Source organism: Platichthys flesus, chromosome 7 (genome assembly GCF_949316205.1).
Source record: "Platichthys flesus chromosome 7, fPlaFle2.1, whole genome shotgun sequence".
Classification (NCBI taxonomy): Eukaryota; Metazoa; Chordata; class Actinopteri; order Pleuronectiformes; family Pleuronectidae; genus Platichthys; species Platichthys flesus.
This window is the reverse complement of record NC_084951.1, coordinates 10,551,193-10,695,371: the sequence shown is the minus strand read 5'-3', so window position 1 is coordinate 10,695,371 and position 144,179 is coordinate 10,551,193. Positions and strand designations below refer to the sequence as shown.

At 41.1% G+C, this 144,179-nt stretch overlaps 7 protein-coding genes and 7 non-coding genes across 17 annotated transcripts; 1 reads left to right on the top strand and 13 right to left on the bottom strand.

The window, feature by feature from the left end:
- Positions 1 to 41,784: 41,784 nt before the first annotated feature.
- On the bottom strand, positions 41,785 to 50,922 carry zgc:136971 (S9 family peptidase). The gene is made up of 21 exons (XM_062392466.1): positions 50,517 to 50,922; positions 48,934 to 49,069; positions 48,551 to 48,626; positions 48,381 to 48,456; positions 48,159 to 48,271; positions 47,883 to 48,017; positions 47,653 to 47,744; positions 47,385 to 47,422; positions 47,167 to 47,288; positions 47,006 to 47,066; positions 46,226 to 46,320; positions 45,859 to 45,910; positions 44,982 to 45,085; positions 44,536 to 44,668; positions 44,370 to 44,453; positions 44,159 to 44,239; positions 43,482 to 43,570; positions 43,101 to 43,294; positions 42,916 to 43,018; positions 42,311 to 42,417; positions 41,785 to 42,159 (listed from the first exon to the last, which is right to left on the bottom strand). Exons 1-21 carry the CDS (start codon positions 50,632 to 50,634, stop codon positions 42,060 to 42,062), a joined length of 2,109 nt encoding a protein of 702 aa, XP_062248450.1. The 5' UTR covers positions 50,635 to 50,922; the 3' UTR covers positions 41,785 to 42,059.
- Positions 50,923 to 55,847: 4,925 nt separating this feature from the next.
- ifrd2 (interferon-related developmental regulator 2) lies at positions 55,848 to 69,756 on the bottom strand. 2 transcript variants are annotated; one of them, XM_062391950.1, is made up of 13 exons: positions 69,244 to 69,756; positions 68,277 to 68,333; positions 64,106 to 64,222; positions 63,876 to 63,960; positions 63,305 to 63,429; positions 62,978 to 63,135; positions 62,410 to 62,463; positions 61,548 to 61,726; positions 60,437 to 60,545; positions 60,019 to 60,153; positions 59,794 to 59,922; positions 58,670 to 58,762; positions 55,848 to 57,357 (listed from the first exon to the last, which is right to left on the bottom strand). In XM_062391950.1, the coding sequence occupies exons 1-13, from the start codon at positions 69,284 to 69,286 to the stop codon at positions 57,277 to 57,279; spliced, it is 1,365 nt and encodes a 454-aa protein (XP_062247934.1). In that variant the 5' UTR covers positions 69,287 to 69,756; the 3' UTR covers positions 55,848 to 57,276. The 2 variants fall into 2 exon arrangements, with proteins under 2 accessions (XP_062247934.1, XP_062247935.1); XM_062391951.1 differs by lacking the exon at positions 68,277 to 68,333.
- A 611-nt stretch (positions 69,757 to 70,367) lies between these two features.
- amt (aminomethyltransferase) lies at positions 70,368 to 77,512 on the bottom strand. The gene is made up of 9 exons (XM_062392022.1): positions 77,239 to 77,512; positions 74,666 to 74,833; positions 74,124 to 74,204; positions 73,898 to 74,029; positions 73,730 to 73,808; positions 73,334 to 73,479; positions 72,861 to 73,041; positions 72,255 to 72,410; positions 70,368 to 71,641 (listed from the first exon to the last, which is right to left on the bottom strand). The coding sequence occupies exons 1-9, from the start codon at positions 77,371 to 77,373 to the stop codon at positions 71,466 to 71,468; spliced, it is 1,254 nt and encodes a 417-aa protein (XP_062248006.1). The 5' UTR covers positions 77,374 to 77,512; the 3' UTR covers positions 70,368 to 71,465.
- A 1,416-nt stretch (positions 77,513 to 78,928) lies between these two features.
- si:dkey-20d21.12 (uncharacterized protein LOC556245 homolog) lies at positions 78,929 to 81,837 on the top strand. The gene is made up of 4 exons (XM_062392357.1): positions 78,929 to 79,317; positions 80,006 to 80,148; positions 80,699 to 80,914; positions 81,054 to 81,837. The coding sequence occupies exons 2-4, from the start codon at positions 80,016 to 80,018 to the stop codon at positions 81,188 to 81,190; spliced, it is 486 nt and encodes a 161-aa protein (XP_062248341.1). The 5' UTR covers positions 78,929 to 79,317; positions 80,006 to 80,015; the 3' UTR covers positions 81,191 to 81,837.
- A 218-nt stretch (positions 81,838 to 82,055) lies between these two features.
- Positions 82,056 to 94,895, bottom strand: hyal3 (hyaluronidase 3). 2 transcript variants are annotated; one of them, XM_062392355.1, is made up of 7 exons: positions 94,741 to 94,895; positions 84,912 to 85,190; positions 83,667 to 84,102; positions 83,349 to 83,496; positions 83,071 to 83,194; positions 82,553 to 82,642; positions 82,056 to 82,455 (listed from the first exon to the last, which is right to left on the bottom strand). In XM_062392355.1, the coding sequence occupies exons 2-7, from the start codon at positions 85,161 to 85,163 to the stop codon at positions 82,177 to 82,179; spliced, it is 1,329 nt and encodes a 442-aa protein (XP_062248339.1). In that variant the 5' UTR covers positions 85,164 to 85,190; positions 94,741 to 94,895; the 3' UTR covers positions 82,056 to 82,176. The 2 variants fall into 2 exon arrangements, with proteins under 2 accessions (XP_062248339.1, XP_062248340.1); XM_062392356.1 differs by having other exon boundaries at positions 82,248 to 82,455; positions 82,539 to 82,642.
- Positions 85,306 to 89,203, bottom strand: LOC133956988 (N-alpha-acetyltransferase 80). Its single transcript, XM_062392374.1, has 2 exons — positions 89,051 to 89,203; positions 85,306 to 87,347 (listed from the first exon to the last, which is right to left on the bottom strand). Exons 1-2 carry the CDS (start codon positions 89,201 to 89,203, stop codon positions 86,433 to 86,435), a joined length of 1,068 nt encoding a protein of 355 aa, XP_062248358.1. The 3' UTR covers positions 85,306 to 86,432.
- LOC133957881 (U5 spliceosomal RNA) lies at positions 91,293 to 91,406 on the bottom strand. The gene has a single exon (XR_009921645.1). It is a non-coding gene; the product is annotated as a U5 spliceosomal RNA (small nuclear RNA).
- On the bottom strand, positions 91,916 to 92,030 carry LOC133957883 (U5 spliceosomal RNA). Its single transcript, XR_009921647.1, has one exon. It is a non-coding gene; the product is annotated as a U5 spliceosomal RNA (small nuclear RNA).
- Positions 93,029 to 93,142, bottom strand: LOC133957885 (U5 spliceosomal RNA). The gene has a single exon (XR_009921649.1). It is a non-coding gene; the product is annotated as a U5 spliceosomal RNA (small nuclear RNA).
- Positions 93,646 to 93,759, bottom strand: LOC133957884 (U5 spliceosomal RNA). Its single transcript, XR_009921648.1, has one exon. It is a non-coding gene; the product is annotated as a U5 spliceosomal RNA (small nuclear RNA).
- A 1,277-nt stretch (positions 94,896 to 96,172) lies between the features above and the next one.
- Positions 96,173 to 96,286, bottom strand: LOC133957882 (U5 spliceosomal RNA). Its single transcript, XR_009921646.1, has one exon. It is a non-coding gene; the product is annotated as a U5 spliceosomal RNA (small nuclear RNA).
- A 502-nt stretch (positions 96,287 to 96,788) lies between these two features.
- On the bottom strand, positions 96,789 to 96,903 carry LOC133957879 (U5 spliceosomal RNA). The gene has a single exon (XR_009921643.1). It is a non-coding gene; the product is annotated as a U5 spliceosomal RNA (small nuclear RNA).
- Positions 96,904 to 98,209: 1,306 nt separating this feature from the next.
- On the bottom strand, positions 98,210 to 98,323 carry LOC133957887 (U5 spliceosomal RNA). The gene has a single exon (XR_009921651.1). It is a non-coding gene; the product is annotated as a U5 spliceosomal RNA (small nuclear RNA).
- Positions 98,324 to 99,807: 1,484 nt separating this feature from the next.
- Positions 99,808 to 143,710, bottom strand: prkar2aa (protein kinase, cAMP-dependent, regulatory, type II, alpha A). 2 transcript variants are annotated; one of them, XM_062392047.1, is made up of 11 exons: positions 143,049 to 143,710; positions 141,913 to 142,202; positions 114,665 to 114,700; positions 110,014 to 110,150; positions 107,842 to 107,948; positions 104,594 to 104,735; positions 104,118 to 104,219; positions 103,803 to 103,877; positions 103,127 to 103,192; positions 102,546 to 102,684; positions 99,808 to 101,183 (listed from the first exon to the last, which is right to left on the bottom strand). In XM_062392047.1, exons 2-11 carry the CDS (start codon positions 142,163 to 142,165, stop codon positions 101,059 to 101,061), a joined length of 1,182 nt encoding a protein of 393 aa, XP_062248031.1. In that variant the 5' UTR covers positions 142,166 to 142,202; positions 143,049 to 143,710; the 3' UTR covers positions 99,808 to 101,058. The 2 variants fall into 2 exon arrangements, with proteins under 2 accessions (XP_062248031.1, XP_062248032.1); XM_062392048.1 differs by having other exon boundaries at positions 141,913 to 142,198.
- Between the last annotated feature and the right edge of the window lie 469 nt (positions 143,711 to 144,179).

Here is a 144,179-nt window from a genome sequence, read left to right as displayed (position 1 = left end):
TCGGGCCCGCAAGTGCTACAACGTAGCCCTAGTTAGGGCCCGAGCACCGAATGTTGAGAGGCCCTATTGAATCTGTAAGGATTTTTATTATTATTAGGGCCCGAGCACCGAATGGTGAGAGGCCCTATTGAATCTGTAAGGATTTTTATTATTATTATTATTAGGGCCCGAGCACCGAATGGTGAGAGGCCCTATTGAATCTGTAAGGATTTTTATTATTATTATTATTATTATTTCCCTTTGGGGGGCTTTTTCAGGGTCTAGACATGCTCAAAAAGTTATGAAACTTTGCAGGAAATTCAAGGTCTGCGGATATTTTAGTATTCTGGAGTAATTGGAATTGGGCGTGGCAAAATGGCTCTACAGCGCCCCCTGGAACCAGCCCCTAGGTTTCCACATAACGGATTTTCATCAAAATCTGGATATAGGTGTATCGTGACCAGTCATGAAAAAAAGTCTCATGGAGCATTATGAAAAACGCAACAGGAAGTCCGCCATTTTGCTTTTAGTGGCCATTTTGGCAATATCCCACATTTTTACTTTTACGTACTTGTCCCAGGGCTTTCATCAGATCAACTTCAAATTCAGATGAGTGTCATCACAACAAGATGGAGATAAAAAATGATTGAGGGATTTTTTTTTTATCACACCGTGTGACCGTGGCATGGCGTTAAAAATTGGTTACACGCCATCAAAACACGGGCATCTGTATCTCGGACATACATGTTCCAATCAAGTCCAAACTAGACATGTAAGACAATAGTCCCCGCCTGATGACATCTATGCATAAATGATGACTTAAAACCGCAGCGCCCCCTGGTGGCAACAGGAAATGTCTTGTTTTTTGCTTGTCTTACACTTGGATGAATTTCTCCTCATCCACTGACCTCAACCATGTCAAACTGTATCAAATGGGTCCCAAGACATTGACAATGAAGACATAAGATTACCGTGACTTTTCGTCAAACGCCATATGAATGGCGTGGCATTAAAGTTCATCAACTCGCCGTGAAACACGAAATTGCTGTAACTTCAGTCTTCATGATTCTATCTCTCTCAAACTACCTGTGTGTAACAACAGCCCCCCCCTGAAGATATTCATATGGTTTTAAGAAATGGGCGTGGCAAAAAAACTGACCAGCGCCCCCTATAGGGCAACCCCGGCACTACGATGGCCGACATTTATACAAATCTATCGGGACATGTGTCGTTTCATAACAAACAAAAAAATATCTTGGATAGGTATGCTTGACCAAACAGGGAGGCCGCCATTTTGGATTAAGTGGCCATTTTTTTTCCATATTCCACATTTTTACTTGATGCACTTGTCCCAGGGCTTTCATCAGATTAACTTCAAATTAAGATCAGTGCCATCACAACAAGATGGAGATAAAAAGTGATTAAGAGATTGACCTTTCGTCACACCGTGTGACCGTGGCGTGGCGTCTTGAGTTTGATTAAACGCCATCAAAACACGAGGTTCTGTATCTCGGACATACATTGTCCAATCGAGTCCAAACTAGACATGTAAGACAAGGGTGCCATCCTGATGACATCTACACAGAAATTATGACTTGAAATTACAGCGCCCCCTGGTGGCTACAGGAAGTGACATGTTTTATACTGTGATGAACTGCTCCTGGCTGATTTACAATATACAGCTCAAATCAGATCAGTCAAGTCATTAGATCATGGTCAGAATTGTGACGTTTCCTCAAACCGTGTAAACATTGATGTGCGGCGAAGGATTTTCCTTCGCCAAAGGCCACGATGTTATCATAACTCCACTGTGCATTGTCCTATCACTACAAAACTTCTGTCACATGGTCAGAGTCCAAGCCTGAACAGCTCTATGTGTCACTATTTCCTCAGTGTCATAGCGCCACCTACTGATTCGCCAGGAAACAGGAAGTACTTTGTTAATCCACTCTGCATTATCCAACCGGCTCCAAACTACTGACCTATGATCACAATACTGATCTGAACAGCTCCACATATAAATATTAGTTCAGGGTCATAGCGCCACCTACTGATCAGTGTGAAAATTAAGTTGTGTTAACATTGTCCAATTGACACAAAATTGCTCACGCTACATCAGAGCGCCTACATGAACAGATATATATGTCTGTGCGTAATAATAGTGATGGCGCCACCTACTGGCAAACCTACTGCCGCAGAGCGCAAAACGCATGCAACGTGGAGAAGTGCATGCTCGATCGATGATGTGCGCTTGGTCATCGATCGCTCTCTCCACCGACCGCAACAGGCTTCAACGTGCGGGTGCTCGGGCCCGCAAGTGCTACAACGTAGCCCTAGTTAGGGCCCGAGCACCGAATGGTGAGAGGCCCTATTGAATCTGTAAGGATTTTTATTATTATTATTATTATTAGGGCCCGAGCACCGAATGGTGAGAGGCCCTATTGAATCTGTAAGGATTTTTATTATTATTATTATTATTATTATTAGGGCCCGAGCACCGAATGATGAGAGGCCCTATTGAATCTGTAAGGATTTTTATTATTATTATTATTATTATTATTATTATTATTATTATTATTATTATTATTATTATTATTATTATTATTATTTCCCTTTGGGGGGCTTTTTCAGGGTCTAGACATGCTCAAAAAGTTATGAAACTTTGCTGGAAATTCAAGGTCTGCGGATATTTTAGTATTCTGGAGTAATTGGAATTGGGCGTGGCAAAATGGCTCTACAGCGCCCCCTGGAACCAGCCCCTAGGTTTCCACATAACGGATTTTCATCAAAATCTGGATATAGGTGTATCGTGACCAGTCATGAAAAAAAGTCTCATGGAGCATTATGAAAAACGCAACAGGAAGTCCGCCATTTTGCTTTTAGTGGCCATTTTGGCAATATCCCACATTTTTACTTTTACGTACTTGTCCCAGGGCTTTCATCAGATCAACTTCAAATTCAGATGAGTGTCATCACAACAAGATGGAGATAAAAAATGATTGAGGGATTTTTTTTTTATCACACCGTGTGACCGTGGCATGGCGTTAAAAATTGGTTACACGCCATCAAAACACGGGCATCTGTATCTCGGACATACATGTTCCAATCAAGTCCAAACTAGACATGTAAGACAATAGTCCCCGCCTGATGACATCTATGCATAAATGATGACTTAAAACCGCAGCGCCCCCTGGTGGCAACAGGAAATGTCTTGTTTTTTGCTTGTCTTACACTTGGATGAATTTCTCCTCATCCACTGACCTCAACCATGTCAAACTGTATCAAATGGGTCCCAAGACATTGACAATGAAGACATAAGATTACCGTGACTTTTCGTCAAACGCCATATGAATGGCGTGGCATTAAAGTTCATCAACTCGCCGTGAAACACGAAATTGCTGTAACTTCAGTGTTCATGATTCTATCTCTCTCAAACTACATGTGTGTAACAACAGCCCCCCCCTGAAGATATTCATATGGTTTTAAGAAATGGGCGTGGCAAAAAAACTGACCAGCGCCCCCTATAGGGCAACCCCGGCACTACGATGGCCGACATTTATACAAATCTATCGGGACATGTGTCGTTTCATAACAAACAAAAAAATATCTTGGATAGGTATGCTTGACCAAACAGGGAGGCCGCCATTTTGGATTAAGTGGCCATTTTTTTCCCATATTCCACATTTTTACTTGATGCACTTGTCCCAGGGCTTTCATCAGATTAACTTCAAATTAAGATCAGTGCCATCACAACAAGATGGAGATAAAAAGTGATTAAGAGATTGACCTTTCGTCACACGGTGTGACCGTGGCGTGGCGTCTTGAGTTTGATTAAACGCCATCAAAACACGAGGTTCTGTATCTCGGACATACATTGTCCAATCGAGTCCAAACTAGACATGTAAGACAAGGGTGCCATCCTGATGACATCTACACAGAAATTATGACTTGAAATTACAGCGCCCCCTGGTGGCTACAGGAAGTGACATGTTTTATACTTTGATGAACTGCTCCTGGCTGATTTACAATATACAGCTCAAATCAGATCAGTCAAGTCATAAGATCATGGTCAGAATTGTGACGTTTCCTCAAACCGTGTAAACATTGATGTGCGGCGAAGGATTTTCCTTCGCCAAAGGACACGATGTTATCATAACTCCACTGTGCATTGTCCTATCACTACAAAACTTCTGTCACATGGTCAGAGTCCAAGCCTGAACAGCTCTATGTGTCAATATTTCCTCAGTGTCATAGCGCCACCTACTGATTCGCCAGGAAACAGGAAGTACTTTGTTAATCCACTCTGCATTATCCTCCGGCTCCAAACTACTGACCTATGATCACAATCCTGAATAGAACAGCTCCATATATGAATATTAGTTCAGGATCATAGCGCCACCTACTGATCAGTGTGAAAATTAAGTTGCGGAAACATTGTCCAATTGACACAAAATTGCTCACGCTACATCAGAGCGCCTACATGAACAGATATATATGTCTGTGCGTAATAATAGTGATGGCGCCACCTACTGGCAAACCTACTGCCGCAGAGCGCAAAACGCATGCAACGTGGAGAAGTGCATGCTCGATCGATGATGTGCGCTTGGTCATCGATCGCTCTCTCCACCGACCGCAACAGGCTTCAACGTGCGGGTGCTCGGGCCCGCAAGTGCTACAACGTAGCCCTAGTTATTATTATTATTATTATTATTATTATTATTTCCCTTTGGGGGGCTTTTTCAGGGTCTAGACATGCTCAAAAAGTTATGAAACTTTGCAGGAAATTCAAGGTCTGCGGATATTTTAGTATTCTGGAGTAATTGGAATTGGGCGTGGCAAAATGGCTCTACAGCGCCCCCTGGAACCAGCCCCTAGGTTTCCACATAACGGATTTTCATCAAAATCTGGATATAGGTGTATCGTGACCAGTCATGAAAAAAAGTCTCATGGAGCATTATGAAAAACGCAACAGGAAGTCCGCCATTTTGCTTTTAGTGGCCATTTTGGCAATATCCCACATTTTTACTTTTACGTACTTGTCCCAGGGCTTTCATCAGATCAACTTCAAATTCAGATGAGTGTCATCACAACAAGATGGAGATAAAAAATGATTGAGGGATTTTTTTTTTATCACACCGTGTGACCGTGGCATGGCGTTAAAAATTGGTTACACGCCATCAAAACACGGGCATCTGTATCTCGGACATACATGTTCCAATCAAGTCCAAACTAGACATGTAAGACAATAGTCCCCGCCTGATGACATCTATGCATAAATGATGACTTAAAACCGCAGCGCCCCCTGGTGGCAACAGGAAATGTCTTGTTTTTTGCTTGTCTTACACTTGGATGAATTTCTCCTCATCCACTGACCTCAACCATGTCAAACTGTATCAAATGGGTCCCAAGACATTGACAATGAAGACATAAGATTACCGTGACTTTTCGTCAAACGCCATATGAATGGCGTGGCATTAAAGTTCATCAACTCGCCGTGAAACACGAAATTGCTGTAACTTCAGTGTTCATGATTCTATCTCTCTCAAACTACATGTGTGTAACAACAGCCCCCCCCTGAAGATATTCATATGGTTTTAAGAAATGGGCGTGGCAAAAAAACTGACCAGCGCCCCCTATAGGGCAACCCCGGCACTACGATGGCCGACATTTATACAAATCTATCGGGACATGTGTCGTTTCATAACAAACAAAAAAATATCTTGGATAGGTATGCTTGACCAAACAGGGAGGCCGCCATTTTGGATTAAGTGGCCATTTTTTTTCCCATATTCCACATTTTTACTTGATGCACTTGTCCCAGGGCTTTCATCAGATTAACTTCAAATTAAGATCAGTGCCATCACAACAAGATGGAGATAAAAAGTGATTAAGAGATTGACCTTTCGTCACACCGTGTGACCGTGGCGTGGCGTCTTGAGTTTGATTAAACGCCATCAAAACACGAGGTTCTGTATCTCGGACATACATTGTCCAATCGAGTCCAAACTAGACATGTAAGACAAGGGTGCCATCCTGATGACATCTACACAGAAATTATGACTTGAAATTACAGCGCCCCCTGGTGGCTACAGGAAGTGACATGTTTTATACTTTGATGAACTGCTCCTGGCTGATTTACAATATACAGCTCAAATCAGATCAGTCAAGTCATTAAATCATGGTCAGAATTGTGACGTTTCCTCAAACCGTGTAAACATTGATGTGCGGCGAAGGATTTTCCTTCGCCAAAGGACAAGATGTTATCATAACTCCACTGTGCATTGTCCTATCACTACAAAACTTCTGTCACATGGTCAGAGTCCAAGCCTGAACAGCTCTATGTGTCAATATTTCCTCAGTGTCATAGCGCCACCTACTGATTCGCCAGGAAACAGGAAGTACTTTGTTAATCCACTCTGCATTATCCAACCGGCTCCAAACTACTGACCTATGATCACAATACTGATCTGAACAGCTCCACATATAAATATTAGTTCAGGGTCATAGCGCCACCTACTGATCAGTGTGAAAATTAAGTTGTGTTAACATTGTCCAATTGACACAAAATTGCTCACGCTACATCAGAGCGCCTACATGAACAGATATATATGTCTGTGCGTAATAATAGTGATGGCGCCACCTACTGGCAAACCTACTGCCGCAGAGCGCAAAACGCATGCAACGTGGAGAAGTGCATGCTCGATCGATGATGTGCGCTTGGTCATCGATCGCTCTCTCCACCGACCGCAACAGGCTTCAACGTGCGGGTGCTCGGGCCCGCAAGTGCTACAACGTAGCCCTAGTTAGGGCCCGAGCACCGAATGGTGAGAGGCCCTATTGAATCTGTAAGGATTTTTATTATTAGGGCCCGAGCACCGAATGGTGAGAGGCCCTATTGAATCTGTAAGGATTTTTATTATTATTATTATTAGGGCCCGAGCACCGAATGGTGAGAGGCCCTATTGAATCTGTAAGGATTTTTATTATTATTATTATTATTATTATTATTTCCCTTTGGGGGGCTTTTTCAGGGTCTAGACATGCTCAAAAAGTTATGAAACTTTGCAGGAAATTCAAGGTCTGCGGATATTTTAGTATTCTGGAGTAATTGGAATTGGGCGTGGCAAAATGGCTCTACAGCGCCCCCTGGAACCAGCCCCTAGGTTTCCACATAACGGATTTTCATCAAAATCTGGATATAGGTGTATCGTGACCAGTCATGAAAAAAAGTCTCATGGAGCATTATGAAAAACGCAACAGGAAGTCCGCCATTTTGCTTATAGTGGCCATTTTGGCAATATCCCACATTTTTACTTTTACATACTTGTCCCAGGGCTTTCATCAGATCAACTTCAAATTCAGATGAGTGTCATCACAACAAGATGGAGATAAAAAATGATTGAGGGATTTTTTTTTTATCACACCGTGTGACCGTGGCATGGCGTTAAAAATTGGTTACTCGCCATCAAAACACGGGCATCTGTATCTCGGACATACATGTTCCAATCAAGTCCAAACTAGACATGTAAGACAATAGTCCCCGCCTGATGACATCTATGCATAAATGATGACTTAAAACCGCAGCGCCCCCTGGTGGCAACAGGAAATGTCTTGTTTTTTGCTTGTCTTACACTTGGATGAATTTCTCCTCATCCACTGACCTCAACCATGTCAAACTGTATCAAATGGGTCCCAAGACATTGACAATGAAGACATAAGATTACCGTGACTTTTCGTCAAACGCCATATGAGTGGCGCGGCATTAAAGTTCATCAACTCGCCATGACACACGAAATTGCTGTAACTTCATAGTTCATGATTCTATCTCTCTCACACTACATGTGTGTAACAACAGCCCCCCCCTGAAGATATTCATATGGTTTTAAGAAATTGGCGTGGCAAAAAAACTGACCAGCGCCCCCTATAGGGCAACCCCGGCACTACGATGGCCGACATTTATACAAATCTATCGGGACATGTGTCGTTTCATAACAAACAAAAAAATATCTTGGATAGGTATGCTTGACCAAACAGGGAGGCCGCCATTTTGGATTAAGTGGCCATTTTTTTTCCATATTCCACATCCCAGGGCTTTCATCAGATTAACTTCAAATTAAGATCAGTGCCATCACAACAAGATGGAGATAAAAAGTGATTAAGAGATTGACCTTTCGTCACACCGTGTGACCGTGGCGTGGCGTCTTGAGTTTGATTAAACGCCATCAAAACACGAGGTTCAGTATCTCGGACATACATTGTCCAATCGAGTCCAAACTAGAAATGTAAGACAAGGGTGCCATCCTGATGACATCTACACAGAAATTATGACTTGAAATCACAGCGCCCCCTGGTGGCAACATGAAGTGACATGTTTTATACTTTGATGAACTGCTCCTGGCTGATTTACAATATACAGCTCAAATCAGCTCAGTCAAGTCATTAGATCATGGTCAGAATTGTGACGTTTCCTCAAACCGTGTAAACATTGATGTGCGGCGAAGGATTTTCCTTCGCCAAAGGACACGATGTTATCATAACTCCACTGTGCATTGTCCTATCACTACAAAACTTCTGTCACATGGTCAGAGTACAAGCCTGAACAGCTCTATGTGTCAATATTTCCTCAGTGTCATAGCGCCACCTACTGATTCGCCAGGAAACAGGAAGTACTTTGTTAATCCACTCTGCATTATCCAACCGGCTCCAAACTACTGACCTATGATCACAATACTGATCTGAACAGCTCCACATATAAATATTAGTTCAGGGTCATAGCGCCACCTACTGATCAGTGTGAAAATTAAGTTGTGTTAACATTGTCCAATTGACACAAAATTGCTCACGCTACATCAGAGCGCCTACATGAACAGATATATATGTCTGTGCGTAATAATAGTGATGGCGCCACCTACTGGCAAACCTACTGCCGCAGAGCGCAAAACGCATGCAACGTGGAGAAGTGCATGCTCGATCGATGATGTGCGCTTGGTCATCGATCGCTCTCTCCACCGACCGCAACAGGCTTCAACGTGCAGGTGCTCGGGCCCGCAAGTGCTACAACGTAGCCCTAGTTATTATTATTATTAGGGCCCGAGCACCGAAATCGGTGAGAGGACCTATTGAAATTGAAAAGATTATTATTATTATTATTTTTCTTCGCTCAGTGAATTGGCTTTTTGAGGGCTTTAACGTGCTCAAAAAGTTTCTAAAGTGTACAGTAAATTACAAATGTGCGCAAGTTTACGTTTTCTGAAGTATTTTGAAAAGGGCGTGGCAAAATGGCTCAAGAGCGCCACCTACGGAAAAGCCCCTCATTTAGCATTCACCGATCCTCAAAAAAAACATAGACTATTGTGTCTCATGACAAGATGCACAAAAAAGTCCATCAGTGCATTATGAATAACGCAGCAGGAAGCCCGCCAGTTTGACTTTAGTGGCCATTTCGGTCATATTCCATATTTTTTCTTTGATGTACTTGTCGTACAGCTTTCATCAGATCAACTTCAAATTTAGACGATCGTCATCACAACAAATTGGAGATCTAAAGTTATTGAAGGATTACGTTTTAGCAAAACCGTCTGACCGTGGTGTGGCGTTAAAGTTTGATGAAACGCCATCAAAACACAAGCTTCCATATTTCAGACATATTTTGTCCAATTGAGTCCAAACTAGACACATACGACAAGAATCGCGACCAGAAGACATCGGTGCAGAAATTGTGACTTACAATCACAGCGCCCCCTGGGGGCAACAGGAAATGTCTTGTTTTTAAGACGTGTTATGTTTTTATGTACTACTCGGAGAGCTTTCATCAGATCAACTTAAAAATTAGATGAGACTCTACAAAACAAGAAGAAGATCTAAAGTTATCAATATTTAAACTTTTCATCACACCGTGTGACCGTGGTGAGGTCTCAAAGTTCGACTAAACGCCAATATAAGCAAGCTTCTGTAACTTAGACATATTTTGTCCAATCGACTCCAAACTACACATATAAGACAAGAGTCGCAACCGGAAGACATCTACCTAGAAATCATGACTTAAAAGGAAAGCGCCCCCTGGTGGCATCAGGAAATGTCTTGTTTTTGTACATCGTGCGCTTTGATTTATTTGTCGAAGAGCTTTCATCACATCAATTTAAAATTTAGACGGGTGGCATCACAACAAGATGGAGATCTAAAGTTATCAAAGAAACAACTTTTCGACACACCGTCTGACTGTGGCGGGGCGTCAAATCAGCTCACCATGACACACGAAACCGCTTAAAGGGGACATATTCGCTTTAGAGGGGACATATTATTTCCATTTCAACACAGTTGATATGGTTCCTTGGGGTCTTAATGAAATGTCTGTAAAATATTTTGGTAAAAATACCCCAAGGATAATTTAAAACAGCACCTTTTTACTCTGTCTAAAACAGACCTCCTCAGATCAACCCGCCCCCATCTTACCCCACCCCCTTTCACCCCTCTCATCCCTCCCCCTTCTCACCCCTCCCCCCTCTCATGGAGGTGTAGGACATGTGCTTGAATGTGTTCTCACTACAGAATGCATTCAACATCTATAGGGCAGATTATGGGCCTCGTGAAAATTTACGTAATCTGGGGTATTTGGAAATGGGTGTGGCAAAATGGCTCAACAGCGCCACCAACGGTGCTTTCCCTCATTTACGGAGAAACACCTCATTTAGCATTCACTGATCCGCACGAAATTGAAGACAGTTGTGTATCATCACCAGATGCACAAAAAACGCGCTCGGAGCAATATGAAAAACGCAACAGGAAGCACGCCATTTTCGATTTCGTGGCCATTTTGGTCATATTCCATAATCTTTTACTTTGATATACTTCTCGTACAGCTTTCATCACATCAACTGAAAATTTAGACGAGCGTCATCACAACAAGATGGAGATCTAAAGTTATCAAAGACACAACTTTTCGTCACACTGTCTGACTGTGGCGGGGCGTCACATCAGCTCGCCATGACACACGAAAACGCTTTAACTTCCGTGTTCATGGGTCCATCTCCCTCAAACTACATGTGTGTATCATCAGCCCCCCTCCCTTGAAGATATTCAGATGGTTTTAAAGAATGGGCGTGGCAAAATGGCTCAACAGCGCAACCAACGGAGCTTCCCCTCATTTATGGAGAAACACCTCATTTAGAATTCACTGATCCTCACGAAATTGAAGACAGTTGTGTATCATCACCAGATGCACAAAAAACGCGCTCGGAGCAATTTGAAAAACGCAACAGGAACCCCGCCATTTTCTATTTGGACCATATTCCATGTTTTTTATTTTCAAGTACTTCTTGGAGAGCTTTCATCAGATCAACTGAAAATTTAGATGAGTGTCATCACAACAAGATGGAGATCTAAAGTTATTGAAAGATCAATTTTTCGCCACACCGTGTGACCGTGGCGAGGCGTCAAAATGTGACTAAACGCCATCAAAACACAAGCTTCTGTATCTTGGACATATTTGGTCCAATCGAGTTCAAACTACACATGTAAGACAAGAAGCGCGACCTGATGACATCAACAAAGACACCATGACTTAAAATCATAGCGCCACCTGCTGGCTACAGGAAGTGAAGCGTTTATATCGCAGCAGTGCGCAAATGCATGCAACGCTGAGACGAGCGCTTGGTCATCGAACGTTCTCTCTTCCCCGACCGCAACAGACTTGAAATTGCCTGTGCTCGGGCCCGTTAGTGCTACAACGTAGCCCTAGTTATTATTATTTCCCTTTGGGGGGCTTTTTCAGGGTCTAGACATGCTCAAAAAGTTATGAAACTTTGCAGGAAATTCAAGGTCTGCGGATATTTTAGTATTCTGGAGTAATTGGAATTGGGCGTGGCAAAATGGCTCTACAGCGCCCCCTGGAACCAGCCCCTAGGTTTCCACATAACGGATTTTCATCAAAATCTGGATATAGGTGTATCGTGACCAGTCATGAAAAAAAGTCTCATGGAGCATTATGAAAAACGCAACAGGAAGTCCGCCATTTTGCTTTTAGTGGCCATTTTGGCAATATCCCACATTTTTACTTTTACGTACTTGTCCCAGGGCTTTCATCAGATCAACTTCAAATTCAGATGAGTGTCATCACAACAAGATGGAGATAAAAAATGATTGAGGGATTTTTTTTTTATCACACCGTGTGACCGTGGCATGGCGTTAAAAATTGGTTACACGCCATCAAAACACGGGCATCTGTATCTCGGACATACATGTTCCAATCAAGTCCAAACTAGACATGTAAGACAATAGTCCCCGCCTGATGACATCTATGCATAAATGATGACTTAAAACCGCAGCGCCCCCTGGTGGCAACAGGAAATGTCTTGTTTTTTGCTTGTCTTACACTTGGATGAATTTCTCCTCATCCACTGACCTCAACCATGTCAAACTGTATCAAATGGGTCCCAAGACATTGACAATGAAGACATAAGATTACCGTGACTTTTCGTCAAACGCCATATGAATGGCGTGGCATTAAAGTTCATCAACTCGCCGTGAAACACGAAATTGCTGTAACTTCAGTGTTCATGATTCTATCTCTCTCAAACTACATGTGTGTAACAACAGCCCCCCCCTGAAGATATTCATATGGTTTTAAGAAATGGGCGTGGCAAAAAAACTGACCAGCGCCCCCTATAGGGCAACCCCGGCACTACGATGGCCGACATTTATACAAATCTATCGGGACATGTGTCGTTTCATAACAAACAAAAAAATATCTTGGATAGGTATGCTTGACCAAACAGGGAGGCCGCCATTTTGGATTAAGTGGCCATTTTTTTTCCATATTCCACATTTTTACTTGATGCACTTGTCCCAGGGCTTTCATCAGATTAACTTCAAATTAAGATCAGTGCCATCACAACAAGATGGAGATAAAAAGTGATTAAGAGATTGACCTTTCGTCACACCGTGTGACCGTGGCGTGGCGTCTTGAGTTTGATTAAACGCCATCAAAACACGAGGTTCTGTATCTCGGACATACATTGTCCAATCGAGTCCAAACTAGACATGTAAGACAAGGGTGCCATCCTGATGACATCTACACAGAAATTATGACTTGAAATCACAGCGCCCCCTGGTGGCTACAGGAAGTGACATGTTTTATACTTTGATGAACTGCTCCTGGCTGATTTACAATATACAGCTCAAATCAGATCAGTCAAGTCATTAGATCATGGTCAGAATTGTGACGTTTCCTCAAACCGTGTAAACATTGATGTGCGGCGAAGGATTTTCCTTCGCCAAAGGACACGATGTTATCATAACTCCACTGTGCATTGTCCTATCACTACAAAACTTCTGTCACATGGTCAGAGTCCAAGCCTGAACAGCTCTATGTGTCAATATTTCCTCAGTGTCATAGCGCCACCTACTGATTCGCCAGGAAACAGGAAGTACTTTGTTAATCCACTCTGCATTATCCAACCGGCTCCAAACTACTGACCTATGATCACAATACTGATCTGAACAGCTCCATATATGAATATTAGTTCAGGATCATAGCGCCACCTACTGATCAGTGTGAAAATTAAGTTGCGGAAACATTGTCCAATTGACACAAAATTTCTCACGCTACATCAGAGCGCCTACTTGAACAGATATATATGTCTGTGCGTAATAATAGTGATGGCGCCACCTACTGGCAAACCTACTGCCGCAGAGCGCAAAACGCATGCAACGTGGAGAAGTGCATGCTCGATCGATGATGTGCGCTTGGTCATCGATCGCTCTCTCCACCGACCGCAACAGGCTTCAACGTGCGGGTGCTCGGGCCCGCAAGTGCTACAACGTAGCCCTAGTCTCTTTTTGGGCTTTTAATTATGAATTTAACTAGAAACAATCAAAATATATGAGGTAATTTCCCATCATGTGTCTTAACAACTATTCAGCTTCCGGTTGATTTTATTTCTTAAGCTGATTGAACTGTTCAGATGTTAATACTGAAAAATAATGTAATATAACTATGAGACGTATTTCAGGAAGATTTTCTCATCGTATTTCACAGTTGAACATTTGATTGATTTTTTAGATTTCTTTGAGTTTTTATTCTGTACATGGTTGAATTTTTTGTTGATAAGAAAGCAAATTGTGAATCTAAACTAGGTTTCACGCTCTCCTTGATAATCTGCTCCAGATTCCACAAGTGGGGTTTTTGAGCTAGATTTGGTTCTGATGTGTTCTGGATGGGAACACATTTTGTACTACCTATTTTTAAATCTTCCTTATTCAAAGCTTTCTTCCACTTTTGGTCTTGTGATCATATGAGGATCATCCAATGTGAAGGTCTGATTCTTCATTTTCATCTTCATTCAGACACGGTCACTCATTATGACTTGACTGAAAGTTCATGTTCAGTTTTGTTCGGCCACTGTTGGTTTGTTGTTTTCAGAAATGATTCCAGTCTTGGCGCTGATCTGGGTTTGACATGTAAACTGGACCTTGACTCGGTCTCATAGTGGAAACCCTTATCACCTGTTATCTGATGGGTTTGTGATGTTTTTTCACATTATTACTATTTTTGTAAATTCATCCAACTTCACTAATGGACTCAAAAAGACTAGCTGTGGTTTTAATGCTGATCAACAAAGTGATAAGCTTGTTTTAAAGGAGCAGGAAATCATCACATACATATATTTTTTGTTAACAGCCCTGAAATCTTCCTTTTTGTGTTGTTCATGATTTTATTGTGCAGCAGAGCTTTAACAAACATACAGTGGCGTCTCTACATTAGGGGCACGTAGGGCACTACCCCACCAGATCCAGATGGCGCTGTTGTGCAGAAAGCTCAATACATCTGTACTTTGTGGCAAAATATATTTTATTTTATTTTATATGCAAAGTAGAATGTGTGTGTGAATAAACTTGACTCACAAGCATTAGGGGTCAAGTTTGTGCTTTAAAGGTGGACCAAAGTTTAACCAAAAGTTTAAATATACAGTGGGACAGCGGCATTTTAACTTTTTATTTTAGCTGTCATGTGGTTCATGTCTTGATATGTCCTCCCAAAAGTTCTAAAATGTTGTTTTGTCATGTTAAATGTTTAATGTTTGACATGTTTAATGTCATTGCATTTATATTTGTAAAGATTCTCCTTTAATAAAAAATAACAGTTTTTGGATTGGATTTATGACCCCTTGTCCTTTTTTGCACTGTATAGGAGCGGCCCCCATCAAATTGTTGGAACTAACTAAGTACCTTTTACTTAAAGTACATTTTAAATGAACTACTTTTTACTTTTACTTGAGTAGATTTTTAGATGGGTACTTTTACTTTTACACCTCTGCCTATAGGGTTTACATTAAGTCATATTTCCAGGTTAGTTTGGTTTGTATCATCATTGTCAGGTGTGTTTGCTCTGCCAGGTTACTCTGTGTGTGTGTGTGTGTGTGTGTGTGTGTGTGTGTGCGGTAACAGCTGTGTTTGCAGTACCAGGGAAGTGTCGGCAGTAATATCTACCATGTGGAGGTGAGCCAGCTTGTGGTTTATGTGCTTTGAGGGCGAAGTAGCATCATGTGCCGCACCTTATTACCAACACACACACACACACGCAGACACACACACACACACACACACACACAACAATCTGGCAAACTCTGAACTGACTTTTCATCACACACATTGTCAATGACTCATGTAAATGCAGTAACTTTAATGTTTATTCCTCACCTGTACCTGTAGAACCCATCATCTTCCTGAACATTCAACGTAATTATGTTCTTAACCGGTCTGACAGAAATTAAGTTTTAACAGGTTCATTATGGACCTTAATTGGCAACCTAACAAGTGCCTATAGCCTTTAAGAAAGGAAATCTGATTGGTAGCCGACACTAGGATGGCAGTTTGTGAAAAGTGTGCATGCAGCTCTTCTTGGCTTTGATCTGTTATTAAATCCTGCAACACTTAACCCTGTGCATGTCCCTCCTTCATGTCCGAGCTTAGATTGAGGCATCAGAAGAAAGTTGAGGTAAACACACTGACAAAAACAAAAACAAGTCTCAGTACAAGTCAAGGATATCATGGTTGGTAGTATCATTACTAATCCCAGCCCCATTGTGCATGTTCTCCATCCTCCCTGCGTCTCAGCGCGGATCAGCTCCCTCGTGCGTTGTTTCCTTATTGCCTCTCTATCGCCGCCTGTCAGTTACTGTGGTGACAGTGTCAACGCCTGCCAGTCACCACAGCGACGTGTCAATCGTCTTGGTAAGGCTGCTGCTGTCCTGTCAGTCACTGCTGTTTGCTTAGTCATGGGGATCAGACTAAGTGTTCACAAGCCCCCCGAGGTCACCACAGGACCACGACCTTTGACCTTGTGCGCCCAAGATGTATAAAGGGAGTCGGTGTCGCTGTTTTTTCTTTCTGTCTCTTTACCTGTGTTTTCCTCCTTTTGCCAGGCCGCTCGGTTTCCGGGCAGCTGGGTGCACGACAGTGCCTCTCGTAAATTCCCACCCCCCCTCTAAAATGATATTTATTCGATTACTCATTTTGGGTCACTACACTTGAAGTTGACTCATTTTAGCATGTCTTCACGCCTGCTTGGAGAAACTGGAGAAGTTTCTATTCTTGCTGGCAGCCAACTTTTGTATTCATGTGTGTGTAACAACATGACCCGCTTGTGGTTAATGTTCCACGTGGATCTGTCAGATTTATGAGCAAGATTGTTAATGTAGATTGTATAGGTGAGTGTATCTTTTCATAACATATGTACAGTACGTATCTCTCAGTGTTATGTGCGTGTGTGTTCAAGGACATAGTTGGTCCATGATGAGTGTTAACAAACAGACAGGCCCTAACAGCGTCAGCCTGCAGGGGTTACTCTCCGGACGTGTCTCCCTCTGTCTGTTTCACAATAAGAGCAGGTTTTGGTGTGAAGTTAGGTGCCCTCAACATTTTAGCTCAACACAAAAGTAAGGTGTTAGTTGTCCCCAGTGGCGATTTTAGCCTGAAATTTCTGGTGGGGCAATTTTGTATGACGTCATGTCACCCTCACAAAAATAGAGGAATATAGGCTGCATTTTGAGTGCCAGCAAGGAGCAGAAATCCTACTTAAAATACAATTCACATGCTTTAGCGCTCAGAGCGACACAAAGATGTTGCCTATAATACAGCATTAAAGTAAAATGATTGCAACTAAGTTAAAAGATTAGACCGACACATAGCTTCACATCAACGTCAACATCAATACTCTGAATAAAGAGCTTTAGGAGACGTAATGCTACTTCAATATAATTGGATCCACCCAATCATAGGCTGCATTTAAAGATTGACAACATGTCTCCACTTCCCCCCACGATCCAGATTTGAGGCCAAACTATTTGCATTGTGAGTCTAAGCAGTACTGATCGGAGGATGGAGCCACAGAAAGGAGGTAGTTTCCATAAATAAACCAAAATTAGACGAAAAATAAACATTTGAACGTATGAATAGCTTTTTTACCAGTTATACATCAAGGTATCAAATGAATAATTAATCAGTTGGATTAAAAAAAAAATCCAAATTTAATGCTTTCACTACTCCTTTTTTTGCTTCTCTCTATCCTTCAGTGTCCTTGTCCTCTCTCTCTTGGTAAAAGGGAAACGAGAGAGAGTGATTGTGCCACACAGAAAAGAAAAAGATTATTTGTTGGTTAAAAATCCTCACGTCTCAAGTGTTTAAGTTCTACTAAGCTCTCTGAAGACTGTGGGAATGAATGACAGGCATGGGTGTGTCTGTGTGTGTGTGTGTGTGTGTGTGTGTGTGTGTATCAGGCTACTTGTGACTTCCATCCAAGTCCTAATGAAGGTCTGCTGGTGGTTTCATACCTTTGCGTCCTAAAACTGACCAATGGCACACAAGGTCAACGTTCAGCCACCGTGTGGGCTGATCCAATCAGAGGGGAGTACAGCAGAGGGGCTATGAGGTGACCAGAGGACACAAGGAGGGGGAGGAGGAGGTGAATTTTCTCCCCAAATCCGCCTCAAACTCTTCTGATGGAATATAATCAGATTCTGAGAAGCTTAGTGGGAATTTCCCTAGAGAAATTGTCTTATTATTATGACTTCTTTGTTTAGCGGATGCCGTTATCTCTGGGCTGAATTAGGAGGATTATTCCTTTATTCCAACTCCCATAACCTACAATAGTGGAAAACTCTTTCCTTGGTAAATAGCTGAGGGCCCTTGTGTGGCCTGCCACAGTGTTTCAATGCTGTTAGCAGCCACAGCATGAAATGTTACCATGAATTGGTGCCTCACGCTAGTTTATAGTCGAGGGGGTTTCAACTTTAACCTTTTACTCTGTGGAATGGGTCTCTGCATTGTTTCCATTCAATGGGTCGCCATTCATTAGAGAAACCACCAGGCACAGTCTGAATGTAAATCTTTTAACAAGGGAGATGTAAAGTGACCGTAAAGAACACAAGTGGAAAGGGTTTGTCTTTAGCTTGAAACCGAAGCCAAAAAGAGGAGTTGCCTGTGGCCAAGTACAGAGGGATGTGACAGCTTTGCCTCTTTTGAACACTTAAAGTCTTCTGTCGTGTCAAGCTGTGCATCTCTGTTCACCTTAACATGCCGTTGAATGACTGCAGAGATTTTTCTGGGCCTTTGTTTAGTCGTGAAAGTGTTTCACTAAACTAGCAGGTTGATTATTTTGCCATGGCGCCAGAGACCATACAACAAAGTTTGGCAGCTGGTAACTTTGATGTTCTGTCTTTTGTGAAGGATATTAGTAGCTTGGTGTTCAAGACATGGCCAAACATGTTAGGTGTATCTGAAAGTTGTGTTGTGGGTTTTGTTCTACACTTTCTTCTCAGTGTAGTCATCCACCAATACACCATTTATCCCTAACACCATGATACCATCGAATCAGTCAAGGTAAATAGACCCTGCTTAAAGAGGCATTAGTGTGGCATTAGGTTGGTAAACTGTCTGGCAGGTGGCAGAGAGGAATGAATTAGGAATGATCTCACTGTGTTCAGAAGTGTCCTGTCAATAATTGCTGCTTTATGAAAGCAGTGGAAAAAAATGGAAATGATGTGGATGAAACACAGTTTATCATTATTGATTCAGGCAGATTCCAAGGTTAAAAAATAGCCTGAGATCTTGTGTGTGATCCAATTTTGCAGTAGAGGTAGCCAATGTTACACCGTATTGGGAAATCATTCAGATTGAGAGACATCTCACTTCCATGGGAGAACATCAGTCCCACAAAAGCAGGGAAGTGAGAAAGAGTCACTAAGAGCAACTTAGGAGCTTTAGGCGTGAAGGGACAATCCCGCAGACTGAACTTAGCATTTTCTCTAGATGTCTAGAAGAAGAATTGAAGTCAGTGCACATACTCTTCTGTCACCGTTACGTTTCAGAAGTAACAAAACAAGCACTTCCTTCTGTTTTCCCTTTTCTTGTCTGATGACTATATATGGCTTTCTCAAAATTTGACATCTAAGGTTTAGGGTGGATGAAATGACACTTAAGCTGCTTTCAGACGTGTTCTGAACTGGTCAAACATTTTCCTGAAATTTTTTGTTTTGAGTAAGTCAGTTACTCAAAACATTTTTCACTTTAATGCCAGCCCCCCTTTTTAAACCTTCGGGAAATTAATGAATCTAATACAGCAGAATGATGTTAGCTAGTGGACATTTCTGACACACAACATTGGCATATTTCTATAAAGGACAAAACAAAAAGAATACAAACCTCTCAGGATTAAAAGGAGGTGTCATTGTGGCAAAGTCCCTTGCTACGGGGGATTTCCCAACACAACCACACAGCAGCCAGTCATCACTTATCATCTTTATTAATGTTATTTTATAAAAGAAAAGTAAATTGTCTTACACAAAGCCTTTCCAGGTGGTAGCTCAGCTCATATCTCTGGTTTCCCTTGTTACTACTACTCTTGACATGCGTGGAGTTGTAAACTTGTAAAGACAAAGAGAGTCTTGGTCTTTTGGTGTCAACGTGTAGCAAACAAAAACACATGGTCTCTGTGGCTGTCTCCTCTGCAGACACACGGTTTCCCTTTCGTTCAGCGACAGACACACATTATGAAACCAGTATCCCTGTACTGTGCTGTATTACCCCGCCACATGTCCTTGCTCCTCACTCCCCCGCTGACCTGCGATCACTTTACATGTTAACAATAAACAGCGCCTGACGGAATGTTTGACCGCCCCCCCCCCCCGCTGCTGAAGAAAAATCCTCGGGGAATTACTCAGACACTACCCTTCACCTGAATGCTCCGGACATTTTCCTGTTGTTGTGAACGTGTCTGACCCTCACAGTCTCCTGCTTTCTTGTTCATGATTACACCCAATTTTCTGGACATTTTCCAGAGTTCATGTCTGAAAGTTAACAGATATCAAAAACATTGAACTGCCCCTCCCCCCAGGACACACACACACACACACACACTTAGATGTCCATGTGGTGTGGTGTGTATGTCCTCCATACTAGCGAGAAAAAAGCTGAGGGAACAGAAAAGAGAAGGTTGGGAGAAATTGGTTTTCCTGGGTTAATAAAAGCTGTCTAAGTGCTTTATGTCTTGTCTCATTGTCTCAGAGTCCCAAGGACAAACTGTGAAAGGCAAACCCCGGCTGGTCACAGTCTGTCAGCCAAAGCGTTGTTCCTCATCTAATGACCTCAGAATCGACATTCATCTCAAGCCACAGCAAGTGGGAACACACAAATACCTCTGATAGTCTGTGCCTCTCCAGCCGTAACAACATGCATCCTAATACCTGTGCACACAAACACGTCCAATCCCCTCCACCTGTCTAAATGGGACCATCGGGCTCCAGGTGCTTTCCAGTGTAAAGACGCACTTCAACAGCTGTTCTGCCTTTCGATCCCAGTCCTCCTCCTCTCTTGCTCTCATTATCTCGTCCCGCTGCTTTTCCGATGAACGGTCTGTCTTATATTAGAAAGGTTTCACATTTGGCTTCTACTTTAAAACCTAATTTTATCCTTTCGCAAGATTTTCAGCCTTGAAGAAGCACTGACTGTGTGTTGGTCTGGGTACTAATGCAAAAAAAACTAAATCAAATCAGTTCTCTCTAAATCCCTCTCTTTCCTTCGTCTTTTCTTCTTTCCCCTTCTGCCAATGTTTTCTACATCTTCCCTGAGGTTTGACCCTCTGCGGGTTTATCTCCTATTTGTTCATTGCTATAGGAAATACTTGGCCTCAGCTGACACACGCAGGCAGATGCACCGCCAAATACACACACAACACACAAGGTCCACTCCAGCAGGGACTCCTAACCTTTAACTAGACTGCTCCAGGGAGGGTAATGCTGGTCGGCTGGTTCCTCTGTCAGCTGGAGTCAAATATATTAAACTACCGGATAAAATAGGAAAAGTTATAATTTTGTGTCTTTAAAATGTTTCTGAATCTTTATATTATCTATGGAAGGTTCATATTATTAATCGCAAGCTTTATAAAGTTCAGTACAACAGGCTAATGTTGACACACACCTCCCTCGCACTTCCAGTGTCCACACATGAAGCCAACCGCAACACAAACAAGGTGTGCGTTATGCTACAAATGGAGAAGATAAAGTGAAGCTGAGTGATGGCGGAAAACCTCTTTTCCTGACCTGGCAGGTGCAACAAGTCAGTACAAAGAGCATATCTCACTCACACAGTAAATAACTGGGGAAACTCTATGGATAATTACTGCACACACTGTAATGCTGACAACTGAGCTCACTAGGTGGATTCACACACAAGCACACACATCAAGATACAGCTTTCACATGGTGGCAAACAAAACCTCACACACGCACGCATGCATACCACACAACACAGAGAGAACCATGTCTTTAATCATCAGGCCTGGAGCATTTGTCAACAACCCTGTGAACGCAGACCTTCACCACAACACAGATACCCCTGTACGTGGAGGTGTATGTGTGAGAGGACATGACCCGAAAACACAACCCTCCTTCCAACGCGTCCACGCCACAAACAAATTAGAACTGCTCTTGGAGTAAAGGGGACACGTGCACTGTAGCCGGTTTGTCAGCAGAAGACTTTACAGCAGTGCGTGGAATGCAGCATCTGTTACCTCTGCTTGATATTGAATAAAAGCGTGTGGTTAATATTGAGTTTATGAATCATTCATGCACAGATGCCCACAAAGCCCTTAACTACAAGCATGAATAGCTATATGCAGGAAACACACACACACCAACAGGTTTCTCTTGGCAGACAGTCAGATGCAGGCGGAGATGGCGTAGACAGACTTTGATGTGGAAATCAAAGTGTTATGAGAAGCTACGATCTGATAAAATGCATTAAATTGTCATGTTAGTGTATGTTTAGAATGATCTATTAAAGAGTTGAAATAGAGAAGGTTTGCCAAATGCACAGAGAACAGTTTAGAGAATTAGATGTAGAATCAGAGATCAACATGAAATGAAGAGGCTTTCAACTGCAGCAGGCTGATGGCCTGTTCCGGTTTGTAAACTCCTGGGCTGTGTTTTAGAAGGGCAGAAATGGAGATGTTTGGAAGTGATGCTCACAACTTGATAATTGGATCTTTGTGTTCACGTCGAGCCTTCCCTGATTCATCATGCCCTTTTCACATGACACAATTCTGGAAGAAAACAACTGCCATTAGCCGTGCCTACCAGTGTAGAACACAACATGGATAATAAATTACAAGTGTTACTGACGCTGTTTTTGTCTTTGCTAGTGACTGTTGTGCAGTTAAATTCCACATTTTACTTTTGGCAATTGCTGCTTTTTGTTTTTTAGCTTAGCTCTCACTTCAACTAACAACCAAATGCTTCCTGTTTACACTGTCACACGAATGCCCATTATATGTGAGTGGTCTTAAATTGTGCATTTCTAGGTGTGTAAGCAGGGATTAAAACTGATACTGATCCAAAAGGCTTGTGTGGACGGATCTTATTTAGTTTAACGTTGATGTAGCCTGGGGCTTTACCTGTTTGCCTTGGTTCAAATAATGAATGCCGTCAACACCTAAAACACAAGGACACTATAAAAACAAAGACCAGAGCAAATGATGTCAGAGTTGTTATGTTGTGGTTAATCTGCAGTGTTGTCATCAGTATGTGGTTCAGTATCATGATTAAAGTCCAGCACTGCATTCCACTTGTGTTACAGCTGTGATTAGAAGGTGGGTGTGTCTGTATGGTGTGTCTGTGTACACCTGCCTATCAGAGGCTGAGTGTAAATGTCTGTACATTGCTGACCTAATATGATAGTGACAACAACACATATCTGCAATGAGGTACACACGGATGCAACAAAATAAAAGCACAGCTGTGGATGCATAGGCAGGATCTGACAGCTCAAGGGAAGCAACATTTCGAAGCAGCAAAATTCAAACTTGATCTTTGACTTTTACATTTCTATCAATTTGTTGGTGCAATTTCATGTTTCAAGTTATGCTGGACCATAAAAGTGTGTTTATACTAAATCAATTTCAACCTATGTCAAGTCCAACATAATTCAATATGTCGCTGATACATTCCGTAAGCACAGTGGACATAATGAAGAGCTTCTTTCTTTGGAATAGACATTGTTTCTTACTAAATGTATTCAAAGTCTTTGTAGCATTTCGTAAGTACTTTGTTATTTCAGAACCCTTTATTAAAGTATAACTTAACAAGAAGCTCCATAATTCCCATGTTAATGCACGAGCCAATCCCAGGGCAAGAGAGCAAGAGGTGGGTTACCTCCTGGACAGACAGCCAGGATATCACATGGCCAACACACAGAGACAAACATACATTCACCGTCACATTCACGCCTACGGTTGATTTAGAGCCTCCAATTAACCTAACACCAATCTGCACGTCTTTGGACTGTGGAGGGAAAGTGGAGAACCAGGGAAAATATAACACAGACAACATGTTCATTACAAGATTGTGCTGCCGGAAATAAAAATATGTGTCACAATGTCAGTCATCATTGTCAATTGACCACGGTGGAAAACATGAACATTTATTTAAAACACTTTTTTTTCTAAAGAACAGTTTAGGAGACTCTGAAAGTGGTGTGTGAGATGAAAGTGAAGCACAGCTTTAAATTTTCATTTTGGTTGTTATAAGAGAATATGGGGTGAAATTGCAGTTACAGCTATCGGACTGTATAGGCTTGATGCTTATCTCCTCCAGAGAAAGGTTGTGGGGAGTGAGAGGGGAGTGAAACAGGAGGAAAGTGTGAGAGGGAGGCAGGCAGATCGAGATGAATGAATGTGTGACATCCACTATATTAAAGTGTTCAAGAGAGGGTGACATGAGGTGCAAGACAGGGGGGGAGGAACACAGAAACTGTCACATACTAAATCTTCAGCTTTTTAGATAATAAGCTGAGTGGCTACTGGAGAGAATGAAGAGTGAACGCGTTTCACTTAAAGGGATAGTTCGCAGAAAAATGGAAGATCGACTCAATATCTACTCACAATGCCGACGAAAGGAAGGGTTGATTTATATGAGTCAACAAAACATTTAAGTTGTTTCAGGGGTGAACTGTGTTTAGCCCAGGCGATCTATTCCCCAGACGTAACGAGACAACAGAAGAAACATAACATGTCTCCATACTGCTCGTGTGGTGTCCTCCAAGTGTCAGCAAACCCTGACATTCATATTTGAGTCGAAACGAAGTCATTTACACAGTGTGTTAAGCCTTGAAGTCCCCAGGAAAAGCTAAGCTAGCGGACTTAGCTGCAAGGTGGTGTGTCCGAGGGTCAGTGAATGCACCTCATAGGAAGATATCAACAGTTGCAGCTGTCTGTGTGGATGGTAACAACTTAATGGATTAAAAGTGTAAGTGCACGAGTGAGCATGCAGCAAATGCATGCTCATTCACGCCAAGAGAGGCGGTGGTCTAGTGGCAGAAACTTGGACTATGGGCAGAGAAGGTCTCTGGTTCGTCTCTGGTTCAACTCCACGGAGAGACAACAAAAGACAATCCTGGATTGATCTGTCCAAAAATCCAAGAGTCTCCCTACCCTGTCTAGTGCCCCTGAGCAAGGCACCTTACTCCCCCAACATCTGCTCCTAGAGCGCCGTACATGGTCGCTCACTGCTCTGTGTGTCCTGCACACAGATGGGTTAAATGCAGGGGTTAAATTTACCTACCTGTGCATGTGTTTGGTATGAATAAACATATCTTAATCTTAATCTTAAATAGCACAGCACAGAGCTGTACAATGCAGCAACGGAACACATCAACTCAGAGATCTCTTCTCTTCTTCGTCACTGAGAGCAGTTCAAAAAATAATTTTGATTCATAATGAAACTGTGGCAGAACAAATTGGTCTGGATTTTAATATAGCCGGGGGTTGCCTCAGCCAAGATCACAAATGGGAAACACTGACAGAAGATTAGAGGCTGAGGGTTGTATGCCAGCAATTATCTACCAATATTCATTTCAGAAACTTTGTTCCACATGACTTATGAACCATAAAATACTGCACGGAACCAAAGTGCTCAAGGTAAGTTGATCCAACCTCGACAACAGACCCAAAAACTCTCAAATTCAAAACATGGTGGTTTTAACCTAATCAGGAGGCAGTGATTGGTTCAAACTGATTTTCAACTAGATTTTCTGTCCTCACCAATCCAAACAAGCCTCCATCCAAACATACCCGAACACAACACATTGGGTAACTCACACACTCAGAAAAAACAGTGCCACAGTCGTCACACAGCCCTGTTATTCCCGTTTGCCCCACAGCTCCTCAAAAAGCCCCTCTCTGGAGGTTGTGTTTGTCCGGATCTCAGGGCTGTGATGCACTCCTCACTAACAACCGTCACTGCTTTAACGTCTGTGGCTACATAATAACCTGGTGCACACAGTGTCATTACGTTTTCATAGAGGAATTAATGTCAGACCATAGTGCAGAGGAGTTCTCCTTTTTTCTTTTCTGAAACATAATTTTTTTCTACACAGAGTCAGTAAAATCTTGCTGTTACGCAATATGTCAGTCAGTGTCTGTTTTCCACATACCAGGCAAGTCATGAATCATCATTTCTACAGAACGATAATTCTTAAAACATGTCACAACTCTCACAAAGAGATCATCAAAGAGAATGAGAGAAACCTGTGTCAAAGATCACAGCTCCAACTTTGACCTTTCTGCAATGAAATATAAATAATAGCAAATTAAAGTGTTTTTTAGAGCCCCAACTTTCAGTTTATCAAAAATACTAATATAACATATAATAAAATGAAATAAAGCACAATTCAAATAAAAAAGAATCTGGTAAATGATCTGTTTTTCATATACAGCTCTTCTAGTCAATCACCATTCCGAGTGCATCAGAATAAAATGTTGCCATACATTTATACAGTGAATCTATTTGCATCACTATCTCTCACATGTCAGTCACACACTGCCGGCACAGCCATTAGGTGCATTTTGGGGCTTAGTACCTTTCCCAAGGACACTTCAGGGCAAGGTGCAGGAGACTGGGATCGAACCACCGACCCTCTCCTGAACCCCAGCCGTAAAATCTGAGCAAGCTCTCTAATAGAATGTTTCAATCAGGGGTTTAAACAATATCACTTGTCACTAGTTAATCAAATTAATTAAGATCAAATTGATTTAAAAGCATAAAGGAGCCACGGTGAGGACGTTAAAACAGGTGATGTGATCACCCTTCATGATCAATTTCAACTTGTCCGGTCACATCTTTCCCTCAATGCTCGAGGGTGGATTTGTGCTCACTGTTTTTCCACAGACCTTCTTACCTTATTAAGATCAAATCTGCCAGCTTCAATAAAAACCCATTAATTCTGTGGCCAAATTGTGTTTATTCCACTCAGGCACCTCTGTGTATATGGAGCTATTCTCTATCCTTCCTCATGTCCTGATAGAAAATAAGGGAAATGGCGAGGCAGGTACCGACATGGATGGAGGTGGATATGAATGTGCTGTATCCTGCTCATGTTTGTTAAGCAGTGAATCCCTTCACAGCTCACTGAACTGACAGAGGGAGCAGAGGCGTGATGGATGGAGCGAGGAATGACAGAAAATAAGAGAGTGGCAAAGGCGAATGGGGGAGAAGGTCATGTGTCCCACAAACAACGGTTGTGGAAAGAAACCGCTGTTTCGAGGGCAAAAAGCTTCTTTTTTTTCTAAGAACGGGAATGCAGTTTGTAAATGTCCGATGTGTATATTGGAAATGATATGTCACTGAAAGTTGTTGTGGAAAAAATGGCGGTCATACCGTTTCTGATGTTTGGAAAGGGGGATAGTTCAAGGTATTGACGTTGTTATTGCTCTTCCATATTTGCCCAAGTTTAACCCTTACGCGAAATATTTACGTAACAATATATTTGTAAACAGTAAATAAAGGAATAAAGACACCAGAGATGATTCACAATAAGAAGAATCTGCAGTTACATAGATAGCAGTAATTTGTTTGTATTTATTTATTATTATTTATTATAAATCACATTCAATCCTCTTGATTGGAGATATTAAGTATTTGAAAACATTGCAAAGTCTTTTGTTATTTTCTAAACTAAACCAGCATTTAAAACAGGAAAACTTGCAAAATGGAACTCTAAATCCTGGAGATCTACAGAAGCATAATGAAAATCAGCAGGATGACATAATTTATCTCTGTAGGGAAACCTATACACACTGTATGTCCTTCTTCCTGGGGAGAGTCTTAAGAACATCCAACGTCTCAACCAGCTGAGCTACAGCTCCCACAAAGATCTAAAGCCGCTCTCACAAAAGAGAATCAAATATGAAGTTCAGATGAGGCTTCATCGTCTGATCTTAATAATATAAAGTTTTCTATGTTCTTATCAAACAATCTGTAAGTGTAACTTTTAAGTTGACTCTTAACCGCAAACTTAAAGAGGGAAGCTGTGTCTTCACTTACTCACACTATCCAGAATTAAGCTTAAATATGAAATTCGCACTTAACCAAGCTCAGGTCACACTCAGCTGTCAATCATGACATTTGATATGATTTGATTTGAATCATTACATCCCTTGTTTTTATAGAATCAACTCACCGGGAAAATTAACACTTATACTAACATCTATCAGTTTGATAAGAACTAGCTAAAATTACTGAAACCATCTTTGAGAAAGATGCATTATAGTTTGGCCGATGCGACCCTCGCTAATATGAAGGAGGCAGGGTTATTTAACCTATATTGTAGCCAGCCACCAGGGGGCGATTGGAAAGCTTTGGGAGCAGTCATGTTGTCCATCTTTCATGACAGTCTACGCTATAAACACATACACTGGGTTTTAAATCACTACAAAGACTGAACAGCTGACTGAAACACAACTTGTGTTATTTCATGTGAATGACTTTAAACAAGCTGGAGCAGGGGTTGCTTCAGGGGCTATTATCTCTTTTATGGGCGACTATTTGGCTCCTTTTCTTTCTCTCCTTGAAATAAACAGCACACAGTGACACGTCAATAAACACAAACAGGAGAATCTCTTTTGCAGGACAGCGTCTGTGCTGCGGCAGAGGACAAATTTCGCTCTGGGCCTGACAATGGTTCGGAAGCATGGGCCAGTGCTCTAGAAGAATGTGCTTGCGATAGAAAAAAGTTGCGTCTGTAATAATATCTCCATCCTTAAATGGACCTGAGTGCGCCAGACCTCTTTCAACTTTAAAGTTATGGACTGTCAGAAGAAAAACACTTTGCGGATTTCGTTCCCATTCCATCTTTATTATGAAAATATTGCAGGGACGGAGGCACATTTTTTAGTGTATTACTTTAATATTTCATTGTTTCATTTTTTTTACTTCTCTTACATGATCCCTATTATTTTGACCTTTGTTCTTATTACTGGTGGCCACTTACTGTTATGTAAAGTACCACCATCTGAGAAATGCAAGTAATAAAATGCTGCACGACAGTTTCTAGCTTTTTATAGAAGGATGCAACAGAAAGCACATGTGAACAGATGTGCCCATATTTAACCGATAAAAGGGGGTGGAATATTATTTAAAATGGGATGAATGAGTGGAACAAAGACCTTGAGCAGATTGCCAAATCTCCATTATGCTTCCTAGTGTGATACTGCATTAATCTGTCCTGTATCAATATTAATTTCTCATTATGGCCGTCACCCTGAGCTATGCTGCCAGGTGAAACCAGTGAGCGTCTTGCAGGAGACATGAGAGAGCATCCATCCATTAGCAACACAAATGAGCATCAAACAAGACCATATGTTTACCATTTATAAGTCTGTGCTACAGCTGCTGTTTTCTAAGGGAGCAGTTTACCACCTTGTTCAGTCTCCATCTTTCCATACACCGATCACCAGACTCCTTGAAAACCCCGATATTCCCTGACCTTTGAAATCCTTGCTCACAGACAGACATGTGCAAATAGAGCGGTTTTCAAGACAAATTGCACAATCAATGGACCACCTACTGCATGCAGTATATGTGAGTGTGCAGGTGGACTTGGAAAAAGCAGGGATGCACGTTTTACAGTGCTGACAATTGTGTTTGCCAAGCATGACGGGCAACTTCACTGAATCTCCACACAGATGAACGCACTACAAATGCTGAGGACACAGGGCTTCCTGTGCCTGCTGCCAGGGGGCCCATCCAAAACTCTACACACAGAAAGATCTCACATCCATAAAAGGTCACAAGCCCAAGGCCAATTCATCTCAATATCAAGTTTCACGCAGCCCCTCACATAGACTAACAGTGAAGTGTTGAACCAACTGCAAATACAAATAAAAAGCTTGTAAACAAAACAGAATAAATGTGTCCACCCACACTGTAGACTGTGTGTAAAAATGGACGTACAATGTAAAGTGAAGTCAATGCACAAAGTCCTCAAAGTGTAAAACTATTGAGTTAATACATGTTTACACAAGCATCAGTTATAGCATCAGTAGATAATGTTCTCTCCATCCAATCAGTGAGCAGGTGTTCCCCTTTAATTATTAGGACCAACAAAATATCAAATGATAGCATTACGTACAAAATCCCAATGATTTAAACGCACAACATGTACCAAAATATGTGACATAGGTCCAGTCGTTTTATAACAATGTTTATGAGAAATTGTTACATATTATAACTTTTAGAGGCGAAGTGGTTCACCTGATTATTGTGACATGCAGAAGAGACGGTTATGAATCTTTTTCAAACTCTCAAACGCAAGTCAAAAGTGAAATATAGACCTTCTGCTATCAGGACGCTACAGGAGGCCCTGTCTCTCTCTGGCCTAGATGTGCCATCTCCGGATCAAATTAATGTTTCATAAACGATAAGTTATTCAATAGCCTGGTATAATCTTTGCAAGTAACAGTCATACTGGTGTAAATCATCAATTTGATAATATTAACCCTGAGCAAAGGTCCATCACAAATAGAGACTGTAGAGTTCAGTGATGAAGTAAATAAAAGCTAAGGCTAATATTCACATTTTTATGGTAACTGATTTATATATGCTAGAGCTGATAGGCATAGAGGATGACAGAAATGTACACATGAGTCTGAACATGATCAAACTGTGAAAGCGATTCATACGGTTTATACATTGGTGAACTCTTTTAATTCTGTTTCCCAAAGACCAGAAGGAGAACCTTGCATGTGCCTCAGATGGACTGTTGCTGTTGTTGCTACATAAAAACATTCACTGCTGCAAGTGTGTAGGCCTTCATCAGAGAATCTGATACACAATGATCAGTTACTGACCTCATCAAGCCTCCACATGGCTAACAAGGCCAAACATCACGGCACAAAGCCGACAAACGCAGTGTACACCGAACTCTGAGTGAGTGACGCTCAATAAGAGTGTGTCATTTACCTTTAAAGAACGTATCCTCTTCATCCTGGCCTCCTCTGTTGAGCCATTACCCTAATCTCCAGCTTCTTCTGTCAGCTTCTTCTGTCAGCTGGTCCTTCAGCATCATCCTAGATGTTAGTGGGTTTGTAATGATAACAGTACCTGCACGTGTAATCTAAGTTTAAGCACTAACATTTGCAGTATAAAATGTCTCACTTGGTTTCACTTCAGAGTCGACTCGCCTATATTTTTTGTAAATCCAGAATTTCAAAGTAAGTCACGTTGTTCTCTTTATAACTTTTTCTTTAAGATAATGACATTAAAAAAAGATGAATGATTAATGCTGATCCAGCACTGCTAACATTTGTTCTTCTTCTTCTTCTCTAATGATTTGAGGGAGTCAGAAAGTCAAGTGAGGCGTAAGATTCTGTGACACCACACTTCATGACATCAAGCCTGATGATATCTTTATTAAAGAAGGCATTCTTCACTTAACTAATATATACTTGCTAATGGCAGTATGATAATTAAACACTGCAAACACATTTCCTCAGTAAGTTGTATAGTGCAGTTGAAACAAACTTCTGAAACTAATGAGGTGAACACAACAAAGTCCATTTTATATTAAATAATTTAATTTCCCTTAGATATAATTAAAATGTTTCTCTTTCTTTATAACTTGTAGCTACATCTAAGCAACTCTAACAAAAGTTACTAGGTACAAATTAGACAGAACCATGACAGGCCCTATTTAATAATATATTCCAAATATAACCTTAGACAAATATTATGTTTGTATTTCATCGTAAAAAAGATTACAACCTGTTTAACGGTGTATTTTACTGACAACGAACCTGAGCATGAGGCGGAAGTTCCCACAGGTGTTCACAGTGATGTCTCCTGAGATGTGGGGGGAGACAAAAGCAACCGATCCCAGGTTAAGAGTTTGAGACTAATCTGCAGATCACAGATTAATGATAAACATTTGTGTATCATTGTTTTATTATAACTTGCCACGTGCTGGTTAAGGTACAATCCAGGAAGTACAGTCAGAATAAAAGATGAATGTGCTTACATTATTTTACAACTCTGGAAAGTTATCACCATGGCAACTTCAATTCAATAATAATAATTGAAGCTTGTATTGCCGATAGTGAGGCAAGTGATAGAGACATGGCATCCCTGTTGCAAAGTAATCTACCAGCGGTTATCGTTCTTTCGAGGGGAACATGAATGAGGGTGAACATAAAGAAGAAAGATAAACTTATTTTTTATACTTCCAGTTACTTTGAGGTAAATATAAAGTTTGGAGTACTTTGGCTTTATAACAAGTCAGCAAGTATTGCACTATGTTTAGATGTTTGTGGTTGAGTTTGTTGTGAATCAATACTTGTGTATATGCCCTGATGTGCAGGTTTTAAATGGAGTGTGTTACATCGTTGTTAGTCTGTTTTGTGCTTTTTGACATGGCTGTGTGTGTGTGTGAGTGTGTGAATTTTAAATGAAATTTGTCCGCAGTAAGTGCCTACGCAGAGTGTATATGTATCAGTATATTTGAACTAGTCGAGTGTGTCCGTGCTCGGTGTCTATTCAGCCGTGGGTTTGTGTTTGCGTCCTTAGTTTTTTCCATGACTCAGCATTCTGAGTCATCCAGAGATCAAAGTGTTCAGAGCCAAATGAAAACTGCAGCAAAGTTTCAGCAGCCGATGAATAAACATGAGGCTGCACATTTATGCAACGTGCACATACACACAGCAGACAATACATACACATCAATGTTTCTGCACACAAACACTACACTGATGCAGTGGGATGAACACACGTGTGCTGTATTACATATATAAAATGTACAAGGTGGACTTACATTTAGATGAAATACTCAATAAAGGTTGAATAAAGTGTGTGCGTGTGTGTGTGTGTGTGTGTGTGTGTGTGTGTGTGTGTGTGTGTGTGTGTGTGTCTGTGTATTTCATTAAGTGGACTCAAATCCTACGTGTTTGTTTTGGTGCAGAGCGGGGCCAACAGGGTAATCCTGCATTTATGAAAGATACACAGACACACACACATACACAACATGTTCACACACCCTCACTGTCTGAACCCACCCATGCACCAGCCAAACTAAGGAGGCGCACACACACACACAGACCCCTAAATGCTGCACATGCACATATAAGTGCATGATAGCGCAAACACACATTCATGTGCTCCTCTCTCTCCCTCTGATCCACCCCAGAAGGAGCAGAGGCCTTTGGCAAACACCCCCCACTAATGGATAAAGTCTTACGGACTTCAGCAGCAAATGGCAGGCTAATCTCCAGACAGAGCAAACACAAGACGCTATACGGCACAGGGTGAAAAGGAGCGAGAAAAGAAAGTTAGTTAAAACAGAAAGAACGCAAGGAAACAGACGATAGAGAAAGGAAACGTATTCAAACCTCAAATCTGTAACTCTACTCTAAAGTTCATAAAACGCGTCGTGAGTCAGACGCCTTTTGAAAAATTAACTTTTCAGGTACCTCAGTTACTAGAGAGGAGACTGGGACGCTGGAAGTCAGTCAGAGCTGAGGGTTCTGGGACAAAGTCTATATAATGATGTCATAATAAATAAGCTACAGCAGCAAGACATTCATGGTTCTTGTATTAATTTGAATTAACATTTTATTACAGCTTTTATACCATTTTAAATTTTAACAGAAAGTTAACTTTAAAAAAAGGGCAATTAAAAAAATATTCGGCGACAAAGCCAAACCACTCATACCGTCATTAAAAGTCATGTCTCACATTGTATCAAGCACCACATGAAATACACTATGTTTTTTTAAATATGATCTCAGCATGTTGCCATACTCACGGTTCCAGTCTCTTGCCTATAGGACGTGGATTCACGTGGATTTTGCTCTTGATTGAGCAGCACATGTCTTTTAAACCCATGGCCCCAGATCAAATCTGAGCAAAGCACTTATCTATTATAAAATATGGATTTGATAACCTTCTGACAGGCATCACTGTACAACACATGTAGGAAGAAGCTGTTAAAACAGCAGGCGACTGCTTTAACCCATATACAGCCGCAAACAAAAAATGAGAAAATATATTTATGTGGTACTTTTACTACCCATTGCAGGGTTAAGGATATTTAAATTATATACATCAAGTCAACACAATGACATATCTAGAATACACTCACACACACACACACGCACAAACTGTATGAATCACTGAGCAGTGTAATGATAGGTGGGTCCGGGATGGCATCCCAATTGGTTTGACTAATGAAACAGCATCCCATCTCTTATCAATGAATAATGCATCATGCATTGCAAAATGTTTCACAGCATGGATTATTAATACAGACCCACAATCTGCATGCATGTACAGACGCACAAACATGCCGACACAAACACAAAAAAAATGCTGAAATGAACAAAACAACCTCACAAGATTAAATAAAAACGCCAAAAATGAAGTTAGTGGAGGTTTTATTTATTAGTATGTGAATCCATTGTTGATAATGTTGCAGGTTGCTGCTATGAGGAGGGTTCTGCTGGTAGCTGTGTGAATCAGCGTAAAGAGAATCAGTGATAAACTCAAGATTCAGTCTTTGTCACAGTCATAGAGGAGCAGTGGTTTCCTTCAGACGACACACTGTGAAAACTACAATCTGTCACGTACACACATTTTCCTTCTCAGACTCTGACCATGGTGGCAGTATCAGGATTAACATATAAAAAAAACGTAACTGATATCATGACATGCTTAATAGACTCTCTGCAGTTAAACACCCCCGCAGTCCACACTGGGATCCTCAGCGATTTATTGGTTGGTCAATTAAAACTGGCCGATATGATCCTTTCACAGACATGTCAGTATCCACATTTATTTTTACAGATATCCACCAATATGAAAAGCTTTATTTGACAGAATAAATGATGCAGAGGTGTGTATTTATGTTTATTTTCTTAATTCATGTTCTATGGATTCTTGTTTTCTTTGTATATGTATAGTTAAACTGTAAATTATAAAGCCTGTTGTCACAAGGGCTACACTACAACATCTTAGTAATTATTGTCAAGTTTATTATAAATATATATCAGCCAGTATATCTGGATCAGCCCATAAAAATCCATGAAGGACTCCAGTCCAAACTATATTTATTGTTTTGATGGAACTGGTCAGTGAAAAGTGAGCGCAACATCTGCTCTCAGATATGGAGCGAGGCCTGCGAGCTAGTTCAGGCAGCCAACTGGAGCTGTATAATGCACACCCAACTTATAAGCGGGCTATTAGGCTCCGACGGGGGGGGGGGTACAATTTGCTCATCACTAACTTGTCCTACTGTTGCAATAAACGTTTGAACGCGAGCTGTCTGACTGAAACCATGACATTAAAGAAAGTAAAAACATTGTCACATCTGGAGCCTTACACACACTGTTGTTTAGTCATATAATACAAATTGAACTCAGGGCAAAATACCAAGGCTGACACTTAAGTGTGAGAACAGCGTTGGATTCCCGCTCCTCCGAGGTGGACGGCACCTGTGGTCATTTTGGCTTCACAACATTAACAGCCACCCAGAACATCAGTCAAAGGGTTAATGGTGGAGCAATTAGCTGCTGACAGAAAGAGAGTTACAGCAGGACACTGGAACCAAATACCTGAAGTGATTTGTGTTGGAAGAGAGTAAGGATCCTGTTGTCATTTTTTACAACAGGAGCTCCAACCACTGTGAACATTTATATTGATGCTGTAAACCTGCAGTGTATTTGACCACTTTGTAGATATATTAAGATAATTCATTCATTCACAGCAACTAAAACTTTATTCATATTGTACAAAACATTCCACGTGGAAGCACAACGTGCCGCACAAAGCATGTGCTACCATGGAAGTTAAACACAAAACTATGAGGAAAGTGTAAAGATAACTGTTTGGGGAAAATATGATACATAAATAGATGCATAGGTTTTAATACATAAAACCAATGTCAGGAATCTAAATAAAATAACAGGCTACTTAAAGCACTGCAGCTCAAAAGGATAGTTTTAAGTTTAGTATTAAAAGATGAGGTAAGTTTTCTTACCTCATCTCTCTCTCCTTATTTTGAAGGCCAGCTTTTTATCCAATCTACAGCCGTTCCAAATAAAGACTTAAAATTTCTGGCATTAGACAAAGTATAAGAATTATTCCACCAGTTATATTATCTAACGTCTTGCAGAGTCATGTCAGGCTTGAATCTGTGGTGACCTGTTTCTTAAAGAGTACTTATTTGGTTTGACACATACTCTTTAAAACCCAGTTCACCAAGACTCAAGCCTGAGGTGGACAAGGTGGCTACTTCACTGTTGAAAAGGTTAACAAGTAAAAAGAAAGTTCATACACAAGCTTATGTGTTCCTTTTACTGCTGAGGGAGTCTCAATAACTTCAAGAGCTGAGATAAGCACTCATGGCTTTTATTCTGGATTCCTGTCATTCCTGAGTCCTGACACTGATCTGGAGTTGGAGAAGTAAAATGTTTTTCCCTGACAGATCATGGCTTCAGGGACTCGGAGCATAAATGAGCTGAAGTGAGTTTAAAGTGAATAAACTTAAGTCATAACTGTTTTCAGCTGACAAATGACTGACAGTCTATCTAATTGTCAGGTATATTTTTATGATAGATTCCAACAAACCAATTAAATGAAAGATGCTTGTCGATACCTTTTCAGACAGGACTGGTAAACTAATCCAGGCGTATAAATTCAGAGGTGTCTATGTTTTTGTTTTCTCTCTCTCTTTATTGAAGAGCATGGTCTTTCAGTTTGAGAGCAGGACTTTCACGTACAAATATTTAACACTCTCTCTTCAAAACCTGCGCTTGCATTTAATAATGCCCTGTTTGTGCTTACATTTACTGCACTCAATGCACAAGGAGGGCTATTTCAATCTTCATCATGACACCTGGCCTTCTATTGGTTGGGCAATTTTGTCCGACTTATTGCACGACAGATCCGAGAGCAGAGGTCAAATCCAAGAACAGACGTTTCAACACGACCACTGAAGCAGCATAAACTCAAGAAGAGAAATCTAAGCACAACAAGGGTGTAGGTGAGTGAGAGCGCAGGGTTTTGAGTGAGAGCATGAACAAATCTGAAAGTGAAAGTCCTACTCTCAAACTGAAAGACCAATCTCTTGAATAAAGGAAAAATGCCCATTTTAAAATCTGCTTTGTAGAACTCAATGAACTGTTGCTTCTCCATCATCCGCCCATCTCCTTATTTACCCTAGATAAAGGCCCTGATGAACACTCACGTCTCATATCGGCGAATTCAGGTGCAGGAATGTTGCATGTAGACAAACAGTCCTATCACAGATTCTGCAGCCAACAGGTCATTGACACCTACATCCTCCCATTAACCAGAAGAGCAAACAACAACACCGGGCTCTCGTCCTTCTTTGGAGTAAGTTGTGTAGAAAGGCATTAATAAAAACAGGTGGACCAGGTAATCACTGAAAAACAATAACGAGAAGTATGTCAGCCGTTTAACATGACACACCACTGCAGAAACTCTCCATCTATAGTTATTATGTCTGTTAGAAGCCTAAATTCAACCAGAAAATGGGAAATGAATGTGTTTTTCACCCACTGTAATGTACAAGGAAAAGTTTGGCTTCATGTATGTGATGCAGTATTGATCTGTTTCCATTGCACCCTGACAAATTTTGTTTTTAATTAATCCACCAATTTTTAATCTCAGCCCAGATTAAACAGTTTTTATGCTATAGTATTTAAACGTTTAGTGTTTCCACATTGGTGAATGAAAGTGTAAGTATTGCGTCCTAAAAAAAAATATTCCCGTAACAAGACAATTATTCTGGCATTATAGTAATAGTAGTGAAACAATCAGATTTTTAGTGGAAACAGTTAAAAACTTGTGCAAAGCTCTACATATGAAAAAAACCCTAAGTTGAGTAAATATGATTTACACAGGGAAATATTAACTTAATATGCTGATGCTTTAATGCTTTTATTTTCCACTAAAATTCATCTTGGAATCTTTTGTATTCATTTTTAGCCCTTTCATTGTAAATGATTGATTTAGGAGGAAAGGCTGAAAAACATCTAGGACCACTGATCTAACTTGAAAACAAATGTGAACTTGATTGGCACTCAGTGGAGCACATACCTCCACCAGAGGCCAACAGTCCCCTTAAATTCAATCAAACTGCACCACATTACACTCACTCATAGATATCAGTGCCTGGTCCTTGTTGGTCCATGTACCAACATTCCACCAAGTTACTTCTAAATCTGTTCAGTGAATGTCAACCTTGTTTATGTTCGAGGTAACAAGACCAATCCAAAAGGCTTTATAGTGAGCCCACAGCCACCAACACACCTTCCTCACTACGTTAAACAACTGGTCCACCTCACAGCCCCAGCTGCTCTGCAAAACTATGTGAATCCCACCACCACAAATGCATTATTAGAACATAAGATGGACAAAGGGATGCGATAAGAGAGAGAAAGAATGAGAAGAATGACGAAAAGAAAATGAAAAGGTCGCGCCCCTCCTTCCCTGAGCCTGGCCCTCACTGTTCAAACAGTCCTCTAAAGTCGAAGGCTGAAGGGAAACGGAGATGGTCAAATCCTATTATAGCCTGTGTTCACAGGCTTGTTAACAAACGCTGTAAACACACACACACAAATAGTTTTGAGTTAAAAACAGGGAGACAAAGAAAAGACAGGAAGAGAGTTCACATACAAAAAAAGTGTAATGAGGAGCAAAGCTTTTATTGGACAATGTGAAGTCGGACTTTAACCACACTGCCTCTTCAAGAAAAGAAAACTCCTCTTCAACACCACAGGTGAACGTGATGGCTCGAGGGCTTGGATGAGAAGTTACCATTTCAAAGTGTGAAGAGACATTCAATCCCAGAATTCAAGTCATCTCAAAACCCATCCAGGTCCAATTTCAGCCCATTCCACTTTATTCTGTTGAGCTTTTTCCTCCGGTACAATGGCACACAGCGGATTTACGTTCAGTCAAGGATTACAGCCAGACTTTGTATGCTGAGGGTTTGAATCCTCCAGCACCAACAAGAGCCGTCCTCCTTCCAACGTCAGACCTCAAACAGACACATTAAATTTTACTCAAAATTTTACTCCAGCAGGTTTATGTTAACCCTTCAGATTAGGAAATATTTGCATATTCTTAAATAGTAGATCCATGGTGCCACTAGCGGTCTTAGTTAAGATGAAGCTACAAGCAGGAGATGGTTAGTATAGTCCAGCATCAGGGCCGTTAGCCGGGAAACACAGGCAGCCTGAGGAGCCTGATCCTGTCCTGGAGTCCAGGAAGTTACTTGGCAAAGATATGGTCTGACACATTATCTCAACAAGCAAGATATCCAGTGTTCAGCTGTGACATGAGATGACATAACTTTCATAAACTTTGACCCAATTCAGGGACTGCCAGGACTGATTGAGGCGCCACTAGGCTGTGCCATTCCAAAGGCTCCTCCACATGCAGCTAATAAATGCAGCCTTTCATCCCTGAGCAACACGGAAGTCCTCTGTACACCATGCCATCCCTTTCTATGTGGCTTTTGCGGTCTACGTGGACATTGCGGTCTATGTTAACGTTGGACAGGCTAACTCTTTCTCCTTTTTTTGGGTTGTTGTAAGGTGAGCAGCTGTATATCCATAGAGGATCAATCCTGTTGTCTCTGGTCATCTTTCCTTTCCGATGATAACGACAAACTTTCCACCTGCACGGGAAATAAAATGCTATGCGTTGCATGTTCCACAAGCTGCCCACCGGCGCCTCCCTCAGGCTAAAATGTCACATTTTGTCCTCCCCTCTCTGCAGCCGGCCGGAGCGGGGGAAACACACCAACTCCAAAAGGCTCTTTGTGTCCCAGAGTGAGAAAAGGCTCTTGAACTCTTTCCTCTCTTTGTCCGTCTCCCACCTACATGCACTCCGCATGAGCCTGAGTCTTTCCTCTGTCTGCAGCTTTCAACAATGCTTCATCTCTGTGCCCCAGCCCACACACACCAGAATGCCACAGAGGGACGCTGTGAACTTCTCCTTCTATCTGGCTCATTCATTTTGTGGAACGCTCGCCTCTGTCTCACTCGTCCATTCTTCGTCTGTCACTTCCTCATCAACACAGTCTCCGTCCCGTCCCCTCCCACCGGTCCATCTCTCAAATTGGTGACCTCACCCCAACGCCCACATCACAGCGACCTCATCAGGCGGCAGCTGCAGTCAAGGCCACCTAGCAAAGTGTTGGTGAGAGAGGGCAGCTAATCCCGACGCTGTGTCTGGGACAGCAGGGCGCTGAGAGGAGCCATCAGACCACCTCCGTGTCTCATCTCGGACATTTCATCTTTTTAAAATCTGCATCTGTTCATTTCATCTGCATCAGTACCAACTGCAGGAATGTCCAATTGTGTTGTCTGGGAAATGAGAGGGAGACTCTTGAAGGTCACTGGCGTCTCGACGAGGTCATCAGAGCACTGACAGACACAGGCTTTGTTTTCCTCAGCTACAGTCTCACCTCTTCTCCTCAGACCTCTTCACATTTTAGCTCTTTTTTCGTTCTTTCATTCTTATTGTATTTTTACAAATACTTTGTTACTTTATCATTTCAATATTTTTAGAACTTTTTACTTTTACTATCTAAACTTCAACACAAATATTTATATTTTCGACTCCTTACATCTTTAAAAGAGGCTTGTTACTTTCGTTTGAATTCATTTTAGTAGTATCACTTTTCTTTGTGTCATCGAGCTCGGCCTTCCAAACATTTTGACAGATTTCGACCTAAATGGAGAATGACACACAAAAGACGTTTTTTTGTGTATCTATCATTAACAGATGTAGCTCGGCTTTAAAGACACATCAGAGGACGCATGGTGCATATGTCCTTGACAAGGAGGAACAACTTAGAAGAAAGTGAAGAATCAGCCAACATCACTGATAGAAGCATAGCAACAAGAAGTTCCCCATCCCTGCCTGGACTCATCCAAACAAAGAATACTTCATTCGATACAATAAACCAAATTCGCCCTGGACAATTTTTCATATTCAGAAATCTTTTTGCTTTAACCCTGTTAATATGTTTGTTTTATTATTTTGGAAGCAAAATGGTTAAAGTGAAATGGTCTTCGAACTATGTTAATGTGACATGAGACTCATTTTGCTCTGCACAGATACAGCCAGTAGAAACGGCCGTCACTGGGGAACTTTTACTTGATTAAAGATGTTGAATCACTACTTATACTTATTACTTGAGACAAGTATCTGAACTCGTTATTGAGTAAAGAATATCTGTACATTCGCTGTCTCTGGAAGCTTTAAGATCTAAATTGCAAACCATCCTGACATGGAGGGTTGGGTTACTGGGAGCAGAAGACACTCAAAATCTATAATGGTCATGTTGCAAGACTTTGAAGGGAGAATAAATAACTTGGCTTGGAGGCCAGCACTACATTAGACTGTGTGTACGGGCAGCTCTGTGAGGTAGGTGGTCAAGAGCCTCAGCTAAAGGCTCCAGATTAGGTTTCGAGTGGTTTGGGGGGGTTTACAGCTCTGAAGTGGGTCTGAGTGGCTACAAGGCTTCAGATGTCACGTTTTTGAAATGCGGTCGTTTAAGTTACATGAGACACTGAACTCTTAGTCTCTTAAGAGTTTTTAATTGGTAACTCCGATTTTAAAAGCAAGCAGCCACCAAGAGGGTCATACCTCCACCCTGTGACTTTAATTCTACTGTGAGTTGATGTTATGCATTCACTCTGATGCAACTCATGTTCAACTGGTTTAGTTAAAAATATATTATTTAAAGTCATGCGTACATATTTGCTCAGTGAAGAAGTTGCTATACTAAAAGGTTGAGTTTGTATTTGGAGTAGCTGTTCATAAGTAGAGACTGCCATCTACTGGACAAGGTGCAAGTTACATTTACTGTATCTGATGAGCCATGTTTATCACATTCAATCATATTTGTAGAAAATGTTATAAGACTCCAGATATGAACCACGAGCCACAAAACACATTAGGTTTAGCAGCATCATTTGTTGATTTATTTGTTTGTTTATTCATTGCTAAAATAAATACATAATAAAACACATTTTTTGACATTTTTGACACTTTTATATATGTAGCAATACAGGTTTGTAAGATTTTTTTTATTTCATGCCATGTTTGTACAAAATCAGGTAGATGTTTTTTGTTAAAAAGGCAGAAAGATTCAATACTGCTGTGATAGTAATCTAATGTAAACGTCATGTTCAGCAGTGTGTGTGTGTGTGTGTGTGCATGTGTGTGTTTTCACAGGTGCTGGTACAACCACAGCACTGTGTTGAGGAAGCAGTTGGCCTGTGTGTCCACTCTGGACAGTGAATGTCCGTCTTCTGCAAACCACAACAGCCTAGACAGACGAACAGAACACAGATCAAATCAGACTTCACCACAATTTATAGTCTTAAAGCTTTGATAATGTTTTTCTTGGATAGAGGAATACTTGAGTTTAATTAAAAGTTGGTCTCTGGTGTGTTTTCTTTATCTGATGTAATTTGTACCTGACGGGTGATGATCTGCTCTTCAGTGCTTTATAGAGCTCCAGACCTTGATGAGGGGACACACGTCTGTCTCTGCCTCCCAGCATCAGCAGCACTGGAGCCTTGATCTACACACATACACAGACAGACAAATTATGTAGTGTACAAAGGCACATTTACATATACAGGTACAGTTTCTTCGTGAAACTGACTTCTGATCAGGCACTGAGTGATTTTACTTGGGAGCCGGATCAAAACGTCTTGCAGATAGAAGCTGATTCCTCTGATTTCTCTGTTTCCCATAAACATTTTCAGACAAACTCTGGAATAGAGACTTTGAATTATTTTCAGTTTCGCATCAGTCGCGTGTTAGAAAAGTAATCAACTTGCTCGCTGGCAATTCTCTTGAAATTTTCTTAGTGGGCCACATAGAGCCCCTCTAGAAACGTTCAGAATAGTAACCAGAGCTCTGTGCATGTCTGCAGCTTTTAAGTTCAACTTTTAAAGATGCATAGTCTTGTTAATTAAAGAGAAAATAAAACTCAGAATAGAAATAACCTGAGAACATGTTAGTCATATGTACATTATGATTGAAAGGCTGTATTTTGAGTGTGCATGAGTCTGACCTGAGCAGCATGTGTGATGGGTGACTTCTCTAACATGAGAGCCAGGGCCTCAGCAGTGGGGATCTGGTCATACGAGTACTGGATCCCCACACTGGTGTAACGCCTTGAGGCAGGGAGAGAAGAGTCAAAGGAGCTAAAGCTTGTGTCCATCATTTGGATGAGTTGTTTGTAAACATGTCTCTCACCAGTCCACTATGTCACTGGTTCCCAATAACGTAGCAGCATTAATGACAGGGTTCCTGGCTGCACACGCTCTGTAGAACTCAGGGTACTGACCAACCAGGTGACAGGATAGGAAACCCCCGTGAGAGCCACCAATCACGGCCAAGCGTTTGGGGTCAAGGGTCAGGTCGCTCTGCAGCGCAGTAAGCACGGCCCTCTGGGAAAAGACAGTTAGTCACACAAGACAACAAATCATTTACAAGGTGATACCGAGAGGGGCCGCAATTTGTCCTTTTCCTCCCTAGTGACCGATTTATGGGATTCTCATGTTTTTCACTTTGCAGTTATTCAGCGCCTGCACATTATCCAGGTCTTTGATTCAAAACAGTGGGAACAGCTCGTACCTGCACGTCTTTTACATCCTGACTTCCAATGTGACCAATCAGGGACAAAATGCTGTCCTGGCCAAACCCTGTGGATCCCCGGTAGTTAACTGGAAAGAGAGACACAGAGAGGGAGGGAAGAAACAAAAACTGAATGGTGTTTCAGACAGGACCATCAACATCTTTGGTAATGTGAATTTAAAAGGTTCAGTGTTTTCACCTTTTACCAAATGGTTTGTGTTTCTTTAAAAATGTTTTTTATCAACCCTCGCAAAAAAAGAAACATCTTGTATAAGAGTGTGAGTGTAAAATGCAAGGTAAATAAATGGAAAAAATAGAACGACAACAATGTTTTTCCTGAAAATAACATAAAAACAAAAAGTTTTTAAGAAATCAAAAAGGATTTCTGACTCCCTTTGCGGCTGTAATCTTGCCCATTGTGGGAGTAATACAGGATGATCTTATTTCATCTTATCATATGTAGTAAAAAAAATCTATTTTCAACTAAAAATTATTTTATTTAATTTGTGTTCAGTTTTTATGACTGAACCAGCTCCTGGCTCTAGCTTGATATTTAAGTTTAATCAGTATCAATGTTCACATCTAACTCACAGTGATAAAGCAAACAGGCTTGTTTCCCTGAAACTCATTCTTTAGGTTCCCTGCGTGCATACAGCTGAGAGAATCAGGAATCTCACCCATGAGCACAGCAAAGCCAAGTTTAACCAGTCCAGCTGTGGTGCAGTTCCACTCTGCAGGGAACTGGGAGTGAGGACCACCTGGAGGAGCAAATAGACAAAAACTTTTTATAGTGGTATTAAAAAGCAGTGTGTTTTACTATGTTTCTTTCCTGTAAGCAGAAATACAGAAAGACAACATCCTCACAGTAAAAACTAAGTTTACACAAACCATGGATGAAGACGACCAGAGGTAAACTGCCCTCATGCAGGGGAGGAGACGGTTTAACCAGGACAGCACCAAAGTCTAGACCCGCTGAGGTAACAGAGACAGAAAGTAAGAATAGAGCTAAACTTCGGACTGAGTCCTATTATCAAAGAAGTGACTGAGAGCTCACAGTATTGAGTGTTTTCCTCCTCAAGTGCAGGTGTGACATCAAGAATTGTCCAAGGGAAATCAAAGGTCATGACGGGCGGCAGCAGGGTTCGCCAGGTCACAGCTTCACCTGCTGAGGGAAGGAAACCCACCCTCTGTACACACACATGCACACACATCCACAATTATGTTCTGGTATGTGTTTGTATGTTAGCAGGGCAACACAGAAACCACTCAACTGATCTTCATGATATTTTTCAGGCATTATTCCACATTTTCATTCATTTCTCAGAGAATAATTCAAGGATCTTAATGAAACGGAAAGAAAAATCAAGCACACTTGGGACTGATATTTGTGACTGTGTTAAATTTTTATGCAGATCCCCCAAAAATGTGTGGTGTCGGTGGTGGTGTGTGTGTGTGTGCGCGTGCGTGCGTGCGTGCGTGCGTGCGTGTGTGTGGTCTGACCAGAGTGGGTGGTGTATTGGGGCTGGAGCAGCAGACGATCATCATGTCACTCTGGACTGTCAGCAGCTTCCAGCTGCCATAAACTCTGCGAACATCAGAGAGACCTGCAGAGGACGGAGAGCAAAACAGAGAGACAACAATAAAGTATATGAAGTGATGAAGAACAACAGGAGGGAAAAGTGATAAGAGCAGGATCATTTATAGAGATAAAAGGTCCCAATAAAGTTTCTAAAGTGTTCAAATAATATTTAATGTGAAGGTCACAAATATCCAAATCACAGATACAGCTGGAGAGCAATTTCTTTTGAAATTAAATATTTAAATTTGAAATGTTGAATAGTCTCAAGCTCAAGTAAAATACGTTTCAGAATACACAAATCTTTACCTCTAAAAACACTAAATCTCAGTGCACATTTCAGCAACTTTTTCTTTTATTCTGGAATTTTCTAGCAGATTGCTGATGGTGACCTTAAGCCTGTTGGTCTCGTCATACCTTTCAGTTCACTCTCGTGTTCCTGGTGATGAGGGTGAGGAGGAGGAGGAGGAAGAGGCGGAAGGGGAGGAAGAGGAGGAGAAGGAGAGGGAGAAGGAGAAGGAGGCGGAGGAAAGTCAGTGTCAGAGGGAGGGTGAGGAACTGGACCAAAAGGAAAAGAGGGAGCCGGGAAAAGAGGGGAGAGAGGAACATGAGAAGGAGGAGAAAAAAGAGGAGGAGGAGTATTGAGAGCAGGAGATAGGGGTGGACTGAGAGGCCAACAAGGGGAGGGAGGAGGGGGAAGGACAGGAGAGGAGGGAGGAGGAGAAAGAAGAAATGGAAATGTGGACAGAGAAGAGAGACGAGGAGGAGGTGGAGGAGGTGTAGGAGAGGATGGACTCTTACTATCAGATAGGGAGGAGACTTTTCTCGTTCTTCTGTCGACCATGAAGAGATCCTAAGTCATGATGAATCCACAAGAAGAACAAATACACAAAGATGATGAGACATTTTTAGAATTACACAAATTTTCTCTCTGGCAGAGAGTAGGATGAGAGGATGGATATCCCTCTCACATCTGTGTATTGATAATGAAGCATGAGCCAGCAGGTGATTAGCTTAGCTTAGCATAAAGCCTGGAATAGAAGAGGAACAGCAAGTCTGGCTTTGTTCAGTGTTGAACCAATGTTATGAGCAAATTTACTCCAGGTTCTAAAAGAGCACAGAAGCATATTTCCTAAAAAGTCAAACTGATCCTTTAAAACATTGTTACCTTCCAGTTCCTGCAGGCGCTGCTGAACACCACTCGCTGACTGTCTGCAGACCAGCAGCAGGATGCCAGAGCTTCATAAACTCCTGCAAACTCGCCTAAAACACGGACAAGGAGAGAAATAATCACCTGTGAGTTTAGATCATTTGAATTTCAGCTCTGGTCTTCCAACAAGCTCTATCATTCTCTCCATCACTGAGCAGCTCTGGTATGACTTTCCGCTAACTTTAGCTCGTTCAAGGAATATCAGCATTCTAAATAATGGTAGAGTCCAATGAACTTCTCTGACAGTAAAATAAAAAAATGACTAAAGGGCTGTTATTATTATCATATAATTTGTCATTGTATATAAATGTATTACTATATTTTACACATGTTTATTCTATTGTGCAAACGTATCAACAAAACTGTCATGGTGGTGCATGAGGTAAGATCAAGGGATCAGTAACATCAGTAAGATTAAAAATTTTATCTTACACACACTATGCAGAAAAGATGTTGAGTTGAGTTTACATTTTTTGATTTTCTGTAATTTCATTTTGATTTAAGTTCTATCTATTTGGTTGAATATGTGTTTTCTTTTTATTCATAGTAATTTATAATACAGCTTACAGTGAAGTTTACACAATGAATGGAAGTCAAAATATGAAGTCTCTATTCTTTGTCATAAGAGTTTGATAATAACGTATAAACTGCTCCATCTGATGAGTTGACTCATGGACCAACAATGTTATCAGAGTGAGCCATGAACCACAACACTGGATATTTGTACATGTGACTTACCGGTCCGTGGTCTGTTGACAACATCCAACAGTGTGGTTGTCTTCCTGCTCTTCAGGTCCAGCTGTGAAGGATTAACAGTCACTGTTTAACTGATGTCACAAGAAACACACACACACACACACACATGCACATGCATGCACCCGCACTCACACACTCAGTACCTGTTGCAGACTGTGGCACTGATTGTGAGGACCAAACACTCGTCCCTGCAGGTAGATCAGCGTGGACCCGTCTGGACTCAGCCTCGGACAGGACACTGACAGGTTGTCCCCTGACAGACACTCTGGAGTGGAGGGATGAGGACATACAGGGGACAGATTAACTGAGGTTTAATTAGTGAGTTCATTCATTAAATCAACAAAAGGGACAACATCCTCACCACAGTGTCCATCCAGGTCTAACTTGAATAACGCAGACCTGAAACACCGTTTAAAGAGAAGCAGACATACAGGGAAGAAGAAGTCAATACTTACATTTGGTAGTGAGAGTCCTGCTAGACCCCAAAACTGTATTTTTACACAAGACCCCTAAAATAGATTTTTCTGGTACCAAAAAAGGTTTGAATGTAGTTTCTGTTATCTTTGGTCAGTTGCTAGCTAATCCTCTATAGTTATAATTAAGAATGATGATCTTAACAATAAATTCACCTGCGGTTGGAACAGAACTTCAGGCCGAGTCTGAAGGGTTCATGGTACCAACCAACAAAAAACACAGACTGACTCCCGGGAGCCCACAGAGCCTGGGGAGAGAGAAGGGGAGAGAGAAAGGGAGAAAGGGAGAGAGGGAGAGAGAACGAGAGTGAGACATTAATTACAGTCCAAATGGGTCCTTGCTGGGTCAGACGATGGGGAAGTGTAAATGTCTTCGCCCTCCTCACCTGTCCAGGAGAGACGTCAGGCGGCACGCCCTGCAGCACAGTGACGGTGCCGCTCTGCAAGCTCAACACACAAATCACTGGGCTGCTCTTGTTGGTCAGAGCCTCGCCCCAGTCCTCACAGTACACACTCCTGTCCTGTGTAACAGATAACAGACACGAGGTGAATGTGAGACAAGTCAACAAACATGTATTCTACAAAACGTTCAATGCTTCTGTCGTGTATGTGTGTGTGTGTGTGTGTGTGTGTGTGTGTGCGTGTGCGTGTGTGTGAGATACCTTCCCACATGCAGATTCCCCATCACATGTTTGTGATGATGTGTTCTTGCTCTTCTCAGCGACATAAAGCAGTTTGTTCTCACACTCAGACCACGACATACACCCAAACTGAGCTGGAAACACACACACACACACACATTGACATGAATATTTGTGTAATCATATACATGAACACTAACAAATAAGGGCACAAAACAAATCATTTAAAAAAACATGCCTCACCATCGTCATATAATCGGCCATGTTGGTTGAGGGCAGTCAGGTTGAGGCATTTCCTGAGGCCATTGCAGTCCCAGATCTAACAGTTAAAACCAAACATCAGTAGTGTGTCCACATGTTCACAGACAACTCTCACAGGGCCTGTTACCAGAGTTACCATCCAATCTTCTCACCTCAAGGAGCTGGTGACCACCGGTTTCTCTGACAACCGCCCTCAGGTCTTGAATGGGAGAGCGTCCACTCAGTAACCTGAAGGACAGGAGAGAGGTCAAAACCTGCTTTAGTTCAAACTGTTCAGATCAGTTTGGCTTCAGTGAAAGCAGAACGCCAGGCTTAAAATGGTGTTTTACTGCCCCCTCTGGTTAAAAGTTGAACCTCTGTCCACGCCTGACATCACTGATATCTGATATCTACGTGTAGCCTGGAGTGTGCTCTGTTCACTTCACATCACTGCACAGAGGTGACAAGTAAAAATATTTTAAGCTCAGATTCCAATATATTATTTAGCCAATTACATATTTCTCACACAGTTTTGATTAGTTAGGACGGAACTCACTCTCCAGACACTGGTGCACAGGACCCAGGAGGGAGGACAGCCCGGATGCTCTTCTGATCGTTGACGTCTGCGATCACTGTCCACTGCTGAGAGTAGCGAAGTCTGGAGCATCGGACCAGGTCGCTCTGACTCCACTCTGAATGCAGACACAGAGATTAGTTACTCAATAAATCTTCTGCATTGAAGTTATTACTACAAATAACACAAATTTACCACTTTTATCTTTGATATGAATTGTTGTCATTCATTGTTTTAGCTTAAAATGATCCGCTCTTAGACGTCACTTTACGGCAACTCTTTGTTGATATTAAAGCAACACTGTGTCAATTATAGAGCAGCAGCACCCTCTGCAGTCACAAGTGGTATTTAATTATGTTGGGCTGCATGTTGGATCACATTGGTGTCTATCAGGTGAACCTGCAGAGACAGAGTAGAACCCAAAATACTTCCACACTCAGCCTGTCAGATGCTTTGGTTTCATGATTGTCTGCTCGGGGTGGCTTTACCTGCCAGGATCTTCCATGTTAGTACCAATAATACATTACTGGTTTACTTTAATGACAGTGAACACCCTCTGCTGGATCACAAGGCAAACTAATCGAGACATCTGATGTGCTTCTAGACTGAATATTTTGAATTCTAACAGGTCATTACAGTTCAAATATTAACTTCTCCACTCATGTGAAAATGAATTTTTGAATTTCAAATTAAAGGGACAGCCCTAGTGAACCATCAAACTATTTTTGAAGCTACTATTAAGTGCATAGTGTTGATTTAACCAATCCTTTGTAAATTGTTGTGTTTATGTTACAAATGTTTATAAACACAAACATATACCTACATAGTTTAGGCATGGGTATGCATGTATATATCTATGTATGTGTTTAAACGCATATATGTATATATCTTTTTTGTTCATTTAATATGATCATCATTTGTATTATTTACTTTAACATTATTATTTTTTCTTTCTGTACTATTATACATTTTATTGTTATTATAATTTATTTTTTCCAAACTTAAGTGAGAGAAACACTATATGTTACATATTTTTACTTTAAAACTAAGCTTAATGGATCACTTTGTAAAAGGTACATAGCTGATGATGAGAGCCTCGAGTGTTAACTCTAAGTGACTCCAAAAAAAAGAATAAATAAAATAAAAAAATCATAACGTGTGTCTCATGTAAGCTGTTGAAAACGTTTAAGCGAAAGCGATCCCACCAGGTCCATTTAAACTTCATACTTCAGTCAGTGATAACTGGTAATGAACAGTTTGTCTGACTCACAATCCATAGCAGTACACAACAGTGTGGATGGTATCCCAGCAGGGGAGCAGATGGCCTCACTGTGTAAACCTTGTTAAACCTTTAGGACACGATCAGTGGTGTTGGTAGCAGCGCGCCTCTGAGCTGCTGCCATGGAGTCCAGGAGGTCAGAGTCACTCACAGGCTGACTCATTAAACTCTCATTGGGCGAGGGTCTCTTTAATTTTCTGTGAGATCCACCTGCTGAATGTGTGTGTTAGTGTGTGTGTGTGTGTGTGTGTGTGTGTGTGTGTGGGTGTGTGTGTAAGCAGCTCACCAGCAGTCACGGTGTAGACCCGGAGCTCCGGGAGCTGCTCCTCTCTCACATGGGCAGACAGAGGCGCAGGGAGGCCGCTGACCTCAGTGTACACCCCGGTGACTTCACGAGCCTCCATTCCTGTCTGGACGCACACGCACGAACCTCCAGTAGTGGAACTGCAACACACGCACACTCACCCCCACACGCGCGCTGTCAGTGCACGTGAACACACTAACTCACTACCGGGAGCAGCAGCAGAGATGGTTGCATCACGTGACTCTGTGGGTTCTCAGCAGCAGGTCGCCTCATGGACTCAGCTACTTCACCTCCGTTAGACTGGACTGAACAGTTCACTTCAGTGTTTCTGCTGAAGCAGCCTCCATGTTGACTTCATGAACGGACCATACCACTATGCTGCAGGCTGCAGGGGCGCACTGCACCACAGTGACCTCAGGGGGGCAGCAGGGAGGCACTCAGACTCGGATCTTAGATTTGTTTATGTTTTCAACTGGACGATATTAATTAGATTAACACTGGCTTGTTGGCTTATTTTCAAATACAATTTTTCTTCTGTGGGCTTAAGATAAGACAAGATCAAACATTATTGATCCACACACTCAGAACATCCTGTTATTTCAGCAGCAGGCAAGTCAGAATGACAGAAACAGAATAAAAACAAATAAAATAAAACTACAAAAACTGAAATAAAAATGCAGAATATGTACATAATATACATATTTTACTGTAGAAGTGGTTTGTATAAAATGTTATTGAGCAAAGTGCAGAGGTAAAGGGTGATTGCACAGGCATGTAAAAAACTGTTTGAACTAAGAATAAGGAGATAAGATACATAGTATAGCATGCTGTATATGTATTTCCTATATACATGTAGTAAACTAAGAAACTATATAATATTTGAGATGCTACAACTGTAGAAAGTTGTATATACTTTATAGGTTTAAATTCAAAATAGTATGCATATAGAAAGTCATGCAGGTATAAATATAAAAATGATTTGGTGGCAGCAGCCTCCAGTCTTCTACCTCTTCACTTTAACGTCGCTTTAAAATAAAACCTTTTACAGTTGATTGCCAACACCAGCTGTTGATACACACTACTGACGTCAGCAGTCCTCTGAAAAAACTCCTATTATAATGGAGTATCATAATGTGCATCAAAGTCAATGTGCTAATGAATAAAAAAAGACAACGAGGGAAACCTGTGTCTCCACATGTGATGAGACTTCAGAACTGGTTTAAAGTATTTTGTATTTCCCCGTCAGTGTTGTGTCACAGTCGTTCACACACGGCTTCATTCATTCAGTCATTTACTAACTGAAGCTCTTTCAAATCTTGAACTAATCTTACAGTTTGTCTCTTCACACACACACACACACACACACACAATGCAGTGAGTCTTTGAACCACCGACTTAAAGTTTTCTGGAAAATGTCACCAAGCTCTGCCTCCAAACATCTGGAGGTCAATATTCAGTCGAGGTCAGAGCTGATGATCAGTGAACATATTGCCTAGACGATGTTTTAATATATTATCAGGGAAAAACCTTCATTTTTAATTTGTACTAAATCAACTTGGTTTTAATGAAGAAAGCTTGTACAAATAAAGTTAATTTATGAGGCTTGAAATGTTGATGCTAAAAGAGTACGAAACCTAAATAAAAAACTTTAAAACTGTATGAAAACTGATAATGCAAGGAATAATTCGGGTTTTGTCAGTTCTATGGAAATATTGGTACCGAAGATACTGTTGTGATGTAGCATTTTAGATCCTCTATACTCTTCATAGGGTTCCTTCTATTATCCTCACAGCCGGATTAATGATGTGACCAAGCAGAGAAGGGATCAGGAATGTAAAACTTGTATTTCTAGAATGTTTTTTACAAGATACTTGAATTAGCTGATCAACGGAGACGCCTCTGGAGGCAGAGGGCGGATCACCTCAGTGAGGTGAGGCCAGATGCTGGGCACCTCTTCATCAATGTCAACAGCTGATCTATGACATCTTCCAGCACTTTAACTACCTGTTCTGCTGTTCAACATTTCACCCAGCAACAGGCCAATCTTCCTCCTGGAGTCGCTGCCTGTCTGCCACTGTGCTCCTGGTGTCCTCCAAGCTGACATGGTTGAGAAAACTGTCAAAAATGATCTTGGACAGCGTCTCCATCCACCTGGGACCCTGTTTGAGCAAGTCTGTGCTTCTTCATCTTTATGACCTTGATCTTGAACACACAACTGGCTTCTTTCCACCATAACCCTAGAAGATTTATATCCTGTTCTTCTCCTGCAGAAGAGAGATGGTGTAGTCAGTCTGTTCGCTCATTGGCTGCATCTCCTCCTCAGTGATCTGGGTGGATGCAACATCAACAGTGTCCTCAGAGAGCTTCTCCTCCTCCTCCTCTGCGACTGAGGTCTTCCAATGAGGAGTGGGGTCAGTCTGGCTGCTGATTGGCTCAGGGCTCTGGGCTGATGAAACATCAACTTCCACCTGTGGGTGCTTTTCAGAGGAGGCAGCACCTGCGACCGGCTCAGTTTGAATAGATCCGCGCTTCTTCATCCTTTTCAGCTTGATCTCAAAAACGATTGGCTCCTTTCCACCATAACCCTGGAAGTTTACGCTCTTTTTCTCCTCCTGCATAACAAAATTATAATAATTAAATCCTCCACTATCCTCTCCGCCGTTTTGACCAGACGATCCGAATTACATACATTATGTTTATAGATGACAGACAGTATTGTATAAACTGCTGTAACTCCATGAGGTTTGTGAAGGTGATGTAAGTGAATGTGAATGCTTGACTCATGTGTAGAACAAGGGTGTGAAGGTTGAACAGCGCCATCTAGTGCTGACCACGTAAACACCTGTAACTCCTCCATAAATCCATATTTCCCTTGATGCTACTTTGAATTTGATTCCCACGCAGATTATTATGTTTTTTTAAATAATCACCACGGTAAATTAGATCTTGAATACAAATAAGAGTGGATAATAAATGTAAACTCACATTGAATTCATTAAAAAACACTAGGGAAGTATTCTGGGTACAGGTTGGTTTTAAGCTAGCACCGTTAGCTAGTTGCTAATGACACACGGCAGATAGACGCCTCCTTCCTGCAGAGATCAAGCTCAACATCCCGGTGCAGGTCGTCAAACAGAAGCGTTAGCTGTAGCATAGCTCCCCTGTCCAGTCCACCTGCTCACCCGGGTTCCTCGCATTGACACAACCCCTAGCTCGAGCAACAACTTCCGCCGGAGTCCGCCGCGAAAGTCAGCAGCATGAGAAGCAGGAGAATCACCTGCATTTAAACTCAGGGGCGGCTCCTGGTACAGGCGACAAAGGCACACAGACACACAAGTATATAATAAGGCTTGCGTAGGTCAGTCACCTGAGAAGACCAGCATGATTTACACCTGAACCAGCACAGAGAAATGATGAAAAATAAAATATAAAACTAAATATATAAAAAAAAAAAAAAATTAAATTAAATTAAATTAAATAAAAAAATTTAAAAAAAAACTGCACACGCATTTCAAGCCCACTGCGCACATCCTGCGCAAAAGCCCATCGCGCCCATCCTGCGCAGAACAGAACTGCGCACATCATGCGCAGAAGCCCATTGCACCCATCCTGCACAGAAGCCACTGCGCACATGCGGCGCAGAGGCCTATTGCGCACATCCTGCGCAGAAACCCAATGCATATCCTGTGCAGAGCCCATTGCGCAGGAATTGCACGTGCAGTTTTTTTTAGTTTTGTTTCCATATGATGTCTTGAGGCTGCCCCGTGCTGGCTGCTGGGTTCCTCTGCTGCTCTTGTTTGGTTTGTGAAGCTTGTGATTAAGTTGTCCATAAAAGAAAATCTTTAATATCCTTCAAGGGCAATTTGAGCAATCAGTGCACGACAAAATAAACCGATATATACAATGTAAATAAAACACAATATAAAAACCCTATAGACTAAGTAGCAGGGAATAATTTGCTTGATAAGTCGACCAACAGAAAATTCCCCATCAACTATTTAGAATTTCTTGAAACATTTCATTCTACTTTAATTTCCTTTTGTGTTTCTAGTTATTAAAGTTGGCGACATTTCCTTGATAAATGTGTGAAGGTTTTATTACCTCTGCTAAGGAGGTTATGTTTTCACCTCTGATTTGTCAGTCAACAGGTTTATGTAATAAACTACTGGAACAATAACCACACAACTTGGTGGAAGGAAGCTGCATGGATCAGAGATGAACCTATACGCCTCTGTTGAGCTCTCCTGAGTGAAGCTCATAAGGTGTTTTATAAAGATGTGATCGAAAATGTCAGACCGAGTGAATCCACTGTATTTCAGCATGAACAGGGGAGAGCGTGGCCTACGGGATAGAGCGGGTGTTCTGCAACAAGAAGGTTGTCGGTTCGAAACCCACCCTTTCCTATCTGCATGCCTTAGTGTCCTTGGCAAGACACTGAACCCCTAAAATGGCTCCTCATAAATGCTGAGTATTCTAAAAATGTAAGTCGCTTGACATGTAATGTAAAAAGAAGGGAGTTTGATTTCACCTCACAAAAGTTCCTCATAGCAGTATGATGCATACAAAGTAAAGTATAAATACCTACTTATTTTGGCAGTTGATGTCACCACCCGTGGCTCCGTGGACAGGCAAGCCATCATTTAAAATATCCTCCTGGATGGCTCCCTGTGTGAACATTCAGGCAGAGGCTTGCACAGAATTTGCGCTTCTGCCTCAGGTGTGTCCCTGACGTACACGCTCCAACATTTGCAACTATTGATACAATAGTATTGTTCAATACAAGCACAAGAAACATGAAATAAAAATATCAAGTGATAAACCAATTGAAGTTTTATATTCCCTTTATCTTTGTTTCTGCTGTAACTTGACATAAGAGCTATTTCTCTAACTACTTTACATGTTACAAAACAAATCTGATGGACACTGACTAATTGTAGAGGAAGAGACAAAAACAGTGGTTAAACACAAATAAGTTTTCCCTCTAAAACATCACAGAGAAGTGAATACTCCAGAAAATGGATATGTTCAACTAATCTGAGGAAAACATGTAAGACTTTGGACTTTCCTACAGAGATAAGTCTAAGTTTTTAATGTTTTATCGTTTTAAATCTTTCAAGCATCAAAATATCAGTTTATCATGTGATGTGTCTCAGGCTATAACATGAACCACTTATTCAGGTTCTCAGTGGTACCATGTTTACTTGCTAAAGCAACACCATTAACTTCAAAGTGTACAGACATTCATTCACCAAATATATCATTTCCAGGGCCGAAACAACAAAAACTTCTTGAAAATCACAAAAGACACAAAGAAAGTGTTCATATAGTCTTTTATTTTCTATCGATCCATGATCCCTTGAGCCTCAACACCAGAATGATGAGACCGTTTGGAGACCCTTTAGTACAAGAGTCAAACAGATGAAATATTCAACACGGTACAGAAACATCCAGGCAGCTGTTAGTTTTGTCATTTCAATTTAAACATTATAATGGATGATTTGTGGATGCTAACCTGCCCACTGCTAAAAAAAGCAACTCCACAAAACTCTTCTGATAAGCAGCTCTGGTTATAGTGGCCTGTGTGTAAATGTGTTCACTGCCCATCAAGAGGGAAAATCATTAAAATGCATCCAATGAGTCAAGTAGACATCTCCTCATGAGCCCCTATGTACAGTATATGTGCAATACATACACATGGATAGATGTATGACCCTCCAAACTTGCATTATGATACAATGAAAACAAAAATAGAATATTCTTCCCATAATTATGTCTGTAAACAGTTCTTAAAAATCACAAAGTTCATTTAATAAATTAGAAAGTATAATACCATTATGCACCAAAAATGGTTAAAATGTATTCTTCCTCTCAAAATGAATTAAAAAGATGAGCCCTTTGATTCACTCTTTTGATTAGGCATCACTTCCGTTTTTTTTACCCAATGAACTTAAATTAAAATAAAACTCAAACCACACACTTTTCTAGTTTGGCAGCTGAAGTAGTGACTGAGTGTAAAAGAGGAGAGAGGATGAATGTAGGTGTCAAGGGAGGAATAATTTAGCCCATCGGAAATAAATATTTTTGTCAGAATAATATTTCCATGGCTCTTTTTGTTTTTTAATTAACTACAGAAGTTCAAACGCCAAAATTCAACCAGGACTCGTTACTTCCAAGAAAGGCAGCAGAAATGAGGATTTAAAAAGATTTGACTGACAAGCCAAACCCCAGGGCTGCAGCAAGAGCTGAGCATCAAAAACAATACTCATCAGCACCAAGGAGGCTTTTGAGTGACTGTTCCAAAGATCTGAAATGTACCATAAAGCTTCAAAATGTCTGACTCTCACAGGGAGACAAAAAAACGTCACCTTCCCTGTCTCCATTGTTAGAAGATATTTCTGAGGATCCCAGTTAATGTGTTCACAGCACATTTAATCTTCTGTGAAGTCGAGATGTTTTTATCCTGCTTGAAATGATTTTAGTTATTGATTTAAAATCAGGACTGTTATTTAGAAAATACTGTAAACTGTAAAACCGCTCGGCGTCATAAGAACATCAAATGGTGGCCATCTTGAATCAGTAGAGTTAGGTTGCAGGTGAAAAGCACATGTCAGGTGAAAAGCCCTGTCCAGGGATTGCTGTGTGTCTGACGGCTGAAACGTCAAAGGCATCATTTTGTATCCGTCTCAGTACAGCCCGGAAATTCCTTGCTTACTCGTCCCTTCGCTCCGTCCTTGTCCGTCTCTCACATGACGTCAGCCCGCTTGTCCCTGACTTTGCTCCTCTGTTTTGTCCTGGCCTTGAAGGCAGCCGAGTTAAAAAGATGCTGTTGAAGAAGAAGAGAAAAGAAATGCGTATCACATTTTTATTCTTCTCAGGTTATAGTCACTCAAAATCACTTTTAGCCAACCTGCTTTTCCCTGTTTCAATAGTGTATTGTCTAAAGCTCAACTACATTCTCATAGCGTTTGTTGAGTTGGTGCACTCTTTTCAGTTATCATAGACTATGTATGGATTTGTGTTGCTGGCCCTGGTTAACATTTGACTCTCTATGAGGAGTGTTTTGTCGTCGCACTTCTGCATATCACTCTGACAACGAGGAACAGCACACAAATCTCACACAGTAGGTGTTGGTTTGTGATTTGCACCCCAAGCTGTTCTTTCTCTTTCTACATTTGGCTCCTTCCTCTCCCTCTGGTTGAGGTTGTTTCTAAGCCATGAGCTCCTCATCAAAATTGGGAAGAAGAAACAGCATTGTAGCAAAGTTCACATAGACTGTCTGGTGATCCTCGCTGTCAAACACCAGGAGCTGCAGACTAGTGGGGCAGAGTTAAGAACCGGGTGTGAAAACCTGGAGGTCAGGCTGCACCAGTAAGAGGCTCGTGCAGAGAAACCAGCAGAGAGGCTCTAAAAGAGGCAAACAGAGCACTGCAGCAACAGGTCCCCCTGCTGGAAACTGAGCAGAGACAGCTCAAAGCGGAGCTCCAGAACCAGGAGTCGCTCATCAACAAAAAGAAAATAGGAGCTTGGACAAAAGCACATATTGTCTGGCTGACTTTGCTGGTTCTGAAATAAAACAATCTCAAGAGCTGTGCGTGGTTTGGCAGAGGATGCTAACCCCCCAGGTAGATGGATGAGGAAGAAGAAGGTGGATGAGGAGACCACGCGCACTGACTGAACTCTTGAAGAAGAAAAGGGAGAGTCAGCCCCCCCGTGAATGTTATATAATGCATATTTTTCCAATCATTCAATAGATATAACTGTGCATTACATCTGCCTGTGTGTGTGCCTGAATAAAGATACAGGACTCATGTCTCTAATCAATTACTACAGTCTTACAGTAGTTATATGCTGTTTACATACATGCCAGTGTCTTATTCAGACTATATATTTAATCAGATTAAATCTGAATATTAGTGTCCATGCAAACATTGTCTGTCATTCACTCAATAACTAACTTATTCATTCCCTTATTACGAGCACCTCACTGACTCAGTCTGAGGGAGGTACGTGCAGATGTGAACAAACGTACAGACAACATGAACGCTTGCTATCGCATAGTCATAAAAATGTAATACATAAAGTTGGATTGTCCTAATGGGCAAGTTGAGATTCAACAACAAAATAGAGGGTGTTACCTTCTCAAATCTTGTGATCTTGTTAGCTTTTACAGCAGGGTCCAGGATGAGGGGGGCGCCAAGGCCAAAGATGTCTCTAAGTAGTGGGTTGAACTGCACCAAAACAAAAACACAAAACACACATTATGAACATAACCTATGGACATAAACAAAGTCTCCTTTTTAATGAGCCATTATTGGTAAGATCTTTCAGTCAAAACATAATTTGGCAAAAGAGCTACCAACAGCATGCTCACAATGTAATGAAATTCCCAATTGGTATTCCTGATATATCACATTGATAGAACGTGAAGTCAGTGACCTTGACCTAGAAAAAGGTTTAATCTGGTCTTTGAGTCTATGTGTAACGTTTGTAACAAACATGAAGAAATTCCCTCAGGGCCTTTTTGAGATATCGCGTTCACAAGAATGGGACATAAACCCGAAAACATAATGCCTCCCGCCACTGGATGTCGCTGGTGAGGAGGTATAAAAACCACACATTTAAAAATACACCCAACAGAATACAAACACTTCATCTAACAAAACAGACGAAAACAGGAGTGTTTCCATTGGACACAAAAGATGATGAACCTGGCTGGAGTGTGCTTGTTGTTGAATGCTTTCTGTATTTGGTTGTGTTGTTGGTATTTGCAACTCATGTTTCGACAAATCGATAGATGTTTAATGAATTTGCTTTTATTTTTTCGGTTTTCATGTGTTTTCTTAAGTTGCAAAACGAAAAAAATGAACCATGCTCTCTCGTTTTCCATCAACAATGAAAACAGAAAACATCTTCCCCCTGAGGGGGGGTGTGTGAATGATCTGTTATCACTGAATTAAAACAGAAATTACATGTGGACAAAAAAGCCAAAACATATTTAAAAAAAAATTGGGTTTTGAAACATTCCTGTGAACGAGGCCACAGGCTGTTGGCTCTGCACACACATACCAGCCTTCCTTTCCCTAAAATGTTGTTTAGTGGTGTCCAATCCAGATGTGAAAGCAGAAGTGGGTCAAGCTGTTTTCAATCAATGAAAATAACACAAAACATGTAGCACGATAGCAATCACATGACACAATCGACCAGATGCTAGAGACACGAAGCAGGCAGACCCTTCTTTTACATCCGTGTGTGTCCTGACCTGTAGGTGGTGTCTGACTCCAGACTCCAGGATCTCTTTGAAGGCATCATATATATGTCTCCTCATCCAGCCGTCGATGTAAATGCTCTCCACTCCAAACCTGATCTTCTCCTCTGTGAAGTCCTCGCTCTGCCCGAGAAGAAAAGAGGCGTCACAAAACTTAAAGCCAAACAAGTGACATCATTCCATAGTAATAAATATAACCTTTGCATCATTAAAACAAACCTCTATATAATGTAGAACCTCTCTGAAGATGGAGCGTTGTTTTCTCCTGTCGTTCTTGGCTCGGTGTTTGTTGCCGTCTGTTGCTAAACTCTTCAGAGATTCACACAGACTTTCACTGTCCTTCACCTCAAATTCCTACACACACACACACCCACACGCACATATCAGTGATAGACTTTGGTACTGTAATGTAACATTATATACAGTAATATAACACTAATAAGAGATATTGTTAAACCATCAATATGAATGGGTGTTATGGGAAAAGAATTAGAACATTTTTTTAGCTTCAGCTACACCAGATTAAGAGCTTCCCTTCTTGCCCTTTATTAAATGTGTTTGTGTGTCCAACATTTAGTTTATGCAAAATGCATTTGCGTTCCTGCTCTAACGGGAACAGACCTGTCTATATGTTTACCTCATCTATTTCTCGGCCCAGCTCCACCAGAAGGGCGATGGTCTCTCCCACTCTGATCCTGTAGTTGACGTCATTGCTCTGCAGACACGCCTGCAGTTTTGGGAGGTGACTGCAAGTAACAAAATGGAGCGAGAGAATAACTGTTAGTTACAACATTGTTTGAAATGTCATGCCCATAAAGGTTAACAGAAGTGAGTGGAAGTGAGCCTGTAGTGAGAGTAAAAAACAAGGAGAGGAGAGTTTCTCTCATTTCAAGTTCACATTCTGCTTGTTCACAGTAGATGGTCATAAATACCAGAAACACTTTAACTGCTAGTGTACTAAGGTTGAACTATTTCCAACAGGTGGACTCTGCTAATATTGACAGGAAATATCACACACAAACAGATGTTGAAACACATTAAATGTATTAACACAAACGCAACGAAACTGAGATGCCTTCTCATCACAGAGACGGTGGACTAGTGGTAGAAAGTTGGGTTGTGGGCAGAAAAGCTGACGGTGGTCTCTGGTTCTAATCCACAGAGTGACAACAAAAACAACATACCTGGACGGACAACACCTGGACAACACCTGGATCTGTTCCACACTGTCAAAGTGCCTACCCCACCCCACTGTCTAAGTGCCCCTGAGCAAGGCACCTTACTCCCCTGACACCTGCTCCCCGCGGCAAACGTGCATGGCTGCCCACTGCTCTGTGTGTTGTCCTGTGTACACCAGATGGGTCATAGCAGAAAACAAATTTCCCCCCTTGAATGTCGTGTGTGTGTGCATGTGTGTGGGACAATAAATGTATCTTATCTTATCACTCTGTTTTGCCGAATTAGCTTGTTCACCCAAGTGTCTTGTTTCGTTCACTGCAGATCAGGGCAGGACCAGATTAAAGCCTGTGTCTAGAACAGAGTAATTTGACCCGGGAGTGAATGCCAGTCGCATCCATTCCCCAGTTTGTGGGTGTTTTGAAAAGTGGAAAAGGGGCTTAAGTGATGGTAAACTGCTAATGCGAAATTAGCTTGCATTTTGTGAATGAGACCACTTCAAAAATGTTACACCTTTGGAAATTAACTCAGATTAGAGCTGTCATTTTGAATACTGAGTTTGTTGCACTCACAGGTCGAGCAGCACAGTCAGTCTAGATGCAGGACACAGGGTGACCAGCAGTGACCAGGCCTGCAGAGCAGCACCGTGAAGACCCGCACTCCCAGGTTTAGGAATGGGCAGCATCCCTTCTCTGTTGGGGTAGGAAGACATGAATATGCTCTCCAGGAGGGCCAGTGACTTGACCAAGTCCTGATGAGGGTTCAGCAGCAATGTTGGGGGGGGGAGAGAAAAATACATTTAATGAGGAATGAGAAACTAACTGCACAATGATTAATTCAGCCATTGTTGAGTTAACCCTCATTTGATAAGGTTTTGTCTAGAGGATTTTACAGGGTTTTTGTTGCTTAGACCAGGTGAAACGTTTGTGTTCTTCTCTGAGAGCAGATTTGTGTACATCTCATCCAAAATGTCAACATTTTCACAACATGAACTGATGAAATACATTGTGATTTGCTGAAATACAGCTAAGGCAAAATGCATTATAGGAAATTAAGTTTGTTGGTTGGAGCTCTTAGCCTGCAAAAAACGTTTTAAAGCAGTGTTTCAGACAATGGCTGACAACAAGCGGCGACACTGAAGCAGATTACAGCAGCTTTTCATAAAAATCTAAAAAACAATGATGAAAAATACAATGAAGAAGATTGCGCTATCATATGTTTTATTTAACCTCTATTGGCTTCAAAGGCAAACAAATATGTAAATGTGGGATATTCTGTCTCCTTTTTACTTCAGGAAGCCCTGAGTATTCAGTGCCTTAGGTCGTAATTTTCTTAATATTTTCATTTGCACATTAGGTGTAACATAAGTAGCTATTCAAACTATTCACAGAGATGCACATATTTCCCTGCAACACGTTAACACTATGTTCTCACCTCTCCGTCTTCAGCAGCAGACACATAGCAGCACATCCCCAGAGCTCTGGCACACTGCAAGGAAATTCAGTTGACCAAACATCTGATTAGACAGGGACAGACACATTGACTCTGCAATTCCTCTCTCAACTCCTAATACAGTGGAAGGCTAGCTAACATCCAGTCTTTTAAGAAAGAACCTGTTCTACCTGTGCATATTAAGATTCACTTTGACCATAGTTATCGTTCCTTCAGTGTTTTTAAACTTTTAAACTCCACCATGAAACATTTCCAACCCATAGTCAGTAATGGCTACTGGTAATGCCACACTGTGGGAGTGGTCCTCAAAAGTCCCCTAAACACTGCCTTGCGCTTTTATGTTTTTTTGTTTGTTTCCAAAATGGACACAGTTGACACAAAACAGAACTTGACCCAGGTGTTATGTCGCAATAAACTACAACCACAGCAAATGTCATATACTTTCCTTTTGTTATTTTCTTTTTCCCCCTAAAAGTTTTCTAGAGATAGTAGCTAATCCCAAACTCTTAAATCTGGTACAATATCAGAGAAGGTAAACGTCATTACTCACACTCTGGCGGGCTGTTATACTGGCACTGTTGTCAATCAGGATGGCAGTGAGGATGGGGCGAAGCATCTTGAAGCCCTCCTCTGCCTCGTCTCCACCCCCGAGCTGGATACAGAGCTGGGCAGACAGTGTAGCAGCCGCCGCCTGCTCCTCTCCACTGCCTGGACACACAGATAGAGCAGGAGGGGAAATAATAGGGATTATTTATGGTCTCAATTACTGCATCTGAAGTTTAATGTAGTACCACCTCAAGAAACAGAAAGTCCCTTACGAAATGATATGCTTTCTACTACAGTTAAGCAACCAGTTCTCTATCTTGCCATCGCTCACCTTTTTTAAGGCTTCTTTCCAGGCAGTCGCCAACAGTGAGGCGTCTCCCTGTCAGGAAGTCGTACAGTACTCTGGAAATGAATGCCTGTCGCAACGACTCAAGGGCGGCAAGCCGAGTCTTAGCACTGAGAGAGAGAGAGACAAGGAAAGAGAGAAGGGGAAATATTCAGTAACATCACTACTGTAGTGTCTTCCATTGCAATATATGTTTTATAATATATTTAATCTATCACTTTTTAAGCTTAAGCACAAAGTGCAAAGAGTAGAAATTAAAATGAGAATTTTGGAAAATCACAGCATATCTACAGCAATGTGCCCATATGTTGATAAATGAATGTACAAGTATAATACTGTTATAAATAAATTTAATTAAAACTAGGTGTGGTTAACAGGATAGATATAGGATAGAATAGGTTACAAGGAAAACATGCCCCATTTAGGTGTAAATTCAATTTGAATAAAGGAATTAGCAAGGTTGCAATAACAGTTTGTATTTATCTTCTCGCTTTTTCTTTCTTGACATTCCCTACTTTTACTGTTGATTGCAAGTGGGTTAAAATGAATGCCTCACCTTTTATCCATCAGGTTGTCTATACATTGTTTGAGTTTGTCTTCTGTCTCCTCCTGGGCGGTCTGCTCATCAACCGGCTCTGCCCCTGAGTTTGGCACAGAATTAGTTGATTTGTATTAACAGTTGAAAAGGGAAATATCTAAGGTAGGCTGCACACAAGAAGTAACATGGTCACTGTCCAAGATAAATCGTATTCTAACAGTGTCTAGTATCTGCATTTATGTACTAACCTGTGCCCTCTTCCACCACAGAAGTGGTTTCGCTGGCACTGCTGCAAGGGCTGAGAATATCAGACGTCAGCTCATCGTCACTGGCACCCGACTCCCCCTTCACCCCATTTTTAACACCTAGGGAGAAGAAGATGATGTTGAAAATGTGAGACATAGGAAATTATACAAGAGAAATTAAAGATATTATATTTAGACGATGACGGACAGCCTAACAATTCACTCTGGCATAGGGTCTCAGGTCACACACAAGCTCTGATTCTGGGGTTATGTCAAAGGTTAGCTACTCCTCCTCGTCCCTTGAGTGGCAAAAGGTATCGGTCTCCATCTGGGTCTGTCCTGGGCTACATGTTGGGCCTCTCAGCTTGGCCGTCACAGTTTTTATAGTTTGGGGCTGACATTGTTTGCACTATCCAGACGTGGTCCAAATTTAGAGAGGCCTTTGGTATGCGGTCGGTTCTGGTCCAATCTGAGGACCTGTCCAAGCCATTGTATGCATGGACGTATTATCTCTATTTTGACCAAAGGATGCATCATATTTTCCTGAGGTATCAATTGTGGAAGGCATTGATCTTGTTCATGTCTCAAGGCTCCAGACTAACTTTTTACAGAACACAAATTAAACTTCCGTACTGTTCAGGTCCTAATAACTTGTGATTAGTGTTGGTCTTTATAGTTGAAGTGTAAGGTGAGTGCAGGTCAGTAGGAGTGTGGAGGGAAGACACTCAGAAAGAGACTAAAACGGTAGAAACAAATTGCTGCTCCTGCTCTGATCCTGAATCAGCGGCACTAATCGTTTTGTATTGGCTGTCCGTAGTGGAAACTCTGTATTCACACTTTTTGTTGACACTGTTGGAAATTTTCCTTTTCTCATCTCCTCTCATCTCTGCTTTATTGTCTGTGTGTCAGTGTGTGTGAGTCCGTGTGTGAGTGTAAACTCTGCAGAGGAGATGAGATGATGAAGCGACACGACAGAGACACACCAGCTAAATGTTTGACACAGATTTGATTTTGCACTCTGGAGCCCTGGTTATGTCAAAGGATAAAATGTGAATGAATCACCCCGTGAATTATGATGTAAGAGAACACAAAAGTCTTAATGCTCCACAGTCCTGCTGGAAAACACACAAGGCCATAGGGGATTTATAATCAGCTGATCTCAATGTTGAGCATCTCTAACATCACAAGCATGGAGAGGACTAACTGTCTTTTCAAGCGACTAAAAATTGTATATTATGTTTATATTATTTATAACATTTGGATTTGATTTTATTTGAATGTGTTCTACATAGAAGCTGCAGTACTATATGGAAACAGTTGCTTACTCCCTTTATTGTCCAAAATGTTTCCCTGTCCTGTGTTGTCTTATTCTCATCAGGCTGCAATTTAGGGAGTGGACAAAATAGCAGAAACACTTTATAGTTTGGTGACAAGAACCCTGTAATAAATGACACCACTACACAGCTTACAATCGTCCCTTTTTTTCTGTAACAAGAAGAGGTTTTATGTCATCTCTGTGTTGATTTCTTTTTCTGAGACTTTTAACAAGTTTATTCATTTCTGCAATGTGAAATAAAAGTAAGTGAAATAAAAACACCAACAAGCAGCCAAAACTAACCAGAGATTGGCTGGTGGCCATTCCCGTGAAATGGCAGGTTTATGAAGCCTCCCCTGCTCAGCTGTCTATTTTTGTCAGTAACTGTACACCAGCAGAGTTCTTCTTCGACACACATTAACGCATGGGGATGAATTGCATACCCCAGATCGTCATTTGTGAACTTCAGCAGGAGCTTCACGCTGAGAGTGATGAATTAAACCTGATACTATGAAGCAGATCTATCCCCCTCCTGAGACATCAGACTGAATCCTACTGATGAAATCTCTTTCAACATATCAAAAAAGGTTCTTTCAAACGTCTGTGTTATTTATGTGGAATCACTTAAGTTTTGCAAAGTGACATTCAAAGAGACAAGAGGTGTAAGGGCTTCACCCGCAACTGGGTTAGAGGCCAGGCAGGCTAAGCTAACCCTCAGGTTCCTGCTGGCTCAGGGCTTTCTACTGTTGGTGGGATTAGACCACTGTGTACAATCCAGAATGGTCAGTGTGTGAGTGTGTGTGTTTGTTGATGCTCAGGTCAAACGGTACAGTTAGGGTAACTAAGAGGTCACTGCTATGATTCTATCAATGCTGCATGGGGTTGTAGTTGTGTAACTTTTTCAACTTTGCTCATCTAATGTTGGAGGATTGTTGCTGTAACTCTGCACCGCCTTTTGGCTGCTGCTGCTTGTGAAGACATTTACAGTTGAGCCAACTGTAGAATAGAATTAAAATAAACACTACTGTGCCTATTTAACACTTGCCAGTTTTGTTCCCATTAGTAGTTATGACTAACTTTTCACCAGAATCAGAACATTATACAGTAAGTTGTGGAAGCCTGTGTGTGAGTGCATGCAGCGCTGAGCTGGCAGTGAACATTACAGCCTGCAGTCTCCAGTTGAAATCATAATACTTTGGGGAGGAAACATCTGGGAGTGGGAAAGGCTTCGGTTTTCACCAAATTCTCATTTTTTGTGAATGAGTTATAAGTTGAAAAGGAGCCCAATTACTATGGATACAACAATAATGTTAGATAATATTATAGATATCATGTGGTACAACAAAAACTTATTTAAATAATCTTTTGGCATCTTACATTGACATTATTTTGCAGTGAACAATGACTGTATACCTAAATAAGCACAGGAAGTCCATTTTAAACCTGGGAAAAAACCACTCCTCTAAATTCAGAGAAATTAATGAATGAAAAAGACATTTTCATTCACATGCCTGAGTGATAACATTCAACAAAATCTAGTTTTTCACTTAAAATAAACCGGCATGGAGCCCGACAGTATCTCTTTCTTATGTAATATTCTCAGTTCTTTGACAGAACAGCCTGCAGGCACTCACTCATAAAACCTACTGAACACAGCTGAGATAAAGCCTGAAGCAGCCGGCTATTTCCCAGCCAGCATCCTTGAACTCCCAACCATTGCAAAGGTTATTCCCCTGTCAATACATACACCCCCACACCCACACCCACCTTCCCATGCAAGCCTGCCCACATACAGCATAGTTATGTGGAATGTGGGCTTCATGCAACGGCTCACGTGTCATCTCCACTTTGCTACTTTAAGCTTACATAGCAATCAGTCACAAAGCTCTGGCCGTCAGTCCATGAGCAAGAGGCTCCGCTGACAGACCCTGAACCAAAAGGGCCGGAGCCTATTTCAGTTCCCTGGTCGTGTAGTACAAGTGTAAAGGCAGGACACATAACTTTCAATGAGCTTAAATTAGACTGTGTTCTCTCCACAAGCATTTGCATGTTGGGATTATCCAAAGAACATTCTCCTGAAAGTTTCAGTATTAAGGCAATGAAATCAAATTTGACAAAACTGATCGCACTGCAACAGTCAATTGAACTTCACTAATGTTACATCAGATTATGTCCATTTTAACTGCGCAGAATAACACAAAGTGGCTGATTTTAATAATTTAAAAAAGCACATTACCTGTAAAAAATATTTAAATAACATAATCAAGTGAGGTACAGTTGGAGCCACTTGAGTTACTGAGAAAAATACAAAAACCAATGGAAACTCAAACTCTCCTGTTGTCAGTGCAGATAAGAGAAAAAGGTGTTGGACACCTGAAAAGATTTCAAACAACGTGATGGCATGATGAGAGCACACACGTGGGATGATAAGGGAACACCAGTTATCAGCCACCTTATGAGTGGAAGGGCTGGATGATTGAGAAAGCCTGATATAGATACATTTGCTGTAATGGCATTTTCTTTTCACAGCAATCAATCTCAGCATGAAGGTGGGATGTCCATTAACTCATGGTGACTTTTCAAGCAGCATGGCATGCATAAGAAGTGATGCTGCGCAGTAAAAACCACAAACAGGCTGTGACACAGTCAGGCAGGCAGTCAGACTTAAAGCAGCCTGAGCAGGTAATGTATGAGTGCAAACTGCTCACTGCAGCTGGAAAACACACACAGCGGGCTAACAGGTGAGTGAGGGTCTAGTGGGGTTTCTGCATGCACTGCAGTGAGGTCCAAGAGCCGCTGGACACGCCCAGAGCTGGACCTGAAGCTGAGATCAGGGGAGTCAGGGGGCAGAAGAGTTACCTTTCACAGACGACTTAGTCGACAGCTGCAGCTGAAGAAGCTCCTGACGGAGAGAGCCTGGGGGATGACGTATGGAAGGAGGGGATGGATGAATGAAATAAAGGGGTTACAGGTTGGAGGGGGAAGAGAGGACGGATGGTGGACGAATGGAGGGATGGGTAAATGCAGGAGTGACCATAATAGAATACATCAGAAGAGAGCCCCACTTTTCCAGTGACGATATGATAAATTGGAAAAGACTGAAGCACAATTAAGAAAACTGCACAACAAGTTCAGTTAGGGATTATCAAACTAACAAATACAATAAATACATCTCATAACTCGCAACTGCACACTTCACAAAAATGTGTGAGTGAAATGTGTGTGCGAGTGTTCGCACGTGTGGGCTTCCAGGACAACGTCACCCATAAAACGTGGGGGGGCTGTAACGCTCTTCCAGGCACATGCATGGTCCACACCACTGCTGCACGTGGATGGAAAACCATGTGGGGCTGCGTCCTAAAGCAGCACCTTCCTGCCTGTCAGCTGTCTGTCATGTAAATATACAGTTGGACCACGATGCACTTGTTGCATGCGACTGATCCTGTTCAGCACCCATCACCCACTTTCTTTGTGTGACACGAAATCGCCGCTAAAATTAGCCCATCTTGGTTAACTTTAACCCTACAGGGGCAACTTTGAGCGCGCCTGGTTCCAGGGGGGTTAGCAGCCATACTCGGTGGGTCTTAACTTGCTAACCAACACGAAGTGAGCTCATGGGGGCTTTAAAAATAAGTCACACTGCTGAGCTCTGATAAGCCACATGGACGGAGTAAAGCTGCGGCTGTAGACTCACAAACAGTGTGGTGATCGCGGTGTAAAACGTGTCATGTCCCCTTTGATTCAATCAGTCATTATACTCCTGTTGTTTTCCTATCAGAAGTTACATCACTAAGTTAGCACGGCGGCTCAGCTACATGCTACTCACCCGGTTTACCGGAGCCACGTTTCCCCTTTTTACTCCGCGGCATTTCCAGCGGCGACGCTTTGATCCACCACTTCACAACAGAGCTAGCTGGGGTTAGCTAGCTGAAGTGAGCTAGCTGCGCTGCTCACAGGTGGTTTGTAGAAAGCAGCAAGGAGCTGAATAGTGTCCGTAAATCTCCTCCACCGCCGGGCTACAGAAGCTCGAGAAACCGGCCTCTTCCTACACACTTGTGTTGACACTTTGGCTCACGACGACTAGCGTCCTTCACCTACCGCCACCACGCTCCGCAACTCTCCGCCCTCCTCGCACCGGGAAATCAAGAGTTGCCCTTTTAGGCGAAAAAAGTCACTCTGCTCCGCGGTTCTCTGTGTGTATTATCTGTGATTGTCCCCGGGTAATCTGTATCTAATGCCGGGCTGAGACAAAGCGCAGTTTTCACTGTGTTTGGGACGGAGTTCAGAGCACGCTGCTGTCACGAAGTCCACCATCTTCCTCAGGAGGAACTACTGGCCACATCGGGGTTGCCAGGTTGCTTTCGCCAGCATCCCCCGTTAGCGGTGTTATTTCTGAACTAAATCTAAACACAGACCGAGTGTAATTCTGACTGGAGAAAAGGGTCAATACGTCATAATAGTTAGGGCCCGAGCACCGAACAGTAAGAGACAGTGGGAGCCCCTATTGATATTGAAAGGATTATTCATTTTTTTTCTTTTTCAAGCATATTAATTGGCTTTTTGAGGCTTTAACAGGCTCAAATTCTTGTCAAACCTAGCTGAACATTTGAAAGTGGTGAAAATGTACGTATTCTTGCATAATTTTAATAAAATATGTTTCAGCTAATTCAAAAATAAATATAAGAATTTATCTAACATCTGTTCGTCCACACTTATTTTTGAACCCTTGATATTATATTATTTTCAAATCAGAAATCAGCATTTCAGTGTTTAGAATTATGGGAATTATGAGACAAAATACTATAAGATACAATTACAACTTTTTTTAACAACAAGTTTTCTGTACTCACCCCAAGACAACTTCAAACATTTAATAGGTTTCCTATTATTTGATGATTTTAAGAATGATTTTATACACAAAAAATAAGACTTAAGGTTAAAAACTGTGGGTCACAATGCAGAAAAAATTGCCTTTATTGAGGAAAAGATATTTAAAAAAGGTTGATATTAAAATCCACACTCATACATACAGTGCACTTTCAAGCAATACTAGTATTTCTATATGTAGTTATCATTATTTTAAGAAAATAAGACGTAAAGTGATCCACAAAAAGTCAAAAGTCAATGTCCTTGTTTAATAAAGAAATTACGTTCTATCAGTGTTCAGAGAGAAAACCATTTCACCTCTTTTAAACTAAGTTAGATTTTCAAAGTACCACCACTGGTGTAAACTTGGAGTTTATAGGAGGAGATCTGGTGATTCTTCAAATCAACAGAAAAAAACAGAACTCCCTCAAACAAGATCATTATGAGAAAATCTGCTCATTAACACAAAAAGCCAACTCCCCAAATTGGATTTACATGTTTGATTAGCACATTATCAAGGGGGGGGGGGGGGGGGACATAAGAGTTAACAGGATTACGAGCTGGCTCCGTTTTGCCCCTTTAATCAAACTAACCGTAATGTCAATAGAGATCTGGCCTAGTTACATTTTAAACACATAAAAAAAAGGAAAATGCTGATTTAATGTATAAAAAACACATTTGGATTTTATTTTATTTTGGTCCAGCAGTGACAGATGAAAATTTTATCATTATTCATTAGAAAAACCTATATTCTATATCAAAAAGTTATATTAATACTTGTTGTATGAAGCACGTTTATATACTATCTGTTCACATGTACACTGTGGTCATACATTCACTCTCAGACTAATTTATTCCACGCATCTCATGTATAAACTGCTAACAGTTCACTACACAACCATCACCAGGTGAAACCATGTTAGTGTACGCTGTGTTTTTTCAAAAAGCACATGTAGAAATACTGACTGACTGTATGTAGAGTGACAGTCTCATTAGACCAGTATACACATACACACACAACACTATTTTATTACAGTTTGAGAATCAACTTTTTCAACGTCTTCCATTGGTGCTGCATTGCTGGAGGTAATCAGAAGGGGGCAGCATTTCATAACAAGGGACAGAGTGGAGTAATGCTCCAGTATGTGTGTGTGTGTGTGTGTGTCTATGTATATGTTCCTCCTATCCTGAGTAGTAGTTAGTGGGGACAAATGGCATCTTGCTGACGGTGGCCGGCACTGCTTTCTTCCTGACCTCGACCTGGATGTTCGTTCCGTTCTTAGCGAATGCAGCATCCACGTAACCCATGGCCACGTTCTTCTTCAGGCAGGGAGAGGGGCAGCCGCTGGTCACCTCACCTAAACAAAACAGTGAGTGACAGGTCTTTAAATCGCCTAGAGAATACAGAATACACGATTTAAAGAGAATTTTTAAGTTGGAGAATTTGCTTCCTGAGCAGCAGAAAGTGCAGTTAATCTACTTTGTACTTTACTTGGACGTTAGATTCATTCATTCAGTCAATAAAGGCTGGCTTGAAATCATCAGGTTTTCTTTCAGTGTATCACAGAGGTTCACGCATTTAAAAATAACGTGACAACATGACAATAAATAAAACTACATTTATGTTTATCACATTCACACACACACATATATACATTCATATATATATTATATTATATATGAAATAATGTATGATGACAACAAGACTAAGCAGTTACAATCCATTAGCGACAATGTGTAAGATTTAAAAATGTCTGACTGTAGCGACACCACAGGATCATAGAAGACACTTTATGATCAAACACTGCACATTGTGGCCTTAAAAAAAACTAACAATTTCCATTAGTGGTGGAACTTTGGCAAGTGCATTTACTTTGGTGTAAGTTGTAAATGTACAATAAAAGTTGAATTAATTCTATCAAATTCTCAATTCTCTTATGTGACAGCTCTTGACAAATGGCCACTCCTCACCTATGACCTTCCCGTCCGGGCTGAGGATGGGTGTGTGTTGTCTGACAGGCGGGCCGGTGGACACCAGACCGACTCTCTTCCTGGCCGTCTTGGCTTTGATCTGGGGTACGATGATGTCAGCACCAGGGAAATCCTTCGTCTGTCGTCGACGTTTTCCTGCGAGTGACAAGAAAAAGAGCGTCATTACACAGAACAGGCTGAACAACAAGATACACACGTGCAGGGTCAGCAAACCCTCAGGTTTAGTTCGGTCAGGTTTGCCATTAATGCTCTAAGATTTGAATGAAAATGGTCTGAACTTTGCTTCATCCATTTTCACTGGGATTGTTTCATTTTTCTATAAAGGAACTGTGCCTACAATCACATTACAACTCCGTACTCTGGGCTTTAACACAACAACATGAAGGGGGACTGATGGACATCTCAACATAGCAGCATTGACCTTCTAAAATACACATTCAAATTACCGAATTACAGACAGAAACAATAGTTACTTTGTATATATTCATATGTATTTATACAAATTCCAGAGACAACTGTGAGCTTAAAATATGACTTATGTTTGGCATAGATACAAATGCTATGTAGTTAACACTTGAACCTCACCTATGGTCCAGACCAGGGTGGCCTCCACAGGTGTGGTAGTCTCATCGATGTCGTTGCCATAGAGACAAAGCCCGGCTTCAAGCCTCAAACTGTCCCTGGCGCCCAGACCAGCCAGCTTCACCTCACTGTTTGCCAGCAGCTTCTCCGTCAGCTCCACCACTCTGGACTGAGGGACGGAGATCTGACAGACAAACACACACACACAAGGAAGCTTAAGTGGCTGTTATGACCTGGAAACAACAAATTTTAACTTTAGAAGTGTTTGCTGAGAGATTAGCGAGATGAGTATTTGGAATGTTTAACAGTGTTCCTAAGGGACATGGCACCATGTTAACCAAGTTGCCCGACAACAAACAGGAATACAGTTTTGATTGACAAATGTGTCCGTGGTCCAAATCTGCTGTGAAAGACGTGTTACATGATGTCAAAATCACACAACAAGTAAAAAAAAGAAAAGTTTGACAGAAGCACACCTCCACTCCGTCCTCTCCAGTGTATCCACAGCGGGTGACCCTGCAGCCAGGAACACCAAACACAGTGGCCAGGGCGGAGGTCATGAAGGTGAGTTTACTGAGGTCCTCCTTCAGCCCCTCCTGCAGCACCCGAGACATGGACGGGCCTGAAAACACACAGCTTGTTATTAATCCACATAACCTGAGACAAGGAGGGAGGAGGAGAACACACACACACAGAGGAGGTCAAACAGTAAAAGTAATAAAGGATTAATAGAGGAAAGATAGAGATAAAACTACAAAGAATACATGAAAAAATAAGTGAAACAAAAATATCAGGCAACAGAGATATACCAACGAGGACAGACAGAACATTAGAGACAAGGGTGGATGTAAGGAAGGAAGGAAGGATTTTACCCTGCACAGCAATCAGTGCCTCATCAAGAAACTCCAGATCCACATCAAGACCCGCAGCTTTGAACTCTGCCAGTCTGGTCTACAGGCAAATCACACACACGCAGAGTTACTATCAGTCTCCCTGACTCCAGACCTGTCGCTCTACATACAGTGTTTGTCTCCATTTACCTTCATATGAGCTGAGTCCTTGTCGGCACAGCCAGCGTTGGAGACGACGTAGAGGTAGCCCAGGTCTGTCCTTGTCACTATGAGGTCATCAATGATCCCCCCTTTCTCAGTGGTGAGGAGGGACAACGTCCCCTTGGGGGAGAGGGAGTAGAGAAGAAGACATAACCCAGTGGACAAGCAATAGTGAGTTGATGCAGGTTCTCAGCGACACACCCCTTCTTCTCACCTGGTTGTCCTTAAGTTCTGCAACATCTGCAACCACCAGAGACTCCATGAACTTCACCCTGTCTTTGCCGTGGACTTTGGTCTGACAGGGGAAAACAAGGGACATGATTAAATATAGAAATAGGAATAGTTTTATGTAGTCATGTAGTCATCTGACTGATTACCATGCTGACTATGATAACACATGTCTGTAGATGCGATATGGAAGCTTACACGTGTGTATGTCCATGTTTAGAATATTAACTGTATATAAAGATGGCCTGTTCCCAAAAGGTGAAACCAAAGAGTAAGAGTCCTGATTGCCTGACTGGCTGGAAGCAGAGTGGGTCATGAATCCTGCCTCCTTCATGTTAGTGGACATGACATTGACATTGCTACAGCAAATGCATGGTGGTACAAGATTGCAGCTTTTGTATATGGGATATATTAACTTGTTTTGTGGATAGTGGGAGGAAGTGAAGAGGCTTCGTCCATCTTTATGTACAGTCTGTGATTCAGAGGTGCATGTGTCTGTCTGCCTGTGTCCGTTTACACTTGTCCCACCTGCAGCATGTGGCTGACGTCGAAGATGGAGCAGTGCTCTCTGGTGTGCATGTGTGAGGCGATGTGGCTGTCTTTGTACTGGACAGGCATACTCCAGCCTGCGAACTCCACCATCTTCCCCCCATGTTCTCTGTGGAAGTCAAACAGCTGAGTCTTCTTCCAGGTCGCCTGGGGAAAACACAACACTGTGATGAGTCATCAAAGTAACAGAGACATTCAAGTTCCAGAGTTCTAATTGAATGTTAGCAGTTTTGTGCAACTTGATTGAAGTTAAATATTTGATGCTAGCCATTCTAGTTTTAAAGGTTATAAGTAATAAACATTTGTAAATATTATTCTTAAAGGTGCTGATTAAAACAAAATCTATACAATGATATAATACATAAAATGTGTTTTTAAAATGGGATTTTTGCAATTTCATAGAAGTGCATAACTGTATATATTTTGTTACATTGTAAAAATGTATACTTTTAATAGTTCCTTGTCATTATTTAGTATTTTCTACTTATTAACACCTTAACTGGTTCTGTATTCCACTCTATGTAACTCAGTAAATCAGATTTGATAAAATATCTTAGCATATCTACTTGATATATTGGTGTATCTGAATGTCATAACAAGTCAACTTCTATAATTGAAAAAAACGTTCTCTGTTGTGAGGAACAGTGAAGGTCTTATCTCTGCCCTGGACGTAGAGATGGAATGAGGGAATCCAGATGTCCTCCCTGATCAGGTATATTTCAGTCCCACTGATAAAACTGGTTAATCTATTACAGCGTGTTCTGCAATTGTCACTGTGATGAGGGACTTAATAATCACTTATTCATTAAATATACTGCTCAGCAGTTTATAGCCTGATCAAACAGTCAAATGTCAGGTAAGGCAGTTTCCACACACATTATGTTCTGTTCTTCACACCCCAACGTCTGACCTTTGAACACGCCGGTGAAAGGTGGGGGGGCTTATCAGCGCAGCACAAGCAGCAGTGCATTATGGGATATAGTGTGTCGGCATTCTACATCTATCTAGACTCAACTGCATTTGGACCGGGCTGCTCAAGTCCAAAGTCGGCTGTCAGAGTCAGAGTGGAGGCTGTGATATTTACACACACACACACGCATACACACACATACACTCACAAACACACGCACGCACACAAAATAGACTAAAACAAATTTTCATAATCAACACCATGACTTTTACATTGTGCATCGTGCAGAGATAAATCTTATCTGATGAATTAGCTTCGACTGATTCGAACGGTGTGGCCTAGTGGTTAGAGTGGTGGTTCTTCAACAAGAAGGTTGCTGGTTCAAATCCCACTCTCTCCCATCTGCATGCCGAAGTGTCCTTGGCAAGATACTGAACCCCTAAATGGCCCCTCATGAATGTTGAGTTTACTAATTGTAATTCGCTTTGGACAAAAGCGTCAGCCAAATGACATGTAATGTAATTTTTCCACATCCATGAACAAAATCTTAACAGCTTGATAAACTACAGAAATCCTACATTTTGCCTCATCATACACACCCCTGCTGTGTATTTCATTGATAACCTTATCTGTGAATGAATGGATGAATAGATTTCTCTACAGCGTGAGATCACAACACGTTGAATAAGCAGCAGCTCGGACGGGGCTGTCAGGGCTGTAGAGTCAGTCACTCGTGGTTGTAATAAAATCATGGTGTGCAGCTGCAGTGAAGTGAAGCAGGCGGACGGAGGGAGGAGGGTCTGCTGGGACAGATGTACATTATATCTGCATGAGCTGCTGCAACACACTGCTCTCACACAGTCTTATTACTGGAATGTAAAAGAGGAAGTGAGATTATTATGGTGAGCATCTCTGGACTAAAGTTGAAAGAGGAACATGGCTCCTCCAGCCCTTTCTCCACTTATATCCTCAATAGCTTTACAGTTTTACGAGTACAACTTTGAATAGGAGCCAGGGACCAAGCATAAGATCAGCTCATATTGAACCTATTACAGAGGTCAACACCACACATGATGGTGCAAAATTTTATTAAAAAATAATATTATGAGAGAATAAGATAAATATCTTTGAGAAGGTGTATATATGCATATGAACACACCTCAGGACAACCGCTCTCACGATATCAGAAATGATTGCGCTGATATTATTGAGACCCTTTTGTACCACGGATATTATGATAAGATAATTGCATAATAATGAAAGTGCACCATTTCGAAGCGCAATTAACTTTTCATTCGAAATAGTATTCAGCCTTATATTGGTACGAGGATTCAAAATAATGAATAAAACGTGTATAATATAACCAAACAAACAGAAACAAAACATTAAGTAAAATGGACTCAGCTCTGTACACTGGGTGCAATGGTTAGATGAGCTGTAGGTTTGCATTTGGGCCACTTTTACTTTCAGATCAGTATAATTATGATATCATGACAGAACACTTGTGGGTGAGGTTGTAGTTCCCCACAAAGCAAAGAACGTCTGTTCAGATCCTCCAGTCAGGAACCTGTGGTTGAACTGGCCGCAGTCTTTCTTCAGGACAGAACCAGTAGCGGTAGAAGTAACGTTTCACTCCTCTCACCTCTGCACTTGACGCCTGTCTCTGCTGCTGCCTCCTCCCCGCACATCCGAGCCCGGCGACCCGCAGCAAATCGTCCCGTGAAACCCGCAACGCGAGCCCCGAGCTCCCGACCCCGACCAGCCCCCGAGCCCACATGTCGCCCACTGAGTCCCCGCTGAAGAGTCTCACTCACACCCGCTGCTCCTCCGACTGCAACACTTCCGCTGCGGGACTCAACTCGGAGGATTAAAAACCGAGGAGCCTCTGCTCTCCTGACCAAAACCAGTCTATGACCAAAACACGTGAAGCCACAGCGACGACGGACGGCAGGCGCAAAGGCTCATGGGAAATGTAGTCGATGAGCCGGTTTTCTCTGCAAAGTTACGTTATTCTTATAGACAGCGGGCTTTATGCATGTAGACTGTGATATTTATGATTATAGACTGTATGGTATATGCTTAACGGATGTGCCTGTCTTAAACAGTCTTTATTTTAACCTGGTGACACCTGTATACTGTTTGGTTTGTGGTTACCATAGAGTTTTTTTTATTTAAAAAAAATTATGGTTTGTGTGTGTATAAACTGTCAGGTTTATGTATAAAGACTTTATTGTTTATGCGTATAGACTTTAGGGTTTATTCATACAGACTTTATCCTTTATGGGTATTGAATGCAGGGTTTATCCTTATACTTTATTGTCAATGCATATGGACTGTAGGGTTTATGCATATTAGATAAGATAAGATAAGATAAAATAAGATAATCCTTTATTAGTTTCCCAAATTGGAAATTTTGCAACGTTGGCAGCAAGAGTCACAAATAGGTATCAGTAAGCAATAATAAGTAAGATGCAATACCTTAGTCTTAGGATAATAATACTTAAGTGTTAGGAAATATAAAAAAACATAGAGAAATATGAATGGAATATACAGTGTAAAAATCAGGAAAACATATGTGCAGTGTGAGAATAAGTACAGTGAATGGATTGCACATGAACCATTACATTGTACAGACAGAAGCATGTTGCACAGGTGAGAGAGAAACCTGAGTTAAAGTGCAGTCCATAGAAGGTGTGTGTAGTTCTACTGGGAGCAGAGCTGGTTGTACAGTGTTACTGCTGCAGGAAGGAACCACCTGCGGTACCTCTCCTTCAAACACTCAGGGTGGACCAGTCTGTCGCTGAAGGAGCTGACCAGTGCTGTGATGGTGTCCTGCAGGGCGTTGCTAAAACATATAGACTTTATCGTTTATACATACTGCAAGGGTTTATACATATGGAATGTATGATTTATGCATATAAACAGCAGGTTTTATGCATACAGACTGCCGCAGCTTCTCCAGGGCCTCAGACTTTCTAGTCTCATTGCCATTGAAAAACCACATTTACTCTCAAAAAGCATTACATTTCCAGCTTATCTCTGTCAATCGTAAAACTGTTTGCATTTGGATCCATCAAATGAGGTCAGATGAGTTAGTTCCACTGTGACTTTCCTCACTGTGGTATTTATGTGTGTGTTTATCCCTGTGTAACCCATCATGCTCTCCTCCAGATCATTGAGTCATCCTTTGGCCTGCAGAAACTAATAATACCCCCTGTCTCTGCTGCTATTTTGGGCTCTGAGGGCCTGCAGGGCTGGGTGTGTGCGAGGGCATGTTTGGGGGGGTAATGGGGCTGAGAGGACTTCACCCCCCTCTCCATAGCTCTAGCTCTCTCTCTGCCTCTCTCACAGGCCAGGGTGGGCTAAATTGGAACACGGACACGCACACAAACATAGCTGGTAGAAGAGGGTGGCATTGGGGGCGTCCTACAGTTGCTCAGTGACACACAAGGAGTGGGAAGCAAAACCTGGAGGTTCCATGTGGTTCTACACGCCAAGGATTCTATTGGAATCACTTTTTTCATGGTTCACTCGGAGTTCAGCTCCTGGATAACGTGTGGATTATTTAAATGTCATATTGCAGCTCCTGTTGCTGCAGATGCTTCTTTTTGACACTTGAGCATCTGGGTGTGAGAGTGGGTTAACAAGAAGAGTGCGAGACAAAAACAGACCAGGAGAAGCCCATACAACGGAACACAGCTCTTGTTCTTTGTGACAGAAGGTTAGTGTGAAGATTGTACAGTTGTTTATCTTGTAATATCTTATAAGACCCAGTCTGTCTACAGTCAGGTCGGCTGTAAATCAGTTCATTGGTCATCCATTCATTCAGTAGGTTAGTCATTAGGTGCCTGTCCCGTACTTTGGCCCTAATTCAAATTCCAGTAGCATTGTGCCTTTATGGGGTTGACAACCAGCACTAATAATAGTTCTGATACATCAGCCTTCTCGTATAACCAAAATGTTTGGTCTTAAATCAAAGGCAAACAGATCTGTTCCCCCTCGAATCCCCTCGACCCACTGCCTTATTTTTATTTCATACAGAAGGTTTTCTTATACCTTACATCCCATTTCTACCACTGTCTTAGAGAACCCACCATATTCTCTACTATTCTTTTTATTCATTATATTGATATGTCTGGCTATTTGAGATTTTGATTGCAGGAAACTCGGTTCCAATGGAACTAAAAATCCCCAAAATTCAAAGGGAAAGACTGTAAAAAATCTGTTGTATTACCACATCGTAGACAGCTGACTTGTCTTCGCTAGTCTAATCAAAAGTACTTTGCCTCTTGGTCTTGCAGAAGTTTGAAGAAGATATATCATCCAGATATAATAAATCTAGTAAAAGAAGTGTTGAGTGCCATCTTGACTCATGTGATCCATGTCCTTGTCCGGAATTTTCCCTGTAGGGGAGGCGAGATGTCAAGGCCTCCTTCCCAGACCACCCCTCAGTTCTACAGAGTCAGTGAAAGGGATCTCACTGAGATCGAGCTGCATTCTGTGGACTCCATCAACGATCTCCACCGAACACACCCCGAACACAGCCAAAAAGGTACACAAACAAATACTGCAAACACAGCCACAAAGGTACACACACAAATATTGAGAACACAGCCACAAAGGTACACACAAATACTGCAAACACAGCCACAAAGGTACACTCACAAACAATTTGAACAAAGCCATAAATATGCACTCAAATACTTTGAAGATAGTCACAAAAGTACACATTAATACTGTGAACACAAAGAGGCACACACACAAATATTGTGAACACAGCCACAAATGTACACACACACAAATACTGTGAACACAGCCACAAATGTACACACACAAACATAACAAAGACAGCTGTAAAGGTACATGCATAAATACTATAAGCACAGTCACAACAACAAAGAACAAAGAACACACACCAGTACTAGGAATGCAGCCACAGAGGGACACACATAACTATTTTGAACACAGTACACAAGGGTACACACAGGGACACACACCGAGGAAGAAATATATCAAAAAGCAAAAAAGGTACATCCACCTCAAAAACACGACATCAGGGAAAAAGGACAGACACTGAATGAGTCCACTGTGTGTGCTTTCAGGGGTGAGGCCTCCTCGTCCTGCCTACACACCTTCGAATGGGAACCTCTACACGTGTGATCCGACAGGTGTCAGTCAAAGAGGCCATCCAGTCAGCAGCAAATGGCAGAGCCGTCTCCAGGACATGTTGACACCCAGTTCATCACGCGCCTACGCCATGGGCTGTGCTATCATCACTTTGCTTCTTCTTACAGTGTTTCTCATTTTCTACTTTTTGGGTGAGATTTCACATTGATTCATTTATCAATTGTTTCCCCTGATATAAACCTTTATGTATGGATTATACTTTGTCGTGGGATTTGTCCATTTAACAGCATGTCATCTGACTGACATTATGCTTGTGTGTTACTTCTCCAGTCCAGCAGGGCGGCGCAATTCAGATGTTGACAGCAGCAGTGAAGGAGAAAGAAGCTGCTGCAACGGAACTGTCACTACTGATCCAAGAGCTGCAGGCACTGAGACACAACCTGACGGCAAGGAGAGGGGAGACATGACCAAGATATACACCGAACATCAACATGCACATGAACACACACACTTTAAATATGGACATGAGACATGGGACAAAGTGCAGTAAAACTGTGTTTTACACTGAAAACTCCCTTGAAGCGTTCTCTAAACCGTTTTGTTTCAAGATGTAATGCATGTCATAGAACCGTGTAATTAAGAGAAGTTTCTAAAACTTTCCAGCTCAAAGTCTCATTATTAAAACAGCATGACTGGTTGGATTAAATCAATTGAGTTGTTTTATCTCATGATGTCACATCACACATTTAACATTAAGAAATCTAATTCTTCATGAGTGTTTCTCAAACTAACAAATGGTTTATAATTGTAGCCACTGTGCCAAACATAGTGTTTTAATGAACTGACTCTCTACCTTGTTTTGTGCTGTTAATCACTTTGTGTCAGTAGGTGTCAGTGATATTTCACTGTGAGCATCACTGAAACAAACTGCTTGAGGATCAATACACAGCAAAAATGTGATGGACTGTGGAAAAGGAAAACAGATATTATTAATGTAGACAGTTTTGTTATCTTTGTGTGTATTTATTAGCACTGGATAGTAAATATATATGTATTTAAAATGTGTTTATGAATTGTGTGTAACCATGTCATAAAGTCAAGACTTTCACTGAGATTATATCTCCTGAACGCATCTCTGTTCTCTCCAGATAAAATAAAATCTAATAATGAACAAAGCTTAGAAAATGCTTCTCTAAGTAGCACTACGAGTTAAGAGAAAATGGAGGAGACTGAAGCTGTGATGTAAGAATCTGTCATTAATAAAATAAAATCAACAAATTATGAGAAGTTCATGCAAACGTTTGTAAAATGTCCTTTTATGTGACTTCCACGTTGTTTTAAAAAAAAAACCCAAATAAAACCAAATTCACAAAGTATTTATTTATTTTATATTCCAATTAGAAACCAAGGACCGAAAAGTTTGTGTTACTTCGGTCCGTTCTTTCGTCTGCTGTCATCCTGTCATCATCTCTCCACACTCCGGCCCTGTCCAGCCTGGGTAACACTGACACAGGAAGTGGCGATGAAAAACTTTGACCCTGGAGGAGTCATGAGGGTCTGAGAGCACAGCTTGACCCCAAGAAACCATGTGACCAGAGTGTGGCCGTCGCCTGGTGCAGCGCCCGTTGCCGTGACAAAGCTGAAGGCTGCAGCGGTGGGTGTCGGACCTCAGTGATCGTACAAACGGACCCAAGACGCCGTGGATGTAGTCTCTGAGAAAGATGCACTGGTCCTGGAGGGTGGGTGACGGGGAGAGGGTTACACACAGATACATGCGGTGATACAATCACAAAGAAACAACCTTTTGTCACTCACATCACTGCACAAACCTTGGATTTGGCAAATTTCGTCTCTCCCCACAGCACCACTCCAGCAGCTCCCAGCGACGCACTCTCCCCAAGTGTATGCACCAGGTCTGTCTACACACACACATACACACACACACACACACACACACACAAACACACACACACACACAAACACACACACAAAATTGTCAAATGAGGATTAAAGTTGATAACGATTCTTTGAAAACTTTGATATTCACGTCCACAATCTTGTTTCGTGATACAGGAAGAACAAACCACTTCCACTGTTGATACAATTGACAGGTGAACCATTACCTTAAATTTAATTTAAAGATAGAAATTATTAGCTATCTTTTTAAAGATGGATTATTTTAGATTTCTCCGAACTGCACATGTCATGTGACTATTATGGTCCAATTATCGAGATAGAGTGATCATCCCCTTAGGTACAAGTTAACCAAGTATGATTCATGGATTTGGAGAATCTTTACCTGTACTCACTTTATTCAAATGTAAATAAAGTTGTAACAAGCTCGTACCTCATTGAGAAAGCTGAGAGTGTGTGTGAATGCTAGTCTGGCATAGGGAAGAACTGGTGTGGCGTGGCTGATGCTGCCGTGGCGCCACTGGGCTGCCACCCTCAAAGCCTCCAGAAGTCTGTGTCTGAGTGAAAGAGACAGAAAGGTCCATCAGTGATTCCATTATCGACCTGTGTGGAAAAAAAGATCGATAACAGTTCTTTATTCTTAGCCTCCACCAGGTCCTGTAGGCCGTTTGTATGACATATTACTTCTTCATGCTTGTTGTTCTTCTGTACCTGACCATGAGAGCTGCATCATGTGACCCTGCGAGCCGCTCTGGCAGGTAGATGCTGGGATAGAGAGCCGTGGACTGACTCCAGAGCCACGACAGACGCTCATTCCGCTGCCTCGTCCCTCTGTGACAGCGTCCTGTGTAGCTCTTATCTGGGCACATGTGTGAAACAAAAAAGACACAGACTTCAACTTTGAATTATAAACTTTAACTTTCTTTTTTTATCAGCAGTTAAATATTGGTTACATAAAACATGTCACCACAATCATGTGATTACATGTACAAACAATGGCGTTCACAGTCCACTGACCATTTGGCCTACCTGTCTTTATCTTGTGCTTATTAAAGCAGGCAGGAAAACCATAAAACCCCCACAATCCCTTGGGATGACCTCTGACCGCCGACCGCAATGTCTCCTCCATGAACATCTGAGCGCTCTCTTCAAACTTTCGCCTCGCCAGTGATGTCACGGCCCTTTCAGGCAGATCCGGTCTCTCCTGTCTCACCAGCTGCTTGGACAGCCTCCGATACTGCATCTTGGAACCAAAATTTCTCTCCCACAGTGGGCGCCACTCCTCCCAGTCGATAACAGCCAAACCCGCAAAGTTTGGCTGCAGCAAGCCATTGATCTGCGCCAGCGTAAGGGAAAGATGGGTGGCGAGGTCGCCCTGCTGCGGTACTCCTCCGTTCACCTCCCTGCCGTCTCGGGACAGGTACGGATATTCCCCCAGCCGGTCACGGTAAAAGATGGTCATTTTCTGGAAAGATTAAATATTTACCCAGAGAAGATTATTACAAAACAATAAAGAGATTTTAAACCTTGAATGAAAAGGAAACAGTCCCAGTCAGTGACTGGGTGAAGAAAAGCGAACATCGAGAAGCTAAAGAGACAATTCTCTTTCTCAGGAGTCGGCCTAGATCATACCTAACCTAAAGTGACTTATTGATTTATAAGTTGTACACAAACACTATAATAAAATGCTAATATTAATTGTATGAAAAATACATTAGAATGAAAATTATCTTATTTAATATCTGTGACCATGTCCACCTCCTCAGGGTTCAAAGGTTCAGTGTGTGGTGTCCTCCAGTGGTGAAGATGCATATTACAACCATAGCGCTCCTTTCCCTCCACTTTCTACTGCATAGGAGGGCTATGGTGATTGTATTCTGGTGAAAATGTGTTATATTTCAATTTCGAAAAATGGATCCCGATAAATCCTACCCACCCAACCTTTAAAATTGGATTCAAATAAGATGGATCGTACCATAAAAGTCTGTTTGTAGATGACTTTCAACCAGCAATAGACCTGTGCCTGATACATGTAAAATACATTTCAAAGAAAAACTGTAAATTCACATTTTACAAAATATACTATTAAGTTCATAGCCAGGTACATTCAAAGTACCTTTGTCAATTAGATATCTCCAGTTTTACATTAATTACTTTAATGCAATAACAGAAAGGTTAAAATAAATTTACATTAAGATAAATATATTTTCTAATTATACAGGAATAAGGAAAGTATCATATCCACTGGTGACAGCTCCCACTGCGTTTCATCACCTGTCCCTGGAATCTCTGGTGTCCGTTCTCCACAATGTCAAAGTCTCCCAGGTTCAGGTGGACGTTGTAGCGTTTCTGACAGCGCGCCGTGGGCATGTTCCACACCACCACAAAGGGCCGGCCCTTCAGGATGGGGCCTGCTGCAGCCACAGCAGGGGAACTTCCATGGCTGAAGTTCCCAGGCATTGATGAGAGGGGGAGGGGAGAAAGGGAAAGAAGAAGGAGGTGTAGATGGAGGTGAGACAGCACCATTGCTGCTCCACAGCAGATTTGTCCTTCCTGGCAGGAGAGAGGGAGGAGCCAGTCAGATCTAATGATGAGGGACTTTACTTTGAGCAAATACAAACTGTTGACGATGTAACTCATGATGAAAAAGGAAAAACTAAACATACACCCAAGAAATATTTCATTAAATTTATTTAAATTCTTTTTACACCTAGGAAAAAATGTCTCAGTTTAATAATATAACAAATCTTAAAAAACTTAAATAAGGCGTTAGATCTCTGGCAGTTCAAAAGGCACATTCCACCTCAGAGTGGAGCATAACAACATGTCACAGGATGTCCCAGCATGCAGCAGTTCAATGATCGTTTCAAGATAGAAATAATTAATTTGAATTCAACAACGAACATATTTCTCAGCGTGCAAGTTAGCTTAACAACTACCCACAGGGAGAAAACCAATTTTTACATTTTTGAGCCCATCTCTTTCGAGAAACACTTTCAAAATATCTCAATGTTTCGACTGAGCAGGTAAAAATGATTAAAATCAAATCTACCCCTTCTCCTCAATTGAAAAATACATCATGTGTGAACGTCAAATACATTTCAATTTGCAAGTCTGATGAATGAAAAAGAGATGTGTTCACGGGAAGTAGCAATCTCATGTGTCCTGAAGATTTAAAGTTTCCTCCTCATGAGCTGTGTTAGCTGCATTATGCGACAGTGAGTGGCTTTTAAAAGGATATATAGTTCCTACTGTTCATCCAAGTCTCACAGTGTCTGACTCAAAGAATGTGAAAACAGTCTCAAACTCTTGTATTCATGAATTAACAAAAACAGTAAAACCCTTAAGTGAAGGAGTTAAGTGAGCAAAGAGTTGAATTCTAAATTTCACAAGAGGCACTGGAAGGTTTTAAAATGTAGGCAGAATTTTTTTAATGAAAAGCCAAAGTCAAGCCTCTTGAACTGTAATATCAAATCTTGTGTTTTGTTTTGACAGTTGCAGACCACGATATCATTTGTGTCGAGTCCATTTGAACATGGAGGGAACTTCCACCAGATCTAACCGAGCCTGGACTGTGTGAATGTGGCCATGAATGTGAGTGTGTCTGTCGGTTTAATATGAGTGGATGAATGTCAACGTCTTTGATTTCTGTCTCTGACGGTTTCCTCACGATGTATTTCCTCTGGGACTTGTTTCCTTTTTATCTGCGAGACCATGGATGGTGTGTGTGCTTAATGTTTATGTGCACATTAACGTGGGTGTAGGCACTGTGGAGTTTATACGTTTGTGTGTTCATCAAATGTCTTTGTGCATCCAGTAGATGGGAACTCCTTTGGCGTCACTGTAGGGAGTCTCGTTCAAGGTCTGAACCACGAGCCCTGCAGACTGAGGAGGAGGAGGAGGAGGAGGAGGTGGTGGAGGGATGGAGGGAGGCGGTGGGATGGAGGGTGGAGGAGGAGGTGGAGGAGGGAGAGTGGGAGGAGGAGGCTGAGGTGATCCTTCAGTGACTCTGTTCACTTGTGGTATTTGAGCGTCCACCATTGTCCGGGTCTGTTTCTTTGTGCTCCCCTCGTCGCTCTGTATCCGGGAGAACCTCAGCAGCGTCTCCATGGGAACGAACGATGTCATGCCGCCTGCGTTCTGCACCGGCGTTGACAGCACGTAACCCAGGTGAGCGTAGAAGTGCTGCTTATCGTGGGTGGTCAGGCACAGGCGCTCGAACCCTCGGCCTTTCGCGTAGCGCTCTGTCTCATCCATCAAAGTCCGGCCGTAGCCCTTCCCTCGCTCCGCCCTGGACACGACCACGGACTCCACGAACAGGCTGCCGGAGTGACCCACGACCTGGGACAGCCGGACGTGGCCCAGCAGCCGCTCCGACTCCCAGCGGCCCTGCAGCAGAACCAGGCAGAGGGGGAACTCTGGACAGGACTTCTGGAGGGAGTGAACCCGGGCGGCCTGACTCCTGTGCCACTCAGAGTTCACCAGGTCGGCGCAGGGAACCAGCAGATCTGGACGCTGGTGGATCGGGACCGCATGGATCCTCCCCGGTGGTTCAGAGTCAGCGTTTGGCTTCACTTTCTCTTCTTCAACATACTGGGTCTGACAGTCCGATATGGAGGCGGGCCGCAGGTCAGTGTTCGGCTCCTCTCCGGTCAGGGATTCAGAAATTGCCGATGTTATGGGTTCAGACCTGTGGTGATCAGGGTTTAACTCAAGTCAGTTTTCATTCAACTCCTGCAGCCGAGCAGAAAATGTCATAAACTGCTCTGAACATGCACTTCCTCAATTTAGTGGTGAGTCTGACTACATCACAGTCTGTATGACACAACAGGTCTTTTGAGCCAATTCCAACATGAGCCCTGCTTTCTGACTAATTCACAATAAAAAGATGACTCTCATTCTCCTGGTTCCACACTTGGATCAGATCTTAATCATCCTGCCTCCTGAGCTCAGTCCTCCATGCATTCACTCCCCAATATAACTTAAACCATCACTTTTCACCTCCTCTGTTTTAGATATTGTCGTGGGAGGAATGTGCCATGTTAAACCATTTTTTATCTGTGGATAAAACGTAAAGGATCGGTGTTCAGGAGTTAATGTCACTCTTAAAACTGCTTCTCTAAATATTAGCCCACTGTTCAGAGAAGCTCCAAAGCAAAAGTGCAAGATCGATTCAATCGATTATTATTAGGTCTGAGATATGTCAATAAATAAACATACAAAATGCCCATCACACTTTACCTACTTTAACTGTAACTTTAACTAAAGCCCCAATTTATATACACAGTCCTGTCTGAGGGGCGAGAATAACCACCTCTTTGATCCACCTTCATTTAAAAAATATGTTTAATGATTATTCAGTCAACAAAAAGCAGAAGTGACAGGGGACGTGTACTGTATGTCCAAGTCTGCACTGTGACACAGCACATACATGTGTGTGCTGACTCATTAATATGAACCACCACAGCGGAAACTCTCACAAGACTCTAGTAATTTTAACAGAGCGTTTATGTGTTAACATTTATTTTTGACAAAAAGCCAACTTTTTGCAGTGAGATTTATCACAAATACATACTGATGATTGTAGTTATCATGTCCAGACTTACTATTGTTTAAAAATACACATAATTTTATGTAATAATTTATTCTATGATAGACACACTGTCTAATAGTACAAAAAAGGGAAAGGAATGTTGAATAAAATTCAACTTTAAGGTTGAGTATAAAATACTGAGACCTTAAAGCTAAACCCTTTAGCACTGGCGGTGTGCTAATCCTCTCTTTTTAAGGATAAAACTTTGGAACATCACCTTTTTACATCTCAAATGAGAAAATGCATCATTCCCCATCCTTTTCATATCATTGGATGAGAGGACAACCTGAGAAAGTGGCTTCAGATATCTCACACCACCACTGCTGATTCAGAACATAACAACTACTGTTAGCAGATGCAGCACTACTGGGAAAAGGAATCATGGGTATAGTGAAAAAGTAATGTTAGTATTTCCAGCAACTAAGACAGCTGCTAACCCAAAGAGGATAAAGAAATAAGAAAAAGCTGAAGACACTCATGAGCATCTGTGAGCCTTTTAAGGGGAGAGAGATCACCAGAACTTGGCTTTGGACCAGTGGTCAGCAGCCAGTTAGAAACACCAGTGGTACAGAAGTAACATACATCATTGTCGCGGCTGATTCTGGTTGTTGAATGTAGTTTGTGTAAATTCAGAGGGTGTGTTTTGTCTACAGATAAAGCTCCTATTTATAGTGGCTAATTGCAACTTTTTGTAATGCATGTGCATGAACGTTTAAAGTTAACGGACCGGTTTAAACCACAATACATTTATATATATATATATATTGTTCATTTGATTTATTAACTACACTCATGAATAAGGACATTGAAGTTAACTCACTACATCGCTCAGGTACTGAATATCTGCTGGAGTGGTCAGAATGCAATTCAGCTGATGTCCCCTACAGATCCGTTTGCTGTGGAGCCATAGAATGATGCCGTCTTCACTCGGCCTCATCAGTATGAATCTCTTATCTGCCACGTTCGGCCACATGGTTTCTTCAGAGACTGAGCTGTGACGCAGTGACCATTAAGTACACTAGCTACGTATTCTGTCTAATTCTTCCTGATGCAATTTTTGTTAATTATTCAGGCTAATTTAAATTTTAACCAACTGTTAATGTCGGATTCTATACTTTCTTGAGAAGAGTAAACTCACAATCTCATATCAAATGTTATTAGAGCACAGGAGTCACTCACTCTTTGCTTAATCAACTTAAAAAGGCAGAAAAACAGAGTTCATCTTAAAGCTGACTGAAAACCACTTACATGTCATTTAGCTGAAGCTTTGTCCAAAGCGACTTACATTTTTAGTACACTCAACATTTATGAGGGGCCATTTAGGGGTTCAGTATCTTGCCAAGGACACTTAGGCATGCAGATGGGAAAGAGTGGGATTCGAATCGGCAACCTTCTTGTTGCAGAACACCCGCTGTACCCCCTAGGCCACGCTCTCCCCACTTAAAGAGTTTCTGTGTTTTCTACTTATCAGTAACTTATCTAAAATTGGTCCAAACAGTCTGGGATTCAATTTTGGATTTCGGTAAAAAGAAAAGGAAACAGAAATAAACAAAAATGATAGAAAAGAGGAAAAAGGGGAAAAGACCAACAGTTTAAAAAAGACCAACTCACCGACAGAGACAAGCTGATGAATGTAGTTGTGACTACTCAACGCAAGTTCACATTCTCGCAACATTCAGAAAAAAGGATGTTGGAGAGATGCAACAGGAAACTGGCAGTTGACTGATAATCACACTGAAGCAAAAAAACAACTAAATTCACGTTCAGACATCGACACTTCAGACGTACACCAGCATTGAAATCAGGAAATAACACCTACAATTTCTCAATGATGGCATATTGTTAGTGCCACCTTCAACAGATGACTCAAACAATATAAAGGTCCTCTGTAACTCATTTATGACCAGTTATTAATGACTCTAGATGCAGTAGTAGTGAATAGATTGACACCTTTTTAAAACATTATTATTTTAGGCCTTTGTGCCGTGGTCAAATTCTTTCCAGCGGAAAAACGAGTTGGTGAGTTGTATCTTACTTGATGTTGTAAATTACTTGACAAAATGAAAGGGAAGCTGCACATAGTCGACAGAACATGGTCACCTTATATAAGCATTATGGTTATGGATGAGTTGTTAATATATATTTTGAGCACACGTTCTGCCTTCTCTTAGCCCCATAGCTCTAAGACCAGCTCCGTCATGTTATTTTCATCTGAGATATATTTCTAGATTGTCAATTTACTTTAACGATCTCCACAAAGTGATTCATGATTTTATTCCTGCCAGGCTGGATTATTGTAATTTTATTTGTTTACACTGTTTGGTTTTAAATTATCTCTCAAAACTTACTTTTAATTAATGTCTTATATTGATTGTGTTCTGCTATCGCTCGTGTTTCCTTGATCTTTTTTCTTTTGCCATTACTTTTAAATGATGTTGCATTACTTATCTAATGTCTTTGATTTTATTGATTTTCAGGTTTTTGAGGGTAAACTGACTTCAGGAGTGACCCAACTTCTTACTAAAACATTTATACTCTCTTTTGTTCGTCACCTTGTCTGTATCCCTGTTGTTGTTCGTTTTGTGTTGCTTGTCTCGGGGGATCCCACACACACATTACTGACTCTCACTCTGCATAGACCAATCAGTTGGTTCTTCTGTCAGTGGTAACACTCGTTCTTAAAATTTAAATAATAAGAAGTTGATAGTTTTGCACAAAAAGAGTTCCAGTGTACTAGTGTCCATGGTGACTTAGACATGAATGAAGTCAGTATTGGTATTTCCCACTTCAGTTATTATTGACTGGGACACCGGGACTGGTAAATAATCAGTTATGCTTTATTTGTCACATTTATATGATAATGCTGACACAAATCTGACTGAATTGCATTAATTTATCATAGTAGAAACATTATTACTTCATTGTTAAAGTATACATATTATAGATTTCTAACTCAACAGTTAATTTATTTTGAAAAATTATATGACAGAATCAATATTTACTATATCACCTTATTCCTTTCATAGTTTGATTGTTCAGTTTGTTATTGCACAAGTTAAGGAAGCCCCGCATGACACAGGGCATCAAAAAATTAAGGTAGACTCTTATTGGTCCTCTCCACGGAAATCTTTAGTAAAAGGCGAAAGATTTATGCGATATGAAGAGAACCAAGAGCAGATACTTTAACAAGAGAGGAATCCAGTGACCGTCTCTCTGTCCAAATCTCCTCTGTTGTGGTTCAAGTTTGAAGGACACATCAGAATCATCGCGGAAATCAACTGAAACAAGAAGTGTTTATATTAAGTGGCGAGCAGACCTCAGCGTTTTGAGTAGAAATGTATAATTCATTAAATACACGTTTTGTCGCGCAAACGCTATGCATGATGGGAGCGTTGCAACGACAGCCGCGCCTCTACTTTTTGAAACTTTACCGTTTCTTTAACTTTTCTAGAAAACTCAAATTGTTAGCGATAGAAGAGTTATGGCTTGATACGTTGATGATCGAAACAAACCAGGATGTGAAATGTTTGCATCGTATTTATAAAAAAAACGTATGTATACTCTTTATATCCAAAGTTGTGCGACTGCATGTTACGAGTTACAGTAGAGCTTCAGGAGTCAAGAGGACAATGGTAGCTTGCAATCCTGTTTGAATCAAGTGATTTAAAATTGAACAAGTAAAGGAAGCCCCGCATGACACAGGGCATCAAAAAATTGAGAAAAACTCTTAATGGTCCTCTCCACGGAAATCTTTAGTAAAAGGCGAAAGATTTATGCGATCTGAAGAGAACCAAGAGCAGATACTTGAAACATAGGAGGAATCTATTGACAGTCTCTCTGTCTGAACCTTCTCTGTTATGGTTCAAGTTTGAAGGACACATCTGAAACATCGCGTTAATAAAGTGAAACGTACAGAGTTTATATGATGTGGCGGGGAGACCTCAGTATTATGAGAATATACATTTTATTTAATACAACTTTTGTTTTGCAAACGCTATGCATGATGGGAACATAGCGACGGCGGCCGCGACTGTACTTTTTGAAACTTTACCGTCTCTTTAACTTTTCCAGAAAAATCTAATTCGCATCGATAGAAGAGTTATAGCTTGATACGTTGATGATCGAACCAAACCGGGATGTGATATTGTCCTTTGTTTATAGAAATAACCGTTTTTTATTCTTTACATCGAAAGTTGTGCGACTGCGATTTACGAGCTCCGAAGATTAAACGTGTCAAGAGGACAATCGTCTCCATTCAACCTCAGCGGACACTTCTGTTGGATTGAGGATCTTTTGGGCATCAAGCTGATTTTCTACGCAGTGCTCGTGTCTACAGGATTCTAATGAACGATCAGTGATTCAACAAAACATTGCAGTTATTGTAATAAAACGATGTGTGTGGGCAGAGAAATAACAGCATGGTGCAGTGGCAGACTGAGAAGGACACCACCTAGAAATCCTCTAGTTACATGAACTACAATAGCACATTGTTTTAAAGTGAATGCATCTTTCATATGTAAATATGGGCCCATCTTCATTTTATCATTTTATACATCATGGGGTTGAGTCTTTACTTGTATTATTTGTTACCACCTCATTATTTTTGTGTCCGATCAATCAATGACATGTTGTCCCACAGTTTCATGTTTAGAACAGTTGAGGGGTGAAAGATGAATTAAGTTCCTGTTTAACATGTGAAACGTTTAAAATAAGTGTAAGATATCAATAGTTATTGGTGGTTTACACAAGCGCAAAGTCTCATCTGACTCTAATTGTTTAATATTGAACAGATAAAGGAAGCCCCGCATGACGCAGGGCATCAAAAAATTGAGATAGACTCTTATTGGTCCTCTCCACGGAAATCTTTAGTAAAAGGCGAAAGATTTATGCGATCTGAAGAGAACCAAGAGCAGATACTTCACTCGGCAGGAATCTCGTTACTGTCTCTCTGTCTAAATCTTCTCTATTATGGTTCAAATTTGAAGAACACATCTAAAACATCGCGTAAATAAACTGAAACATACAGAGTTTATATTATGTGGCGAGCAGCCTCCGCATTTTGAGTAGAAATCTGGTAGAAATTTATAATTGATTAAATACACCGTTTGTCGCGCAAACGCTATGCATTGTGGGAGCTTGCGACGACAGCCTCCCCTCTACTTTTCTTTTATTTACCGTTTCTTTAACTTTACTCAAATTGTTATCGATAGAAGACTTGTGGCTTCGTTGATGATCGAACCGAACCAGGATGTGAAATGTTTACATCATATTTCCTAAAAACTAATTTCTAATCTTTATATCCAAAGTTGTGCGACTACATGTTACAAGTTGTTGAAGAATTACATGAGTCACGAGGACAATGATATATCCCAATTCTGTTTGAATCAAGCGGTTTAATATTGAACAAGTAAAGGAAGCCCTGCATGACACAGGGCATCAAAAAATTGAGATAAACTCTTATTGGACCTCTCCACGGAAATCTTTAGTAAAAGGCGAAAGATTTATGCGATCTGAAGAGAACCAAGAGCAGATACTTGAAACACGGGAGGAATCCCTTGCCAGTCTCTCTGTCTGAACCTTCTCGGTTATGGTTCAATTTTGAAGGACACATCTGAAACATCGCAGAAATGAACTGAAACATACAGAGTATATATTACGTGGTGAGCAAACCTCAGTATTTTGGGTGGAAATATCTGATTAATTTAATACAACATTTGTTGAGCAAACGCTATGCATGATGGGAAAATTGCGACGACAGCCGCGCCTCTACTTTTTTTGAAGCTTTACCGGTTCTTTAACTTTTCTAGAAAACTCCAATTCGTATCGATAGAAGACTTATGGCTTGATACGTTGATGATCAAACCAAACCAGGACTGTGCATTACGAGCTGCGAAGATTAAACGTGTATAGATGACAATCGTCTTCTGCTCCGTCTGAGCGGACATCGTTCCTGTTTTAAGGATCTTTAGCGCATACGGACGATTTTCCTCGCAGTGCTCGTGTCTTCAGGATTTAAACACGTTGCTTGTCACCACCACAGTATTTTTGTGTCAGATCGATCAATGGCATGTTCTCACATGGCTTCATGTGAAGAACAGTTTGAGGCTCAAAGATGAAATATGCTCCACTGGTGCTTCAAATACACATTGAGTGTCCCGTTCATAGAACTCATAGAACACTTTACTTCCAGATCGTTTGAATGGAGTCATTTTACATCTTCTTAAGAGGCCGTACGAGTTTCTTCCACCACTGTAAGCTGGGGGAACAGCCACTTGGAACAGATGAGCTGTAAATGTAGCATTCAGTTCATAATCACATCTTCTATTTTACCATGTAAGACCAAAGACAACTAGAGATGTGGCTACATGCTAACTAGCTCCACCTCATCGTATTATCTTTAAAAGTACACTCACAACAGTCACACTATTTCAATCCCATAAATAACCACAACACAGATATTGAACAAAACAAATTAATGTACATGTGTCAGCAGCATGAAAGTGAACCTACATGTTGGGTCTTCTCCGCTGCGCGTCCTCCTCCCAAGCTCGTGTTTGCTTAGCTGTTCTCAGATCAGTGTCAGTTCTTTCAGCGATCGATAAGACATTTCTGGACAGCTGTCACCGTCTCTGAAATCTGTTCCCCGGTCAGTGAGTTACCGTGATCACCGCCTCCTCCCTGACAGGAAACGTTTGTGTTCATCACGACTAATTCCAGATGTCCCGTCTGCCCCCCTGCGAATGGGAGGGGTATTACATAAACAAAATGAACGAGTCCACCCACCTGCTGGAACAGGAACAGCCCTGCATTAAGTAACTGTTCTGTGAGACATGATGATCACCAGAACATACATGGCGCTTATTACCTGTTAATCTGTATTAGAAGCTGTTCACATTATTATATTTAATGAGGTGTCAAATCAGTCAGGTGCAGCCACAGTAATGGCAGTATGCTGTGGTAATTAGAGTTTACAAATCCTGCAAAACAAACATAAATGTGCGCTGGAGAAAAGGTTACAAGAGATCTAATAATGCAATATTGTCACCTTCAAAGTTCATGTTTCCGTTTTCCAAAAGGAACAAACTAGTTTTGTTATTGCCACACATACAATAATGACGATCTCCTTAAATCCCCTTTCTCCAGCTGAAAACCAATGAATGTGGGGCTTTAGTAGCCTTAACAATTTATTGGAAAGAGTAGAGGTATAGTTCTAGGTCAAAGTTCTTTACAAACGATCTGCGGATTAAAACCCAGTTGTTGCGATGGGATTTTGCTATTGGCTGATCTGGAGGCAGCGGAAATAAGCTCCGTATTGCTTCACACAGGTGGAACTAAAGGCCTAATTATAGTCCTGCGACTGCAACCGCGGAAGGCCACGCAGCTGCATCGACGGACCCGTTTTGGTTTATGCTTCCTAAACGTGTTGCGCGTGTTGCAACGCAATTCACCGCCAGAACACTAGGCGGAGTAACTTTTTTTTTCGAAAACAAAACACACAAAGAAGAGACGTCTTCTTCTTCGTCGAATGTTTATTTACATCGCCACTCCGGCTCCTCATAGCCTATTTCTGGCGGACAAATCGGCCAGTCAGTGACGGGTTATACAAGTGGTCATACTTTCGGATCTCTTCTGCTAAGTGCTCTTCTATTTGGTCCATATTCGTTCTTCTAAATCTTCCGTGATTTCCGCGTATTGTGGGACATGAAACCGGAAACTAGACTCCGGACGGGATGTAGTCAGCCGACCAATCACAAGCCTTGCGGGCTGCGTGAGGCTCGCGTCGTTTTGTCGTATAGTTAGAAAATTGGCGGACGCACGTGCATGCGTGCGTCCGTGGAACACGAGTATAATTTGGCCTTAATACTTAAACGCATGATGAGTAAGTATTTATAGCCTCCTATCGTGTTATCATCAGGTAGTTTTATATCGAACAAGTAAAGGAAGCCCCGCATAACACAGGGCATCAAAAAATTGAGATAGACTCTTATTGGTCCTCTCCACGGAAATCTTTAGTAAAAGGCGAAAGATTTATGCGATCTGAAGAGAACCAAGAGCAGATGTTTGTAACACGGGAAGAATCTCGGTACCTTCTCTCTGTCCAAATCTTCTCTATTATGGTTCAAGTTTGAAGGGCACATCGGAAAAATTGCGTTAATTAGCTGAAACATACAGAGTTTATATGATGTGGCGAGGAGCCTCCGCATTTTGATTAGAAATCCTCTAGAAATTTATAATTGATTAAATACACCGTTTGTCGCGCAAACGCTATGCATTGTGGGAGCTTGCGACGACAGCCACGCCTCTACTTTTTTTAATTTACCGTTTCTTTAACTTTACTCAAATTGTTATCGATAGAAGACTTGTGGCTTCGTTTATGATCGAACCGAACCAGGATGTGAAATGTTTACATCATTTTTATTAAAAACTAAGTTATACTCTTTATATCCAAAGTTGTACGACTGCATATTACAAGTTGCTCAAGAGTTTAAAGAGTCACGAGGACTGATAAGTCCAAGTTATTTTTGAATTAAGTGGTTTTATATTGTACAATTTGAGGAAGCCCTGCATGACACAGGGCATCAAAAAATTGAGATAGACTCTTATTGGTCCTCTCCACGGAAATCTTTAGTAAAAGGCGAAAGATTTATGCGATCTGAAGAGAACCAAGAGCAATTGTTGATAACTTTAGAGGAATCTCGTGACCGTCTCTGTGTTCAAATCTTCTCTACTATGGTTCAAGTTTGAAGGACACATCTGAAACATCGCGGAAAATAAACAAAACAAACACAGATTATATTATGTGGCGAGCAGACCTCAGCGTTTTGAGTAGACACGTCTAATTTATTAAATACACCATTCGTTGCGCAAACGCTATGCATGATGGGAAAATGGCGACGGCGGCGGCGCCACTACTCTTTTTTTACCGTTTCTCAAACTTTTCAAAAAAAATCGTTATCAGAGTTAAGGCTTGGTACGTTGGAGATCGAACCAAACCAGGATGTGAAATGTTTGCGTCGTATTTATAAATTGCTATTTTATACTCTTGACAGCTAAAGTGCTACTGAGCATTACGAGTTCCGAGGTGTTAACGTGTCTGAGGCTCCTGCCTCGCCTGAGCGGACACCGTTCCTGTTTTTAGGATCTTTAGGGCAGCAAGACGATTTTCTAGTGTCTTCAGGATTTAAAATCTTTTACTGAGCAAAGAAATATTTAGAAGTCCGATCCTATGAACATTCCAATGGCGGAAGCCATTATTTATACAACCTGTAGCAAAGTCAGCTACTTAGCTTGAGCTAACATAATGACTGGTTGTGCAGGACAACATGAAAATTCTGGTCCATATTCCATATTTAAAAACCAACTGAGTGATATTTTTGTATCACTATTATTACCAGTCCTGTAAATATTTCTAATTAACAAAATATGCTTAAATAAATTACATAATGATATATTACATGTCATATTAATACAACTCTACAGTGAGCTGTATATCCCGTACATTTAAGTAGGAAGCGGGTTGTATTCAATTGAGAAAGAATGCTGTTTGTCTGGATAATGCCTAGATCCTCAAATAAGCCCCTATCTAACATATAGAGCATTGAAACATGTAATTGAGAAATGTAGCTATTTAATCCAGAAATACAGCACTTTGATTTCAATTGAATGCATCATTCTTCTGTAAATATGGGCCAACCTTCATTTTATTAATTTATACTTCGTGGGGTTGAGTATTTCCTTTTACTGTTTGTGACCACCTCAGTATGTTTGAGTCAGATCGATCAATGACACGATCTCCCACAGTTTCATGTGAAGAACAGTTTGCGGATCTCAGAGAAAATAACTTTACATTCTACAGTTAAATGAAGAGTTACTGTTTATTCCTACAGGTGGAACTATTACCCAAACGTATAATAACCAACTGTATTGATAGTTTGCACTAAAATTCTAGTCAAGTTTTATTTTTATTACAAGTATAGGCAGCCCTGCATGACACAGGGCATCAAAAAATTGAGATAGACTCTTTATGATCCTCTCCACGGAAATCTTTAGTAAAAGGCGAAAGATTTGTGCGATCTGAAGAGAACCAAGAGCAGATATAAAGTGAAGGATTGGATCTCGGCTTTGTTTCTCAGTCTAGATCTTATATGTTGTGGTTTCAAGTTTGATGGACACAGCTGAAACATCGCGGAAATAAACAGAAATATACAGAGTTAATATTATGTGGCGAGCAGACCCCAGCGTTTTCAGTAGAAATATATACTTTATAAATACACGGTTTGTTGCGCAAACGCTATGCATGATGGGAAAATTGCGACGACAGCCGCGCCTCTACCTTTTGTAACTTTACCGTTTCGTTAACTTTTCTAGAAAACTCAAATTCGTATCGATAGAAGAGTTATGGCTTGATACAATATCTGGAAGGAGCTGAACGGTGCAGTGTGTAAGATTTAGGTGAAAGGGACTTATTGGCAGAAATTTAATGTAATATAATCAAAGGGATTTTTTCACTGGTAATTTACTTTGAATTGAAAAAATTGTTTTCTTTGCCCAAGAATTGGCACTTTATATTTAAATACTTTATATTAAGATTGGGACCGGGACCTCTCTACAGAGGCTGCCAAGTTTCTTACAGTTTACATTCTGGACAAACCTAACACTTTTTTAGTTTTTTATGACAGCTGAATGTTACCACAGGTTCTCTTTCAAAGGTTTGGATGAGGTGAGGGGTATTCAGCTGCAACATGCAACTTCCACACTAGAGGTCACTAGATTCTACAAGCTGAACCTTGACGGGCACAGTCACACACATGCGAATGTATCAGTGAAGAACCTTTGTCTCCAAATCAATTCAATCTGTTCGAGGGAGGAGCTGATTAAACATTTGATTTGTCGTATGTTGTGTGATAATTGTTCTGGGTGAAAGATCTGGTATCTTCAAGATGCTGCAGTGCTGTGTTCCTTATTGTGTCTGGATCTCAGAAGATTAAATATGACAGAAATGTCAAAAAAATGTTTGTGCCAAAGTGTGTAATGTTCGCAAGCTTGACTTAGCTGGGCAGCACAAACACAACTTTGTCGGGAAAAAAACATCCTTACACAAACTGTCTCCCCTTTTTACCCTCAGTGACGCTCCACTAAAAAGACACAATGGTGAATAAATCCACAGTTTCTGCTACTGTTGTTTGGACATGGACACAATGTCACTCAACAAGCGGATACACAGGCACTGCACAAGAGTGGAGACACAATTTCCAGTAAGGAGGCTCTCCAAACAAAACTTCAGGGAGATGTGACATTTTAAGAACAAACACTGGTTTTGGCATCATTAAAATATAAGTATTTGTAATATTAGTCTTATAAATGACTGTTGAGTTCACGCAATACGTCTGACCAACCTTCAACAAGCAGAATGTCAATCCCTGAACTGGTATTTACTGTAGAGCTGCCGCCTGCATTGAAGTCCTTTTGTGAAAACCATGATGTTTAAGGCTGAAGCTGTAAAAGAAGATTCACCGCACACACCCAGCTGAACATCATCCAGCTGAGTTGAGTAGAATTCCAACAAAGAGGCAATAATGTAACAAAATCTTTGCTTTATTTTTTCAGTTTTTTTATCCAGGACAACGTATTCAAGGATAATCAAGGAGAAATAAGCACTATTTGTTTGTTTTTTATTAGATTTTTTTTCCTATTTTTACATTTTGTCAGAGATGGATGGTGAACTCTATTATAATTGGTCAAAGCAAAACAAAAAATAATAAATGAAATATATAATAACGATACATTAATAATTAATTCAATACAATGAAGTGTGGCGTTGATGATAGAATAACAATTGCCCAGAAAACATAGGGTTGTTATCGTTTTCACTGCTTCTTCTGTGGTACTGCAATAATCACCAGCACTAACTCAACTCAACTCAATCAACAACAGTAGAGGAAGAAATGGAGCGCACTCACAAAGTTCTGCACCCCGCCCTCCCGAAGAGGAAACACTTTTTTATTTAAATAATATTTTATCAAAGCTTCTGTTTTTTATCTTCATAAAACATTTCTAAAACTTCTGTCTTCTTTAAACATATCAATTTTTTTGCATTTTTGATTGGTTTTCCTTTTCAGAGATTTTTAAAGTTTTTTGTCTTCATTTTACCACAATGTATCCATTTTTGCAAGTGTGTGGTTGCCTATGTGTATGAGAGTCTGCATCTGTACCCGAGTGTGTGTATATGTGTGTTGATGTGTCCTTGGCTGAGGATAGTTGGAAAAACTTTGAGTTGTTTAAGTGCTCGTGTGAAGCTTGCACATATAAAGCATAAGGATGGTTGTTTTTTAAGTGTATGGAGTGTTTATGTTTAATGTCCTTACACTGCTTTACCTGTATTAAGGTCATTGCAGCGAAGACATTCATACTGGGAGGTTGAAGCTGGCTCAATAAACAAAGGGTGTGGGCCTTTAGCTAGCTGTGTGAGTTGTCTGAGTGTGCGTGGCTATCTGGCTGTCTGTCTGTCCAAAACATAAGCCTGTCACTGAGTGTGTTGAGCTAGAATGTGTACGAGGGTGAGCAGACTATAAGTGTGCTTCTCTCAGTGCCTGTAAAGGTGTCAGTGTAAATGTCTGTGTGTATGCGACTGTGTCTGTTTGTATTCATAGGAAGTGAGGATTTATGTACCTGCAGGTGAGCCAAGTACAATTTCTCATGTGTTTGCACGGTTGTGTAAAGCTTATTATGAGTCTGTATGATATGAGTGTGTGTGTGTGTGTGTGTGTGTGTTTGTGCGTGTGTGTGTGTGTGAGTGTGGTAGAAGGCACGGAGGGTGGTGTGGGAGGCTCAGTCTCTCAGGTCCATGCTGGAGCCGAACAGGGCTACCAGCTGCTCCTCGTAGTGGGAGATGTTCCTCTTCATGATCTCCTTACAGGAGCCCAGGAGGCGCTCAAACGCCTGGATGTCTATTACTGCAGAGAGAGAGAGGGGGAGAGAGAGATGTGTTAGCTTGGGTATTAAAGACATAAGTCCCAACAAATGAAAAAATCCACTGAACTCATTGTTAATGGCTTTAAAACGTTTCACAAAATCTAAAACAGTGAGAGATAAAAGAAGTACTTCATGTGTGTGTGGATACAGTTTCTGGAGATTCCCAGAGTTCATCCATCCACGATCACTGCACCAGAGTGAAACAATATCCTAACAACAGGATAATCACTTCAGGGTTTTGCCAAGAGAGTCTTCAGCATAACCTAATCTGTTATCAGTGGAAACATACTGCGAACCAGCCTAAGTGCATAGGTAACACGAACCCAGCAGATGATAACAGGGTCTAATGTTCATCCCGTCACAGCAGAGAAAGTTAAGAAAGTCAGGGAAACACATTTCAGACAGGTGAGTCAAAGAAGAGAGAAAAACCGGGAACAGACGCGGTTTCCCCCTGTTTTCCTTCAGCACAATAGCTCAGTCCAAACACTGAGCTTCTCTTCTGGTACCATCAGAACTGAACCCTTAGATCAACAGTGAAATCTTTCTTAGGTTCAGCTGATTGTTTTAATTTGTGTTTAGACTTTTGGCATCTCCAGTTTAAGTGCTCCTAACGTGGCCTCCGGGGCCCTCTAAGTCCTGCTCGTCTTTTACATCTGCAACAGACGGAGTATGGTACATGTACGACAGACAGCCTTGTACACTTGTACTAACACTGACAAACATGATGTGCTGAAGAGTGAGTCTAATGACTGATGCAAGGTTAATATTGAAAAGGGAGAAAATAAGAGCAGAGACAAAGAGTAACCAACTGCATACAAAATACTGAGTGTACGAAAAAACATTTTAAAGCCGAAATAGATTTCAAGAGAGGTGTCAGAAAAACATGACCAGTGATTTAAAACCCGATGTTCATTTAAAAGAGACAAGAGCCGCTCATCGACTGTAGGGCCTGAATTATCAGAGCCACTTTAAAAGGGAAATAATTACTGAGTGGCCTTCAAATCAACAAAAAGCACAATGTGATGAGAGAGGAGATGAGTGAATCTAAACACAAATGCCACTTGATATCTCATTGCAGTCTGAATGTAGCAGTTCAACTAGAGGGACAAGAGCACAGCAGGCTTTGATGTGGGATTGAGTGAATTACTGCTTATTAAATCAAGTTTAAATATATATACTCAGGATTTATGGAGTATTTTAAAGATTCATAAAGACCTGGTTGATAATGTCATACTTTATATACCCATCTATCTTATTCAAACTTTCATATCAGTTTTATTGTGACTTGGTTTTGAAACTGGCAAATGGGTTAAAGGAGTGCTGTGGAGTGTATCCTTACTTACCCAAACACTTGACATTGCCGACTGCGTAGGCTGAGGCGGCCCGGGGCTTGTTAGTGACCAAGGCCAGCTCCCCAAAGTACTGACCCCTGTTACAGCGCGTTATCTCCACCTCCGCATTGTCTGCATGGTCCGCCTTCGTCTGTGGGGAGGGGAGAAGAATAGGAGCGGATTGAAGGTTAGGAACCGAGTGCCTCATTCTGTTCCCCCTCAGCAGCACTCGCAGGCTGAGACTATTGTGATTCCCCCTGTTGCTAGGCAAAAACACTTGTGTGCTCTGGTGGTTTTTCATGGGGAGTGTGGGCTGTCACTGTCAAAACGTTCTGCATAGAAGCTAGCTGGTAGAAGAATAAATCCACTGCTATAATGCTGCATGTTCCTCAACCAGGAAAAACACTTGATTATTCAACTCTGACAGGATTTGTCATTTCAAGCAATCTTTCTTTTTTAACCCAACTAGATGGTTCATTATAACTGAGCCAAGAGAGAAAAGACAGCTGGGAAATGGAGGCATGTAGAGAGAAATAAATTCACATTCATAGTAAAAATCTTCCAACGGAAAATATGGGATAAGGTGATCTTACTTTACTCTTCATCATGATCTTGACCTCCCCAGATTCTACGACGTAGAAGCACTCAGCCTTGTCTCCCTGAGGAGAAGAAAACAGACACATTATCATTACTTTGAGAACAAGTTAGGTAGTATTATGTAAAAATGTGGAAACCATAAGCATTTCACTGCTGAGCCTTTTTCAGACATGAACTCTGGAAAATGTCTGAACAATTGGGTCTAGACATTCTGCAGACTTCACCTTACACATGTGAACAACTCAGCAGGAGATTGTGCGGTTCTGTCACATTCACAACAACAGGAATATCTTAGAAACATTCAGGTGAGGGTTATCGTCTGGGTAGATCATGAGGTGGGTAAGACGTTTAAATTCCACTGCAGAAATCAGAAGGGTTTTCTTAAACAGCACCTCAACACTGTTGTCAGCCGTTATCCCCAAAAACGCTCAAATCTGGTTTTCTCTCCGAGTGGACAAGTTATTTCTGTCACATGTCAGAGACGTCATCAACTCGCCCACTCGCTCTCTGATAATCTCTTGCTGTATTCTCACATGGGCTCGTTCATTATCTAGGGCCATTGCTAGGGAGCAGGCAGGGTATAAACTCCAGAGAATGTCTTGATTTGCCTTCTCAATAATAACCCCTCCAGATAATTTCCGGACATTACCCAGAGGTCAGTTCGTGTCTCACCTGTGTGATGATGCGTTCGCCATCTAAGAACTGCTTTGCTCCTAATACATCCACTATCTTCATCCTCTCGTTTGCCTGGACAGAGAAATTAGGGAGAAATGTAGATGAGGATGAGTCAAGATACATAAAGTAGAGGCAGGGAGTTTATGAAGATTATGATCATGAAGACACTGTAAACCATTAATGACAAAATAAATAGTTTTGCGATCACCAGCATTAAATAGACAATTTCTCAGTGAGTGTAGACTGTGCTGCGGATAGATGGATGACAAACTTCACGTGTGGCGGGACAAAAGAACGACCGATTAAACTAACCTCCAGTGATTTGAGTAAGGGCACAGATTCGATGAAGGCCTCGTACATCCTCCTCTTCTTGGCATTGTTCTTCACAATGAGTCTACGAAATGTGGCACGGTCCTAAGGAAAACAAACACGAGTAAACAAACTTCCAAGAATTAGATTGTCTGACGGTTCCTGGTCATCCCCTGGCTGGCCACAGGGTGGAGCAGCAGCAGCAAAAACTATCAGTGCTGAACATTGGCTCCATTCATAGATCACAGGACTCCATTCTTCAAATGTACATGCATTGCAACTCAATGTGCTGTGTACGGTAACTGACAGTGTTCACAACTGGATCATTTAAGACTAAATAAAACCTCTGCAGTATCAAGCAGTGGTTTACATGGCCCATAAATAACTACAAAATAGTCAGTATTTGCAAATACAATGAAAAAGCATGACACTGTCTGCTTTAGCACAGCGTGTGTGTTTGTCTATTTTGACAGTCTTACCAGTCCCCATAGTGACCCCTCTTCAGTGGCGACGATGGTGGCGGCACGTGGCGTGTTGTACATGAGTGCCAGCTCCCCAAAGCTGCCCTTATTATTATACTGCCCTACACAGTTTCCCGATACCATGATGTCGAACACACCCCTGGAGCGAGAGAGACAGTGATGGAGAGTTGGGAAAAGAGGAAACCAAATAAATGGGGAAGGAGAAACAACAACTTGGATTGTTTTGGATTGAACAGAAACATTAGTTATTGATTAATCTAACTTAGTAGTTAAGAGATGATTGGTGTTTAGTTAAATGACCCACTGACTGGTTTATATATATATATTTATATATATATATATATATATATATATATAAAATTACAGATCGATGCTTGTTGTACATCTGCATGAACAGTATCAATAACTCCATATGCTGCTGATTCAGTATAATACCGCACTCCCCCTGTATCTGTACTAGGATTAAACCTGGGGAAGGTCATTTACAGCACTGTTGCTCGCCAGGATTAAACCGTCATTTTGAAAGATATCGTGTGTCCCCCCAGTGGTTGTGTAGTAGGGCTTATAACCCTTGTCTCTGGTGGAGTATTAAGTATTACTTAGTTTGACTGGATTACCATGAAAACAGGGACAATGATCACTCTGTCCGGTCAGTTTAGTTTAGCACAGTTTAACAGGTCGGTCCACAGGCTGCTAAAATACTTTGATGCTTGTTCTTTAATAGAGCGACAAGAGCCAGATGGAAAACTGTTGATCATTGATACATTTCACACAGCGAATCTGCCTGAGCCTAGAAAAGAAGATGTTAAAAAATAGACCAAGATTCTTGGAATAACTATCTTAACTTTTTCATAGAAACAGGCAACTCACCCACGACTAATTTAAGCCTAGAGGAAGTTAAGATGAATTTTCAAATTCTTACACTTTTTTCTAGGAAAAGAAGAACAATGCTACATTAAAGCAATAGGTCAAACGGATGTGACTTCTTGCATTGTGAGGCTGTGAGCATAATGAATATGTTGTCTGCCTCGTCAGCCCCTGGGTCTTAAGATTTTTAACAAAATCTCAAAATTTACCAGGATAAAAAAAAATGAATCGGTCCTTTAGCTTCACAGTGATTTGTCAACATCTAAGATCTTTCAGCATAATTAGAAAGTTACAGGCAGGGCATCTTTGATGAAAATGACTGATGCGACATCAAAGAGCCCAACTAAGCACAAACAAATATTATTTATACTACTGATGTCTTATAGTTGAATGATTGCCTGTCTCTGTATGTGGGCCCCGGTGAGCTGTCCAGGGTGTACCTCGCCTTTCGCCCCAAGGCCAGCTGGGATAGGCTCCCGCCGCAACCCCTCAAAATGATAAGCAGTATAGATTATGGATGTTTGACTTACAGTTGGAACATCCACCCAAACTAATTTGTTTGGTTACATTAAACCGGCTTCAAATGTTTTAGAAACAAAGAGCTCAATACCACTAGGATCCTTTCACATCATTTCCATGTCACCAGTCACCACTCCTGTTTTATATTTACTCCTCCTCCCTGAGGGCTTCTCCAGTTCCTTCCTTCCTTCAAGGCTTCAGAACAGGATTGTTCAGGTTTGTGTGAGAAGGCTGCTCCTTATATATACATACACATTACAGATGATCTCAGGCTGGGTAAATGCTTTGAGGGCACACTTATGCTTTCATTATACCTCATGAAACTGTCGAGATTGATCATTTTTCAGACCGTGGCGTTGTGGAAATTGCACAATATCCCCACTAGTAAAGACCCAAAACAGTGTAGTACATCTGACAGCAGAGACTAATGTGTTTATATTGATGGTTAATGTGACGCCAACAGGACTGCAGAGATGTGTATATATAAGGTTTAATGACTTTGAAGTTGGAACATTTAAACATGTTAAAATGTCCTCTATTCTTCCCCTGCTTTCCTTTTTCGTTCTTTGCCGTTTATCCCTCGCACCCCAACCTGCTGGTGACATCAACTACCACCTACCCTTTTAACAGTCAGGGAAATCTGGGATAGTATACGACCAGGCAGGCGTGCTGCTATTAAAGGTCGTCGCATTTCTCCTGTAGGGCCACACGCAGTGTTAGACAGAGTGTTGGTAGATGGCAAGATATAGCACTCAACAAGAGGAGATACACTGCTGTGAAAAACGGATCTTCGCCATACCAAGAACGACCAGAAGCTATGGTGGGATAAACAATGACCAGCCACTAGCCTGAGACTGGTGGGTCTGTTCTCGTTCTGCTGACGCAGGTCAAAAACCCCCATCAAGGTAAGGTCATCACTTATCAGCATGGTGTAAGACGATCGAGGAAGTTTATTGAAGTTACCAACAATCATGTAAATAGAGATACTAACCAACAACTGTTTTTAGTTCATCCTTTTACAAAACAAGTCCCATGGAATATTAATTAATATTAACTAATTTTCAAAAGCTAAATGCATCGTTTTTTTTCTATGTCAGTCTTTTACATCAAGAGAGTTGAGATCCACTTTATTACTCCTGCAATGTAACAGTGTACAGTAGCCCAGGCTATAAAACCTCAGCAGTTGTTTACAACAATAATATGGGTTAATGTATATAAATATATATATATATATATATATATATATATATATATATATATATATATATATATATATATATATATATTGTATATACACAATATATACCTGTAACTAATAATAATGATAATATGTAATTTTTTATTCCTCTGTATGCGAAAAAGCCCTTTTTTGTACACAGCAATTTATAATGACACCCTGCATTGGTCCAGATTATTGGCTGAAGACTAAGAGGGATAGAGCTTTTGAAAACTGGAACATCGTGCCCAAGAATTACAGTAGGATTTTTTGGTAGCTTCCTTTAATTCAAAGTTTGACGCAAACTTTTATCGTAAAGCTTTCGCTAAGTTTAACTTATTCAAATTTGTGTTATTGTTTTGGAAAATCACTTCTGTCACAAATTAAGTATTAATATTCTTTCAGAACTGTGAAATGTATTTTTACTTCTACGTGTGTTATTTGTGAAGCACAAGGGCTATACAAATACAGATATTGTCAATATAATTAATTCAAAGAGCAGCCTCAAACCAGCAACTACGAATGTAAAAATACTGTCATCTCAAGTCTTACAAATTTTACACTCTCCAAAAAAAAATATTTGAATAAACAAACTTTAATGACCCAACATGCGTGTTTGTTTGTGTGTGTGTTTTCCTCCTACCTTTCTATGACGTAGAAGTTGTCTCCATCATCTCCCTGGTCAATGACGTGGTCCAGGGGCTGAACCCGTGACTCAAACATGGCGTCTAGCACCTCAGAGAATTGCTCCTGGATGGGCGATGGAAGGAGTGATGTCAGACACAGACGAGTCAGAGAAACAAGCAATAGGGGTGGAACTGTTTCCGTATGTTTGTATGTGTGTGTGTGTGTGTTTGTGTGTGTTTAGACTAGCATCTCAAGATGCTATCTATCCATCTCATATGAGTAATGCTCCTGAGCAGAGTTGAGATGAGGTTTTATTATTCCATTGGGGAAATAAAGAACATAAGGTAAAGTACAGTACACATTTTTCATAACACTGATATCTTATTTTGCATACTTCCATACTCGCTCTTTCTATTTTGAGTGCATAAGTAATCTAGTCTCATTGACAAGTATGGTAACATACAGTGTGCTATGAGGGTGCATTCAAATCGGTCAATAAGCTGAGGTGAAGGGAGGGACCATCATTTTGTGACCAACAAAACAGAACGTGTCATTTGCAGATGGCAGCATAAGACCCATGTCAAATGATCAGAAAGTAAAACATGAATTGTTTAGGCAAGTGAACAAAGCAGCAATGTTAGCAGGAGATAATCGTGGTCACATGTTGCGATCGTCATTCATGGTTGGTGAACACAGCCTTATTTGACACCACCCTATTGTTATTCAAACTACACCAGTGATTATTTGTGGGTGTCCTGACGGAAGTATCTAGTGAATGACTGTTTATATTTTACCGCAATAAGCAAATTTCAGGATATTATTTCTGTCTATTGGGCTTGAGTCCTTTGCATTTTATTACGATAAATAGAATAAAAGTGGTTTTAATAACATCAAATTATTTTTAAGCACACATTCTAAACCAAAACAAATCTATTGATGCCCAAATAAAGTAGGGTCTTGGTTAAGTCTTTTTACACCATAAAAAAATCAAGCACATAATCACAGCACTGTAGCATTGGCTTTCAAGCCAATGAGACACGCAAGTTAAACAGACCTCTACTGATTCAAGATACAATGTACACACCAAAGATGTTTAACAAGTGTTTAGTTGTCCTTTTCCATCTGCAGTTTATCATCTGACCTGCCCCAAGAGCAGTTTCCTCTGAAGCCAGTGTTACACTGTAAGTGACGGTCCTAAGCTCCGCGTGACACATCAGACGGTATGCACGAGGCTCTGTGTGGGCGTCCATGTATCCATCAATTTGTTGTGTCCATTCAGATAAAAACCATGCAACATCACTGACTGAGCACACAAATACCTAAGTATTAGAATTAAATAAAACAGTATTGCAGGGCTTCTGTTCTCTATTGTATGGTTTCTTCTGGTGACTCTGTGAATGTAGTATGAATGTAGATGTGATGTTAACATAGGGCTGCAATGATCCTGAGACATTTTGATAAGAACGTCAAGAATTATGTATTGTCATACAGAATGAAGGAATCGCAAAATCCCACACCTTGATTAACACTATCACATGTAAATCACAAAATAACTATCTTATTTAAACTTAGAGAAAGCTGTATATTACACACTATGCCTTTTTTTTATCTATTTAGTTCAATAATTTGTTTTAAAGATATATTTGGGGGATTTCAGCTTTTATTTGACAGGACAGAGTCAAGGTTGAAAGAAGGAGAGAGAGCAGGGAAGACATGCAGCAAAGGACCGGATCAGGAACCAAACCTGCGGGGCTGTGGGAGGACTGAAGCGTCCCGATGTACAGCACCCGCTCAACCAGGTAAGTGATAGGTTGCCCCAGTCCAATCATGATTGAGTGATCATGCCTGTAATTGATGGATAATATCTCTGAAATGTCAGAATACCCAGACACATTCATATCATCAGTGTGGGAACTTTTAATTTGTTCAATATGAAACTCTAGTGAATCCACATTCAGGTGAAGGATCCATGTAAATACAAAACTGGAGAAAAGTAATCTTCATATAAGCACCATGGGTCACTGAATGGTTTGACGAAGATCTCATCCCCGTAATAATCTATATACACCAAAGCACTTCTTGGAGTTCAACACCGAACTAAGACAGTGATGTTTATGTTATTCTTTCACTCATCTGGATGTGGACAGTTCTTTTTTGCAATGTGTCTGTGTCTCAGAGTTTAATTCACCTGATCTAATGTTTTGAAGAATAGGATGTCTCGGCAGGCCTCCTGCAGTCTGCAGCGCTGTTCGTCTGTTTTGGGGTGAACCACTCTGGGCTCTGAGTCCTCGTCCTCGTCATCTGGGTTGAACGCCTCCGCACACACTAGAGGGAAGACATGCAAACCCACTTAACACACTGCAAGGTGTCCTGTGTGATCACACTGTAATCTGACAGAGCAAACAATCCATGTGAGAGAGTATTAGACAGACTTGTTCAGAGATTAATCAAGTCACAGAAGGGATTAAGTGTTAATGAAAGGAGCCTCCAAATAACCTTGTCAAGGATAAAAAAAATGCAAGAAAACAAATAACAAAGGGCCGGTCAACAAGTTGCTGACAGCTCAGGTAATGAGAACCTTTTAAAAATACACCACCACCAGCGGAATTGATCCTGAAACAACAGGGGTTTCTACCCAGCACAAAATTTAAGAGGTGAGACATTGTGCTTCTTTTAAATGGTAACAAATTGTAACTCGCTCTGAACCATCCATCTGATGCTCTCCTCTTTTCACCTCTCCAGTATCTCTCCCTCTTTTCGTGTTTCATCTGTCTTTCAAACTTCTCATCTCCTCTCTTGTGTCCGGATCATGAAAAGGAGGAAATCAGGATAATACAATCAAATTATAACTAGATCTCTTATTTTTGAGGTGATGATTACATCATACATATGTATAATTTATGAATTATAATGACAAGAATTTACCAGTCACCTGACTTATATCAGATAATGCACAATTTGGGCCGACAGCCACAAAACCCAGCAAAACAACTCGATTGCTATTTATGACTTACTGCAGTGCAATCCGTGGATTCTGTGCTCTCACTACATATGTCTTTTTATAAAATCCTCCATCAAACCTCATGCCTTCCTCTTTGTGCTCTCTCTCTAGGAATCAGTTGCCATACTCACTTCAAATATATGGGTTTAAAAATTAGACAGCTTGTGACCTAAACTTTGGAGACCACTGAGCTGAAGGCTTCTCTTCTTTAGCACACTGAGCCTGTTCTCACATCCTGAACCACCTGCGGCTACAACAACAGGAGAAAACACATCCTCTACCTCCTCTCGCTTCACCTGCACCTGCTGCCTTCAACCTGTTCCTTTTTGAAAGGGCTTCTTATATCCACAGCCTTCAAGTCTTGCCACAGTGAATTAGCTTACTAGTTGCCTCCAGATGCCGACAATGACAGGTAATCAGTGAACTCTCTCTCTCTCTCTACCTCTCTTTCTCACTAGCTCAAACAACATGCACATGTGCAGGGTAGGAAGATGTAAATCAGCTGATTGAATGAGAGCAGTTGTACTTTGTAGTTTATGATCAACTATACCATTAGGGCTTTGCAAACTCCAACATGTCCAGAACTCTGCCGCCCGCCTACTTACCAGAACCCAATCAACTGATCAACTCACCCCAGTCCTCCATGACCTCAACTGGCTCCCGGTAAAATGCAGGATAAACTTCTAAATTCTACTCACCACCTACAAGACCCTCAACAACCTGACTCCCCCCAACATCTCCGACCTCCTCCACCAGCAAGCCCCCGCCCGACACCACAGATCTGCTGATGCAAACCTCCTTCAGGTCCCTAGTACCAATCGCTCCTAGGGTGACAGGGCGTTTTCAGTGGCTGCCCCCTCTCTGTGGAACTCATTACCACCCCACATCAAAAATGCCCCCATACTGCTCTCATTCAAATAGGCCCTAAAAACCCACCGCTTTAGACTTGCCTTCCCCAGCTACATCCCTCCATCCCATGTTCTTATTGTGTTATATGTTTTTCTTAGTATACCTCATTCTTATCCTTTTCTTTGTTTTAAAGAGTGTAATTGATTTTTTTCCTTATTTTATCCTTCACCAAATAAAACCGTTTTTAGAGTTTTGAAAAGCGCAATATAAATGTAATGTATTATCATTATTATTATTAATGTACGCCAGGTATGACCAATGAAAAGATCCCGGGCCAGGTCTGGAGCAGCAGATGCCCAAGCACAACGACGGCTAAGACTACCAAGCAACGAGGAATACAAACATTCACTTCCTGTAATAACCTTGACAGAGTCTTTTTTCCAGTAACTTGCACAGCCGACACACAAGGCTATGGGATCATTGATTCTACCCTGATGTTAATACAATCATCAAAGTGACAAACATTGTGTTGTGTGACAACATGTTTGAAGATGCTATAGATGTGACTGGTAAATCACATCTTGAAAAATCTAGTCACAAGATGCAAAAGATATCAAGAGAAACTTATAATAACTCACTAACGCACACGCACGTGTGACATTTACCACATGGAACAGTGTGTGTTTGTGCAATCACGACACGATATGTATGTGCATTCATGCCAATCATGTTTGGAACCATGTAACCTCATAAGTTTTGACGTGTTAACTCCTTTAGTTCAGCTTGATCAGGCAGATTAACACAAAGAACCAAACAAAAAGCAGTTACAGAGTAAGTTTAAACCCAAATTTGATGCAGTCACTGTTATGAACACAATTCAGAATCAGATAAGACCAAAGGTACAGGCAGGTACCTCATGGGTAACTTGTTGGAATGTGATTTGTCTGGTTTCCCTCATGCTGCCAAAACGTTTACAAGCCACAGTTCACTTGTAACCTGGGAGTGTGATCAAATGTAATGCATATATAAATAAATATATTCCATTTTATTCTGATATTCTATTTTATTCTATTTCTATCTTATTTTATTGTATAGGTTGTAATTAGTTGAGCATTGTTAGAAGAGAGCCTGAGGCTCAAGCATTTCACTGCCAGCGACTGCTTAATGTTATTGTTGTGCATTTGACAATAAAAAAAAATCTTGAAATCTCTGGTATGCATGTGTGTTGGTACTTTTACACTGAGATTGCGACATAAACGTTCACAATTCCGCAAAGAAAATGAAGCATAGTGGTGAGAAAATAATGAGTGATTTTTTATTTTTGGGTGAATTATCCCTTTAACATCTTTTGTCTACAAAGTTATTTACTGCCTTAATCTCCTAAATTTATTCTGAAACTATTTCATTAGCTGCAAGGGCATGTGTGTGTGTACTTTGAAGGGGTAAAGTTAGTTGGACTTTAAATATTCTGTGCATTTACATCTTTGCAACTTGAACCCTCAGTATGAGATTTATTGTTGTCCGTTCCATGGATCAGAAACAACTCTACAACATTATCTTTTAAGTAAATTTCTAGACACAGCCAACAGCTACTTATTTATGCATCCAACAATAACAGATCACCATTAACATTCATGTGAAGTTGTGTTTCTGGCCATCTGATCAATGTGAAATCCAACATTCACCCTCAGTTCTGTTTTTGGTATTTGCCGACTACTGAGGAAAAGATCTGGCTCTTCAGCTGCTCCGTGTTCTAACATGATCACCAGCTATTCACCAACTGTCCATCTTTCTGTTGTTTGGTGCTGAGCAGGTAGTGCACAGTGTGTTTTTAGAGCTTTTAAGTGAAAAACTGTTACTTGCTGCAGCCAAAAATTAGATAATGAGTGATTTCAATACTATAAACAACCCTTTTCATACTGTCATACTGTAATTTTATACATTGATACATTTGAAAATAAAAGATCTGTCTGTGCCATTGCTTCATTCTCAATCTGTGTATAGCATTATTTGCCAAGCTTGCCAGCCAGTCTGTCATGGTTAGACCGGCTATCGGCAACCTCTGGAGAATTCCTGGTGCGTTATTGGACTTTCGCCTCACTTATCGGGGCAAGATGGTTTCTCATACTGTTTAATATAGTACTTGTTTCCAATTTGAAATATGGGCTTATTCATTGTTTTAACAAAAGAAAACTACCTGTTATTCTGTGTGTGGCATGATTTGAAGTTATTTTAAATGGGTGTAATTATTTTGTCGTTGTACCTACACAATTCTTTAGACCTCCAAACAGATACATATTTTATATCATTGTCACTACAGAAGGTCTACTTATACCAGTACATAGATAAATACATTAAAAATAAATACATTATGCTAAAGAAAAAGGCTATTTATGTATTTTTACATGTATTTATTTATGTCTGCATTTCTACATTCATTTATGTATATCTTTATTTACTTATCTATTCATATATAGCTCACAAGACGTTTTTTTACAACACTCTCCTACAACGCAGGACAACAAATTAACTCCACGTACTCCTAACCTATTAGATACTGGTTTAGCAAGCAGGATGAACAATAATGGTGGGGCAGCTGTAAAGATAAACGTCAGTAGACACACCTAGAGCCTAATCAAAGTGCAGTGTGCTGTGACGGCTGACGACATTCATTTACTCGTATGTAAACACTAGACGGTGCGTGAGAAAACAAAAGCCCCGTACACACACAAGATTACAGAGACGGCAGACATACAAACACAATGCATTGGCACTTCTGACTCTGTTTTTTACATGCATGGCAAAGGTAAATATATTCAAGTTGACAGAGAGAAACAGATCACCAGGGTTTCACATGCATGACACACACAATAATGCACACACACCCTATAATGTCCCTGGTGTGGATTACACTTACGGGACATGACGTCACACTTCAAAATGCACACTCACACTCACGCTCATACACACGTCAGTAAACACATGTTACCTGACACTCTCCTGTTGAATCTGCTGGGTGGTGGAGCTGTGGAGAGAAGAGAGGGAGACATGGAATTAAAATCATTATTTTTTACACAATGAAAATTAATAAAATTATGTGATTGCTATGAAATTCTCATCATCATGATCATCCCTTCTGATGAGGTGTTTATGACATTACATGAAGAGAGAGGAGGAGGATTTAGAAAAGGGAAAGGGAGACAGCGGGCAGACAGTGAATCAGAGCGACAGTCAGCATTGGAGAGTAAGTGATGAAGATATTCAAACAGATAGGGTGAAGAGAAAAGAAAAAGTAGGACATGCTCAAAAAAGCAAATTAAGCGATGAAATGAATTGAGAAAGGAAGACAAAGTAATGTAAAGTTCACAATTTATTTATTCTTTTTAAGCAGTGGAGACAGCCTACTACATGATCATCAGCACACAACGGCAGAACGTTTTTCAAGATTGCAAACTAAAAAAATCATGAACAAACTAGTAGCTACAATTACATGACCTGAAGCTTGACAGATATGAGAGAATTAAATATAACTTTAAAAAAGCCCCCACTGTGACCTCTTCACCATTAAAATGTTTACAACGAATAATGTATCAGGAGAGACACAGGATAAGAGGGTTTTGACACTAATGTCTGTATTGATTCCATTACACTGAGGCTCCATAATACCATTTCCTAACAGCACCATTACATCTAATCAATTAGGATCCAGCAACACATTTCATTCCACAAGTAACAGGTGTCGCATCTTTATTTTTGATGCCAGAATCGACCATTGCTGTGTCCAACAGAAAACATTGGGTGAAAAGACGTTTATGTTTTGACTTGACAAGCAGGCCTGCCTGTTCCACTGCCTCAAAAAGCTTCAAGCTGTTCACTGTTTGGAGACACAGATGCTGCCGTTAATGTTCCTCAACAACCAGGATGGCACATTTGATCTCACACTGTAATCGTTCAACGATTCATAACAGCACACATCTGCCCAATGAACTTGTTGGCATTGGTTGCCATTCTGAACTCTGACCCCCTGTAGGTCAGAGTAACTACAGATACAGCTACAGTGCTGGAGTATTGAGAGAGCAAGCACTGCTGTGTTCACTACACCACAAGTTAAGTCAGTGTTGTGATGTTGAACAACTTAACTCACACGGGGGTTGATAGGTTTGAAAAGACTGATGATAAAACAGCAATATAAAATCAATAGGGGTGTAATGGTACTCAAAAATCATGGTTTGGTACAGAAGAAACAGAAAACATTAAACCGATCTTTAATGTATTTGTATTCAACACTTGTTTAGTGAACAGACTAGGGATGGGCATAATTAATCGCGATCGATTAATTGATCATTAAGAATTTCGTCGAGGAAATTATTTTTTCATCGAGAAATTCACTAATTACACATTTGACCACGGGGGGCAGTGTTTGAAGAAAACGCCACAGACCTACTCAGTTACCTGCGACTGGCTGCGATTTAACGTGTATTTCCATTTCAAAAGTAAACATGAAGAGGTCATGGCGAAGTGTAGAGGGGGACCATTTGAGTTAAAAATGACTTGGTTCACTGCCAATACTGCGAAGCCATCCCCGAGACTGGGGGAGACGAGGAGCTGCGTTGTCTGACACGGACGAGGGGAGCGCAAAAACCGGAGCCGCGGCCAGGCTAGCCAAGTTAGCACGGAGCTACCTGTGTATCACGGGGACGTCAGTTCCCTCAGAGCGAGTTTTTACTGCAGCTGGACTGACAGTCACCAGGCTGCGTTCGCTTTGTCGACTCGGTGCCTTGTTTGATAGTTTGGAGTTACATCTGGCAAAACCTGTCAGACCTAAGTATTATATAGATGTGGTTAAGTTGTTGTTTAACATGATGTTTTTTATATTGTTATTATATTATATGTGTGTTTTTTAGCACCGGCTTCTAGCTGTCGGCTCCGCTGCTTAAGATTACGGCAGCGCATATTTTGTTCATCTTGTAATAAAGATCTCAATGAGGAACCATGGCTCTGGCTTTCTTACCTAAAAAAAAGTTCAGTTTACAAAAGCAAAATAAATATATTTTCAAATATTGTCAATAAATAAAATAGTAAAATGTTTATCCATTAAGGTTCAAGATGTAGAAAATTAACTGTACTATTGTTAAATCATAATAATAATAAAGAATATGGATTTTATTTTTTTGGGGCAGAAAGGGTGGCCCTGTGGCATCAATACTGTTTATAAAGGGCTGGTTACGACTTGCTGGCGGAAATGCAGACAAGAGGGAACTTTTCAACGGGGCAAGATTACATTCAAGCTTGAGTTTGATCCCTGCGTTCGCAACAATTTTTTTGTAGGATCGACTTGTCGTCCGTTGTCATTAAAGTTGTAAATATATATGTTAATTTATATCACCTAGAGATGTGCAAATTGTTTGCTTCAATGAAATGTGATTTCAGTCAACCAAACTTTTCTTTTGTTAATTACTGGCTTACTGCAAAAATAAGTACCACACAGAATATGAAGAATATGACAATCTTCATGAATAAGGTGACAAACTTAACCCACAAAGAAACCAGCACACACAGAAAACGTAAGCAGAATCCTTCAGCAGTAAATGCCTTGTGGAAAGAGATCAACTGATGGCGAGACATAACAAATGCTGTCACCAAGTACTTCTCAGGTCTATTCAAACAGTAGAGATAGAATTTGGCAAAATTTGGCACAACATGCAACAATTAAAATCTTTTTAAAGGATTCACATTATCATATTGACAAAAATCATTTTTATGTTAATAACACACAGCCCTACCTAAAATGCATGTCTCTAAAAATTACTTAACCAAGCATGTCCCAGACTTTTGCATACCTGACATTTAGATCACAGCTAATAACACTGACAAGACTGAAATAATATATAATTACTAATCTATTTAAGTGTTGGCTCAAAAGAATGCAACACGCCTTTTACATTATGTGAGTACTACATATACCAGGTGAGAGACACTGATATTAGTCTGGAAAGAATAGCAATATAGTCTAAATGTATTATACACTTATGAAAGTACTGGTTAATAATGGTTCAGTGTAAATGAAGTGACTCTGGATCATTCAGGTCAGTTTAACTCTGATGATCTGCCTGTGTGTGTCACGTCATGTCCCATGTTGTGTAGCAGGTTTAAACATGTTTAAACATGTTTATGAGACACATATACATGTGTCTCATAAACTCTAATGCGACTCAAACAAACCCAAAGTAAACGTCAGCCCTGTACCTCAGTGATAATGTTTATTGTTGAAGTGTAAAGTGAGTGAAGGTCAGCTGGGGAGTGAGGAGAAAATAGACTCTGACAAAGACCTTGACACAGGACGACCGGACCTTCAATGAGTGTCTGTCTGATCATGAAGCAGCAGTGTTATAATTATTCAGTGGTGAAAACCCGCTATGAATGTAGGGGAAACCATGATTACTTTCAGTCACTGCATCGATGCAGAAACGTCCACATCTATGCAGCATGTTTTAATGCCCTGCTCTAACAGAACCGTATGCAGATAAATAAATGTCATGTCCATTTATATTCTTGAGAATAGTGGATGTCTAGTTCCAGACACTACAGAACCTTTCTCTTGGCAGTTTTGACGGCAGCAGCCCAACTTTGAAATGTCAGACTTTGCACAACTAAATCCTTTGAGGACAGGACAAAATTCCATCCTCTTGCCTGCATGCTTCCCTCCCAGACCTGGCTTCAGACAGGGTATGGTTTGAATCTGGGGCAAGATGACCCTTGGACCGATTTAGGAGTTACAAGGGTTGAATACTTAACGATGTAGCCTATATGCAAGCAAAAGTACACACTGTGAGCATGTTTAAATACAACTCAAGTTAATTAATATACTACAGTAGCCTCAATGTTCATCTTTAGGAAGTAATTTGACAGATGTAAGATGGCACTCTCATTATATAACAAAACATTCTTTCATGTTTGGTTTATTTTCCAGATGATGATACAGCGCCTTTAGCTAATGTCTGCAACAACATCAAAGTGAAATGGAAATGTCAAAACAGCAGCTAGTTATTAAGTTTAATTCTGGGTCATGATTTCAGTGCATTGCAATTGACACTAGACGGTGTTCATCAGGAAGTATACTGTAGGGCTGAATATGCATACAAATTAGGGCTAATAACGTGGCATGTCAAGAAAGAATAAGGAGTTTTCTTAATAGAATAATAAACAAGGAGAAACAAAGTCTAGGAATGTGTGTGTGCATGCACACGGGTCAGTGTGTACCAGTACTTACAGTATGTATCGTTGTACAGTAAAAAGAGTCTCTCTCTGCCCTCCTAGTAAATGGATTGTGGTTTTGTGCAGCATTGGTGTGGGCCTATAGGGGCATCCTAACCTTGGGCTTGTTTGTCATCTGATTATGTGTCTCTGCCTGCAACAGGGTGTTGATTTAAACACACTGAGGTTGAGGTCAGGGCCCTAAACACCTGCTTTCTAACACTGGGCTGTTACTAGCCAGCAAGGACATGGTTCATGGCTGCTACACATACACACATAGTGTGTGTCCATTGCTACCCTATTACCATCCCGTCAGAGTCCATTAGATCCAGACTGTGAAGACAGGAGCCTGGGGGAAACTCACACATACACACCACTTTCACCCAGTCACCAGGAGGGATAGACAGTGTTTAACACTCCACTCTCCGTGGAGATCTCTCTTAGTATCACTCAACACGGATAAAGTCACAGGAGAGTATCGGGTACTGGGCAATGACATTTGTGGCATCAACAGGATGAAATTACTTCATGTCCCTGGTTGAAAGTAATAAAACCTTTTTCTACAACACATTTAAATCTCATCAAGAGCAACTTCTGCATTTTAACTATTTGTATATATGTGTTAACACGCATATGAATAAATCCCATTCAGACTCTTTTGGCATCTGTTTCACCGACATGAATTCTCATTCTGCCAGTCCACTTATCAGGCTTTGATGTTGTTTTAACACAGCATCAGAATTTACAAGGTAAATGCCAAATGACTTATAACTGAATAGGTGCCAAGCACCAGCTAAACTCCTCTTTGGCAGATAATGATTTCCCTGCAGGACTCAGTGCGTGCTGACCGTTAACCAATCAAATCAAAGCAAAAACATGGCTCCATTAAACAGGCGCCAAAATGACAGCTTGTTTTTCAAGCAATGAGATTACTTACAATGCAAAGACGCGAATGGACATGAAAATATCAACCTAAATATATGAACTCCAATGTGATGGAAAGTCGCGAAGGCAAATCAGTGTTGAGAATGAAAATCACAGGAGACAGGTCCTTGTACCGGCAAGTCATCAAACTGGTCTATGATCAGCGGCAGCCTCAGGTATACTTAAAATTGAAGTCATCCAGACAGCTTCTGGAGATGACAGTGACATTCTCTGAGCTGTGTGCACCTATGGATGGTCTGGTGAGCCCACACACGACAGCTGGCTTCTCTGGAATATTCACAACAGGTACATCACAGCAATTATAATTATTTCAGCCAGTAGTCTTCTCTCCTCTTTACTGGAGAACGGACAGATATTCTCTGGTTGTGTTTACTCTCACAAATAAAACAAAAACATTTTGTTGTTTGAATGTAGCATTGAGCGTTCAAAAGACTGTGTGGCTAACAGAAAATACAAAAATGTTGGTGAAACAGGAAGTGGATCCATTCTATCGTGGTAAGTTGCTGAGAAGGCGAGGAAGGGTCGACTGAAGCAGTGTGGATGGGTTGTTCTCAAGACACGATCACAAGGACAGTACATGTTGTTGCTTGTAAATAGAAACCCATCCATCAGGGGCCACACACAGTAAGGTACATTTTGAATGAGAATAAAAAAATAGCCACTAGTTAATAATAGAGGGAGAAACATGTATGAGGTTAAATTGATGGGTGGCATCTTTGTGTACCAGACCTCGGTGAGTCATCTAAAACGTACAGTATTTTTCTGCTTATGCATGCATTCCACCGTCACTGTGTTTGATAGTACTTATAAAAGCTCTGCACTCTGCCTGGCTATTTTCCTTCTGACCAGTCCATCTATTTGCAATTATGTTTATTACGGTGTATCTGAAGGTCTGTCTCAGGGCAGGACTTACCGATTGAATAGTTTCAATCTTAACTACTCAATTTATTAATTGATTTAAGGATGGATAGCATTAAAGCCATGTTTGGTGCCTTCCAAAAGTCTGGCAGAGAAGTGATTCGTCACCCTCCTTTATCCCTGTCTTCTACTTAAACCCCATTAAAGTACTTGGAGGGTAAAGCCAGCCAACTGTGGAAAAGATGTGACTATTCAGGTACATGTAGAGAAAACTCATCATCTGAGGGTTTTTTTCAGACCTCTTTCTACAACAGGGTTATGGTGTAAGAAGTGTTATTACACTTTCATGAGTTTAATATTATTCTTGGTTTTTCAGGTTGTATTTGTCATGTGCAAGTAGGGTCAACAGCACAATGAAAGATGTTGGACGAGAATAGACAGGTCAGCCCAGCAGTGCAATAATTAAATTAAAATAAAGGCAAGGTAGAAAGAACAGACTATAAACAAGTTAAATACAATGCAATATTAAAACTATAAACATTCAAAAGGTGCAGTGTGACTTTCCTTTTTGCTGAATTGACCCTGAGCTGTCATCACAACTGGAAGCACTACGCTTTCCTGCTTCACCTGAGGTGTGAATTAGCTGGCAGGTAAAAAGGGGGACTGGTAAAGCCCTTGGCATTGGAAGAATCAGCACATAGGTGCAAACTGCAGTTACAGAACAGAAAAGTAGTCAATTCAGAATTGGGGTGAAAACCATGGTGGCCTATGGGTTAAGGTGCCAACCAAAAGGTTACATTTGCATCAGGGCAGGGATCTTCAGAACATGGCAATCCTTGAATCTCTTATTCTCTTTCTTATTTCCCGTCAGCTCTCAAAAAATGGGGGATAGAGGAAAGGCATCGTGCGAGGAAGCAATCTTTAGTAATTAGCAGAAAGGAGCTGTATTACCATGTAACACCTGGAAAATAATAATAACTATAATTTTCAGACCTCACTTTCAACCACAAAGCCCCTCCCTTCTGAAGCTCTATTATCTGCTAAATAACCACCAGCTGGGAGGATGCATTCCAAACTGCTCAAAATGATTTGCTTTGATCCAAGTCCAACTCATGAACAGGTCAGATCACTGTGGGTAGCCCAGCAAGGCGGAATGACGACGCACGCATGCTCTGTGTACGATTTTATATTGTAGATTTGTCTTGGTTTTTGTTCTTGATTTCTCAACTTTCAATTTACGTCACAGTTTGTTGCTCTTTAACTCACAGCTAATTAATCCCCCCCGCACACACAGGCAACATGTTTGTGTGAAAATAAATAAGAGTATAAAAAACGGGATCAATGCTGATGAAATAAATCACGTTCTCCATTTCGAACTTATTTTCAGGGGCATTTACAAGCAAAAGCGGGAATAAAGGAGCCTGATCTGTACGTGCGCAGTCCCAGTGATCTGACCAATTAGAAAATGAAATGTCTCCAGCTGTCATGTAAAATGCAGTTTCTTCCGTTAAGAGCAGGTGGACATACTGAAAATGTGTGTGTGCACATGCTTTTGTGTGTTTCAATGTGTGGGTGCGTAATTCTGAGTGTGCAATGTGTGAAGTGCTCTCCCTACAGTCATGTGCTAGGGGGTGTTGGTGGTTGTGATGGTGGCTGTATCAAGTGTACGTCTGAAGTTGCCTTGGCAACCTAACACAAAGAAGATCTCATCACCATAACAACAGGACCCCCTTCACCCTCCTCCCCCCTTCTCGGCCACCATCCACCCCCTTCTCCTCTATCCAGCTCGTAACAAGTGGCAGATCATCCCTCCTTCTCCCCTCCCTCCTTCTCTCTCTCTCTCTCCCTCACTATCCAACCCCATACACCTAATCGCTGCCATAACAGCATTAACAGAGAGAGAGGGGAGAAATGGAGGGAAGAGAAAATTTAGAGGGTGAGAGAGGGAGAATCAGAGGGGGAACAGAAAAAAGATAGACAAGATGGGGGGACAGAGCGAAATCTATTGTGACATGGAAAAATTAAATCAACAGAAACAGTAAGGGGGGAAAAAAACAAACACAAAAAGTAAACGTCAACATGATGGCAATGATGAGTATTACACTGGTGTATAATCCTGTTGATATAGATATGAAGGAAAAAAGGGACAGAGAGATAAACAGAAACCATGGTGGCCAGAGATGTGTTACACATAAAGAAAAAGGTAGATAAACAGTCATTGGATAAGAGGAAAAAAGGACAACCACAAAACATAACTGGGGATTCAGAAAAAAAACGGTAGAGACAAATGAGGGCAGCTATAATCACAGAGGCGATGGGAGGGAGGGAGGGGGAGGGAGGGAGGGAGGGAGGGAGGGAGGGAGGGAGGGGGAGAGAGAGAGAGAGAGAGAGATTGAATAAGTGAATAAGGTGTTTTTTCATTTATTTCTCTTACAGACATTCTCAGTGTGTGACTCTCTGTCCACTCAGTCCATCAATACATGAGACAGTTTCTGGGAGGAAGACCATACAAAGCATGAATCTGGCCACTGCGCCTCTGAAATTTAAAACTTCAATATCTTACATTTGGCCAATCTTTGCATCGACAAAGTTAGACTGCGAAGAGAACAAATGAAGAAATAACAAATCCACGGACACAGTTGGTAAGAATGAAATTCAACCTAACTTCGGCTGCGGAAGGAACAGTTTGTTTTCAATTGGAAGTTTTTTAGGGAAAAGATAGCTATGTTATTTGTCTACCTGTTGCTGCTCACAATTTCTGGTTTTCTTTTTACTTCTCTATTTACTGAACTAGAAACATTAAAAAGCAGCAACATTTTGGAAGTCTCTCCATAATGAACCAGTCAACCACCTTTTAGTCTTTATTCTATTTAACAGAATGAATTTGGCAGAATTATACAGTGGCATGGTCTGGAGGGAGCCTATCACTGAAAAAAGTGAACTATAACGGTTGCATTAAAACAGATTTATTGCATTTAAGGTAGAAAATTAAGCTGTTCTCACACACATGATGTCTTTGTGAGAATAATTTATTTTAGAGAGTAATATCTGGACTTAAGCCTGTGAGTAGTTGAGAAACTCAGTCACACTCAGTTTAAAGTGCTACTAAGTCTAGGTCAAAGTCATTATCCATTTATGGTTCTTTTGTCTTTCCCCGACATATAGGACATGGAGACAACATTTATCTACAAAGTAAAAAGGTTGTACAGGTAATTAGGCACTATCTGGAAACATCAGTTCTTAGTTCTAAATCTGTGAAAGGGGTCTTTTACCAGTTAACCTTAGTATAAAGATTTAAAAATTAAAAGGAAATATTAAAAAAATGCAGCCGCTCAAATATCTTGAGGCTCATCTATGCTGTCATTACTAACAAAAAGAGATGCGTCAATTTCAAGCTACAGTATATGGCCGTCACTGTCCACATACTTCCATGCATCTTTGCTTTGGGTCATGAGTATCTTAAAACAACAAACCTGATGATGGTGGAGGAGGCTGTGATAAAGTACCTCCTAAGAAAAAAAATAATTAAAATTTCTCAAATCTTGCTTTGATGCATTGTAAACCTCTCTTGAAAGATTATGTCTTGTTGCAGAAAAGTGCATAATCATTTCATTCAAAACCCAGTTTGACATTATGAATGGCTGAAACAGCTTAATAAGACAGGACTCTACATATCAGGGTTTTCCCTAAGACTATAACATTTTGGTGGAACCTACAGTGTTTCTCCCACCCTTCCTATGTTTCTATCTCTTCCTCGGCAACAGCCCCCACCATCTGTTCCTCTTCTATCCACCCACACTGTCGCTCCATCTCTTTTCCTGCTTTCCCTTCAGCCTCTCTCATCTCTGCTCATGGCTCTTCCTCTCTACCTCTCCTCCTCTTGAGGAGTGATTGATAACAGGAGGGTCAGATGTGGAACAGGGAACTTCCCTCACGTGTTGCCTCTCCTCCAGAGCTTGCAAACTCGGACATCACTGTTAGTCTCTGCTGACACGCACTCACATACAAATACAATGGTTCAATCATGCACTTAATGACGCAAAGTAAAGCTGATAGACCAAAGCCACACATACAGTACAAGATACATGAGCAACCCCTCACAAATCATGGATGGAAGACACTACAGTTGAAGCTCAAAAGCAGACACAATAAAGCACATTATCAGCTTCAGTCTGCTCCTGCACACCCACGTATACAGCGAAATCCCTCCAGAGCCATGTCTCCAAATGCACACATGCAGCCTGTTCAGAGGAGAGGAGTTTATGGCAACCTTCCCTCTACTGTATTAGAGAGTATCTGAATTTAACAAATTTAACAGAGCGGAATACAAATAATTGTTTCAGAACTGCAGTTCTTGGCCACTTAATTGCGGCATGGCTTTCTAAGAGTGTGCATTTCTAGCAATCTTTTCAGTGCTTTACCTTCTGCCAACTCGTAGCACAGTTTTTTTCCCCCATTCTAATCGGTTATTAATGCATCTCTCCCTCTCCTTATTTCTGTGTGTCCCTCTCCCCGAAGAAGACGTATGTAGTCTGCCTCTATAAATCTGCAGTCAATGTGAAAGGCTGATCTCAGCAACTTCAACTCAAGGCTCTACACAGTTTACACTCCAATACCAGTTTAATATGGAAATCTCATTCCAAACACGTAATTTGTGCAAAAGAGAAGATTTCAAATTCGCATAAGATATATGCATATTTTTTTTAAACATGAGACTGTATTTTAATAAAGAAATTTAGGTTTAGCAAATGGACTTAATTAGCATGGGAACGTTTGCGTACTTCTAGTCTAAATGTGCAGTGCGAGGCAGATATCAGGGCTGCTGACGTATCATGTCTGCTGGTTTCTGTGCGTCATACCAGACACAAATGATAAGTGTTAAACAACATTTCAATTACCAAAATTGGGGCCTAACCAACTGAACAGAGCACATGCTCAAAATGCAGAAGATTCCAACAGTAGTTTGGACAACATCAACAGAATTGAGTTTTGCAGGGGAATGCTCCTTTATCATGATCACAGGGAGATAATGTGTATAATTAGTACAGGCTGCTTCAAGCCAGCAGCTGTTTGTATCATATGAGAGTCAGCTGGGGAATAGATGACATATCATTGGAGTAGACTGTTAAGAAATACTACATGTGGTTGGCAAAAGAAGAGAGAGGTTACACAGAGCAAGCTACTGAACTTCGTTTCACCAGTTCGGATCTTGAAACAAGCAGGGGAAATTTATGCAACTATTTAATATTACCTTAAATAATTCAAGGTTCAGTGTTTAAGATTTAAGTGAAAGGGATCGATTGGCAGAATTTGAAAAGGAAATAATCCTAGTGATGTTTTTACTAATGCTTTTCATCTAGGTTTTCCTTAGCGTAGAAAGAGCCCTGAAGGGTTAGCCCTAACCCTTCACTGGAACAGACATGGCACTCAGTAGATCGCATAGCTCCCCCCGAGTTCCTTAACCTTAAAAAGTCAAAACCACATTGCACACACACATAAGTCTCCTAAATAGATCATTTTTTTCATCATGATATATGCAGTATAGTCTGGAAAATTGGTGAAAAACTCATAAAATGCTGTCTCTCTTGCTATGTTAAAGAAGTGACAAAGAATTCCTGGATCTGCCCCTTTATCCAGATCCAAGTTAGAGCTAAAATCAAATGAGTTCTGTCTTGACCCATATCCCATCCTTCCACAAATGGACAGGTGTAAAAACACTACCTCCTTGGTGGAAGTAGGTATAAGAGAATGGAAACAAAACCAACAATTAAGGTAGAGTCCAAGGGAAAGGCAGCAGCAATGTTTGGTGTAGTACTGACTAGTTAGTGCAGTGGTTAACTGCTATAAAGATAAAATAATGGTGGATGAACATGACATTTCACATCACCTGTAGAGTTTAGTTAACCCTGAGGTACAGCTGTGTAGCAGAATGTGATGAATGCACTGTAATCAGCCAGATACTTTACAAATTCAAATACAGCTTAAACACTAGGGGTGCAACGATTAGTCGACGTCGTCGACAAAAATAGTCGCCGACGAATTTACTCGTCGACGAGTCTTTGATTACGTCATAGCGCATGTTTTTTTTCATGCCATACAGCTGAACTAAACTTTGATTTACCGGAGGTGCTAATGGAAATAGCTGAGGAGTGAGTCATCTCGCTTCCTTCCTATCTCTGAAAGTCGCGCATGTACAATAGCGACAAAACATGGACCAATGGCGGCGTCCGCTGCAACAGCATCGTGGGGAGAATATCACCCTCAACATAGCCCGAAAAAAACTACGTGCAATATCTGTACGGCGGACCTGCTCTCCATGGAAGCAGGACATGTGCATTCGAGGAGGAGGTTTGACATCGTAACGTAAACAATGCGGACTCGCCTCGGTAAGATAGCCTGTTAGCTAGCTTGCTATATAAACATATATACCTGTGCGCAGGATTCTAGAATCCATTACAAAAATATATTTTTTAATGAAGTATGTATGTATCGATCTTTATTGTCTTTATTTTCAGGCATCACATGCCTCGAACAACATCAAGCTAAATTTAAAAGCTGTTTGCTAAATAAGAACAATTGAGAATTTGTGTCATTCATAATCCGATTAGTCGATTAATCGTTTCAATAATCGATGACTAATCGACTATCAGAATAGTCGTTAGTTTCAGCCCTATTTAACACCTATCAAGATAAAGCACAGCACTTTACTAAAGAACAGTCTCTCACCATGACACATTGTGTTCATCCTGCAGAGAGAACAGGATGAACTGGTAGTGTCAAGTTGTCGAATAGATTTCAGGCAACAAGGTTATACGTTACACTCCCTGCCATGTGCTTTCAGATTAATTAAAATGATCGGAGATCTCCCACTGTCTCACTTGGATACACTCGGGCAAGATACATGGAGCATAGACACAAGGAGAGCATACATATGAGTTACATGAGAAAGCTTGACGTACGAATCAACAGCTCTATGATATTCAGCAAGAGAACTGGTCGGAAAGTAATATATATTACAAAGAAGTTGTAAACAGAGATATGATGTTACATGATATCAGCAACACTGGATACGGGAAACATACAGATACGGACCAATGCACAAATATGTAGCAAACAATGTCTGCACTTTATATACACTTATACCACCAAAATACACAAAGTCATGCCCACAAACCATATACACGCACACACTCAGGTTTCCTCAGTGACAGATTACTAGCAGGGGTGCAATACATAACTCAAACAGCAGCTTGTAGCTGTAATTGACCACTTTATTGGTCATGTCTTTCCCCCAGTCAGTGGAACATTTCCTCTCCTCCATCATGCTGCATGTCAAACAATGCTTTGCCTACACAAACTCACATTTTACTATTACTCATTACCCTTTGAATTGCTTTTGCAGTACTTCCGCTTTGTTTGTATCTTTGTTCTTTCTGTCTACTTTTGCAACGGCTTTCTCTTTGCCTGAAACCACTGTGTACATCTGCTTGAGCCACTGGTTCTTTCTCTTCATCGTTGCCACAAAAAAAAAAAAGCCTATACCACCCTTTTTCTACGTCATCAAGCTTCCTCTATCCATTTATATTCTCACGCTCTTCACTGTTTTGGTCCCTGTTTCCCACCATGTAACTCCCTCGTCACTCTATTTACCTTTTTCCCATTATTCAACACTGTCCATTTCCCTCCCACAAAATGTGCCTCTTGTACTGTCTCTCCGCCCAATATCTGTCTCACTCCCTTTCCCACTATCTCCCCCTCTCTGCTTCTATCCACAAGACTTCAGTCCTTAAAAGGAAGTGGCCCAGTCCTGCTTATAGCTGCATCGTTGTTAACCCTTTCCCAGTGTAATTAGGTTTACATGAAGTTACAATTGAACAGCCATCCGTTTAGCAATGTGTATATTTAAATCATGTTTCAAACAGAGAAAGAGAGAATCACAATTAGTCTAATTAAAGATTAATTTGTTTTACTACATGGCCCGCACATAATACTCTAAGCACTCTACATACAATAAGTCACTAATTGAGGACAACTTAGCTGTGATAAATAAATTATGCTTACTTGAAATCACCCTGTGTTATTAACAATCTGAAAAAGATACAACCTTACAAGAGCAATAGTTATCACACTATTAAAAAAGGAAATCCCACAGCATATACAGCTCACACTTTATCAATAGAGTGGCGACTGTTTTATGCACTGGTAAGTGCAGTAGCATTCTTATGCATATACCATTTAGCAGAGGCTCCTAATTATATTAGCCAATCAAATTATATTTGTTGACCATGAGAAAGTCCTCATTTGGTTTCTTTGGAAATCCCTCCATGATCCAGGCAGTGTAAGTATTTTAATTTCCACATTAAGTCACACACTGTTTTACAAATACCATGGAGGGTGATATTTTTCACTGGACACCACATACGTAAATCAGCTGGCAAACGGGCAAGCAATGATGAATGGAGGCAAGATGGATAGGTTACAGTGTCAACTTAATTTACAAGCGCTAACTCAATCCATTAATTCCTGTCCTGACCCTTCCACTTTACTACAGAGGACACGCAGCTCTGAGAGTGAGACAAGTGAGATCACAGTTCTGCACATCATGATTAATGCCTTTTCACAAGAAAGACTGTTGATGTTCCTGCTGAAGCAAACAAATATATGAGTGTTCCTAACTGCTGAAAAAATATATAAGCGTCATTATGCATGAAATTCTGTTTGCTGATGCAAAAAATAATGAGAGGTAACGATGTTGGCAAGACAACTCTAAACAACGGACTACTTTAGTTTGTTTATGTGTCATTTTCCCAGACTTCTTTTCACAGTGGGAGCAGTAAGATGTTCCTTATGACAGTGTTGCCTCTTCTTTGTGCTTACGTCAGTGATGGTGTAATGTGAACTTGCTTGGGGGGGGGGGGGCTACAGACACAAAAAGTGGAAAATACCCCATGTTTTTAGCACTATAATAGGAGTCTGGTATGTGTATCATCCAACCTTGATGGCCTTACCATATTCACCCAGGTTACACCATGTTATCAGTGATGGCCTGTATGATTATAAACCTGCAGAACCTGAGGGCTGTTACCCGGCGCCTGTAAAATGTGACACTGCAGAATGTGGATGACAGGATTCCTCTCTGACCTTATCAAGCACTGAGTTTATGAACCGAGCTGCTGCAGGTTTCCTGAAACATTTACACCATCAAAATCAAGCATATTTTCCCATTGCCAGCCTCAGGAGCTCGTTTCATTAAAAGATTTGAGGGAGAGGTATGCTTGTAATTATTTCCGGGGTCCTAACACACAGTTTAGGAGATGGGACCCTGGAGACATTACAAGGAGCAGTATCGTCTGGTATTATAATATTATAGTTGGCAAATCTTGTCTGTAGCAAAAGCAAGCGAAAAGAGAAATAATGACAATGACTCAGGCCTAAATGTCATGGGTCGAAAGCATCAGCCGGCCACATGACAAGTACAGAAATATGTTTTCATATCCGCAGGATGACGGTCGGTATATTCATTTTGGCTTCCCAAAAGACATAATCACAGCAAAATATAAGGCCCCAAGAAGACCTGAGTGTTGGTAAAATGTTTAACTGTAGAAAAACACTAGTGGCAAACTTGCCCTTGCATTAAATCTGACTACTAATGCAGCCATAAACAGACAAAGTAAGTCAGATGCTCAACTCTAGTGAACAGTTCAATGTGTTTCGTGTTACATTTCCAGTAACACAGGCTGTTAGGGGAAGGAATGCAGAACTTTTTTCTATTAATCTACTGTATCTCCTCCAAATCTACTCTCTTTCCCTCCTGCAAAACTTGACTCCTTTCCGACAGACAGTAAAAAGTGCAGTTGACCTTTAGGAGGATAAAACATATGAGAGTTACACAAACACATACAAGGCCAATGCCTATCACTGTCACTTCTAGCAGCCATTGGCTGAGAGCAATTTCAAGGCCAATGTTTTCTACGGTGACCATGAATGTGATTGTGTTGGGCACCATATTAAACACCCAAATGGCATAGTCTGAAAATTAATCACTGAGTCAATCTTTTTTTAAATGTAACTTATATAGCCTCTTCGCTGCAGGGTAATTTGTAAAAAAGAGGATTTGGAACCCATCGGTTAACAGTGACCCTATTCTCTGCGTCGTAGAGTAATAGAGAAATAGTACAACCTCTCATTGCCTACAAAGAGGACATTGTATTTTCAGTCATGTTTGTTTGTGTGTAGATGGGAGGCAGGATATAGGTTTCAAGGATTTTCCATATGACCTCAATCATGTGAACAAATGCGTGTGTGTGTGTGTGTAAATGATCAACCATCTTATATATGGAGCAATAAAGAGATTGCAGAAATGGCTTGGAATTAATAAAATATACTGTCACATGTAGGATCTACTGTTCAGTTCGAGAGTTAGAATGAGTAAGGGTGTGATACAACGACCAGCTACACGCTGGTCTTTTGTCTGTTCAGCTGTCTGCTCTAACAGCCAATTTGGCAGGAAACCAACCATCATCCTTTTCTCAAAACGCATACTAGCTGCAGTTTGGCAAACTCTGCTGTTCCCTCCCTGCAGTCATAGGTGATTATTGCTGTTCATTTATCAACCTGTTCTGAGATTACAGTGAACACGGGGGCTCAAATGGCGCAGCTAATTAATCTGCAAGTCCCCTGTTATTCTGAATTAGGCGAATATTTCTGTATATTCATGTAATGGAATCCATATCTAGAAATGGCTGTCGAAGTCTGATCTGACCAACGTGAACACCCATACTTTTATCAGCATATACAAAACTAGAAGGAGGTCATTGTCCCTCTAATTCAGCCCATCTCACCGTCCTGACCCATTCTATAGGGCTGTGATTCAGTCTGCTGCACAAGTGTGAGTTTCTACGAAGCTCAATAAAAGATCTGGATTGGAATTAATCGAAAACATTTCTCTTTACCCGCAAATCCTCTGCATGTAACATCTTTGCTGAGCAGATATTAAAGAATTCATGGATAACCTCAGCTGGCCAGTGGGACTGGCTCACTTGTTTGATTGTGAGTGCTTCAGGTTTGACAAAGTCCCAACCAACCTTTGCATCTGAGGCCTGTCTCTCATGTATCTATCTAATTATCCATGATATAAACAGGTGGATATCAGGGCAGGTAATGAAAGACTCCATGATTCCTAAACACAATACTTTTCAGAATACCTCTAAATTAAACTACACCCTGTTTGGCTGCCCAAAAAGTATAACTACATTTTGCTGACGATTATTGCTGGTTCCAACCCACTTTCCCTCTCCCTCATTCATTCTCTTCTTCCCATTCATGGTATTTCTCTACATTTCTCCCCTTGTAAATTCTCACTTTCTCACACGCCAAAGTGGGCTCTGCTCAACCCGCCCCTAATAACTCTTCTCCCTCTAAGCCCTCTTGTCTAATGAGATTGGGCCTGTATATTGAAACAAACACAAGCAGAGCGAGGGAGAAAGGGGGATTGAGAGAATGAGACAGTAGGTTCAGAAGGAACAGGATGAAAGAGTAATGGATTTACATAATACGGCCGGGTGGCAGACAGATATGTGAAAGATGTGGTCCTCAGTGCACTAGACCAGAATGTATATATACTTATATACACTGCTCAAAAAAAATATAAGGAAACACTTAATCGACACAGTATAACAGCATGTCAGTTAGATTTCAGTGATATCAATCTGTCCATTTAGGAAGCACAAGGGATAATGAATCACTTTCACCTGCTTTGGTGCCATCTAATGTGACAACAGGTGCAATGGAGAGGCAAAATCAGGACAACCTCTAAAAAGGGAATGGTTTTGCATGGGCTGGCTACAGACTGCGGCTCTTTTTCCATTCTTCCTGACTAATTCTTCTTTAGTTTTGTGTAATGCTAGTGTCCTTGTCACTACTGGTAGCATGAGGCGGTATCTGCTACCCTGTCAGGTTGCACAGGTAGTCCAGCTCCTCCAGGAAGTCACATCCATACGTGTGGTGGCAAGAAGGTTTGCTGTGTCTCCCAGCACAGTCTCAAGAGCTTGGAGGAGATACCAGGAGGCCGACAGTTACACCAGGAGAGGTGGGCATGGCCGTAGAGGGGCATCAACACAGCAGCAGGACCAGTATCTGCTCTTTTGTTTGAGGAGTAACAGGAGGAGCACTGCCGTGCAAAATGACTTCCAGCAGGCTACAGGTGTGTGTGTTTCTAACCAAACTGTCAGAAACAGACTCCATGAGGGCAGCATGAGGCCCGACAACCTCTAGTGGGACCAGTGCTCACAGACCTGGGATCAGAGGACCAACTACCACATTCCATCTCTCATTGTCTCTGTTTTGGTTTCCTCTCTTTCATTGTCTCATCATCTCAACTTTGTTTCTATCCCAGGTGCTTCTCATTTCATCTCTTTACTTCCTTCTTCACTCCTGAGAGAAGCATCAATACATGGGCTTACTTTAAGTGAGAGTATTGTAGAAGTACATTATTAATCCAATATTAGTTTTACTACCAATATTTGGTCAATAGTGAAGTATAAAAAAAATTGTCTCCTACAAATGCATATTTTTCTTCCTCTCTTTTTTGCCCTCGACCCTTTGAGCAACCCAACTCCCTCAGCCCCCTTAAAAAAACTACCCCCTCTGGCTCAATCTATACAGAGTGGGAACGGGGGGGGGGGGTCAGTTAGGGTCCACGGCCATTGAGTGTTTCTTTTCAAACATTACCAACTTGTACAAGGCTTTGCCTCCTAGTTTAAAGACATAAACATCATAAGTTGCGGACTGGGTTTGTACCCTAGGGGTTGAATACACTTATTGTAAGGTGCTTTGGATAAGAGCGTCAGCTAAATGAAATGTAATGTAATCTCCAAAAGAAAGTAGTATGATTTAAATACATGGATGTATGGCTTGAAAATTCAAAATAACACTGGTGTGTAACACTTACAATATAATTGTTTTGAATTACTGTATGTCTGTCACTTTTGAGAAATTCTGGCAAGGCAGTGGTCAAACTCAGACAACATTAGGACCTAAAGAGAGATTGTGTACTGGAGCCAAAGGGCATGTGAACTCCAAACGGGAGCCTTAGAGGAAGATATACAGCCACTGCTAATGGCCTGCCAACCCCCTCCATTTCCTCATTTTTTGCAGTGCCTCTAAAGATGGCTTGCGGAAAGGGAATGAGGAAGCACCAAAGTTCAAACGATGTTTATCAGTAAATGCAAGCAGGCCAGGTTGGAACGCAGTCTGTTCCGCAACAGCCTGATTTGATGGGATTTGTTATTCTGCTGCCTATTTGAACTTGTTCTTTCTGTACTCCTCCAAAGGAAGACCAGCTTTGCAGTAAACATGGAGATAAGATAAAGATAACACAGAATTAGTTTAACCCATTAAGTCAAGATGAAATGTATGCGTATCAATTTAAGACCGGTTACAATGTTTGTGTGCTTCTCCCTTTAGAGCCAGATGCAAAACAAACACTTATGTGTGATGTCATTCTTATGGCACGTAACCTATGAAATTAATCATGATTTTCAGCAATACATGAGGAATACATCCGGGATCAATAATTGATGACTTGTATTTACGGATATACAGTGTGGTCAAAAAGGCAGGGTCCATGAGTGAATTTGAAAATGTCTTTATAAGAAGGTACATAAGAGTTCTCTACCCCCTCTGTGCTGAGTCTAAAGTGTGTCTTAGTGATTTGAACTGTGCCTAACAATTTACAAATACATTTCCTTAAAAACAATGGTATGCAACCTACTATATACACTTGTCTCTAGTCATCAGTGTCTTTATTTTAATTACCTGATATAAACTCAGAAATGGATATGAACACCAATTACCCATAAATCTAAAAGTCATGTTCATGAAGAAGGGATGTAGAAAAAACGACATCAAAAAATATAAAGAGGCAGACGGAGACATGGATACACAAAAAGGTAGAGCGATAAGGTTACAGAGAGATTTAAAATAAAGACACTAAAAAAGATCAGAAAGGCATGTCAGTGGACAGGCACACAAACCAGAAGACTGGCTTTCATAGCAATGACGTAAAAACAGAAGACAAACAAGACAGTTAAATAGGGAGGGTGAGCAAAAGGTAAAGACAAACCGACATACTAGTAGCTTGGTAAACAGAGGAAACCAATATATGGAAAAGAGGCACACGAACGCGATGAGAGCAAGACAGAGAACAATCCCTGTTAACAAATACACAGGTAAAATGACAATAAAGTTGAATCTAATCTAATCTAATCTAATCTAATCTAAAAAGAGAGCCAGCTGGACCAAGAGCCAAAATGAGCTGCATAAACTGACTTTACTGTTGGTGGTGAATATAAATACGGGCAGGAAGAAAGAGTCAGACAGGAACTGAAGAGACGAGTGAGGAAGAAAGACGGTCACTGTGTTAAAAAGCAGTCAGACAGCCAGACTGAGTAGTATGAGCCGTCTGAGGGCTACTCCACTAAGCGCAGTCGGTCAGCCGGGCCAGCAGGTCTCTGTTAGGATGCTAGGCTACATTAGATTTGCCTGTAAGCTAAAAGCACACAGCAGCCTGCTAATCAGGTCACCTGTTACACAACACTGCACTGAGACTCGGTCATGGTTTTTCCTTTTCAATCAATCACAATCATACAAATGTACACACATGCTTATATAGTGTTATGTCTGCATGACCACAGTGGACATTCATTTGACTGACATTAATGTCCCGGAGACTAAATATGACCAAAACTACTTGCCTCTGAAACCTCGCCTGAACCTTAACCAAAACCTTAACTTAACAAAAACGTGAAACATATGTCTTCAGTGAAAATCCAATAACTTCAATTAAGTGGCCTGAATTACCTAGACCATACACACACAGCCCCGGCATTAAAATAAATATGGACAGCTCTGCTTATTACACTACTTGCAGGTGGCAACTATAGGAGCTCAGTGTAACATCAATCAATCACACACACAACTGCAAGGAAAATGTCACAAAGCAAAGCTAAAACTTCGGTCCAGAGTAGGGAACGGAATAGTACAAATGTTTGAATTTGAAGAGAACATTGAAGAATGACTGAGAACAGACATTATTAGTATCTCATACTAATGAATAGATAAATAAATATGTCTCTCTCTGCACTTTCTTAGACGTCATGCCAGCCAAAACTCACTCTATCTACTTAATACACTGCCTTAAATCACTACTATACTAGACAAGTAATGTGGAAATCAGCAGTAGGGGATAAAGTGCAGGGGAGAGAGAGAGTCTGAGTATAACCAAATAAGAAAGAGAAACAATGACAGGAGGTGGGAGAGCAGGGGAGGAAACAGAAAGAAGTCAGAGGGGCAGAATTTCAGCGTGCTGCTGCGTGTGATCATACCCCGAGCTACATTAACCCCAGGCCTCAACAAGAACCAAGCATGCAAGAAGCATTTCATCTGCTCAACACACACACATTATCATCTTCTTTTCACATTCAGAGGCTTGCTGGCACATACAGTCGGCATGGACTCATAAACCTCGGGTTGGGCGCAGACCCTTACAAACAGGGACATTTACTGTCACCACACGGACCCTTACAACCAGGTGGATGCAGATAATGAATAAATCCTCAGTGTAAAGTTGCAGAGACAGATGGTTCCTGTTTAGTCTTATTGGTACATAAACCAATTTTCAGAGAATTTAAATTAAACAAAATTACTAGTCTTTATGGATCGTCACAATTTGAAAACTCCAGGACATGTCGCAGTCCACTTCAAATGTCTCCATTTCCTAGGTCCATTTGCAAGGATATAGTCAACCTTGTTGTATACATTAAGCAGTGGGACGGCCGTATGTCTTTATTTGTGAACAGAGTAACTTCAGTCCATAATGAACTCTGTCCATCAGGGAAAAATCTGCACTTAATGCTGCAGGTGGGCTTCTGCAACAAGAAGGAAACCATGGTGCTGTTGATGTTACAACTCTTCCCGATACTTTGACCAGTGCTTTGAAATATTCCACACAACACATGGACAGGATTTTGAAAATACTGACTGGTGCTTTTAAGAGGAACGGGAAAAAACAGGTTTGAGGACATTTCCCATAATAAAAGATAATAATAAAAAAACTGCACTGACCAAGATGAATAAAACTTAACTTTAAGTATGCTGTATGTTCAGATGACTGTCTTTTAAAATTAAGCATGGGCTGGTTTTTTCCCTCTCAGCCTTTTTACTCAAAAAAAATGTGTATATGTCCTCTGCTTTATCTCTTCTGCCTTTCTTACAAAAACACATTTCATTTATTTCTATTATCGTCTCTGGGACTGATCTGTCCCTCGATCCATCTTTTAATAAAAAACCCCACTCACTTTAGTCACAGAAGGGTCTATTCATCCCCTCCTGTTTCTCTCAGACTGACTCTACACAGACTAGCTTAAAGGGGAAAAAACATGCACATATTAGGAGGACCTCCTTTGTATTGCCGATATTTTGTATGAAACCTTTGCTTTTCTTCATTGACCTTTAAAACTGAACTGTGAACAATGAAGGTCTAAATATTTCACATGGATTCACCAGGTAAATCGATTTTTAAGACAGGGGGTAATCTTTCTAATTAGCACTCAGTTTTAGTCCAACTAAATTCCTTCAAAAAGCCCACGCTTTAGTCTTCTAGTCCCAGCATAACATATCAGGAGTGAATTTATTTCGAATCGTCAAATCGACAAACTCAGGCTCAACACAGAAAGGGTTACTCAAAAAGCGTTTGCATATCATCACCAGATAAGATGGAGGTACAATAGTTTGTATTCAAAACAATATCTGCTTTGGTTAAGCAGCTCTGCAGGCCCATGTAGTGATCCTGCTGTTGTTCTAGGCTGCAAGAGTCGGGAAAACAAAGGAAATGTAAAATAGGATCATGTTTTGGGAATACATAACCAGCGATCTAGTTCATTTAAATTGTAGGTGTTTAGCCAGCACACTCATACACAGTCATTTCCTGCAGCAAATAAAATGTTAAGAGCACAATAGTGAATCATCATACCTCTAAACAGCCTAATAAATGAAAAAAAAAAATTCAGGCATATTTGCATTCAACAGATACAGATCATGTTCATGTTACACAACTGGCATTTCACCGTAAGGCTATCAAGACCTTTTTTTCAGCCACTATGAAGGGTCCTCAAAAACGACCTCTCTATTAGAGAGAGCTGTTCTCTCATTCCAGCTCAATATAAATCTCACAATGACAATATTTCTTAATTAAAGGGTCAACACCCAAAATGAGTCATTGCTTTCGTTCCAGTGGGTCACCACTTGAAAGAAGCAGTCACATGTTTCAGTCAGTTGTGCTCTAAATGTGAGAAGATGACTTTTCCCCTTAAGCTGAACTTTTGTCCAAACCCCTGATGAGATGCTGATGAGCTTCTGTGATGGAAATTTTGACACTACCACACTTTGTACTTTTGAGGGTACCAACCAAAAAATAATCTGTATTTAAGAGTATCGATTCACATTAAACCAAAATGTGGCAAATTTTGACACCAGAGATTAGGGCTCGGCGAAATGGCCAAAAACAAATATTGCAATATTTTAAGGCTACATCACGATACACAATATATATATATATCGATATTTAGAAATCTCCTTTGGATTATTGTGCAAATTCATTCATTCATAAAAGTCCACATGAAGTGGCTAAGCAAGCGAACATTATAATTTCCGACAGTCCCTGAATACACCTTGTCGAAAGATATCAGCGAACATTTAGGCTTAAACACGATGCAAACAGGGGCTTCTGATCATTGAGCAGCTTTGGATCATAGAGTAAACTTTGTGTTTCAAAGTTTGTTTCCGCTGTTCAACAAATTCACTGACCAGTTGCTTCACATGAACGTACCTAGCATCTCACAACACGCACACTCGCGTCCACTCTGGCTGGAGTGAACGCTGTTAATATTCATCCCTTGTAAACATCACTTTTGTTCTCATGCTCTCTGAGTCTATTCCCTCCTGATACAAAAAGTTCACTCCCCCAACCATCTGGATGGAAGCAGTCTGATGTGAGAGGGGTTTGAGAAGAGAGAAGCGAGACTTATAGAGAATTTCATGCGGCTTAAAACATTCACATGACAATTTATACCAGATGGCCGTGATATAGTCATTTATACATCGCACGTGATATTCGATAGCCATTCAGATAAGACAGCAGGCTCATCCTTTGAATATCAATATATCACCCGCCCCTTCCTTAAAGCATAGATGTATCTGGGCGAGAGAGAGACAGAGTGAAAAAGAACAAGCGCGATTGACGCGATTACATCATCCCCAATGCACCTTGTTCCAAGCTACAGTAGGTCAAGGCCATTGCGAGCCAAAACTGGTCTCAGCTGTGATTACAATTTTCAAAGTTGACACAGACAATACCTCTAACCTGAGGAAACACATGGTACAAATCCTGATCTAAGCTGATGAGTGAACCATTTTGACAACCAGAAAAAAACACTGTGGGCATCAAAGTCAAGTGAGGAATCACTAAAGCCTGAATTGACATCTTCAGGTAATTAATTAGCTTTTGGAGTAAGGTGTTTTTGTAGCTGGATTTTTCATTGCCTTCGTTGACATTAGCTTAGCATTTTAAGTAGCGTTAGCCAACACTCATGCTGATGCATTTAGTATGCTAAATCATTGTAGGAAATATGACATACTTTACAACAAAACCAACAGTTTATAAATTACAAACTAATGATGGGGAAATGTTATAGTATGCACTATGCATCACCTGCAGTAGAGAGGAAAAACCACAACAAAACAGAAAAAATGCAAATTGCAAACGTTGTGTACCAATACTGAGTTCCGTATACTGGTGCTATATGGGATCAAATTTTTTTGGGATTGGATATTTAACAGTACAGATCTGACAAAAAATAACACCAGAGAAAGAAAACTGATGACATCCATCATTGACCGGACATTGTGATTTAAAGGTCACCTTCTCAAAACCTTCAGCAAACAGAAACTTGAAATAACTTTACAATTAACATTTTTCAAGTTTAGTTGCATATTGTGATACAGCCTTTACCATTCAAGGTACTAACACTGTGACTCATTTTATTGTCAGAAGCGGTTCTGCATACCAATGTTTGCGATTGGGTATGAGTCACCTAAGAACTAAGAAACACCATGGCTGTTCTGCACTCCCAAGTTATGAAAGTTATTTTGGTATTTTTTGCACAAGACCAAACCACTTTGGCGCATCGGCAGTTGAACTGGTGGCTTTATAGCATCTTTATACCTATAGGCTACAAGACTAGTCAGGCAATAGCACATGATGTCTTTCACTATACAGGACTGTATTCTTCCCATTACAAACTAATGCCTCAGGGCAGTCAACACAAGCCTGGCTGTATAATCCAATGTCATGGATGTCATGTGTGTGACCCACAGCATCCAGGCAAAAGTTGCTTCCTGGAGTGAAACAGTATCAGCTACCTTTCCCTTTATTGCCACCTTGAATAAGCCATAGAAATACTCAACAACTGATCTATAATCAGAATGAACTAGGCAGAATTGCTTCATGCTGTTACCAGGCTGGAATTTGAACGGGTGTGAAATCCAAGTCATAGCACATCTGTTTGCTTTCACAAACATGCCCGTACACATGCAGCAATAATGTGCACAAAGTACTCAGACACACACAGAGGTAATGTGTATGTGCACGACATACACACATATCCCTCAGCTGAGGTCACAGATGTTTTAAAGGAGCCAAACCCCACTTCTATGAGCATAGACACTGAAACTGTAATCCACCATTTACCTGAGCCAGCTTGTACCAACCAACAAGCCTGGCCAATATTGCTTTCAGCAGAGATGGATATTTGCATTTGGGGCATGATGAGTATAGTTAACCTATAATTGATAAAGAGCTAAACTAGAACTAAAGATTAAAAAAAAATACAATTCAACCCTGGACTATTCCGAATACCGACAGGAGACACATTGTGGAGTCGTTATCAACACTTATGCATTTGGATTATGTTGCTTGACAAAAAGCATTGTGAAATTCTTTCACAGACTTAAAAATGTTACTTGCAGTTTTAAAACATACACCTGTGACTCTTTCAGGGATCATCACAGAGGAACAACTCATTGAGAAAACACAGAACCCCATTCATAGGGTAAAAGCCCCTGGCTCCACAGCACACTGATGCTATGTAGGACATGCTGTTCTCAGTAGCAGAGAGGAGAGCTGAGCCCAGCTTACATCTTCTGTCAGTCTATCGAAGACTGAGGCATCTGCACAAAGTAAGATACCCTGTTCAACCTTGATTGTTACCTTAATCATGCAGAGTGTTTGAGCGGCTAAATTTTAACATAAACATACACTGTTGCAAAAAAGGAATCACAAATTCATTCATTGAGAAAATACTTTTCAAAGTCCAACTCTACTTGCACAACTGAGTCGAGTCCAGTTCAGTTTCCTTTCATGGGTTTGATTTATTTCAGAACCCATTCATTTAATATGACACAAGTGGTTAGGACAGGGTGTTTGCTGGTGGTAATTGATAAAATTTGGATGCGCAGCCAAGATTTTCTTCAAAACATTAAACAGAATAAATTTGCTTTTACTCACTAATAGCTCTTGCTCAGAGTCTAACTGCATGTGACATTTGTTATTTTTCAATGTTTGCTCCTGTTCAATACTATGCAACATCTTTCTAATTTAAGCTAAGAAAATTCAAAAATGGGATGCAAATTGCTTTGTCAGAGCATAATTTCCACTCAGTGCATATTTTCGTAGTTCCTGAAATATTTAGAAAAGTATAGTGGATGAATTCAGACATTTAAATTGCAAAAAAAAATGCGTTCAGATCCTGAGTCGAACAGAAAATAAGAATGGAGAGGCACTAGGTTAGATGAGTGGCATGTGAGGGCTGCCTTGTGGAACTTCCTACTCAATGGAATTTTTTTTAGCGCAAATATGTGTGATGAGCATCTCTCACACAAACACACAAATAAAATAATTTATTCTCACTGACAATGTTTCAGGACTCATCTTCACATTCTTTAATTCCATGTCCAGCCCATTCACACAGCCCCGCTCTGTCTATATGCTCGCTCTCATTCGGTCCAGCATCACACACAGACATGTCCGACACAGCTGATAATCATAACAACCAAACATCTACTTACGCTCAAAGTCAGAATCATCATCATCATCATCATCATCTTCTCCGTTGGACTCTGTTTGCATTGGCTCCCCATCAAACATCACTCCTTTCCCCGTTTTGCCGACAGCACTGGCCCCATCCTGACTTCTGGTGTCTCGCAAGCGGGTGAAGTACTGTACTGCAAACTCCACCAGGTCTGACGGCCTTTGTCGCAGCACCTCCACGGTGTAGCCCTGCAGCAGTTCTGTCAACCCCACCGGTATCTCAATACTCATGGCTGTGTGTGGCTCGGTGGCGGTGTTTGCCTTCTATCTACAGACGGAGAGAAAGGTGTCAGAGTTTGTTTTGGTACAGAGCCATTCTTGTGCCTCTGGTACAGGGCTGTGGTTTGATAATGGACTGCCTGCTTGGTAACTTGAAATAAAACCGTTATCATTGACTGTGCCAGTACACTGTGTGCCGGTGTGTGACCTGTGGATGTTCAGTGACTGGAAACAGCTTTGAATGACCCCCGGCATGAAGTGGGAGAGCCCGGTGAACAAAAGCAATGAGCATCAAGTTTGACACTGCCATCTATAAGCAGGGTAGTGTGATGCACTACATCAAGTGTTGCTGTGTCACTGAGCGGCCACTTTATCTAAGCTTGAGCCAAGGAACACACAGTCCCCACGACTGCACAAAGCAGATAGGAGCCTCACATGTTTTATGGGCACCAGAGATAACTCGTGGCATTCCTCGTCACATCGCTGCTTGGCATCGCCTGATACTGAGCTGTCAACTTGGGTGGGTGGCCGGTTGGCGCTAGCTAGCAAAGCGGCTAATTAGCTAATACGCCTGTCAACTGGCCGCTTGCCGATGCACAGATGGCTAAGCTGAGCAATTGGCTGAATTTACTAATCACACACAACCTTGGCTGGAGAATAATGGCTGCAGCAGACACAGCCCCACTTTCCACCCACCGGGCATTAGCCACCTTAGCCTAGCTAGTGTGCCACCGTTAGGAAAAGCCTTAACCGCTAGCTCGCTGGATAGTCTGACGCACTGGCTGCGGGAGATAAGCCGCGGATAAAGGGCTTCCAGGGGAATCATAGCAAGCCGTACATGACCTGTAAGCCGCGCGGTATGCGAACCTAAGGTCGCTAACAGGGCGTCACTTACGTGCGGTTCTGTCTCCCCGGCTCAACTAGCCAGTCCCCTCCTTCGCGGTGTCTTCCTTGTTGTCCCTTATCTCGCCGCTTCTTTCTAGCCAGTCTCTTTGCCAGTGTAGCCCCCGTCTCCCTCCACGGAACAGACCACTTGTTCAACCGGGAGCCAACAATTTCCACGTCAGCGTCGCTGGGTCAACCTGTGTTTTCTTATTCCTGCCGACCAGCTGTACACCGATGCTGACTAAGTTAAGAGGTGGTGGGAGGGGGGGGGGGACGCACTCGACTTCACCGCCGCAGCCTCTTACGACGTCCACGCACTCGGTGAGGGTGGGACTTGCTGTGGCTGTGAGGGGGGGCGGGCTAGCTGTCGGGCTAACTGGCCGACCTGCTCAGGGCTTCTTGACGGCTGCCTGGCGACTCTCCTCGTGACACGAGTAAATCCTGCAGCAGCTGCCAGGTGACAAATCCTGAAGTCGTCGGTTGCAGCGCTGCGTCGCGACGCCGGTGAACGCGACGTGACGAGGTTACCGACGGGACGCGTCTGTGTCAGGCTCTTCCAGCGGCTGGTTCTACGAGGGGAGCCCGGGAAGAGCGATGGGGAGACACGCTTCCTCCTCCAGACGACACACACACACACACAACAGCTCGACTTGTAATTCACCGCTGGCACTGTGGCGAGCGTGAGGAGGCGTGGCCGGTGAGCCGACAGCGCTTGACAGTGATTGACGGGAAGCGCGGCTAAGCAGAGCAGAGGTTTGGAATGTCACAGCCAATCGGGTGCCGTCATTCAAGTAGAGGCGGGAACAAAGGCAGGACCTTATTAGTCCAGCAAGAAAAGAACCACACCCACAGAAGTGTCAGTGTGATGGGAGATCTTTTACAACAGGCAAATTAAAATTTAAGATTTATAAGAAGTCCAGCTCTGCTATCAAACCCTTCATTTTGTTCAGAATTATTATGTTGTATATATTCTGTTCACAATGTATATCTTTGGATTACATTTGATATATTATCTCTATTCTATAAAAATGCCACGTTTTCCTGCGTTTATACTGCATGTTCATTCATTATTACTTTTACTGATGCCCATTTTTTGTTACAACAAAACCAACAGGTTTTTCTTCTTTGCTGCTGCAGCACA

Coding starts and splice junctions, on each gene's coding strand:
- LOC133956988 (XM_062392374.1), bottom strand. CDS start 89,203: ATGTGGCCGAACGTGGCAGATAAGAGATTCATACTGATGAGGCCGAGT. Junction 87,348..89,050: donor TTCAGTACCTGAGCGATGTA/GTGAGTTAACTT, acceptor AACTGACTTGAG/TTAAACCCTGATCACCACAG.
- hyal3 (XM_062392355.1), bottom strand. CDS start 85,163: ATGGTGCTGTCTCACCTCCATCTACACCTCCTTCTTCTTTCCCTTTCT. Junction 83,497..83,666: donor TAAGCACAAGATAAAGACAG/GTAGGCCAAATG, acceptor ACATGTGCCCAG/ATAAGAGCTACACAGGACGC. Junction 82,643..83,070: donor CTCTCAGCTTTCTCAATGAG/GTACGAGCTTGT, acceptor GTGTGTGTGTAG/ACAGACCTGGTGCATACACT.
- zgc:136971 (XM_062392466.1), bottom strand. CDS start 50,634: ATGGAGGCTCGTGAAGTCACCGGGGTGTACACTGAGGTCAGCGGCCTC. Junction 47,289..47,384: donor AGACCTGGATGGACACTGTG/GTGAGGATGTTG, acceptor CCTCCACTCCAG/AGTGTCTGTCAGGGGACAAC. Junction 43,295..43,481: donor AGGATGTAAAAGACGTGCAG/GTACGAGCTGTT, acceptor GTCTTTTCCCAG/AGGGCCGTGCTTACTGCGCT.
- ifrd2 (XM_062391950.1), bottom strand. CDS start 69,286: ATGCCGCGGAGTAAAAAGGGGAAACGTGGCTCCGGTAAACCGG. Junction 68,334..69,243: donor ACGTGGCTCCGGTAAACCGG/GTGAGTAGCATG, acceptor GTCATCCCCCAG/GCTCTCTCCGTCAGGAGCTT. Junction 60,546..61,547: donor CTGACTGTGCTGCTCGACCT/GTGAGTGCAACA, acceptor TGTTACTTGCAG/TCACCTCCCAAAACTGCAGG.
- prkar2aa (XM_062392047.1), bottom strand. CDS start 142,165: ATGAGTATTGAGATACCGGTGGGGTTGACAGAACTGCTGCAGGGCTAC. Junction 103,193..103,802: donor GCGAACGCATCATCACACAG/GTGAGACACGAA, acceptor TCTTCTCCTCAG/GGAGACAAGGCTGAGTGCTT. Junction 102,685..103,126: donor AGATCATGATGAAGAGTAAA/GTAAGATCACCT, acceptor CCCTCCCCACAG/ACGAAGGCGGACCATGCAGA.
- si:dkey-20d21.12 (XM_062392357.1), top strand. CDS start 80,016: ATGTCAAGGCCTCCTTCCCAGACCACCCCTCAGTTCTACAGAGTCAGT. Junction 80,149..80,698: donor CCCCGAACACAGCCAAAAAG/GTACACAAACAA, acceptor GTGTGCTTTCAG/GGGTGAGGCCTCCTCGTCCT. Junction 80,915..81,053: donor TCTCATTTTCTACTTTTTGG/GTGAGATTTCAC, acceptor TTACTTCTCCAG/TCCAGCAGGGCGGCGCAATT.
- amt (XM_062392022.1), bottom strand. CDS start 77,373: ATGTGGGCTCGGGGGCTGGTCGGGGTCGGGAGCTCGGGGCTCGCGTTG. Junction 74,205..74,665: donor ACGTCAGCCACATGCTGCAG/GTGGGACAAGTG, acceptor TTCCCCTGTCAG/ACCAAAGTCCACGGCAAAGA. Junction 71,642..72,254: donor CCCGGACGGGAAGGTCATAG/GTGAGGAGTGGC, acceptor TGTTTTGTTTAG/GTGAGGTGACCAGCGGCTGC.